Source organism: Buteo buteo, chromosome 11, assembly GCF_964188355.1.
Source record: "Buteo buteo chromosome 11, bButBut1.hap1.1, whole genome shotgun sequence".
In the NCBI taxonomy this organism is placed as follows: Eukaryota; Metazoa; Chordata; class Aves; order Accipitriformes; family Accipitridae; genus Buteo; species Buteo buteo.
This window is the reverse complement of record NC_134181.1, coordinates 29724163-29844573: the sequence shown is the minus strand read 5'-3', so window position 1 is coordinate 29844573 and position 120411 is coordinate 29724163. Positions and strand designations below refer to the sequence as shown.

At 47.9% G+C, this 120411-nt stretch overlaps 3 protein-coding genes across 6 annotated transcripts; 2 read left to right on the top strand and 1 right to left on the bottom strand.

The window, feature by feature from the left end:
• Positions 1–10033: 10033 nt before the first annotated feature.
• Positions 10034–13362, bottom strand: RPL6 (ribosomal protein L6). The gene is made up of 6 exons (XM_075041206.1): positions 13065–13362; positions 12876–12974; positions 12249–12392; positions 11335–11383; positions 10732–10916; positions 10034–10229 (listed from the first exon to the last, which is right to left on the bottom strand). Exons 1-6 carry the CDS (start codon positions 13329–13331, stop codon positions 10077–10079), a joined length of 897 nt encoding a protein of 298 aa, XP_074897307.1. The 5' UTR covers positions 13332–13362; the 3' UTR covers positions 10034–10076.
• Positions 13363–14061: 699 nt separating this feature from the next.
• PTPN11 (protein tyrosine phosphatase non-receptor type 11) lies at positions 14062–45958 on the top strand. Of its 4 annotated transcripts, none has more exons than XM_075041204.1 (16): positions 14062–14327; positions 19504–19626; positions 20802–20996; positions 22146–22338; positions 23575–23691; positions 24215–24328; positions 29357–29453; positions 30065–30144; positions 30267–30425; positions 34294–34425; positions 35325–35479; positions 36156–36223; positions 36897–37048; positions 40765–40877; positions 41106–41207; positions 42279–45958. In XM_075041204.1, exons 3-15 carry the CDS (start codon positions 20908–20910, stop codon positions 41173–41175), a joined length of 1539 nt encoding a protein of 512 aa, XP_074897305.1. In that variant the 5' UTR covers positions 14062–14327; positions 19504–19626; positions 20802–20907; the 3' UTR covers positions 41176–41207; positions 42279–45958. The 4 variants fall into 4 exon arrangements, with proteins under 4 accessions (XP_074897305.1, XP_074897302.1, XP_074897303.1 ...); XM_075041201.1 differs by lacking the exon at positions 14062–14327 and adding an exon at positions 14574–14768; XM_075041202.1 differs by lacking the exon at positions 14062–14327 and adding an exon at positions 18927–19056.
• A 26850-nt stretch (positions 45959–72808) lies between these two features.
• Positions 72809–116484, top strand: RPH3A (rabphilin 3A). The gene is made up of 21 exons (XM_075039604.1): positions 72809–72883; positions 89978–90223; positions 90763–90777; positions 91589–91732; positions 99825–99954; positions 100249–100335; positions 100843–101008; positions 101455–101496; positions 103979–104131; positions 105579–105671; positions 105835–105894; positions 105965–106186; positions 107254–107333; positions 107720–107794; positions 108993–109102; positions 109718–109844; positions 110452–110508; positions 110704–110855; positions 112635–112716; positions 113278–113374; positions 114186–116484. Exons 2-21 carry the CDS (start codon positions 90147–90149, stop codon positions 114314–114316), a joined length of 2100 nt encoding a protein of 699 aa, XP_074895705.1. The 5' UTR covers positions 72809–72883; positions 89978–90146; the 3' UTR covers positions 114317–116484.
• The last annotated feature ends 3927 nt before the right edge of the window (positions 116485–120411 follow it).

Here is a 120411-nt window from a genome sequence, read left to right as displayed (position 1 = left end):
AAAGCCTGATGGAAACGTGAAGCATGGGGATAGTAGCTGCAGCTGCACCACAAGGTGGGGAAGCATCATACCTTGTGCTTGCAGGTGCTGAGGCAGGGATGAGCTCCCTGTGGCCAGGCCACAAACACTCTGCTTCAGCATTTTTCTGCTAGAGTAATAATCAGCCTACCCCAGCCTGACTTCAAACAATTCCAATTCAGGAGCTACTCTTCACAAATGAGGATGCTTTTCCTCTGTGACAAAGCAGAACTGATCAAAAATTTGAAATGAATGCATCTTGGCTTTTTCATTTCCTGTTGATAAAAGTCTTGATTTGTTACAGGAAACACTTTAGGAGTAAAATGAATTATAAGATTTCATGGCTTTTTAGAGTACCAGAACATCAAACTATCTAGGAAAACTTATAAGTATTAGGCTAGTTTAATTTCATTCGCATATCTCAGTCCAAATCCATCATATGGTAAGGTTAAGAATATTTTTACATTGAGAGTTTAAAATACATATAATAAATACAATAAAATGAAATGTATGAATAGGTAAGGGGGTGGAAAGCAGGGATTACTATGACTGGCAAGAATTTGTCTATATTACTTATTTTTTCTTATGATCTATAGTTCTGTAGCAGCTGTAAGCTTCATTCAAAAACAAAATCTTGCTGTGATGTTTTACAGACACAGAACAGAACTGCTTAAAAGCTAAACAGGAAGCACCACTTGGAGAGCTGCATTTGGAATTGATCACCGCATTTCAAGAAGCTCATGGATGGGCTGGGGAAAGTCCTGATGAGAGCAATCAGACATCTTGAAAATACTGCTTATGAGGGTAGTTTGAAAGGATTTGATATGTTCAGTCTTGAGAAGAGAAGGCAGAGAGGAGACATGGTAACAAATGTGTGAAAGGCTGAAGCACAAAGTAAGCTGCTGTTGACAGGACAAAAAGCCATGGGCTTAAACTGCAACTGGGGAGATACAGGGCAGACATTAGGAAACATTTCCCATTGGTATGGCGTGTTCAGCAGGAGACTGGATTGCCTTCTGAAGTTGTGGAATCTCTGTTAATGGAGGGCTTCAGCAATGCAATAGGCAAGTATCTGTTGGGCCTGACTGGGACTTAGCTGATCTCATGGTGCAGGATTAGGTGGTTTTCATAGTCCATTTGATATTTTCTATATTCTGTTGAAAGCACTTTCCATACCCATGGCAGGGAGAAAGCAGAAAGACCTGTAGGAAGGAAAAAGATTTAAAAAAAAGGCAGTTTTGGGAATGTCATGTAATAGTTTGTCCACAGGGAGAAGTAGTGATGGAGGGAATGATGGAGGAATTACTCAAAGATGGCAAGAAGCAGAATTTTGCCAGCTTGCTTCCATCAGCCATATTTTGTAGGTGTCATCCAGAATGAAAGGCCTGAGGCAGCTGTTTACTACAAAAGGCTAGAGCTGGGTCTTTGTATAAGTTTTAGAAAAAGGTAAGCCAATCCTGACAAAAAACCCTATTCGGTCGCCCATGCCGAGTTAGCATATTATTGAGAATAAAACCCACAACTCATTACATGTTATTCACCCAAAATGACTTGCCTTTCATAAGCACTTCTCTAAGTAAGAATAAGTTGCGAGGGTCTTATAAAAGAGATAACAGTGACTATTGAAACACCTATCTGACTCCCTGAAACAACAGGACACCTAAGAAAAGAGTCAAAGCAGGATTTTAAATGAGAATTTTAAAGGAGGTGGCTTTTGAACTTTTATTATCTTTGCCTTTTACTTGAAATTCACAAATCAGTTCCAAGATCCTGTGAAGCCTTAATTAGCAGGCTTTCACAGGCATTGCAGCACTAACTACCCTTTTTCCTAAGAAGAGGAAGCCAGGTCAGTAAATCCCTGGCCTGAGAAAATGCTATAGTCTGTACTGATTTTCTCTTCAATGGTGACAGGCATTCAAAACAAACTTAAAACTGAAAGCCACTAATTGAGAACTGAAACCATGCAGCACAAATTGGAATGCCTTTTCCTCTGGGGAGAACAATTTTGCTCTCTGTGTGGTGTTGTTTTGCAGCTATAAGTGCCCACATCTTCAAAGGTGCTCTTCCCATAGTGCCTTCCTCCCCTTCCCTTCTTTATTGAAGCATTTCTCCTGTTCTTTCTAGTATCTCTTTCCTCTAATTTCCAGCCAATAATCTACTTTTAAAGGAAGAGTGAGAACTATTATACAATAAAGTCACACTGGGTGAGCAACTTGATGGGATATAAATATGAGCGACAAACAGAAGAGGATATAGATGTCTACTGTGGTTTTGTTAGTTAAGAGATGTTGCTGTTTTCTGTGAGAGGTGCAATCTTCCTATGCTCAATATGACTCACCTGTTTTTCCCTCTGTTCCTTGCAGCCAGATAGCATAAACCAGTAAAGGCCAAATAATTAATCATTCCACAGATTTGTGATGGACTGACCCCCAGATGAAACCAGGATGGTTGAAAATCTTTTCATGCTGCTACAGGTAAGGCAGTTTCTTCATTTGTAATATTGTAGAGTTGAGTTCATGAATGCTGCAGTGGAATGTCAAGTGCTAATAAAGTCCTGGTCTTGACAGGTAAAAGTCAGTCTTTTCTGGAATTGCTTTATAAACCCTTGACTTTATGCTAAACAACACAGCAGTGTTTCTTTAAAAAGAACATCACCACAAGCAGCCTACAGATAAACCATGAAGAACAGTTAATTGCCCTTCAACTAAAATAACTCCATCAGCAACCAATCAACAGAAGAACTGAAAGCAGTGCCATCTTCAGTCATCCAAAGCCAACCGACTGTTTGGAGGACTACACCAGCATCACCACCTTCATTAGATTATTGGTTCACAACTAGACAGCATCAGCCCAGCCTTTCACAGGCAATAGTGACCATATTACGTGTATTGTGCTCATTCCTCCATTCTTCCAGATTGTTGTCATATGATTGTTGATTGTGCATGACAAACACATTAAAAAACCATTTCTTAGGCTTGATTATCCAGTCTAACCAGGCTTGGTGCAGTGGCCAGTTGAATGACATGAAAAGTTGCAGCTCAGGTGACAGGATGGGAAGAATGACAGAAATTCTAATGAGTAACCTTATAAATCTGCAGGAGACAGCTGCACTGACTGTCTCACGCTGGGACACCCTTCTCAGGTACTTATGAAATCAGCTGTTATTTAAAGTAAGCCCAAGCCACATAATTTGTGATGTTATTTGTATTATTTTCATTTTTTTGATCCAAGCTATCAGCCAGTTTGCAGATTAATGGGTTGCCTCTGTTAGAAGACAGTTACACGATGATGCTAGACATTGCCTTGATGAAGTCCTGTTTATTCACAAAGCATGACAAAGTCTTCTTTCCTAGAGTGTTGGATTCAGTAAACCACAGATTTTTGTGCAGTGCTTTGACCAAAGCCAGAATTTTGAAAAAAAAAAAAAGCGCACTCAGTTTTCTCTTGTATCAGCAGTCTCAAAATGCATTTTCCTTTTTCTCCCTCTGTGTCCCTAGTATGCGCATGTGGGTTTTTTTTCTCTCACACAAACACAAAGCTTCAGATTTCAAATGCCCTTTTTGCACTTTCTCTGTCAGTCCAGAGGGAAGCCATGTGGATAATGTGCAATGTACAGAAGCTTTGCCATGTGCCTGTCATTTGAGTAATAGTTGCTGTTGTTTCAGTTCTCTAATGCTAGAGGGGCATTTGTTTACTTTTGTGCTTGTTTTAAGGAACAGTTATAGTTACCTACCAATTTCTATGAAATTCCATGAAATAGATCTTCATTTCAGCTTAGCAGGACATTCACATCAGTAATGTGAATACTGATTTTACCTAAACATCTCCAGTGAAACATTTTGAGGGTGCATCATTCTTTTCAGGGCCTTCATGTTTCCTTGTTCTGAAAAATTATCTTTTTGCCTTGTTTATCAAGGACACAAGCTTGCTGCCTAGGTCTGTTTTGGTACATTTTATCTCTGTATTTTATTTCCTCATGTGAAAATGTGCATTTTGAATCATAGGATACCATGTATAGCACATGGTGATATCTGAAAGCCTTAATTTTAAAAACAATTACATCCTAAGTGCATCTGTCAAGCGAGTGGAAAACCTCTAGATCAAGTAGGACTGACAAAATAGATGAAGATGTAATTGCTTCTGGTTTAGTCTCCTATTTTCTTCATGAGGATTAAAGCCTTTCCTAGCACTACTTGGTGTGGTTCTCTGCATCCCACTGGCTTGCTCCAATGGACTGAATAAATCGTTTTACCTTTGTATACAGTTTCTTGGTGTTATAATGACAGGTTTTACCTCTGCTGGGTGTCATGAGGCCAATGTGCTCAGTGTATGTAAAGTATGAGAAGCTGTTTATTATGATCATTAAAAAAATTCTGCAGGCAAAGTGCTAGGAACTGCTAATTGGGCAAAATGCAGAAACACGTAACGTCACCAGAGACTAAAGCTTTTAGCTGTACTGTCCTGTACAAATATGATGGACTAAGTTCTGCAAAAACTGAATTACAACTGATAAATAGGAATATGAAAACATGTATTCCTCATGCCACCTGTGCCAGTCTTCAACACCACACAATGTTCTTGTTTTTTAGTATTAAATGTCGATACGATCTCAGTAGGGGAATATTAGAATAATGGATCAGGTTCCCTCCTCAGTGTCATCCAAGCATAGACTTTTTATTCCTTTATGTACTTAGAGCACTGTCATAAATTGTACATCTGCAGAAGTTTAAAACACTTCTTGAGACCCAATATGAGAAAGTATTACTGCTATTCTGCAGGTATGTGAACACTGACCTCACTGAAATTAAGTTACTTGCTCAGGATCACACAAAAAATCAATAGAGCTGAGAAAAAAAATCGGATTTCTTTAATGTCAAGTAATATTTTGACTACCATGCTTCCTCTCTCCTTATTATTACTACTAATAAGTATTTATGTCTGGTATAGTGTGAAGCACGGTTAGGTCATAGAAGTTGCTGGCTGTGTGTACAATCTCTCACATAAAGTCATTTCCACTGAGAAAGATAAACATTGAAATAAAGGGGAAAAAAACAGGATAAAATGGGCCAAAAAAGGCAGTCAGCTGACAAAAATGTTTTATGACTTTTCATCTGTGAGAAGGTCAAAACTGGTCCGATCTAAAACCCAACCAATCCAACAACAAACAAACTATGAAAAAGCAACTAAACAAGCAAGACATTTCATGGTTGCTTATTGGCAAGCATATTAAATTCCATGTATAACCATCACAGACCAATCCTCTTGCATGACTCAGTGCAAGATTTGACTACAGCCAGTGGGACTGGCTTGCTTTGTTCAATTAGTGGCTTCCTGAACAATGAGGAAGAAAAAATAGCGAGAACTATTATGAATAAGATCCTTATTAAAATATGGATTTAATTGCTTTAATTGCTTAAACAATGAATTGTCAAGTGCTTAGTGCAGACTGTAATGCAGGAGAACTGGAGAAATCAAATTAACAGGTAAATAGTTCCCCTTTTCCTGTATCCTCACATTCCCACACAAGTCACTAGAACTTCAGATGCTGTCTCCAAACCAGAATAGGAGCAGGAGCTCTTAATCCTATACCCATTAGGACAATAATGACAGAAGAAAGTGTAGTGGAGTTTACACGACTCTTCTGTGTAGTTCTAGATCTCTCAGACTAAGCTGCCTATGTGTCCATCTTGTGACAGAGCTGATAAAATCGTAGGAGCCACTGATATTTGTAGACTGGCATGCTTCTTAATCCCCTAAACAGCACAGGAAAATGGTGTGATCTCTTATCCTAATGGAACTTTAAGAGACCTCAGTAACACAGCCTCCACAGTGAACCAGGGACAGGGCAGAACTCTGCTGTCCAGTTTCAAACTGGTAATTGCTCGCCTGGAGTTTTAAGCACTGGTTAGAGAACTGTAAAAAACAGGTTTGATCTTAAAAACCAGTTGTTTTTCATAAAGAGAGACCAGGAAGCCCTCGTCACTGAAAGACAAGAAACAAAATCTACTGCAAGAAGAATATACAGAGAATCTGGAACAAATTCTATTAGTAAAATCCATTTGGATGGGGTTTCTAATGATTGAATCATTTAAAATGAAATGGGAATCAGCATTTGGACAAGAGTGGAAAAAGTTATCTAGCATTTGCTAGAGGCAGGCTGCCTAGGCCAGCTCTTCTCTATGAATGGTTTCTCAGCTGATCTTGCCTGCATTTTCTGTCAGGCTAAAGCAGAGCTTCTTCCCAGTGGCGAAGACAAAGAAACTGTCCCCAAATTCTATTCATTTTTTATTGAGCTTGTGGGGAGATCCAGAATGACTTTTTGCAGAAGTGGGGCTGGGTATACCAGTGGCAACAGTTCTGTGAACTACAAGGAGAGGAAGGGCAGGGATCAGGTGGAAATATGCTGGTGGAAAAAGGCTCAGCTGTCCCTGCATGACAAGGCACATCCTATAGGTATTCTATAGCATAGGTGAACTGAGCAGCTGATCACCGGACCTCTGGGCATTTGGGATATTTTCCTCAACACCTGGCCAAAATGGTATGTGTGGTAGTCCTGTAAAAGCACTTTCACATTCCGGCCATAGCATCTTGCTCTTAATTAAAGTTAAAACCAAGTATGTTGCACCTGAAATGCCAAAGGTAACATTCTCCACAAACCTAGCACTGGAAAATACTTTGTCTTGCAAATAAGCCTCAGTTTCTCTTAAGGCTCTGAGTCTCAGAAGCAAAGATAGTGTCTGCCTCCCTGACACTGCCTGCCAACACAGCAGCTGGGACATAGCCTCTCTGGGCTGGACTGAATCCACCAGGTCATTTCAGAGGCAGCTAATAGGTAAAAATAGGTGCCTGTAGATGATAAGGCGTTGCATCTTACTACCAATTCCCTGAGAAAGCCAACATCCCTCTATCTTTCCTCTCAAAAGGATGCTTTATTATAATTACACATCACTTTATTAGGCAGCTGAAGCAAAGAGCATATTTGATGCTAATGAAGTGCTGCTGTGGTTGAGTCTGTCACTATTTTTGGACCTGCACATCTCCAGCACTTTTGATTGGGTGACTGGGGCTTTGGATGTCTCTAGCTTCTTCTGTGGGGGATGCTCAGTGAAAAGCAATGACTCAGCTAGCCAGGACTGCAGAACTGTTTACATGCTCAGAATGAGAAAAGCTGCAGGACAGCGAGAACACACACAAAAGCTCTTTATGTGGTGGAAGTATTTTTCAGGTAGCGGTCAGTATTATCTAGATTGAAAAATCCTTCTGAATATTCACTTTGTTTCTGTGTTGGTCATCTGCACAGTCCTTGTTTTTCCTCATTTCCATCCCCCACCCCAGAGCATTTCAGAAAAAGCCAGGTTTCACAGAACTCAAGGAAAATATTTCAAAGGTTAAGAGAGACAAATCACAGCTGTCCACCGGCTGCCTCTCCCTATGAAAGACAAGGGTTTTGCCGTCTCCATTTTCTGCAGCAAAGCCTGAGGAGCTGCTCACCACTGTGAAGGCATCATTTGCTGTTAAAATTTTACTTAACAGCTAGCGCCCCCAGAAGCAGGCCTGCTCCCACGCCCCTTTGTGCCGAGACCAACATTCATCTGGTCCCACAGTGACTCAGTTCAGGGATCTAAACCAGCATGAAAATATTCATTCCTCCCTCTCTCTCCCCACCTTGCAGGGCTGCGTTATTGGTCACCACCTAGTCAGACAAGTGACAGGACTGGGGTGAGGGAGGCAACGGCAGCACCTGAGACCATTTCTCCATACCAGGACCTATGAAGACAACTGAACTGTATTACCAAATCACCTCCTGACAGCATACTGGGAGACAAAAGCCTCCCCATTCAGTAAACAAGGTTAATGGTTCCATGTATCATTTCAGGTCTTCTGATATACAAATGAGCAACACGTCAGAGTAATCAATAATTGTAGAAAATACCATTGTATCTAAAGGCCTAGTTATTCCAAGACTAGGCCATAGGGCTATTTTGTAACTACAACTTCCCCATTCCCAGAGGGAAAGGGAATGACTGAAGCACTACTACCTCTTAAGTGTTCTCTCAGACCACAACCGTGTGACAGAATCTCAGCTTGCAGACTTTGCGATACCACATGTTGCTATGAGCTATATTGATCAAGAGGTCTACTTGCTCTTTTTGGACTTTTCCCATTTAAATGTTCCCACATATAATTTTTCCTTTAAGTGAGCTTTCTAAGCATACTGGGTTAAGGTCTTTTTGGTAGTATCAGTAAACTTATCTTAGTACTAGCAGTGAGATGCATGCAACACATTTGTATCTTTTTAGAGCTGATTTATGTAAACAGGCCAGTCCCATCACTGCAGTAAAATCTCACATCAACTTCAGAAACCTGACTATACCCATTAACCACCAAACCACATACAATAGAAGACGTAACTCATCACTGATGTAGTTCCAATAACACTGAAACATAAAGAACATCTTCCTGGAGCAACATGAGACACGCACCCCACCAGGAGTTCTGCATTTGGATGAAGCTTGTTCACTGGCTCCCTCTGCTGAACGACACTAATAATTAACATGTTAATTATCAAGAGGAAGATGGTGGAAGAGTAATGAGTGCTATATACTTCCATCCTTTAACACCAGCCAGCATCAGTTATAAAGATGACCATAGTCCCTTCGTGTGCGAATCCACCGAGCCAGGTATTCTGAGTTTTTTTCATAGGCTCTGGAGCATTTGAAGCCCAATTCCTCCTTCCCCATGAACGTGACATGTTGCAGGCTTCTGCCTCAGCAAGGGTTGCTTTATTCCCTTTTCTATCCCCTTTTCCTGAAGCTTGTATGAATTTGATGAAATCTCTACTCCCTGTCAAGTTTGACCCCATTGGCTACTTTCAGCTAAGAATTAATAGGAAGACAGATGGTGCTGTTATATAAGCCTCATTTCCTGCCCAAGTCTGGCCAAGAAAGAGCTCAAATGTGCCAGATTTGTTAATATGTACATCCTCAGTTTTTTTAAGAGCAGAGCTATTACTACCCAAGCATCCTCTTCCAGATATCTGGTAACTGACCTCAACAGATAAAGAAACCAGACAGGACTAACTTTCTCAACTCACTTTCTGCTAGTTTTTGAGATAAGAAAAATTGTTGAGCCTCTGGAAGCCTCCCAGGATAGAAAAATACTTGCCTTTCACAGAAACAGCTTCTGCTTTAACTCATTTGTAAGCCTACAGAATTAAGAATCATGCTTTTGCTTTTCGATCTAAGCAAGTATTCTTCCTGACTAAAAGCATTACATCCCACATGGATAAACAAGGAACAGGAAAAAAATATAGCATTTCGGAAGGGACATATATTCCAAATTTTGTTATAGTTCCAGGGATGATTAAGTTACCCTGCAAAACTCTGGAGTATTCCAGTGTTTCCACTTCAAAATGCAAGACATAGCTCCTGAAATGCTTCTAAAAAGTTGCTATATTTGCTGAGGTTTATGTGGTGATTGAGGGATCAAAGCTGTTCAGAAAAACCATCTCAACAAAGCTGTACACAAGCTTTAAAATGCTAATGAGTTATGTAGCAGTGGTTTGTTGCTAGGACCTGGCTCTTCACAAAAGATACCTTAAGCACTGCTTTCAGCACAGTAAGGGTGCAGAGAAATATGTCAGCACAGACATTGGGCTGGATTTTATTCTGCAGCATGTCCTGATCGGTAGTCAATCCAGTATTTATATCCACTATTCCCAAAAGACAACCTGTTTTTTTGTTTGGTGTCCCCACCCCCCCCAACTCATTCATAGTTAAGAAAGCTGAATTCCTGTTTATACTAGTTAAAAAAACCCAATAACCACAAACCTGAAACAAACCAATCAAAACCCCTACACCCCAAACCTTATACACTCAAAATTCTAGTCATCTACGTACATATAGCCCCTCAGAATTCCACGCCACAAGCAGTTTTCCTATTAGTCAAATAACACTCATTGCAAGATTTGTGCAACACGTGCCACTATGGATTGCAATGAAGACACCAGAAATCCTTGCTTTTTTCCCTTCGGATTTAATATGGTGCTTTCAGAACAGTTAGAACACCAATTTGTGAGGATAGACCCCATTTGAGAGACAGAATGTAGAACGCAGGTACCCACGGAGCTGAGGCACCTTCTTGATTCGTGCAAGGATCTGTGAATCCACTGCCTTCTGGTCTGACTTGCGTTGCTCTGTTATCTCATATTTCTAGAAAGTACAAAGAATAATGTTAAAATCCCGCAGACTGACTTCAGACTCTTCTGTGGAGATGAGAAAATTCAGGGCAAACCCTGAGTTCTGGCATTTTCAAGAAATCTTTTCTCCATTTGTTCTAAATATGGGAAGGGTGGTAGGAGACCGGAGGTGGCAGAGAGAACTGAAGCCACTGTTTGGCTTATGTTGCAGGTTATCAGAGCCAGCAGCACGCTGTTTGCAGTATGAAAACAGTAAAGGTGTTTCTCAGTCAAAAAAAGACCTTTAACTGGAATAATCATTGCTGCTGTTCTGCTAAGGTAGCAGAAAAGAATCCCCAAATTTAAAAGGGGGTTCTGTCAATGCTGCTGTATTAACTCATTTTAATGGTGTTACCTCACTTTATTGAGGACCACTTAAAATTCAGTTGTCCATTTGTGTCATGGTATTTCCCCCTTTCCAGCCTGGATTTAAGTAACAAGGGCATATAGAAAGAATGAACAATCATGTTCCTTACTTCTTTTTCAGTGTCAAAGATCTCGCCTTCCTGATGCTTGGGCTTACGCAGCCTCTTCTTCTTAAAGTACGCATCAGTGAGATGCTTGGGAATTTTCACTCCAGAGATGTCAACCTTTGTAGATGTAGCAATAACAAATTTCTGATGGGCCCTACGCAGAGGGACACGATTGATAACCAAGGGTCCTAAAGGCAGACACAAGACAGAAGAGAGAACAAGGTTAGCTTTCCTGGCAACAACCACGGCTTTTAAGTGGAATTTTTGTAATGTATGAGATGATGAGTTTCTGCAGAGATGCCTGCAATTAAAATCTGAACAATCAACAAGCCCTTCCCCACAGCCTCTAAAAAGCCAAAAAATGCTTCCTGATCTCTTCCAGGTAGTCAGATATTGAAGCGTAATTATCTCCCCTCCTCCTCCCTGTAAAGTTGCAAAACGTGATTCCACATAGTTACATGAACTCAGGATGCATCAAATCATCTGCATGCAGATCTGTAGCGCTACTGACCCCAGAGACAAACTTGAACTTAAAAACCCCCAAATCCACAACCCTCCCCCAAAACAAACAAAAAATATCATCACACTTATGTGTAAGTTTTTTACCTGTAACAAGCAAAAGGCCAGTAGCAAGCTGCTTCAAGAAGATGACACGCTGAAAAGAGATGAGATGTGACGTCAGTCCTCAGGTCCCAGCACTCTGAAATACTGCAACCCAATGGAGACCATGCCCACACGCAGCCTGTGTTACTGGTATAAGCATTGACAAAGCATCCGGGCACAGGCGCAACTTGAAGTAACTGCCACACAAGTCAAGCTACCAACAATTCTCAGAGTACAGCTTTACCAGTTACCTCATCTATGACAGATCATGACTCTCCACATGCTTCATCATTCAAGGTTGAGCAGAGCCAATTCGTACGTTTTTTTAAATTTTTGTCTATTTTACAGGACAGTGAGACAGCCATCCTGTCACCCAAATTCTTTGTACAAGTTAAAGGCAGCAACTAGATAAAAAGCAGAAGAGCACCACAACATATCACCTGGTCAGAGCCATCCCCCAGTTGCATTTTATTCTTTGCGGTCAAATTTTCCTTCTCTGAACAGCATTCTTTTAAGTAATGTGACATCAAAGCCAAAGAATTCAATAAAATAAAGGCTGTCAGTTAAGACCTGTTAGTAAACATCATTAAGACGAAGAACACATCTTAATATAACACTTTTCCTTCTGCATTGCAGCAAGACTCCCTTAATTTTGTCTAAGCAACTGGACTAGCCTGTTTTCTTCCAGCTCTATAGAAGAATTAGTTTAAAGACTGTTTCCCCTAAAGGCAGGACGAGAGAAAGCATCTAGACAGAATTCACAGAAAAGCAGATGCGCAGATTTGCATCTTGTGGCTGATCAATGTCCCGTGAAATCAGCTAGTAAATTCAGGATACCTCTGCTCAGTCAAAATGGTTTCAGCACAGAAACGCTGCAAAGCCCTTGTGAGAGTCAAGAGGAAGAAGTTCCCCATTACCTTGCCTCTGTGACGACCGGTCAGAAGGATCAGAACAGTTCCTGGAGTAATAGAGGCCCGCAGCCTCCTCTTGTGCTGGCAAAAAGGCTTTTTGCCATGACTCAAAAGCTTGCGAGGAACATCTTCAGTGGGGTAGTATCTGGGCTAGAAAAAGAGGAGCAAAAATGTTGTACCACACTGTATTCCACAGGACAGAAAGCTTTCACAAACAGTTTAGATTCTTCCTTTTGTAAGAGATACTATTTCCCTAAAGATGAAAATCTTCTGAAAGATTTTTTTTGTGCTGTAACCAGCACTTCAGGAACACACCGAGTATTTTCTGTACCATCATGTAACAGCGAAAGCTGACACCAGCTCTGTATTTCTGCACATGCTTCCAATCCAGCGCAGCAACGCAAATGGCAGAGGAGAACCCACTCTTGCCTACTAATCGTTCTCTAAATTACTGGTATCTCCCCCAAGAACGACAATCACTGGGCCCGTATCTCAAGGAGATAACTGCCAACAGTTCCACGAAGCATGGCACAGGCTGAGGCTGCTATGTTGCGCCAGCCAAGAGGCACATCATCTGGTCAAAAGTTACACATAACGGCCTTGAACTGTGAGTGTCCCAGTTCTTTTTCTTACCATTTTGCGGATTTTAACCACACGGCTGCCTCCATTCTTGTCTCCACCCACTGGCTTGGTAATGGTTGCACGTGGCTTTTCTTTCTTTTTCTTTTCTATCTATAGGCAAAGAAAAGGGGGAACATGACATTTCAAACTCAAGTCACCATGAAAAGCATGATTATTTGAACGCAGCAGTTGTGGTCCTACCTTTGTTTCTGGAGCAGTGTACTTGCGCTTGTACAGTGCTTTTCTAGCATACATGGCTGACCGGGAATATCTCCCGATACCCCGGGCCAGGACAGGGTTACGGCTGGCATGATGCTTCTTAATCTTCTTTTTCTTCTCACCTACTTCCTTCTGGCTTGCCTTCTGCTCAGCTGGCTTCTTCTCAGCCGTCTTTTTCTTGCCTGGCTTTTTCTCACCAGCTGCCTTCTCGCCTGGCTTTTTCTCACTGGCCGCCTTCTCGCCCGCCATCTGTGGCTCCAAATAAAAAAGAAACAATGACTTATTACAGGGTGTGCAGAGGAGCGTCTAAGTTGCAGAAACAAAATAAAACAACCAGAACTTGATCCTTTACGCCATCCTAACAGTTGTCAGCCACCTCTTACAGACTCTGCAGTCAAAAGCCGTTCTGTTTGCTGCACCCCCATCACTTACGCAAAACGCTTCTCCACACTAGTTCCAACAGCTCCAAGTCCACCGAACACATCCAAGCCCTCCTCACTAGGAAGCCCAAGAAAACGCAAACACCCGCCGAGGCCGGGGTCGCCCCTCTGTCCCCATGGGTGGTCACAGCCCCTCCCTGCTCAGGACTCACCCCCCGGCTCCGCTGGAGCTGCCGGGCCCCGCCACACCGCGGGGCCACACCGGCCTTCCCCGGGCTACCGCTACCTCCAGCTCCGGCCCCAGCCGAGTCCGCCTCCCGGGGAGGCTCCGGCCCGGCCGGTCACGGCCCAGCCCGGCCTCCCCAAGCCGCCGCGGCCTGGCCTCTCCGGAGACGGCTACATCTCCCGCTCCACCCCCATATTGGCCCCCGGGCCTCATCGCCGTCTCCCCGAGGGCGCCGGGCCAGGCCCGTGAGCCCAGCGCAGCCACCCGAGGGCAGATGGTGGCGGATAACGCCTGCCCGGTCCCAGCCCTGCCCGCCGCGGCACCGCCATTCTTACCTTCCGGGGAGGGAAAGGGACCTACATCCGGGTACAAGTCGCCTAAAGAGAGGGCGGCGTCTGACGTCACCGCGCCGCCCGCGGAGCACGCTGGGACTTGTAGTCCGGGCGAGTCCGGCGCGGCCTGGGGCAGTCCCGGGTCACCCCGCGAGGGCGGACGGCGGGAAGGCAGACCGGACACCCGCATCGCGGCTCTGAGGGGGGCTGTGTCGTGACTAGCGACTCCGGGAGCGGGGCTCGTGCTCCTGCCGCTGCCTGACTCTCCCTCCTTCCCTCCCTCCCTCCAGCTCGGGGCACGGCCGAGGTAAGACTCCGCGCCGACCCGCCCGGCCCGGCCCGGCTCGGCTCGGCTTGGCTTCGCGGGACGAGGCTCCGCTACTCCCGTGGCGGGTTCCACCGGGGCCCGCTCCCGGGGAGGCGGGGGGCCTGCGGCTCCCGCCCCGCCGTCGTGCCCGCCCTGACAGACCGCCGCCCCCGCCGGCCGCCCGCGCGCTCCCTTCGGAGGCGGGGGCGGGGCGGCGTCGCAGGCTGATGACGCGCAGGACGGGTGACGCAGGGCGGGCCGCGCCGCGCTCCGTGCGCCTCTGGGCCCTGAGGCGGCCGTTGTTCACGTTCCCTTTAGGGCGCCCGTAGGCCGCGGCCCGCGCCGGGGGGGGCCCCCCCTCATGTGAGAGGCGGCCGTCGAGGGGGGCGGCCGGGCGCACCGCGACCCGCCAGTGCCACGGGAGAAAATGACATCGCGGAGGTGAGGCGGGAGCGAGCGGCGCCGAGCCCGGTGGGGGAGGAGGGGGGGACGGACGGACGGATGGGCGGGCGGGCAGGGGGTCGCCCGCTCCCGCGGCCCTCAGCGCCCGCTCCTGGGGGGTCGCTGGGCCGGGCTTCCTCCCCGCGGCCGTCCTGGCCGGGCAGGGCCTCCCGCGCCCCGTGGCTGCGGCGCAGGGGCAGCCCACGCCCGCCCCCCCTCCCCGCCGCCTGCAGCCGCGTCCCGGCCCCTCTCCCCGCCCGTTCCCGGGGCGGGATGTCCCCCTTCCCGCCGTCGTGGGCTGCGGCCGCCGCCTCGGCTCGAGTCGGGGCCTGGCTCGCTCTGCTCCCCGCGCCTCGCCTCCCTTTCCGTGGAGAGCGGACCCTCACCCAGCCGGCCGCGGCATGGCGGGGGGAAGCTCTCCCCGGCGTGGCTGGGGGGGCTCGGTGCGGCTCCGGGGCCGGCTGGCCTCGGGGTCCGTCGACCGCCGTGCAGAGGCCAGACCTGCCACAGTTGGCTTCGGGGGGCGTGGGGGTGGGTTTCGTCGGGTCTCCGCGCAGACTGCTTCTGCGTTTGAACCCGAGCCGAGAGACGAATTTTATTTGTGTGGCAACCCACTCAGTCCAGTATCTAAGGCCTGGGAGGGTCGTGTTGCTCTCAGTAGTCCAGCACTAGTGATGACGTTACTGAAACTAAAACGTGAGCCGGCTTTAAAACGAGTGTTAGTAAGCTGACCTGCTCTGGGCTCTTGGTTTATTAGCAGCATTTGGTCTAGTTTCAAAATCTTGTGGTGTTGCAAAATCAGGATGATAAACAGTTGAGTCTGTTTCTTTGTTGTAGCTTCTCACTGTCCTTACCGTATTTTGATGTTTGTCGAGTGTTAGCAGTCCTTTTTGGGCTGTGAGGTTAAGGTAAATGTTAGACTTGAGAGGAATTACTGTCATAAAAAGGAAAAAGTTGTTTATATTCTTACTTGATATACCTATTCTGAAATTTGATATATCTCTAAGTAATATCTATTAAAGTATAACTTCTTCAACATTGGATTGTCCTCTTTCTTGTTCTGCTTAAGATGGTTGAAGCCAGATTGGTTGGTTTTCAGTCCTGACCATTTATAGTTGAATTTGTATTTGGGGTCTTCTGAAGTGTGTGGAGGGTCTCTAGATCTCACACATCAGAACAAGTATACAAGCTACCTTTTCGAAACACTTGCGAACTTCCTCATTGTCAGGAGTAATCCTCTTATTCTGCTCAGAACTTTAAATTGTAACTTGTGAGGGAGACTGAAAAAAAGATGAGAAATATAAACCGATGAGCCTATAGATAGGAGTAATTAAACTACCAGTCACCGCCTCCCTGAACACTATGGTGTGACAGCTGAGACTCAGAACTGATTTAATCTCTCCTGCTCTTGAAAAGGTGATTAGAAAAGCCCAATCACAGCATGGAACAATGTATTGATTTTTTATTTTCTCTCTTCAGTTTGGTAAGAGAGAAATATGCTGGCAATGTATGACTTACAAAACGCTGATCCTGCTGATCTTTTCTGGACTGTGTTAACATAAGAAAAAAAAAGAGAGAGAATTGCAGCAAGGCTGTATTTCCTACCATGTATTATTTTTCATCAAAAGGTTTCTTGCTTAGCTGATATACCCTTAGTTTTGTAAACAAGACCCTAGCTATTTCAGTGGTTACTTTTCTGCTGACATTTTCATCTTGCTGTAAACTAATAAGGGCCTTGGAGTGGTATGCTGCTGAACCCCCCCAAATCAGAATTGCTTTATGGAGTATTCCATGCATAGTGAAGACAGCTAGGTTAATTAGAGTGTGGGTTTACGTGTGTGTGTGTGTGTGTCTGTTACTTTCTTGATTGTATTTATTGGCTGTGATGTCCTTTGCTTGGGATAGCCTCTGCACCTGCTCATAATAGAGGTTGAAGAAGGAAAGTAGAAAAAAATTCTAAAATGCATTCCATCCCTATAAAAGGAAGTGTAAGAGAAAGTCCTCTGTAGGGGTTATGTTACTGGTATCTGTGTCTGCAGTCCCCTCTGCTCTCTCCTCCAGTTTTGGAAGGGATGTAGCCACCAAGGTTCAAAAGCACACATGTGATGGCAGTACTTCAAATGAAGCGATCTTGATCACCGGTCCGGAACCATTTAACAGAGATCACGAACACCCCCATTTTTCTATTTGGGGTGGCTGACAAATGTATCTTCCTACACAAAGCCAAAAATACAAAGATGAGAGAGCAGGAGTACAAGTTGCCGTTAGAATAAAAGTTACATAAAGTGCAATAAACTCCATTGGCCTCCCAGATGTAGCTTTTCTTTTGCTACACTTACTTGCTTTTTACCATCTCCAGTAGGAGTGTATATGTGGGGGTGGGATTTTTGTTTTTAAACAATCTATCATCTTTTTAACATTCCCTTTAAGCGCAAGTTATTTGTAGTCCCTTCTGTTCATTAAATTATTATTTTTTCTGTAATTTTACATCTTTTTAACAACTTGTGTATAGTAACTTCCAGATGCATTAGGGTTTAGGGTAAGATACAGAAGATATTCTATTAATTCAAGTTTATGGAATGTCAGCATATGATAAATCTGTAGGGCTGATTCCAATAATTTCTCCTTTGTATGTTTATATGTTTTTGGATATAAACTCAAAAACTTGCAACTCTTGAATCCTGTGCGTGTTTAAAAAGCTTATAAACTGTTCAAAATGTTGCTGTGCTTTTTTTTTTTTTGTTTGCTTTTTGTTTTCTCCTAGTGGAAGTAAAATTTTGGGGGTGGAAGTGTGGTAAATAGACTATCGGCTTCTGCAGACCAACCTGTCATATTCTGAAATATATTATTTAATGCTCAGTTTGTCGTAGGTACCAATGCTTGTGCAGTTTCTTTTGTGAGACTGCATCAAAACAGAACTTTTCTTGACCTTTGAGTAGACATTAGATAAATGTAGCATTATTAATTAATTCATTCCCTTTTGCTGTAATAACTTGGAAGTATTTTTTAGTATTTTTTTTCATGACCCATGCTGCATAGGTTTGATTTTTATTTTTTTTCTTCTTGTTCTTCAGTACAAGGTATTGTAGTATTCACTAGATTTTCTTGGTGCAAGTAGAATATCCTTACCTAGGAAAAAAGCAAGGTTAACAAGAAGAATCATTTACTTCTGAAATGGAATTGGTACATAAGTAATCCTAATTCCCATTTGAGTGACTTGCTAGAGGTTTGGGTATTCTAGGATCTCTAAAACTCTCCAGAATGTTTCCCTGAGAATCTGTTTCTGAAGAGAATAGGCTGGATAAGGCCTTGGTAGGAATATTGTCAGCTTTTCAGTACAGAAGGAATTTCTGAAACAATTGAAGTAATAACCCTAAATTTAGACATGCACTTGCATATTTTGCTGTTCTAGCAATTTAGCATGAAATGTTAACTGTATCAGGAGTGATCAGAAATGCTACTTAATTTTTTTTTTAGATATAGCACTCTTATATCTGTAATGATATTGGTTGCAGAGTCTTTTGCCTTAATGTTTTACTTTACTTGGGAGAAACTAAGGACCTTGTCTACAAAGAGGAGTAGCCTGTGTTCTTTCTGCAGGTATGGATGTGCATATTCACTTGTGCCCTGCATAGTGTCTGATTTATGGCAACTCTGAAAAACAAAGGCGATCTTTTAATTGCCAAATACAAGTCTGACAAAGCCACTGAAACAGTTCTTACTTTCTGTGTTCACATCTCTGTCCCTGGGCTGTGTGGTGGTTTGTTGTTTCGTTTGTTTGTTTTTTTTTTTTTTTTTTTTAAGTGTGTCTTCTAAAATTGTGCCTCATTAAAAACTCCTTTCATCCAGAGCACACAGATGTAGTCTAGCACTGCAAGAATGCAGTAAAAATCCTCAATTATAGATAAGAGAAAATGCAGATGTGTTAACTGAATGGCTAAGAATAAGTCTCTCAAAAGTTAATGCCATAGGTGGGGACACTGAGCTTCTTGGATATAGACCATATACAGCTCTCCTTTGGCAGGGCACTATATTAGTCATTCAGAAAGCTGTTTGTGGGTGGTGAACATCAATATGAGATTCCTCGGTGTTTGTATTTAAGTGGGATATATTCGGACCAGAGAAATTGCCATGATAGTTAGAGCATTGCTCTTGTGCCTGGCAGTGGTCAGCACCACATTCTTTTGAGGAAGGTGGAAGACGACTGGGCAACTGAATAGGTTGTCCACAAGTGAAGTTCCTTCCTGACCCTGTCGGCTGGCGGTCAGCCTGTGCCCTAAAGCATGAGGTTTTGTTAAATTTTTAAGCTTTAAAATGTTGTCAAGTGTCACTTGGATGTTTTGTTTTATTTTTAAGTACTTTTCCTGATTGTGTTTCAGTTTCTTTATCTCCTGTCTTCCAGGATTAAGGAAAATGCATGACTCGTGGTCTCTGTTTATATCGTATGCTTTTCTTTGATATCGTTTTAGTCTGAGCAGTCTGAATATGTATAGAAACACCCCTTTCACTTAGAAAGCATCTCTTGCCAATATGTAAAATTGCAATGTAATATGAAATGGACAATTTATACTTTGTGCTAAGATATAGATTCTTATTTATGTAGGAACAAAATCGAATACTTCCTGGTTTTGAAGCTGTTGAATTTTTCTGTTTAGTCTTGTTGTGTAAATTAACTCTGAAGACTAGAAGATCTTCTATTTATTTATTAACACTCTTTATTTTTAACTTCTTATAGATGGTTTCATCCAAATATTACTGGGGTGGAGGCAGAAAACCTACTGTTAACAAGAGGAGTGGATGGCAGTTTTTTGGCACGGCCTAGCAAAAGTAACCCAGGAGATTTTACGCTCTCTGTTAGGTAAGTTTAAATGTTTCTTTGTCTTTCTCCCCAGATTGTTAAGGGTCTTCATTTGATGCTGTTCTATGGGGAAAGAGTTGTAAATGAACTACTTGTAAGAGATGCAAGAATGCATTAATCACTTTTTAGTCTGTTGTTCACTTTTTTCCTCTTTTTTTTTTTTTTTTCCCCCTCCCATTTTCTGTGCAGAGGTTCTCAAATACATTTACCAAGCTTGAGGCAACTGTAGGTTGGAAGGTGGTGAATTCTGATTCTGCAGAAAGACAGAAAAATTTAAGGGGAGGCAGAAGTAGCTTCATAATAGCATTACTTTTAGCCCTTTAAAAATCAATTTGATAACCATCTGAAAGCAGCAGAGATGATATGAATTACTGATCAAGCACGTGCAAGGAAATGCTATCCAGACTCTCTTTTTACAGGAAAAGTCAGCAAGTTTTTAAGGGCAACTGTGGTGCTATTTCAGCTTCCAAAACAGGCCTTTTGTAACACTTGTCCCCTGGCACTGTGTGTGTAAGTGGTAGGGATGGGGAAAGGATGGCAAGAGGAAGTAGATAAAGGAAAAGGGAAAAGTGGGGTTGGTGATAAGAATAATGCAGCTTGGATACCTTTGAGATAATGGGCCTTGCTGAACAGAAGGGAGGTCTTTCAGAGAGCTGTTCTTCATTAATACTGGAGACTGTGGGAGCAAATGACTTACATCAGGCAAAGGCAACTGTTTACTGAAGGACAAATTTTAGCAGTTAGTGTGAAATTCTAGGGAAAGGAGCAAACAAGCTCTGATGGGTGTCTTGAGAATGCTGTATTCTTCTCACCTCTCCACGCATTCTGCTTGTGTGTGCAATTCTTGGGGGTCTGAGGGATTTCTGTTGGGGATCGTGAGGCTGCAGAGCTTATGGTGGCTTCGAGGATCCCTTTGTTATGGAATTAAGGGTTTTTTTCTCCTGTTCTTCCTGACTGTTGGACAGCCACTTCCCCTTCTTGCAAGCCACTGAAATGTGGCTGAAGCACACTTCAGAGGTGCGCTAGCTTAGCTATTCTGCAATATTTCAGTTGGAAAGTGATGCAAATGTAAGTATGGATTTCTCTAACTAAGACAACAGAACACTAAATATAAAAATGATTGATTGGAAATCAGCTGACTTGTGTGGGTTTTTTTCCCTTGTTTCAAATATTAGACGAACTGGAGCTGTCACCCACATCAAGATCCAGAACACAGGAGACTACTATGACCTCTATGGAGGAGAGAAGTTTGCTACATTGGCTGAGTTAGTCCAGTATTATATGGAACATCATGGACAGCTCAAGGAAAAGAATGGAGATGTTATAGAGTTGAAATATCCACTGAACTGTGCTGATCCTACATCTGAAAGGTCAGAGAAATGGTGATGAAAACCTCAGTGTCCATGCACTTCTTAATAAATGCACGTGTTTATAGTCAGCTTCCATTTGATGAAAGGGTGGCCACTGTCTTGTACTAAAAGTGGTCCCACTGATTTCAGTGAGGTTACTTGCAAAGTAGGCTAATAAACATGACTAAACATAAAGCAGTCTAAGCCTCAGAACCTATTTTCTTCAGCATTCTTCCTGGTGTGATACAATACTAAAAAAGAGGGCGTAGTTCCCTTTATTTTTACTGTTGCATTATGGAAGTTCTCCCAAAGTTTCCTGAAGCTGTTATTACTGCAAGGAATTCCCAGGTATATTTCTGGGCATAACTTCGTAAAATTTTTCCAGTAGTGGGCATAAGCGTAAGAAAGTGAATGACATGCAAATCCTCAAATTGATCAAACGCATGTGTTGAGGAGCGTAGCTAATAAGGAGAATCTGAGACTTGAGACTTGATGTATACTGAGGAAGTATGCGTATGTCAGAGATAAACCTCTGTGGCCAGTAGATGCCAGTTTATTCCTAGAAGTGAAAAAACAAGGAAAAATATTGAAACAAGTTCTCTCAGTCCTCAGAATGGCTTGTATTTAACAGTAGTGGGGAGGATTATTGCCTTTTTGGCTATGTTTCTTGAGGAAATGAGGTTGATGTGATTATCCTGTCCAGTTCCTAATGTGGTGGGAGGGCAAGGTCTCAAAGATGCTAAGTTCCCACAGGTTTATCAGGAAAGTGCATCCTCACACTGCAACATTTTCCTCAGTCAAGGCATTTATTCTTCTTTTATTTCCTTTGTAAGCTCATGTTTACTGGACACCTGGGAATCCATTTGGATTGTTGTAAAGGATTCAAATCAAAGCTTCATTTGAAGCTTGCATGAAATGAAAATTTCAGTGCTTATGGAAGTGCTGGCTTTGAAGTGTTTCTGTAATCACTTGTGTGTATGTATGTGTACACTTCCAAGGCTTATTTTGTTTTTTATTTTTATAAACTGTGAGGCTTTCTGTAGACCTGGACACTGTTGTTCAGTGTATAATTTAGTATAAGCGTTTTATTATAAATATTTAGAACAAGCAGATTCAGCCACAGCTGGCATGACAAGTAGGGTACCTGTCTATATCTTACTTTATTTAAAGGTGGTTTCATGGGCATCTCTCCGGAAGAGAAGCTGAAAAACTGTTAACAGAAAAAGGAAAACATGGAAGCTTTCTTGTGCGTGAGAGTCAAAGCCACCCTGGGGACTTTGTTCTTTCTGTCCGGACAGGAGATGATAAAGGAGAGAGTAACGATGGGAAATCTAAAGTGACACATGTCATGATTCACTGCCAGGTATGATGAAGCATGAACTTCTTTAACAGCACTACTTCCATGGACAGTGGGTTTATTCTAACAGGAGGGCCATCTTGCACTGCACTACAGAGATCTGAATACATTTCCCCTTTCCCTATGGTACTGTATGTACTATATATCCTCTGTTTGATCAAATTGACTAATTTGATAGCATCAAAATTCTATTAGGGTTTTATTTTTTTTGACTGCTTGCCTGACTGAATCATGTCATACTATACTATGCTGTCAAGTACCTTCTAATAGATTTGCTTTTGATTGCATCAGAAGTCTGTCTCAAATCCTCTACTGATGGAGCCTTTCATGCTCATGAATCTTCTTAAGCAAGTTGCAGTCTCCTGGATGAATTATATAAAAATATGAGTAATTGGACAAATAGAGATCTATCAGAATATATCTGTTTCTCTGTCAGTTTATAAAGTTGCACCTGAGAGATGATGAACATTCTGTGAAAATTTTGAGTACTGAATCCAAGGAAAGCTTTTAAATCTAAAGCTTGAATTTAATGTAGTGTAGTTCTTCACTGAAGTATTATTCACTGGTAGTCTTTTGATATTTTCATATATCAAAAATATATATAAAATCACAGATTTTGTCATTATCTTTTTCTTCTGTTATCGTAAAAGACAGTGCAACAACTTAATTGTTTAAAAACAACTAAAATGCAATAACAGAAATAGTTTGGAGGTAGAAATGGCCTACCAAGACTGTAAAAGCTGAACTACCAATTTATTTTTTTTTCTTCAAGAAAGCCTCTTTGATTTACAGTTAACTACTATTAGCATTTATGACATTGAGGAAATTAACTCAGCACTGCTTCCTTAAAATAGGGATAGTGCCAGTCAATACCAGCCTTTCAGGACCCAATGATACTCTTTCAGGAATGTGAATTGATTTTCAAAGCTATCTCCTGGATTCTAATCATGTAGCTCAGGTAGCCTGCTTGAGCTGACTGAACCTCAGTTCAGAAGGAGTCAGCTCTCCTGAAAAGGCAGATAAAATGATTTTCAGTTAGATGACAAAAAGGATAATGTCCTCCACAGTGTGTGTGTTTCTTTTTATTAAGGTTCTACCATACCTTAGCAGAAGGATTTTTACTAGATTCTTCTATATATGGTTTTAAAGAGAATTTCTCATATGTTGCATAGCCTAAAGATGATGTAAGTGTAGCATCATTGTATGAAGTGAGTTTATTTTGATGAGCATCTGTCTTTCAAGGATCTAAAATATGATGTTGGTGGAGGGGAGAAATTTGACTCTCTGACAGATCTAGTGGAACATTACAAGAAGAACCCTATGGTAGAAACTTTGGGCACAGTATTGCAACTCAAGCAGGTGAGTGAATGGAGAAGACACCACTAAGCTTTGTTAACTTCAGCATATATTGTTGAAGTGCAGGCTTTTCCGTGTGTTCTGAGACATAATTTTTTTTTTCTTTTCTAATGCAAAAATGAAGAATTAAACTTCATGAAACTGGATGATGAAGTCAGTAATTTAAATGGGAACAATTTTTTTATATGCCTGTGAAGGATAGACTCTTGTGTCTCTGATGCATGCAGAACTTCTCTTGGTTTCATCGTGGTCCATAGGGACTGCAGGACTAGTCCAGAAATGAGACAACTTAATGTATTGAAGAACAACTGTGAGACCTTACCTAAAAGCAGTTGTTCCCTGCCCCCTTCCTCTCTACCCTCACTGCCCTTCATAGTATGAATTGTAAAGTTTTGAAGTCCAAATAGATGCCTGGATCCCAGAATTGACAGTATAAAATATACTTAGTGTGGGTGATTTGTGTTTTAACTGTCTTCTCACAGTTGTCATTTGTTATACCTTTGTTTAACATCTGTGTCTTTCTTAGCCTCTGAATACTACCCGTATTAATGCTGCAGAGATTGAAAGCAGAGTGCGAGAGCTAAGCAAGCTAGCAGAGACTACAGATAAAGTCAAGCAGGGCTTCTGGGAAGAATTTGAGGTACTTCATTACATTCCAAGTGTTATGGTATTAAATCTCTACACTACTAAAAAGTTAGGTTTGTTACTCCCTTCCTGACGTTTTCTCATCTCCCCTTCCGTCGCTTCAGATCCCTGTTCTTGCTCCCATCTCCTGTGTCAGGTACAGCATGTGTTAAAATTTCACGAGTTCCACTCTTGTGTCTGCTAGTAAAATGATTGAAATATTTGTCTTTTTTCCTGATTCTGAGACCTAATTATGTTCTTCAATGCTATTTATTCAGTACCTAGCACAATCCCTCCTGAACATCCTCCCCATCATGAGGGAGCCTTATGTACAACTGTATCTGGCCCACCAGGACAATTAATTGTTTTCATTCCTGTGTTCCTTTTCTTCATGTGGACAAGAAGAGGTCTGAAGACTGGATTAATGTTTCTGGAGGCAAAGGACTAATTCCTAGCCTACATTACTCTTGGTGACTGAAGGAAACTTCAGTGTGCTTTCTCAGTCTATATATGCTCTTGCCCTTGAGTTCGTGGCTTTTTGATAGCCATTTTTTGGGGATCTTAAAACTATTGTGAAGTGGTAGTGGTAGCAAGCTATGAGATGAAGCAGCACTGATTGTATGTATTCCTTGGACTCCTGGAGATTTATTTTTGTTATATTTGGGTATTTCATTTCTGCTTGTGGCCAAAATTCCATATCCCTCCCAGAAAGTAGCATTGCCTTTCCTTCTGTCTTATCCGTGCTCCTCTTGTGTGTGTAACATAGCTGCGCTGGCCCAGCTGTCCCCTTCTTTGAAGTGCTGATGATTTCAGGGAGCTCCTTATGTTTGAAAGAAGATACAGCTGAAACTGTTAATTTCTCAAGTAGAGCAAATTGTGAGTGTTAACTAACACATTCCAAACTACTTGAGCCTAGCCTGGGTCTTAACCCTTGTCTGACAACTGGAGTCACTTAACAGCTGCATGCACATGATGGTCATAGCCAAAAGCATAGAAGTGTCTTAAATATAATGGACTGGTTTATAACACACACACACAAGAAAACCACAGTGGAGTCTGGAACTTCACCAGCAGATGGCAACAGGAAACTGCGAAGTCCTGATGTTTGACAGAGAGGCTGGTTTTGGCTTTGTAATGCTATTTTGAGAAACTTCTTGGATAGTGACAGATTTGCAAAGCAACCATTCTTGAAGAAACTCTTTTTTGATCAGACATATTCATTAGCTGAATGTAGTCTGCTGTGACACTGTTGTCAGGAGGAGAAAAATAAATCCATGAAAAGCAAAAGACTCTCACCAAAGAGGTAATGCATTTCACTACGAATGTGGATGGAATATAAGAAGGTGAGGTCATGGCAGTGGGGTAATCATAAAATGAGGATTAAGCTTTCTCCTCTCTCTTCCCCTGTGCCCGGTGTGGTGGTGGTGGGGAGGGGCAGTCCTTGACCCAGGACTGCTGAATGGTCAGAATCCTACCTGGAGGGGAAAGCAAGCCAGCAGAGGCTACTCTGGCTGTTGCTGAGGACTTGGGACTGTTTTACCCTAACAGTAGAGTGGTGGATCCCCTGGGGAGCAGTTCTTATCTATTGCTTGTGAACCTCGCCTGGAGGTAAAATGGCCTCAACCTTTGAATTGCTTCTCCTGCAGAGTTCAACACAGGAACTTTGATATGGGGCCTGAAGGGTAAAGAAGATTAGCCACACCTGCTCTAATGGCTAAAATTTGCATATGAGAATTAACTGCTTTTTCTAAAGACTGATTAGTGGTGTGCTTTATCATATCATGATACAGTCATGTAGATTGTGCCTGTGATCACTGTGTGGTTTAGCCTGAACATATATTTGCAAGTTAACCAAGGCTGTCTGTTGGCTTTTCTGGAGACTCTAGGCATACCTTATTCTTATTCAGAGGGCATAAAAAGGAAAAAGTGTGCCCTGTTGGCTTGCCCTTCTTGTAACTGGTGCCTTCTTGTAATACTAGAAGACATGTGAATTAAAGTTTTGTTTTGTTTTGTTTTCTTGAGGGAAGCATTCTTGTGCAATGCATTTAGGAATGGATTGTTGGTTTGTCAAAACATGACTGGACTATTACTTGATGCTTATGACTTCTTTTTTGACCTCTGGTCTTTGTTGAATAAATTAGTCTTATAATGGATTTATCAGTTGGTCCTTAGAAGCAAATTGTTTTCTTGTCTTGTGACTTTCCTGAGGAAAAGTATTTGCTAGCAAGCTAGAAGTCTTACAGAAAAAGTAAATGTAAGAAATGACACATTCCACTTTCCCCTTCACTGCTGTTAGTGAGGTCAGCACAAAACCTTACTTTTTTCCCCACTGTGTTTTTAGGAATGAAGCAATCTCATAGCAGTTTTAGTGTCATGCTTTTTCATTCACCTCAGGTAAGCTATAGCTGTCAACCTTGGTGGCAGGAGGCAGGGGGGCAAACTCCAGGTTGTCCAAGGCTCTCTGCCTGAGCTGTTTATGATTTAGCAGTCCAGATGGTAGTTATAAATTACTTGCCTTCAGGCATATTTAAGAATGTACCTCTTGTCCTGTGAACCACTAGACAGAAATGTTGACAGTCCTTGTAATGTTTTTGCTTCTGAAAAATGGCTGTTTGAGAGCTTAATGCTTGGATGTTGTAGTGACATTGAGGACTATGTTTCAGATTTATTGTTGCATTGTGTACATCTCTTAATGGGCTTGTTAGAAGTCACTGGTGCTCATGGATCTCTCCTCAGGGATGCTCAAAGCAATAATAATTAACTGTGTGGAGTGAAGATGTTCTTGAAGCTCTGGTTTCCACACCTGCTAGCAAAGTTTAGCCTTTGCTTCTTTTGCTTGGCATTTCACTTGGCTGAGACTCAAAAGTGTTAATAGTATGTAAAGGTGCTCTGTGGTAATGGCACTTTAAAGACTCACAGTATGGCAAGAGGTGAGCTTACTGCAAAGTGCTGTTTCACCCATTGCTAGCAGTAGCAAGTAATGCTTCATGGGGATATGTTTTCTGTCTTTGCTTCATGAGCATGAAACCTCACAGTTCTCATGTATTACTTTTGTTCTTTGGTTTCCCTGTCTTTAGGATGAGCCTAATTGTCCAAGGTCACTAAGTGAGGCCGTAACAATAAGAGAGACTGAAATAGAAGTGAGCCAATGTGCCTGACATGCCCAAGCTTTAAAGTAAAAGCAATCTCTGCAAGAGCATTAAGGGTGGTAATAACAAGGGGAGCAGCTTCCAAAGCCTGAGTCTTCCTTTTAGTCAGGCCAGTACTGCTTTGGGGATTAAAACTTGGAACAAAGACATCAAGATTGTGGTCCCTCCAGCTTCATTGCAAGTAGGGAGACTTGCTGCTAAGCAGCATGGCTGTGAAGTATGGAATTGCTGTTGTCCCTGTTATATTAACTGTGAACCAGGTACTGAGAAATGAGCTCCTTGCCAACAGGAGAAATCACCATGCAGATTTATTGTTTCTACACTAGGATGATTTATGGATAACTCTGTAGTTACCTAATACCCCCCTTCCTCCACCAACAGGATAATATGAGAAAGTCTGTGCAAAATTTTTTACTGGTTTAGTGAAATGGCCTTGCGTTGGTAGAAGAGAATCATTGGAGCACTTAAAAAGTGGTACATGGCTGTGGTGTTGGGATGTACATTGGCATTGTACTTGTCTCATCCATACTTTTGGAAATACTGTAGCATTCATAGAATGGTAGAATGGTTTGGGTTGGAAGGGACCTTAAAGATCATCTAGTTCCAACACCCCTTGCATGGGCAGGGACACCTTCCACTAGACTAGGTTGCTCAAAGCCCAGTCCAGCCTGGCCTTGAACACTTCCAGGGATGGGGCATCCATAACTTCTCTGGTCAACCTGTTCCAGTGCCTCACCACCCTCATAGTGAAGAACTTCTTCCTTACAGCTAATCTAAATCTACCCTCTTTCAGTTTAAAGCCATTATCCCTTGTCCTATCAGTACATGCCCTTGTAAAAAGTCCCTCTCTGGCTTTCTCGTAGGCCCCCTGTAGGTACTGGGACTTCCATGTACCAACTTCCCCTGTGGACTTTGTTTTGGGGGAGTAGACAAGAATATCTACCTAATATTCTGCTTCTGACTGCTGAAGGACTTTTCACTGTGCTTGATACTTAAATACAGCTGCTTGTGTCGATATGCTTTGTTGGGTTTTCTGTATGCTCCTTCCTCCTCTTTGGCTGTCTAGAGTTCATCTGGCTGCAGCTTGCAAGGATCCGCTCTTGTGGCATTGCTGTTGCACAGCCTTTGTATTCTCAGGGACTTGTTTTGGGGGCTTGCTAGCAGTGTTACTACAGACTTGCTGTAGCTGAAGGAGAGGAAGAAGGCTGGTAAGGCCTAGAGGAATCCAGTACAGCTCAGGTACAGAAGCACTGGATCACAAAGTGCCTTACTCCTTTGTAGGCTGGCAATATTTTGAATGCATTAGTTACTAATCTTTATCGGTACTAAATCTAATGCCAGTTCAGTGGACATTTTTTAACTCCTTACATGCCTGATGCAGCAAAAAGAAGTGCAATAGTACTCCTAACTTTTATGCTTGGCGAGAAAGACCTAGTGATAAATATGTTTATTTGGACCTGCTCTGTAGAATGCTGCTTGTGTTGTTTGGTTTATTTAGCATGCCTTTTACAATGGCAAGATTTCCACAGGCAAAATTTTGTTGTGGTCATTTGTAACCAATTACACCTAAAACTTGGGTCTGCTTGGTCAGAACAGTATCATGAGGACTTGCTGGTTATAGTTTGGTTTACAGAAGCTTTGAATTCATAGGTGTTTCTAATTATTAGGTGGAAAACAGCTTGCCTTGTCACTCATGCTCCTGTGTTTCTTACATATCTTGGAAGCAATGCTGTACTAAGTCTGGATGGAGAAATTCAGTACCTCTCTCTCTTTCTCTGACTCTCTGGCATTATAATCAAGTATCATCATTTTTGTGAGAAAGGATTGCTATAATGATGGTGAAACAGTTCATACTGCTTTTATTAAACCCAGTTATTTGTGCTGTTTTTATTTAGACTTTACAGCAGCAAGAATGCAAACTCCTCTATAGCCGTAAAGAAGGTCAGCGTCAAGAAAACAAAAACAAAAATAGATACAAAAACATTTTACCCTGTAAGTATTAATTTCTTTCATTATAGCATAAGCCTGCTACTTTTCTATGGGTTTTTTTAGCTCATAAATACAGGGTTAATTAAGTACCACTGTGCTTTTTCTTCTCTTTAGTGATAATTTCCCCTCTTATGTTGTCAGTATTAGCCCATGCAATTTCCAATTTGTGTTCAAACATTTGCACTTTGTAGATACCAATATTTTGATTCCCAAATGTTTTTATCTTCAGCTTTCATTTAAAAACATCACATCCCTAAACTGTTATTCAGTAAACTGGAATGCTTAAACTTAAGAGGATTAATTGTGGTACAAAAGCGCATGGTGCAAATCCAGCAGCCGTTTGCCTTGACTTAGCGCTTGACTGTCCATGTACTCATGAGTTACTAGGGGTCATGAACACTTACTTTGATCTAGCTTGTTATGAATTGGCCACTTGTTTTAAGAAACAGCAAAAGAGGAAAGGTTGAATATTCTAACTACTAATTTACTGAGTTTGATAACCTAATAGCTTCTGGTAGCAGTAAGAAATGTACCTGTCTGAGGGATATTTAAAAATAGCTGTGTGTTCACAACTGTAGGATGCAAGTGCTTAACATTCATATATATTCTTCCAGTTGATCATACCAGAGTTGTTCTACATGATGGTGATCCAAATGAACCTGTTTCAGACTATATCAATGCTAATATTATTATGGTAAGTATACCCATACCTACAGGAGCCTTGTTGGCACAGCCCATGTCTACTCTTTAAAATACTCACCGAAATCCAAGTTAGTCTTGTAATCATTTGTCACCATTTGTTAATTTTTTCTCTAGCCTGAGTTTGAAACCAAGTGCAACAACTCAAAGCCAAAAAAAAGCTACATCGCTACTCAAGGTTGCCTACAGAATACAGTGAATGATTTTTGGAGGATGGTGTTCCAGGAGAATTCTCGAGTTATTGTTATGACAACAAAAGAAGTTGAAAGAGGAAAGGTAAAAACAGACTCTCAAACTGGCCTTGGGAAAGGTCATGACGTTTGAATGCAAGTAAGGACTAAACTGACTTGGTTATATTGATCTATATGCTGAAATCTGGTGTGCCACCACTGTCTTTGGAGACCGGGAAGGTGCTGAGTGTCCTTTTTTACTGGTGCTGGTGGGAATTGAGGGTATACTCCTATCGTATCATCAGGCCTCCCTTTTTCAAGTGTTGACTGATTGAATTTTAACTACTGAATGTAATTCTATGTATTTTAACATTATTCAGCAAATGAGGCACTGGAATGTGAGATGAAGCCAGACAGGCATTCTGTGTACTTGAAGGGGTAAACTCTCTGTTCCTGTAACAAAAGTATTGCCATTTATTTTAGCTTACCAAGCCTGTATAGACTTTAGTAGAAAAGCAGAATTGTGGGACTTTATTATTATAAGAATGAATGTAGATGATACTGCTTCTTGCCTAAGAACTACAAGATGATGTGAAAGTTGTTGCCCCAGATTCATCTTATTCAAGTCACATTTACTAGGCTACTAGAATGCTATTCTCTCTTCTGACTTTACTTTCTATGCTTGAATTTGATAACATTCTTATTACGTGCTGAGCTAGTGATTACGGCTGAAACTGTACTTCGTTAGGAATCCCCCAGCCAGGTGTGTTTTAGCACTTTAGGAATAAAAGTCAGGTTCTTTACCTTTGACTGCCCTGTTCTGCATGAACACAGCTGCCTGTTCAGCCTTGCTAATCTGCAAACACCTTGTGAACGGCTCTGGCAGTATTTAATGCTCTGAAAGAGGAAATTTTCCTGCAAGGGCATATCCCAAGAACCTCCATTTTACCTTTTAAGTACAGAGATCTTGTCTTACTGTCTTCTGGTGAATCTGAGGCTTTTACTTTGTTTCTGGGTTCTAATGACATATGGCAGGAAAGAATAGGAAATAGTTGAATACTGATATTCTGGCAACGGTCACATACCGCTTCCTGTGTATAGTGTAGCTCTATCTTTGTAATGTGTTGCTTCTGTTCAATTTCGTGTGCGCGCTCTCTCTTGTTTGTCTGCTTTTTCCACATACCATTGTCCACTTTTTCAATAATCCAATGATCTGTTTCTGAATGGAGAACTGTTATCTTGTTAGATGAGCGTCACTTTTGAAAAAAATTGAATTGAAAGTATAGCTAGTGTTTTTCTATGGATGGCTGATAATTGCAGGGGTTCCTTACCAGTGCCACAAAAAAAGAGGCTTTGTGTATATGTACTGAAGACAAATAGCAGTAGATTTTATGGGCTTCCCTTACTAATCTAGGTATCAAAGCTGCCATTGGTGATGTTTGTAGAAACCATTAGACTCTGTCTTGCAGATTGTTTTAGGCTTTGTAAGTTCTGCCCATCCGTTAGCCTTATAAAGGGGCATGATTTGTGTTTTCTTCCTGAGAATGCACTGAGGGAGCATGATTTGTGTTTTCTTCCTGAGAATGCACTGAGGGAGGGAGAAGCTACCCCTTTCCAGTGACCTTCCTCTTAGGTCATTTTCTTGGAAGACGACAAATAAATTATGGGGTTGTTTTGGAAGAGTTGACTTGAATTTTTTTTTTTTTTTTTGTAACCTACTGAATGGCCTGTGCTCCTCTGCAATTCTTCCATGATTCTTTCCAAATTTTGCTAAGCCTGTTTTCTGTGCTCTAGCTGTATAAAACATTTTAATGTCTGATTACTTAATCACTGCTGCATGCATTGATTTTTTTTTTCTTTATTCTTTTTTTTTTTCCTTGATGCCTATTTCACTTATTCAAGAATTGCAAATAAAAGTCCTGATATAAAATAAAAGTTTTTTTATTATCCTGGTTGCAGCTGGGATAGAGTTAATTGTCTTCCTAGTAGCTGGTACAGTGCTATGTTTTGAGTTCAGTATGTGAAGAATGTTGATAACACACTGATGTTTTCAGTTGTTGCTCAGTAGTGTTTAGACTAAAGTCAAGGATTTTTCAGCTTCTCAAGCCCAGCCAGTGAGAAAGCTGGAGGGGCACAAGAAGTTGGCACAGGACAGAGCCTGGGCAGCTGACCCAAAGTGGCCAACAGGGTATTCCATACCATGGGATGTCACATCTAGTATAGGAACTGAGGGGAGTGGGGGCAGGGGGATTGCTGCTGGGGGACTAACTGGGCATTGATTGATGGGTGGTGAGCAATTGCACTGCGCATCATTTGTACATTCCAATCCTTTTATCATTACTGTTGTCATTTTATTAGTGTTATCATTAATAGTTTCTTCTTTTCTGTTCTATTAAACTGTTCTTATCTCAACCCACGAGTTTTACTTCTCTTCCCAATTTTCTCCCCCATCCCACTGGCTGGGGGTGGGGGGAGTGAGTGAGCGGCTGCATGGTGCTTAGTTGCTGGCTGGGGTTAAACCACAGCATATATCTCAGGCCAAGATGCTTTCAGATCTGCAGAAAGGAGAGAAACCTCTGCATCAGAGATGACTTCAAGAGCACATTGCCTAAGGAAGTGAGGAACTATGAAACGTGTCAGATCTGCATAGAGTTCTGAATATGCTTTAGAATGCACTGTAGAAGCAGCAAATACTTGTAAATTAAAATAGTGGTGTTTTGGAGGCAGTCCATCGAGCCAATAACACATGCATCCCCTCTATCAGACTAAAGCTTATTTTAACATTGCATGTTACTCTTCAGACTTGCTATACCAACTGCTCTTGTGTTCAGAGTTCTGTATTGAAACTGCAAGTTATTTTGGCATAGGCTAGGATCAACATCTTTTCTTCAGCTTGTACTCTTTTGGAGATGGCAGGGAAAGAAGGGCAAAAGTAACAAAAAAGCATCTCGTTGCCCAAGTAGGCTGGAAAGCATGTGTTCGATGATCTCTTACTGTATCTTGTGTTGGCAGAAGGAACTTTCTTGTTGCCATTTTTTCTCATAAATATGCAGTAGTAACTGCAAATAGGAAATATTTCTCTGTAGTACTTGGTGTTTGGTCTGCATTTGCTATTTGCTGGAAGCTGCATCTATATACCCACGTAATTTCTCATTTGATACTGTGTGGACTTGTATTGCATTCACAGGCTAACAGGAGTTGCTCTTTCCTGAACTGTCACAGGAAGCAAATCAAAGTAGTAATAGGTGAATCCGTTCTTCAGTGGATGGAATATATCCCTGGCCAAAGATAATCTTGAGAGAGAAGTAGCATGCCAAAAGCTCTACATTTCGGAAGCTACCGACACACGAGGCTTCAGTCCCCTGCCACAGGAAACAATTCTTTGTTGCTTTGGTGATTGAATTAGAGAGCTATGTTAGCCCTTTCTGCTCTAAGTCATGAAAACGCAAGCATCCAAGTTTAATTTCTGCAAAAAACAGCTTATACCTCTGACTTGTATTTATTTTGCAGCCTGTTGGGTTTTGATTGTAGAATACCCTGTAAGGCTGCAGCATTCTACTGGAAATTCTCAGTATTTTGAAACCTTTAGTTGGGTGGACATACAAGTAACAGTATTTTAATCTCTGGGTTTTGAAACTATTGAGGCAAAGCAGATACTAAGATGATCATGAAAGCTGCTGAAGGGAGACATTGCCTGTACCTGTTTGTCTGAAATCATCCGGTGTTTGTTATGGGGAAGCGAAACTTCCCCCTAAAATGTTCTTTACCTTGGTAGCTAGCTGTCCAGTTGACGCTAATAATTGTCCCCTATGTATTCAGAAATGAAAGCTTCAGAAATGTGTTTGGTAACCAGTTTATGAACCAGCCTTTCTTCAGTTTATGAACCAGTGTTTCTTCTTACTAATTACTCCTTTTTTGTTGTTGTTTTGGGTTTTTTTTGTTTGTTTGTTTGTTTGTTTTTTTAAATCTTGCAGAGTAAGTGTGTCAAGTACTGGCCTGATGAATATTCCCTAAAGGAGTATGGTGTTATGCGTGTTAGGAATGTCAAGGAGAGTGCAGCACACGATTACACTCTAAGAGAACTTAAGCTTTCTAAAGTTGGGCAAGTAAGTATGTTAGTAACTCTGTCCTTTTAATTTGGGTTGCACATCACACAAAAAAGTTTGCAGAAATAGACTGTTTCTTTGGAATCAATAAAAGCGCTAAGAGATTAATAAATCGAGACCTGTCTCTTTCTTTGAAGCTCCAGGTTTAGTTCTATACATCTTTCTCTTTGTCCTTGGGATAACTGAAGATTCTTACACCTAAGCAATTTTTGGCAGAAGATGCGCAGCTGCAAAGCTTTGGGGAAATCTGGAAAGAGAGATGGCGCTTTTAAGTAATCACACTTGGATCTAGCTAGGCATTTGCTCTCTTTCATGGAGATGGTTGCACTAGAAGGAAACAGTTGTGTATGGGTCCAGTACGTAGACAGAACACTTAAGGGAAGGAATACAAAAGATGAGGAAGGAGACAGTTAACTAGTGTGGAAGTAGCACTTCCTTGTTAAGGAACAAGTTGGATCAGGATGCAAAATGAATTGTGTAAGAAGAAAATAAGCAGGATGTGTCACATTGGTATGTCCGTGAGATGGAGCTGAGTGGGAATAAGCGCATAAGGTAAGTGCCACTAGGTATGAATGATGAGTATGACAGGCGAAGGTCCCTCGCTGTTGGTCACCCTCAGACAGAACTTTGCCGTGGCTTCTAAAAGCGAGGATGGAAATGTTGTTGGAAACAACTGCATGAGAAAGAGGGAGCTGAGGAAGCAGATGGTGTGATTGACTTGTCAGGCCAGGAAGAACTCTGGCCAGTTCCCTCCTTTAAGAGAGTTGTGGTGCTGTGGATACTGAGCAGCAGGTTGGATATGCCACCTTCTGATCTGACTCAACTTTGCCACATAAATGCTTTTAGCTGGATTTTGATCTGAAGGATTTTGTTTTCACGTGTTGGCATCTTCCTTCCAGGGGAACACAGAGAGAACAGTCTGGCAATATCACTTCAGAACTTGGCCTGATCATGGAGTCCCAAGTGACCCTGGTGGTGTACTAGACTTTCTAGAGGAGGTGCACCATAAGCAGGAGAGCATTTCTGATGCGGGACCAGTTGTGGTCCACTGCAGGTATGGTGATACGCTATGCCTCTCCTGCTATGCCTTTGGAGTTCTGTTGGATGTTTGATACTTTTTTTTTTTTTTTTTTTTTTGGTGGTGGGAGATGAAAACTTTAAAAGAAGACAGATTTCCCTGAGAGCTACTCATACTTTGATCTGTCAAGGTGTTTGTGCTTTCTGTTTTGCAAAATGATATATTCTAGATAGGTGTCAAATGGTTAGCTTTGAAGCAGGCTGTCTTTCAGAGTGTACATGTCTGTATGAATAAGAATTTCTGATGTACAAGAAGGTGGTACCAGTTTTGGCTAGATACATTTCAGGTGCAGGATGATGGAAATTCTAGTATCCCATCCCACCTCCTGTGAGTGCTCTCTCCTCAGTCTTGGTTTATAAATGAGATACTACTTATAAGGCAAGGAAATGTTAGATCTGAGCTTGTAGTTTTTTTCTGATTCAAGGACGTTAATAAATGCTGAGGCACAAAAGTGCTGTTTTGACTTCTGTCTCTTCCATGCTAAGTTGATTAGGTGTCTAGTTATTTTTGACTTTTTGGTTTGGTTTGACTCTGGCTATAGTTTGGAAGTCTAATGTGTCTTAATGTTAGACTCTTACTTGGACTGGTGTTTTGGTGTCGGTTCAGAAAGAGTGAAACAACTAACTTTTTTTCTCCCCTTCTCTTTTTACAGTGCTGGGATTGGGCGAACAGGAACTTTCATTGTGATTGATATTCTTATTGACATAATCAGAGAAAAAGGTAGGTTCCCGTCTCACTTTTAGTTTCCTGTGGGACATTGACAGCTACATCACACTAAAACAACAGGAGTGTTGATAGAATAGAGGATTCTAGTGATGCTACAAACTAGGCATGTGTGTTTGGCATAGAAGAGACTTGCTCATTCCTCTTGATTTAGCTGGAATTCAAAGTGCTGAAGCCCTGCTCCAGTTCAGCATAATGAAAACTTTCAGCTGAGGATTAGTCAGGAGTCTGATTATGTTTTTCTTATTATTATTTGTATTATTTATTTTTCTGTTTTTCTTTTAAAATCATTCATGAGTGTGTGGTGGTCAGTATACTCAGGCATGCTGAATTTGAGCAACTTGTTTTTTGAGAATGGTGTTGTATCTATGTATAAACTGCTGTAAACAGTAACTTGGCATGTATGTTGAGCTAGGTTGCATTTAAAGTTGTCTCGGACCAGCGTGAAGTGATGCAGTTTTGTCCCTCAGGACCGCTTTCCATGTTATGTTACAGTTCTACAGATCTGTATATTAGAAGTCAAGGGCAAATGCTCTGTGTTAAATGTTAGCAATCTTGCTTATTGCAAGATCATTCAACTACACTGTGTTCTGCTGGAAGATGAGACCCGTCTCTCCTCCAAAGATAAAGTTTGTTTTACTGTTCTTAACATTATGATGATTCTTCCTAGGTGTGGACTGTGATATTGATGTTCCAAAGACCATTCAGATGGTGAGGTCACAACGGTCAGGAATGGTTCAGACAGAAGCACAGTACAGATTTATTTACATGGCAGTACAGCACTACATTGAAACGCTACAGCGCAGAATTGAAGAGGAGCAGGTATATTTGTCCTAAGTATAAAATGTTACATAGGAACGTGTTATCATTTGAGCAGGGAGCAGAGTTGCCGCCTGTGACTTTCGGAGGCATGACTGCTGGCTGTATAACCAATGCATTGTGAAAAGCCTGGGACAGTAACCTGTTAACCCTGTTCAGAGAAATTAGCCTATGTTTCAGTTTGTTATGCTTAAGAATTACTTAAAGTATTAGGTGGAATTAGAAAATTGTAAAATAAAACCAGTGTGTTTGGCCACTGACAGAGAAAGAAAATCAGCAATATGAGAGGCTTCTCCATATGACTGCAACTGGTGCTGGTTTACCTTCCATGAAAATGCTTGCATGTAGGGGATCCTGTCCTCCCAGTCCCCCAGTCCCTGCACCCCAGATCTCAAATTCTCTTAATATTATCTAGTTTTCTGTGCAAGAAGAATAAGAGGTAAGGCTGTTAATTAATACAGAACCTTGTGTTCTGTTGAGTTTTAAAGAGATTTCAAACCTGTTAACTGTATTTCTAAAGTATGATAATCAAATTCAAATGCTAGTCACTCTAATACTGATTTTGGAGTCTTAAAGTTTATTAGTAAGAGGTAAGTATATTGGACTGAAAGATGAAAGAATGAGTGTGGTGATCTTGCAGTACAGTGTCCAACAAAAAGCAGTTAGAGGAGTGATTTGGTGTAGTAAGATGAGAAAAGGTTTGGAATATGTGGTGACAACCACAAGACCTTCACCTCACTCTTCCTGTTTAAGTACTTCATTGCATTCAAACTCTACAGTCTTATACAGAAGTTACCTCATTTTGTAATAAAGAACTGACAATCTACACACTGTTGCTTTCATTCTCTGCCCTAACCTTTGGTCATCTGGGATTTTTATCTTTTTGTTTCAGAATTTCAATATATTTCCTTCTGCAGCTGGTTTGCTGCTGAGAAGGAGATACACCCACACAACTGATCAGGCAGATGTGGGGAGCGGCAGGGTTAGCGCAGTGCCAGGTGTAAGATGTAATCCCTGTTTAGAGATGGAGTGTGCCAGCTTGGGCTTGGCACTCTTGTGTGGCTTCTGGCTGCTTTGGAGTGTGGCAGAGCTTATTTTATATTTGCCTACATGATGTAGATGCACCGTTCAGCAGAGAGGATAGAGACTTTATTCCTCTCCCCAGGACAGCTGTTGTGTGATCTGATGGTGATTAGACACAAAGTGAAGAACAAGAAATCCCGCAGGTGTACTTTTTTCCCTGGCTTTGTTGTCTCACTTCGCCTTAGAGCTGCTTCATATCTCGAATGTGTGTGCAATTATACAAGCCTTGTATCCTCAGCTTTTTGAATATGGTCTCTTTCTGCTGCTGCCATTTACAAAGTAGATCTGTAACTCTCTCTTGATCGTTTTGATGGGTTTTGAATAGTATTTTGATATTGAGTGGAGCAGTGTATTTCTCCTATAGTGATGAGGCTCAGTTAGTTGTGCCTCATCCTCTATTCCATTACTAGCTCAGAAGGCACAGGTATAAAAGTTTAAGAAACTGGAAATAGAACATTGCTTTACTTCAGGAGGTCTTGACCTGTAACTAAGGCTAGTGGCAGCTATAGGAATAAAACTATATAGAACTTGTCAGACAAAAGCAAAGCTTTGTGGTGACTATAGGAACTAATGTCCTGAAAAAAACATGGTGAATTGGGAATGCTCCAAAGCATGTTTTGATAGAGCAGAAGAAAAAAAGGCTAAGTAGTAGAATACTATGCAGAATGCTTGAATATCACCCCAGTAAGATAGTTTGGGAATGAAATGCTGTGTTTTGAGAAACTTTAACTTCTGGAACCTTCTTTTCTATGCTTGCTTTAATTACAGTTGCAAACAGTGAAAGCTGGAAAAAAACCTGGTGAAGTCAAATAGGGCACCTTTATAGGAAACAATATGAGGTTGTGCTCCCTGTCTGCTTTTCAATCTGCATGAACCCAAGCCAGCTCCGATAAGAAATTAGGTAGTCACACTAGCTAACCTGTTGTCGTGCAGGACTTAAAACCAGCTGGACTGAAGAAGTGGATATGTGAATAGCTGCATCCATTCACATAGATAAGCCTGCTTTTTGTTTGTATTCAGGAAGAAATTGCCCTGCTCTGCTAGCATTCCCTTTTGCATTGCAATGCTGAGAGCCTCAAGATTTCATAGAGTTAGGTGTTGTGTTAAATGTTGCCTCTCTTCTTACAAGTGTAAAACAAAAGCAAAGTGAATTTGGGTGTTTGTTTTGTTGTTTTTTTTTGTTTTTGTTTTTTTCCCCTGTGGAAATGTGTATGTTCTCCTACATCTAGGAAACAAGTCATTCTTACCACATTTCTATTATTCTGAATTAGAAAGGATAATTACAGTGAATTAAGCGGAAGGAAGAGAAGCCAGATATTTACTTTTTATTGGCTTGTTTTATCTGTTTGTCAGCTTAAGTAATAGAACTGACTGATTCTTTTTAAATTGCTTTTACTGCACAGTACATCTGTAACATGAACTGCCATTCATCGTGCAGTTGGGGGCAGTGGGAGGGTGGAAATCAAGCCCTGGATTTTGGGCTTCAGAATATTATTGGCAGGTGAGGGGTTTGTAGCCATAACACTAGAATGCAGCAGAGTTTGAACTTTTGCGTTGTGTTTAAATCTTATTTTTTAGCATTAACCTTCCAGGTAATTGATCTGGACTGGTAGTCTATTTAAAAGTGATTTGTCAGGAGTAAGTAGGAGGCTGAGAGGGGAGAAGTTCAGTAAAATAACACAACAAGTTGAGCAAGAAGGCCATCTTGGAAAAACTTCAACCTATATTGCTATACAGAGTGTTCTTAATGGAAACTCAGCAGCCAGAACTCCCCAGAAGCTCTGACAACCTCTGTTGTGAGATTGATTCAGGTCAGTTATTTAGTACTTGTTCAAGCATTTAAAAAAAAAAAAAAAAACAAACAAAAAACCAAAACAAAAACAAAGAACACAAAAAAACAAACGGCAACACAAAACCAACAACAAACACCCCCACACCCCCCCAATCCAGTACCCTGTAAAACTTTAAAGTGAGTCTTTAATTTCTGTGTAGTTTTCGATGTATGCATGTGTTGTGAATGTTTGCCTTGAAAGGAAGAAAGCCATATCCCCTTACTTTTCCTAGTGTAGCTTTGCTTGCTGGAGCCTTCAGTATCTTTAGATGAATGCCAGCACAATTGGCTGCAGCTTGTAACATATGCTGCAGAATACAAATAACAGCTTGGGTTCTTTTTATATCAAACCTAATGGGCTAAGATGTTATTTTATTAGAGATCTTGCAAACAACATTGTTACTCATTTGGCCACATCTCCAAGCTGGAAATAAGGTCAGTGGGAAGCCCACTGGCTGATACTGTCTATTAAAGAATGAAGTGTGGTTTCTTCTGCCAAGTAAGATGAAGATTGCGTATGAATGCTGGTTCATGAGGTTGGAGTATTCTGCTGGAGATGGTGGTGGAGAGAGGAGTATTGAAAAGTGAGCCTTTTCAGGTCTTGTAACCAATGGCTAAAGCCAGCCTTTAGGTCTTATCCATGTTGTGTGTGTTATCTACAGAACTGAGCTTTCTTCTCTTTGTAGACACACCTTTCTTCTAAAAACAGACATGGTTAGTTACACATGTAATTTCTGCACTACTTCAATGACTGTTTTCTATTAGTAATCAAAAACCTGGCTTTTTGTTGTGTTTTGCTTCACAGAAGAGTAAGAGAAAAGGTCACGAATACACAAACATTAAATATTCTTTATCGGACCAGACAAGTGGGGATCAGAGCCCTCTTCCACCCTGTACCCCAACCCCAACATGTCCAGAGTAAGTTTGCTTCTATTGTTAAGGTGTAAGTTTTCTGAACTGTACTGACTAATTTTCAGGGACCTCGAATGAGAATGAGGTACCACAGAATCTGCCCTAGACTGTTGCCCTGTGCTTTGCTCTTAAAATAAATTGAGCAAAATAAATTGTCTCTGAATTGCATTGCATGTACAAATATGTTTTTCTCCAACTAGATGCTTTGGACTGTAAATACTTGTTTCATTTCAGAATGAGAGAAGATAGTGCTAGAGTATATGAAAATGTGGGGCTGATGCAACAGCAGAAAAGTTTCAGATGAGAAGATGTACAGAGACTTCCACGCAGAGGCAGGTGTGTATGTTCAGGAGCAAGTGTGTGTATCCAACCTGGAGTTGTGGTGTTTGAAGAAAATGTACACAAAACCAAACTATGAGAAGAACTATAGGAAGGACTTTGTAATGCCCAAAATGCGTGTAATCTATCCACCTTAGGATGTTTAAATTCCAGAAGCTAATTTTGATTGAATTGCATGTATGTCTACCCTTTCAAAACAATGTGGAATATTAGCTTGGTAGTTAGGGCTCTGTTCTCGTGTCCTGACTCACCAGTGACCTAAGCTGGAAGTCTTTTATTATTCAGGAGACTGAAATTCTGCATACTAGCAAAAGATGAGTAGCAATTACAGCCTGAACTTTCCACGTCTTTTAAAAGTGATCTTTGCTCCTGGTTGATGATAAGGCTTTCTGTGCATCTAAAGAGATTCAAAGAACACTTAATCTCATACTCAGCCTCATAAAAGGTGTGATGAGCAAAGCTACCGCTGTGCCTGCGTGGTGTGAGCAGTTCATGTAGTATTGTTGTCTTACTAGTATAAATTAAATCCTTGCTTTTGCTGGGAGAGAAATCTGTAGTTTCTCTTTGTTATATTTTAAATACCTGTTATAATTTTGTTCTCGCAGTCAGGCAACTGAATATATATATATAGGTTATTAGCTGATAAGTTTATCTGATACTTCAGTTAATGGGCTGTGAATACAGCAAAGGAATACCTTTGAATTTAATGTGTCTTTAGTCATTAACTTCTTTTGGATTCTAATTTAAAGCCTTTTGTCATCTTTCCCCCTGTGTTTTTAAAGACCTCAGAAATCCTCTTTTCCCTTTCCGTTTGGTAACTGTAAGTTTGTGTCATCCATTTAGTCTAGGGACCTTTCCAAGTTTATACACAATCTCATCTTCTACTGCCAAAGTACCATGCTTTATAAGTTTATAAACCAAAGTTTATAAGTAAGGTTTGAGACTTTTGGTTGAGTTTAAGGCTTTCTTGAATCAAAACTGAGCACTTCTGTATAATGTCAGAGTAAGAAATAACTGCTTTTTTTTTTCCTAAATAACTTTTTATTTTCTTCTTCCTTCCTTTCCCAGAACTGAATATGGATTTTAAGAAGGTCAGGAAAGAGATGGAAGAAGCTTCACATGAATGGTGAACCCTGAGGGCTTGGTACCTTTTTATTTACGGTTTTAATCCTTCAACAGTAGGCAAAACTTAAGACCATCTAAAGATTGTTTATATCTCTTCTCTCCAATACCTGATTTACAATTGCTCATTTTCCAAATAAAAGGAAATCCTTTCTACAGTGTAGACAACTACTTTGTAGAGTCAGTTTTGAATCTCGCAAACTGTTGGACTGTCATCCATTTGTTTTTAAAATAGTATTTTTGTTTCACAGTATGCCTATTAGTTGGGGTTTTTTCCTTATTTGAGCAGTTGTGGGATTTTGGCGGGGTGGGGGGCGGGGGGTGGTGGGAGAGCAATGATGTGGATAAATCCATTACACTAATGTAAAATACTGATGGGAACAATACTTGATTGTTTGAAAACAGTGATCACCAGCATGAATAGAATCAGCTACATGATAAAATTAGTCCTGATACATTTCAAACTCAGACTGAGTTTCATAGGGGTGAGCAGTTATTGATATGAAGGTGCTTTTTGTGATAACTGATGGCTTTGATTACGACTTAGCTGAGTGGCTGGATAGGCTATTTTTGAGTGATTATGCAAGGTAGCCTTTACTTCAGACAAGATTTCTTTTACATGATCTCTACCCAAAATAGAAATTTACTGTATCTCTCATAGGCACAGTGGCCTAGCTGTTTGTGAGGACACTGCCTAGCTGTTTGTGAGGACACTTGTCTGTGTTAATTTGTCTGTGTTTGTCTATTAAGCAAGAGATTGAACTTGTAGAGTTAAGGTATTTTAAAAAGTTGCGTGATGACACCTTGACAGCATATTAAAAGCAGTGAAACAAGTAACCCACTGTGCAGGCTGTTACCTTAGTATAAGGTAACCCTCTTCCCCTTCTGTTGGAGAGGTGGAAGCTGTTGAGCCTTCTCATTTTTTAGTAAGGCCTTATGCTAGTGTAAGTAGCTAAATTAAAGTTGTATGGGGAAAGCAGTGCATGGAAGCTAGCTATCCACTAAAATTGCCTTAGTTGAAAAAGGGCGGCATGGGCAGCAAGGCCAGCAGGCTTGTTCTGGTTCGTTTCATCAGGCAGGAGTTTATTACCATTCTACCTGAAGTGCCTTTCAGAGCTGCATTGAATTTGCTGTCCCTATTTGATTAAAAAAATTACATCCACCTGAAACCACTTCTGATTGTTGTGAATGAGACAAAGTCCTCTTCTAGAGACTCTAGAACGAAGAACTGCTGTTAAGCTGCCAGTTAATTGGGTTTCTTCACTTTGTTTGCTCTGTCCAATTATCTGGACCAGATGCTCCCCTTGAAGCTGTTAGCAGCTGCTTGTGTGCATTAATGGCAGAATCGGTCCCTAGGAGTGGGTACCGGTGGTGTCTTAGCAATGTCTTTCCCTGTGTTTCTGGGGAAGTTCTGTGACTTAAGTGGTGTTAAGGAATCATTGCCATTTTCATACAGCAGGTGCAGATGGTGAACGCTGCATTACATTGCTGTATGCAAGGGTGCAGGGCCAATGGAATTGTGTTATTGGCCTTACTAGTGAAATTATGCTAAAGCCTGGAATGTAATTAATGCAGCTTTGTGAAAGGTTAAGTGGGAGATTACATTACCTTTTCCTGAGAGTGCTTTGCAAAATCAAATATTTGAACACTTTGTACTGAATGAAGGTGCTTCTTTAATGTTAAGCAGACTTTTGTTACTTTGACTATTGTCCTTTTTGTCTTTTGAGGCTTTGGGTTTTTTTGGGAACTCCTGTCACCAGCATACCATAATACATGTTTTAATGTCATAGCCTTACACTCTAGTCATAAATACTTGTGCCCTTTCTAGACCTAAAATTTCTAGTCATGATGAGAGAGAAATCTATTTGTTTGGTAGCAAGATACCTATTCTGCATCGCCTGCTTCCTCTCCTGTCCCTATTTACAGCTTCATCCTGCTGAACAGGGATCAGTTATAAGTGTTGGTATTTGTATAGAGCAATTGATGGCAATTAAATATTTGTCTAAAACTTTGTGCAAGGTTAGACAAATTCTACACTTCATATGTTATAGCAAGGTGGAATACGTGTTCAGGTTTGGAGCTATTCTGCACCAAACTGAAAAGTCAGGGGAAAAGTCAAGAGAAATGAGAGAAGGATCCTGAAGGAATCTGAACTCTGTTATGAACTCAGTTAATGTGATGTGTCTTAAAAGATTGACCTGTATAAGCAGCAATCAGTTACGTGGCCAACATGAAGTTGCCTCTTACAACCTCATTTTAGCTGTTTAGAACATGCCGCTGTGGGATTTTTTTTTTTTCCCCCCCTTGGAAACAGGGAATTCTTACTGCAGAATGTGTATTAATCCTGGGGAGCATATGGTGGTGGAATGTCAATGAGGGGGGAACAGTATCTGAAAGATTGTGAATAAATACTCCTCTCTTAACAGAAGTGCTAGGCCCTGCTGAATACCAAAGGCGAGACCTTGCAAAATAAAATCTGTCTGCCTTTCATGCACCGGCAAGAGAGGGATGATTCTTAAAGCATTTTTAAAATTATTTTAAACAATGGCTGGGGTTTATGACAGATGAAGCAAGAAGGAGAAATGTCCTTTGGTTCAGGGGAGATAAGTGAATGTGGGTTTCATGTATTTCTAGTGAGTTTTTAGAGAATAAATTTAAAGCATTGGTTTACAAGCTTTTGCTGTATCAATGGAATGGAAAAGGGATGTAGTTCTGAAGTGTTCTGTTGTAGAAGACTTTATACCACAAGGGAAACTTTAACCCAACTCCTAAGGCACAATAATTTATGCCAGCATGAATTTGCTGCAGACTTCATTTACTGAATGTTTTATAGCATACACTTTAATTTCAGCTAACTGTTGTTAGGACTGATTGGTTCTATTAATCCTGACCAAACTTTACTTTTTCCTCTTAAGGTATGTGTTTGAAACATGATTAACTAGGATACGGCTAACGAAATTATAAAACCTGTTTCCTTTTTTTGTTGTAGGGATGAGAAAAATCACAGCTGGTACTAGGATGTGTTGTCAGATTTTGATTTTCTACCCATAACTTCATTATTTCAAATTAATTTTTAATTTCTCCCTTTTAAATAGTGAAACGTAATTAATAATTTCAAGCCTGTTTATTTATGACATTATTGTGATTTTTTTTTTTTATTACAGTACTAAAGACTAATGAAAAAGGATCCTCTTATTAGGTGGAGTAGACCTTGCATTTATTTTTTTCCTGCAATGTATGAAGTATTGTACCAGAGTATTAAATGAAATGTAATATTTTATTGAAAAATTTCTATCCTTTAAAAGGAATACATTTAGGATGTCATCAATTTGATGTGAATCATGTAAATGTTGATAATGCGCTGTTTATTATACATCTAGTGTTTCAAAAGACTCACTTATTGCCTTTTGCCCACATACATTCTGTAGACCATTTACAATTGTCAAAATGTGACATTAAAAGAATAGTTCATGTATAGAAATATTGGTGGTTGTCCATTGTTTTCTGTGCTGGTATTTATGGCTCTTAGTTCAGCTGCTCTGCTAGCTGCATTGTGATTTTTATTGCTGCAAAGCTATATTATCGGAAATAAAAGCATATCTGTAAACCTCAGAACTTCAAAAAAAGGGAAAAAAAAGAAATTAAAAAAAAAAGAAATAAAAATAATTTTCTTAAGATGGTTTGTCAGTTACTCTGTTTTCCAGCTTGCAGTCAGAAAAGATGGTGTTGTATGGGCACTAATCTTCAAGTCTAGTTCATAGTGTTTCTGAATTGTACTGCTGAGCCCCCTGCGGGATGAGATGCTGTTGAAGAGAGCAGCTGTCCTTCCTGAGAGCCAGTGGAGCAAAACTCTTAAGTATGATGTATACGAGCTTTTATCTTTGCATTCCAACCATCTGCTGCCAGCTGGCTGCCCTGTGGGAGGTTCTCCGTGCTGTCCAGGTACTGCCTCTCCAGTTAGCCCTCCATGGCTTTTGTCCTGGGAGTCTTGCCCTTGCGCTCCTGCAATGGTCAGGTGTCCCTGCTGCCTCCTGCTTTCCCTTTCCTGTTCTACCTCCAGATAATTGACCTTCATCACTTTTTTTCCTGAATTTTGGACATGGTATGGAACATGCTCAAACTTGGGATGGAGTGGGGATTGGCCTGCATCTTTCTGCTATTAGTGTATTATCAATCAGTTTTAACTAGGGGAAAGGAAGAACAATCCTGTTCTTTCTCTGTCCACATCACGCTCAGCTGCAACCAGTTCTTCTGGGGTGAGAGAGAAAGAAGCTGTTGCTCTCGCTCCTGCTCCTTCTTCCTTCCAGATCTTTCATCTCTTGCACCATTTGTCTTTGGAGCTGTGCTGTTTCCTGAGATCCTTTTATGCCAGCACCATGCAGTGACTCAAAAGAGGGACTGGTGTTTTGAAAAGGAGCTGTATTGTACCCCAGGCTCCTTTCTGCCAGCTGCTGCTACCATACTTCAAAAGCTGTCACAATTTCTGACTCTCTGTAGCACTTGGAGCTAGACACTTCCAAAAACGTATGTCCTACCTGTTCTCTAGGCAGGAGCAGAAGAGCGTACATGTGCCCCTAAGTATTGCATATCAGTCTAATTGTAGGTCCACTAATACTGCTTTTTCTTTCTTAAAGCTGTTGGGAGTGTTCCATTAGGCATGTCATTGCTGTTATTGATTCCCAGGAACTAGGCAGCCTTAGTGTCTTCACTAACATATGAAGGGTTTTTAATTCAAGGAAAGGTTCTGCTAAGCATTATGTCTCCCCTTGATCCTGGTTTTGGGGCTGAGTGGTAAAAACGCAACTGAGCCATCCTGCAGGTTTTTAGGAAATAAATGCTGTATGTTGTAACACAGATGACATGAGCAGTGCTGGTTGCACACAGAGCAAATATCAGCTGAATTTGTAGTAAACCAAACTTAATCTCAAGGCGATGGCAAAGCATAGAGATAATCTACTGAAATGCCGGGAAGGAGGCAAAGCCCTGTGGTTGAGGCCTCTGCAGATTCACGTACAAGCCGAATTCAAATGAGGACAGAGGCTATGTAGAGCAGCTTGGTTTTAAGGTGATTATCCTGCAGAGTAAGATTTTGTTGTTGTTGTTGTTTATGAACGTGTCTAGCAGTTTGCATCCATCTCTGTGTATAGCAATGGTTTTATAAGCTGTTTCAGGGTTGGGGAGGGAGGGGGACCAGTCCAATCTGAGAACTTTGACAAAGATTGAAAGCGGTAGGGATGTGGGGACACTTACAGCACCTCCTGCTTTCTCCCAGGCTGCTGTGTTGTGTTTTTGCTTGCCCTGTGTAGGTAAGTATGAATAGAATTTACTCTCGCAACACTCTCAGTGTTTATACAAACCTAGATGATCGGATATTACTCAAGGACAAGTTTGTTATCTCCATAAAACCTTGAAACTTTGGCTGACTTTTCTTTAGTACAAACTCCAGTGCAGTTAGTGTTTAGGTTAGGTGAATTCTGAAACATGCCTCCTGTTACACAGCAAGATGTATACATTGTACTGCTCTTCTGATCCTGTAACGAGAAGAGCTGAATGGGTCAGGTAAAATGAAGGTGTCCTTCAATCAACCTATTTGCTGTTTCCAAAGAAAACATTTTTCCAGCGCGTCTCTCTTGGCAGAGCTGGTGCAAACCATTTTCAGGGTAGCAGTTCTTGTTTCATGTTCCTGTGTATTACACCTGGTTGTGTTTTTTAAGACTTCACATGCTAGTCCCATTGCTTGGGATCACCTTTGAGCCCGTTGCATGGCACTTGTGCTTCGAGTCTCTGAAGTCTTCCTTTGCCTTGAGCTGGAGCCTGAGGCTCAAATGTGTATCTATTTTCTTCCCTTTTTTCTTTTGTAATAGTTGGGAAAGATACCTTCAAAGGCTTCTTAATGTGCTGATTGCTTCCCATTTCCCCCATGGAGTAAGACTCAGCATAACAATTCATAGATCAAAACGTTTGATTTGAAAAAAAACCCAGCTCTCCCAACAAATGCCTCCAGGTATTGGAGGGGCTGCTGCGTTTTTAGTGTGCATCATCTTGACGACTCACTTTTTTCTTGACTACATGCATGTTTGCTCCTAACGGAGGACAGATCTTTGGATTCTTATGCTGGTGCTTTTCTCAGTTTCCTTATTTGTGTCATTGGATGTGAAACAGGAGGGGGAGGAACTCCCTAGTCTCTCTTGTGCTGGAAATCAGGCTGGAAGATGCTGTGATTCCTTCTAGTCTTTTTATTTAATAGTCCTATGCCTGAGCTTAGTTTATGGTTGTTTTTTCTGGCCGCAATCTTTAATTTTATAGATCCGTGAAAGTTCCTTGTATATTTACAACTATGAATGATAGCTAAAGGGATATAAAGTGCTGTGTAAGAAACAGGAGAGAGAAATAATATGTAAGTGGAGGCTTTTTCAAACTGCTTGATCTCATTTTATTTTGTGCACTTAAGGTTTAGTATTTGTAGAGCTGTTGAGTGTCCTCTCAAAGGAAGGGAATGGCTTTGTCCTTCCTGGTGCCTGGGCTGCGGGTATGGAGAGCAGGTCGAAGGCTGGCTAGTCAAGATGGATTACACTCACTATTTCAGATAAGTCTGACCTCAGGTCCTGCCTGACAGCAGCAATCCTGGCTTGGTCTGTACCTATTTGGCCACCCTGGCCTTCCTGGGGGAATCAGTGTCTCCTTGGGAGGCTGTGCTTTGGATACAGACCTGCACATGGGCACGTCCTCCTGCTGCTTTCCCGATGCTTCTGGCATGCTTTGACAGCAGCTGATCGTACTTGTAGCACTGTCCTAATTTAGCATAGCAGAAAGCTGCTTTAATTGGGATATTCTTTGTGTAGGCTTTTGTGCAAACAGCAAACCTCCCCGGCAGTTCTCAGCTGCACAAGCTCTGTGCTTTGCAAATCTTTCCCCCAACAGTGTCGAGATCCGAGTTTTGATGTTCACCTGTCTCCACTGCGGCAGTCGGTGCGTTGTGTCCGTGTGCGATCTGCTCCCCTTCCTTCAGTCTCCTGGAGTCCTCTTGTTAATCACAGATGTTTGCAGTGACTTGCATTATTGTAATGAACGGCCTTTGTCAATTCACATTCCTCATGGTTCACGAGCTCCGGGAAATGCAGTACTTCCAGAGCATCTATTCTGGATTGCTCTAGGTGTCCTGCACTAACCTCTGTGTAGACTTCACACTTTCTGTGATTCAGCGACTGCTGTTGTCCCCTAATAAAGAGATTTGACTAAATACTGTATGAAATTTGAAATCAATCTCTAAGGGTTCTCCCACAAGGATCTGTCTGAAAGTTAACCTTTTGATTCATAGCAGCTCATAATTGTACAAATCATCAGTGGCTACACTGAATTTCTATTAGCTTTGGTCCATTTCCCAGGCCTAGATCTGCATAGTAATATCAGCGTCTGGACAATCTGCTCCTAAAATTCAGTTGAATCAATCAAAAGGCTTTGAACGGTGACTTCCATTGCAGAGATGCATTTCTGCATAATGTGGAAAAGCAGTAGACTCTCTTACTCAAATTGCTCTTCCCAGGCACAGGTCACTGGCTGGACTCAGTCTAGATCATGATGCTTTTATCAGAGGCACGAGAAAAATAGGAAGCTGTTCTCCCCAAAATTCGGTGCCTGCCATTGATGAAAACCAAAAGATGGAACCAGCATGTTGCTGTCACCCTGCAGAACAAGTAAGTGTGTCCTCAGGGTGGTTAGCTGTGGCAGGCTATACCTCCATCCTTCCTAAAGGAATGGTTGGGGTCCTGTTCCCCATAGCTATGTCTTGCCCCTTCGAGCATGAAGCTCTTTAGGATGAATTACACGGTCTTAATGGTAACGTAGCCTGGGAAATGAAATTGGGGATGGAGCCCTTGTCTTGCCCACGACCTGGACTTGCATCACTTTTGCTGTCCTTCCTCCCGGTCAGCATCACTGTCCCTGAAGCTGTAGGACAGGAGAGTCACAGGAGGACTGATGTTGGGAGGGATCTCCCTTCCAGGGGCTTGGAGCCTTTTTTTTCCCCTCTGTTTCATTAAGGGTGTAGGAAGAAGGGCTGTGGTGGTGGTGGGATTCCTTCCGCAAGGCTTGTTCTCCTTTCTTCTGTTCTCCTTTCTTCGGCCAGTCGCTGAGCGTTTCTGACACGCAGCATGCTCGGCATTCTGGCACGGCATCAGGAACACAGGGGAGAGGCTTTGTTCCAGTCTCTGCTGCAAACGGGCTGATTGCTGGTGCGTAAGAGCCCTGAGGCTCTTGCATGTGAGTGCTTGTAGCTCAACTGCAGGAGTGTCTTTGTGCTCAACACGTTCGGCTCCTGTGTGCTTTCGGGCAATGGGTTGAGTTAAAACAATTCACCGGCAGGCTCTGGCTCTGCTGAGTTTGACCCTCAGAGATGCAGGGAAATAATAGACTGTGCTGACTTGTCAGGTATATTGTGAAAATAAACACCACGGAGATCTTGGGCCTCGCGAATATTACCCTGGTGGGTAGCATAAGTACCTAGCGTGAGACATTTATGTATGGTTCACCTGGCTGGATTGTCGACTCCGCTCCCCTGGAAGCCCCTTCACTGGAGCGAGGAGGTAATTTCGTACTCTGGTGCTACCAGACCCAGCAAGGGGTTGCTGCAAGCCCCGAGCATCGCCCGCCAGCTTTCCAGGAGGCTGCGAGCAGCGTTTGCTACAGCATCCTTGTGCCACCGCAGCAGCATGGTTACCCCGTTCCCTTTGCATCACAAAGTCTCGCTCTTACAAGCTCTCGTTTTAATTATTTGCGTGTTAAACGTGCAAAAAAAAAAAAAAAAAATTGAGTGCGTTTGTGTTTTCCATTACTGAGCCTCACTGACCCTGCCTGCCTTCCCTTTTGCTGGAGGGTGTGTTTTGCTCGTGTCGTCCTCAGTGTTTAGCAGTGATGTGCAGGCACAAAACGTGCCCCATGTGCCATCGGACTGGGGCTAATACGTGCTGTAGCTGTTTTATCTCTATTAATAGTTATTTCCTCACGGAGGATTTTTATGCTTCCGTGCACTTAGGGAAGGTTGCTTTCAAATTCTCTTCCTATCACTCACGATAAATGGTGTGTCAGTTCCAGGATAAATAGGCAGGATGGGAAAGGTGTTGCCATAGTAACAGAGGGATTTCAGTGATTGGTATCCATGGCAATTGTTGATAATTCTGAGAGATTTTAAAAATGCTTTATTTAAAACATAATGAGTGCGCTGCCGCCTACGGTGCCGGCGTGGTGGGGAGCGAGCGCGTGTGTGTACGCACACGTGCATGCAGAGGCACACGCGCTTTCGGGAGGAAGCTTACCCATGCATAAGAAAGGAGGGGAAGTTTATTTTAAGGCCATTCGGATGCTGTGTCATGTGGCAGAGGGACAGCATCAACAGCCCTATTCAACAACCCCTGCCTGCGCAGGGTCCTCGGGGGCTCCTTTGCTGCCTGGCCAGGCTGCAGCCGGGGGATGCTGGGGCTCCTGCGCGGTGGCTGTGGGTGACCCTCGAGGCCAGCCGGCCTTTGGGACGGGGGGGATGCGTGTTTGGGAGGAGGGCGCGGAGGATAACCAGGTCTATCTCGCTAGGGTCGTGATGATGGGAGCACTTCTGGAGGTCTGTAGATGGCCAAAAGGCTCGGGGTATGGTGGTAAAACCTACTGAGAAAACTGGCTTATGCCATGGGGGTGCCTGTCCCTGTGTGGAACGGGGCTTTGAAAGCTCAACTACCTTGCCCCTGTTTTGTCAGAGAGGTGATAACTCTCTTACCTCTCCGTACCTTGCTGCGGTGTCTTTGCTTTTACTTCTCCTAGAGGAACGGTCCGGGTGGAAGTCACCCTGCGAAGCAGGAGGGATGCTCCTGGCCCTGTCAGGCGCAGCAGCGGTGGGAAGGGCACCCTGTGCCATCTGGGCTCCGCTTCTGCTCCAGCGAGCCCCGAGCTGGGAGCAGACAGCGTGGGCTCCCGGGGATGTGGCTTTACCATCCTGCACGGCCTTGGCGAGGGAAGCACAGCCGCGTTTTGGCATGGGCTGGGAACAAACGGGGAAAAAAACCCACCTTTGCTGGAAGCCCTGCGACTGCCTGGGAGCAGCGGGCGAGCTGGGTGGGTGTCCGTGTGTGCAGGCAGCGATGGCCGATGAGCTGGTGGCTTGGTGCTGCCTCCTACAACCCTGTTGTTATCGCAAGCGGAGCAGGAGCAGCTGCTGCCTGCTTCATTAACTGGCCCATCGTGGCAGGGGGCTGGAGCGCTACCACAATAAGCGCCAATTAAACACCTCTCCAAAATGATCCTGGACCAGCCAGGAATTATATTTTGTTAGCAGGCATGGGAAGTGTCAGAAACCTCTTCCTTGGGGACCCGGCTGGTGGTGGCTTGGTTTTTCTTTTGCATCTCCAGGATGCAAATATTTAACCTGCTCACTTGGAAAAGGTCCACGGAAGGCAAACAAGGGCCAGGCGAAGGTCCACCTGGCTCCTTCTGCCAGTGCATCTCCCCCCCCGGCTGGGAAGGGCTCCTGGGTGCAGGCAGAGCCCCGAGCCCCCGTGGCGGTTGCTGGCTCCCAGAGCACACCTCTGGGTTTTTTTTTCAGGGGAGAGAGGGAAGCCTCCACGTTTTGGGAAGAGCAGCTGGTGAGAGTGCCTGAGTCCTAGTGGTTTGGTTTAATATGTGGAATTTGTCTTTCCCCCTCTTGGTCCAAAGACCCTTTTTCTGAGCCAGAAAAATTCTGCTGTTTTTCACCTCAGGCTTTTCCTTCTGTTGGACAGAGGTAGCACTGGGCTGTGGGGCTGGGTGTTTTGTTAATCCGCCTTAGTATATGTAGCGATTGTTCATCCATCTTTGCTGGCAGAGATGTCACTGCCTCCTTCCTTTCTGCGCTTCAGGACATTGAAGTATGAAGTGCTTTGTAGGTCCTACAAAATAACAAGTTCATGTGATTACACTTCGAGCAGTGATCTTGCAAACACTTCTATGCAAGACAAATACTTCCAGTGTGGGAAGCTTTTTCCTTCCTCAGATTTTTCCTTTGCTTTTCAGCGTGGTTGTGCCAGGATTAAAAATTATGCTGACATTTTTGTTGGGTTTTAATGGCTTGACTCCCTTCATGCTGTTTTGCACTGAATACTGTATTTTGTACATCAAACCTTGGTATCTAGAGGGTTTTTTGAGAGCGTCCTGCATTGCAGCCTGACCTGGAGGCTGCGTGGGTTTTATGCTGTGGTCTCAGTGCAGTGGTTTCCTATCAGGCTGACACCTCCTGCCACCACCTGATGAGACACCAGGGGTAGATGTTGGGTATAAACAAAACACATTCAACCTCGATAGACTGTATTAGCGCTGCTTCGCCTGCTGCTGCTTCTGGTCGTAGTGCCTGGCTGATCCCCCACTGCATCACATCAGCTGATGTAATTTTGGGGGGCAGTCACCACCAAGGGCAATGTTTCATACCTGGTTGAGATGTTAAATTACTTCGTATTTGTAATGGAAATGTAACCTCGGTTTTACGTCTCGGTGCCCACAGCAAGTAGCGCCGAAGCATGTCAGCTATTGAAAATGAAAAGATCCGTAGTGTTTTTAGGATGGATGGCTGAGCCCTGCCCATGCTGGTGGGAGAAGGGAGAGATCTCAAGCACCAGAGCAGATGGAGCAAAGGGGAGAGCAAAGCACCCGGAGCTTTTACACAGCAGAGGAGCTTTTTCTTGGGAATAGATCAGCTCTGGCACACACTGAGAGCTGGGGTTTCTTTTTTTTGTCATTTGGGGCTGAAAAATGAAGTGTGTGCTAGTGATCATTACAACGTCCACCGAGTTTGTTAAAGGATCTTTTTATGAGCCGATTTGCACAACTCCCTTTCCAGGCTGCTAGGCATGATAAAATACTGCCGTTCGGCCTGTCACGGGGATAATTGGTTGGCATTATGAATCATAAAAGTATGTTCCCCCCTGGAATTTTATCCTGACATTTGATTTAATTTTTCTTGACATCATATCCATTATATTGCATTGCCTTGCCCTCGATAGCTGAATTTGCATGCTGGGAGTAAGGACCAACAGGTTACTTAAAGAGCAAAGCAGCTGTTAGTGGGAGCGTTTGCTCTGTCCGGAGGAACTTCTTTCTAAATGAGCTAAAACATTATAAAAGTGCCAGTGAGGAAGCAGGATCCTCCCTCCTGCTTAAACTTGCCGGCAGGAGGAGAGGCGGCTCTGCTTTCTGATGGGGACGTGATGGGGCTGTGTCTGAAATGGGCTCGTAGGGTAGGAAGGAAAAGGCACTGGGTTTTTGTTTTACCCAGCCTTACTCAATATTTCTGTGCTTTCAACACTCCTAAAACAAGGAGTTGGGGTAAATTCCACGCTGGCCACCGGAGATGTGGAGTAGATGCGGTGTCCTCCATGCACCGCGCTTTCCCCGGGATCCTCCTGGCATACGGTGACACCCTTGGCATGGTCGTGGTGTGGTCTGCAGCCCACCATAAGTGGGGAGGATCATGCCGGGGGTGAGCCTGGGTACAGGATCAGCTCTTTTCCCAGTTTAAAGCCTGTGGGATTGCAGGTCTGGGGACACGCAGTGATGCCACTGTGAGCGGGTTTGGCTTGCTGGTGGTTTAACGAGCTTTGTGCAAGGCCCTGAGCACCCTGGCGTAGCTTTGAAGGCAGTCACCTCCTCGAGGACCCTCGAGCCCTACAGTCACCCCTGCCACTTCCATTTTGGCACGACTCTAGATGGGGACCGCCCCCCCCCGTAAGCATCCCCAGTTGGGGCTGGGATCTGCCACTCTGGCGGGTCTGCAGGCACCCTCCCTCCCTCCCTCCTGGCACAGCCGCTTCTTGTGCAGACTGGTAATTAGCACAAATGTAGGATCCTATTAATTGCAGCAATTGTGATGTTTAGATTTCTGGGTTAATTGGTAATATCTGGTGTAACATTTTTTCCCTCTGGATATTTTTGATCACAGTAATTAACCTCCCCCGTTCGGAGGAGCAGACATTCATCACTGTGCTCTCCGGCAGCCTGGGTCCTGGTGGGATCCCTCTCCACGGGTGCCGTGGTGGGCTCTGTGCTTCAGGGTAGAGACTCACTGCAATGCGTCCCCTCCACACATTTATCTGACGTATCCTTGGAAAGCTCAGGAAAGCAGAGGCCGTGCTGGCTTGCCTTTAAACCAGCGGCAATAAAGCTGCTGTTAATGATGCGTATTTTTAGGAAGAGGCTGGATCGTTACAGCTGGCTTTGCTTTCTTATTATTTTTGCAGTGACAAATGGGAAACGGAGATGGGACTATGAGTGCCAAACATGGCTGCCTAATCACGGTGCCCTTCCGATTCCCCCCCGCCCCGTCCCCCCATCCCCTCCTGCAGTCCTAATGGTAAACGATGATGAATGTCCTGCTCCAGCTGCAGCTGCTGGGACCAGAGAGTGGGAGGTGGGGGGGAAAAATCAAGTTTGTAAAGGTCAGAGTGGTGTTCCAGCATGGCTTGTTGCCTGCCCTATGGCACTATGATGGGATCTGTAAAAGCAGATTTGCTCTCAGATTTTATGTTTAGTTCAAACTTCTCCCTGCCAGCTGGGGAGCTCTGGATAAGCAGAGCTGTGCTGAGCTGTGTCTCTTGCTCTCCTCCAGCTCACGGTGTGGAGGTGCTGCTGAGAACAGCCTTGAGCTTTACCTATCAGTCATATAGTGAAACGCTTGGCTCTTCTGAAATCCATCTCAAACAGCAGCTTGTAGGCAGTGAGGTGTCAAGTTAGGACTAGCTGGGAGTAGGGCAGGTTCCCCAGTTGTGTTTGTCAAGAGCTCTGTGCTGCTCAAGTGCATCTCTGCAAAGAAGATCATCTGCTCTTGGAAACATCCTGACTCGGATCGGGTTTTACTTTAAGGGAACAGCTCTCCTGGGTGAGGTGCAGGGTATGTACCTGCCCTGAGCAGCCCATCAAGCCAACGCTCCTCCATCACACACATAGTCATTGCCAAGATAACAGCCCTGGAGGGAAGAGCGAGGGTCCTTCTTGCACATAGAGTGGGTCAAACTCATCAGAAACTTGATGGCTTCTGGAGTATTGTCTTTATGAGCTCCTCTGTTGAGAATGGTCTTTATTTAGAAAGATGGAAAGATGCTGTCAGCACCGCGCTGTGGTTGTCGCCTATGGTCACATGTATGTACGGCAGCACATCTGGAGGGCTTTCACAGAGAACCGCTGCTGGCGGCGAGACATCCAAAATATTTGGTGTAATGAATAAATAACTCTCCTTTTTTTTTTTTTTTTTTTTTTTTTTCCCCAGGAATACCTGCTTTCTAGTCCCAGCTCTAGACCTTATCTCTAAACCCCATCCCTCTCTCCCAAGCATGGGGTACATCTCTGAGCAGGGCAGGCTCAGCAGCTGGAGAGCTGACTCTTTGGCCAGCAGGTCTACCCAGGCAATTCTTCTATCCTGCTGATGGGCATTTGGATCCTAATAAATTTTCTCCTGTTGGGCACAACCCGGGAGCTGTAACTACAGCAGAGGGATGGAGAAGCTGGGATGCTGCCCTGCCAGCGTGTGTGGCCCTGTTTGAGCAGGCAGCATGACAGCGGGGGCATTCCTCATGCTTTCAGCTCAAACCTGGATGAAAGGCTGCGATTTTCAAAGGCATTGAATAGAGACTGCTGCAGAATTTCATTGCTCTTGATTTCCAACAGACTGGGGCAACATCCTTTGAAAACCCCAGCTTAACCCAAGACAAACCCCAGCTTGCTTTATTTTTTTAATTGGTGCTTTATCCATTTTCTATTTTAAATTGGAGGAAAAGTGAAAAATCTAAGGAGCAGCTGTGATGGCGTGGGCTGGGCAGGTGGGGAGGGGAGGCCAGCAGCCCACTGACCCAGGCGGCTGGAGGGACGCACACCTTCCCCATAGCATCAGACCGACAGAGACCCTTGAACAGCTGAACGAAGAACAGGTTTAATGGAAATCCACCAAGTAATTTTTCAGAGGATTATCCTTCATAATCACCTTTTAAAATAATTTGGGTGAAAGCAATGCTGCTTTGTGGTTGTTTTAAATTTGGGTGGTTTTTTGGGTTTTGTTTGTTTGTTTGTTTGTTTTTTGTTTTGTTTTTTTTTTACCTTCCCTGCTCTTGGAAAATAACAAAAGGTGCTGATCTTCTCTATGAAGGTGAATCTAATTAATTGCCATCAGCAGGGCCTGGAGAGCTTTTGATGAAAGACGAAACGTGAATACGAGGGACATGGGTTTGATCTGTGGCTGCTGCTGGGTTGTCTTTAGATACTCATCTGGATTTCAAATCAGCTTTATCCTCTGTAGCAGGTTTAGTTTTCCATCATGGCACCGGCCCATCCCTGCATCGTATCTGTGCAGTATGTATGAAAATTGCTCCTTTGCAGAGATTTAGCAGCTCATGAGGAAGAGAAAAGGGAAGACGGCACCATCCTGGCACCCTGCATCCTCGGGTGCCGCTGGTGATGAAATGGGACAATTTCCATGCTCCCATGGGGCTCTCGGGGCCAGGGCTTGTCCGTGAAGAGCCAGAAGGTTTGTACCTCACTGAGCAAGACGCACTTCACCCAGTGATGAAAGCTCTCACCGGTCACAGTTACCCATGAACTCATCTGGTTGGGAAAACAATTGCTCTACGGTCTGCTGCTGCCACGTCAGGTTCCTCCCCTAAAGGAAAGATGAGGACAAAATGCCTTTTTTTTTTCTACCCAGAGAATACTCTCAGCTTGATTTCAGCGGGGATAAGTGGTGATGAAGCAAGTGGAAGTAATTCTCGACTGTCTTAAAGTTATTGACTTTGCAATGATGCTGTGATGATGATTATTTTTTAGTTAGAGATGAGAGAGGTGTGATCTGAGCCGACTGCAGATCCATGCCTTCTAAGGACCTGTTCGCCAGCCTGTCTTTAACCACTTCCATCATTAGGGCTTTACTTGCCTTTTTTTTTTCTTTACAGGAAATCTTCCCCCCACCTTCAACTAAACTAAAATGATGTTTAAAATTTAATTGGCAAATGCCTAGTTAATTGCACAGATTAATACAGCAAGCTGGAGGAGTCTTTATGTATAGAAGACAACTTGGAATAGTTTACATTGAAGGAAACTGTTGGTGTGAGTTTACTGTTCAGGGTCTGTGACAAATCTCCAGGAGGAGAGAAGGGGGTGTGAGAGGTCGCTGGGAAGCACTGGAGGTTTCCAAAAGGGATCGGTGGACAGAGATGTGGCTCATCTGGTCTCTGCCTTGTGTCCCACTGGGTCTAAACCCAGCGGGATAAGGGCTAACGGGAAGGGTGCTCCTGCTTTTGGGAATTGAGACACTCCGCTTCACGGGGTGGTCGGGCACTGGGCGCATCCCATGTGCTGCTGCCTCTCTGTTCCCAAAAGCAGCCTGTTTCTGGCCAGTCCCATGTAGCTTTCTGCTCCAGTGCCACATCCTTTGCTTGGACTTGCCGTATTGCGGCGTTCCGGTCAGCTTCTCCTCAGGAGCATCCCTCCGGTGAAAGCAGAGCACATAAGTGCAGCAGTGAGCTGGGGGCAGAGCTAACAGCATATTCATGGGTCACTGCAGCGAGAGTGCTTGGATGGAGACCCATAATGTGCCTCCTTAAGTGTCCTCCCTCGGGTTTGAGTCATCTCTGGAGGCTTCATCTAACCAGGTTCTTCTCACACCCTCGCTCTGGACCCTCAGTGTCTCTGAGCATCAGACCAGGCACCTGATGTGACACGTGTCCTTCATGTTCCTCTCTCCTGGTTTTGCCTGCAGGAGGAGGAGGGGGAAGCAGGGGAGGACCACTGACAGCTGTAGCCCAGAGATGAACCAGAAGATCATGTCTGAGTATAAAACTCTCCAGGGAGGAGCGATCAGAGTGTTTTTGGGTTTCGTGAGCTGGCTGGCCGTGGCCATAGCAGTTCGGGAGCATGGTGGGGAGGAGGTGTGCTCCTGAGCCATCGGGAGGTACCGGCCTCAGGCTGTCAGTAATAGGCTTGTTGATGTGCAGAGATCAATCCCAGTTGGTGACAGGTCTCTGGGACAGGAATGGGCATCTTGGCAGACCTGTGGAGGGACGATGCGAGAATGGGGGTGCATTGCCATAGGGGTGCTGATGGGTCCCTGCTGCTCCCAGGCCCTTGCACAGCGCAGGGGGCGGCGGACGCTCCAGGGCCTCAAAATCAAAAGTACCAGCTGAGCATTCAGGATTAATTCCTCCTTCTCTCACAACTCCTTCCAGACAAGAACACTGATGAGCCGTGGCACGGCGGCCACCCGCCGTCCTCCTCTCCAAAGAGGTGACATTTGCAGCAGCCGCCTGGCTCAGGCTGTCCTATTATCCCTGCCCAAAGGTAAAGGAGCGCGCGGGCTGGGTACAAAAGGGCTCATCAGCGTCGGGAGGAGTGTTTGCTTCTCTGCCTGTGCCTGCTCAGAGACGTGAAGGTTTTGCAGAGGAGGGGAGGCTGGGGAGGAAGGTGCCTCCGCATGCCCAGAAGCGCAGACCTGCTTTTTTTCTTTTCGCTCCCTGCGATGCTGCTCGCAGGCTTGCAGAGGCAAACGCAGAGCAGGAGCTGGTTGCCCAACTATGCTGGTGCCTTTGGGAGAAAACCTTCTCCCTGGGTGGTATAAAGGCACCAGATTTCAAGCAGATGCTGGGGCTCTGCCGGGTGCTCACCCCTCTGTGCTACACCTGGCTGCTGGCTGGCTGCTTCCTGCAGCTCCCTGCTCCCGTCCTTCCTTCCACCACCCCCAGACGTCCCTGTCACCTTCACCCACCATAAGGCCAGGCAGGACAGTGGCCTTTCTGTCCACCCCCTGCCACCCGGGTCCTCCCGGCAGCCCCTGCACGTGGCTTGTGTGGCTGTTACCCTGGGGCTGATGTGAGATGCCCCTGCATCTCCCTCCCCCAGCTCTGGGGCTCTGGCCGTGCTTTTGTCCCTGTCCTGCTGTTTTTCACCCCAAAGACGTACTCAAGCCAGCCCTACAGCCACCGTTCTCCTCCTCCCCGCTCCGGGGCCGAGGTCAGCAGCTGGAGCTTTTTGTGCATCGGCTGCACTGAGCAGAGCGGTCTCTTCCCCTACCCCCAGCCCCAGTGAAGGTTGTAAAGCGTCAAAGGGACTTTGCAAGGAGATGGGGGTGGCAGCCGGCCAGTACGGTGGCTCTGGGCTTCGGCACGTCCTTCCCTTGGAGATGCCATTGGAGGGGAACGCGTGTGCGTGCAGAAGGCTCCCTGCAGTAATTAGCAAGGACGGAGAGTGACCTAAAGCAGGGTGTCTTTGACGTAGGGTAGCGCGACCGCTTTGGGCTGTGGTGGGTCTGTAGCTTGGGCTGGGACCATGGTCATTGTATCTCCAGGGAGTGGTGTCCCCACGCCTGGAGCCTGGTGGCCCTGGGGAACCTCCACGCACAGGAAGGAGGCTTCCTAACCCCTGTAATTTAGGTAAAAAAAGAAGAGCGAGCTGGCCCCGGTGGGGCTTGGTGAGCTCTGTGCCCTCTCCAGGAGGGGAAACGTGTCGGGACCAAAATGTCTGGAACCAAACCCAGCAACGCCCAGACACAGACAGCACAGCTCTGCCACGTCCTGCCTTGCTCCTGCTGCTGCAGGGTGAGAAATACCCCGTTCCAGTGCAGGGTTTATATGTAACCCGTGTGTTGTGCAACCAGCGTGTGTCAACTACTAAAAAGAACCCCCCAAAAGCCCGGGTCTGTTGATGGCCTCTTGCTTTGCTGCAGTTTAACCTCTGTCTCCCACACTGGGTGGCATCGGCAGTGTCTCTGCCACCCCATGTCTGTGCTGCCCTGCTCAAAGCCTCATGTGCATTTGGCCTTTGGATGAGGTGGGCAGCCCGATTTCCAGCAATTTCCTTTTCTGATTGTCCTAATAAGTGATTTTTTGTTCTTTTCTTTTTTTTTTTTTTTTTTTTTCCTGTTGCAGAGCTTGCTGCTGATTTCCCGGGAGAGGAATAAAAGCTGGAGCACAAATACAGCATGGAAAATAACCGTCAGTGGGCATATTCCTTGCGCTGAGGATGGAGCCCTGTTTGAAGCCACAGCAACATGGTGATGTGTGTGTGTGTGCATCCAGATAGGGTGGGAGGAGAGAGAAACCCCTGTGCTATTTTCACCAGATGTTTGCCTTTCCCCAGCCCTCTGTATTAATGGCTTTTAAGGCCAGAAGGAATCTTTTAGCCTGAGCTTTGGTATTGCCCCAGCTGTACAACTGCTTTCCCAGCATTCATTATTAGCCCTCGTTATTTAGTGACTTGTCAGCTGGCAGAGCATCCCTGTCAGTGGTGATTCTTTCCTTTGCCTGACATTTGGGCAGCTGTGTGTTAACCAGCTGTTTAGAGATTTAACAGGTTGTGGTGTTGATTTTTATATTGTTCCAGCTTCTTCATCAAAATGTCACCTGCAGTTGAATCAAACGCCCTGTTGTGTTGGTAAACTCATTTTGGAATCTCATAAAAAAGCTCAGGTTGGTTTAATGAAATCTGCTTTTCATAAATGTGTGCTGCCTGGCACTAATTAAATTTCACTTCATTAAGTGAGTCCTGTTTGAGATCTTCCTTTTGTTTGCCCGGCTTCAATGTCAGCCCAACGATTTGGAAGATGACATGGATTGTTTTAACATACAAGGAAATAAATAACACGGCTGTGATTTAACGTAGCCTTTTAAAAAGGACTTAAAAACAAAACCCAAAATAAATCTAGAGAGAAGTCCTTGGCCAGCTCTTTAAAACCTCTTTGATTCAATTGCTCCACATCTGGCTGATTTTTAAAAAAGTTTGGCATTAATAATCTCTATTTATTGGTTTATTTTAGTTCGTGTTACAATACAAAATGTCTTGGCATACTATGGCATGAAAACATCATCTCATTCTTCCTCTTCCATATTAAATAAGCTCAGTTTCTCTGCATTATCATCAGCACTTCCACCCCATCTGTTGATTACAGGGCTGACACCCTTGCTTGGATTTCTCCATACCTAACCTGATCGGGCTCAAGGAGGGAGACCATGGATTTCTTCCAAGCGCTGCTTGCTCTCGTTGCTTTTGCTTACTTTCTAATTTAGCTGCTAGCAACTATCTAGTTCTATATATTGTATTTTTAAAAAAAAACTTTTAAAGCTTGATTATGCTTGCCTTCTGAGTGAGGCTTTTATGAATTTCTTTCTCTGCAGCTTTTTAAATAATTAAGTAAACATCCCTAAGCAGTGTCCAGTTCTCTCTTTTTTTCATTAAATTCTTTCTCCTAGCTGACTGGGCCCACCAGCGTCTCCAGCTTTTGTGTTATTAGCCCTTTTAGAGCAGAGAGAGGATGTGTGTGTGTGAGACTTTGCCAGTTCAGACTTTATTGTGCCTGAGTACAACTTGAAAAGCCGATGCACCAACCAGTACCCTTACAGACAGCTGCGGAAAGGCTTCGGGTACCCGTCTGCTGCTTTATTTGCCTTGAGAGAGATGAGAAAGCCGAGCGATCGTTAGCTTAACTTGCTCTTAAAACCTAAAAGATGCCTCTTTGCTGCTCCTTGATTCTCTCTTTGCTTTCCTCAGTTTAAATCTGCTTTTTGGATCTATTTTAGTTTTCGGGGGCTGCCGGGAGCAGCCCTGGGGACTCGTGGTGCTGGACCGAGGGCTGGACCCCGTGGTCCCTTTGGACTTTTCGGAAAGCTGATGGCTGTGCAGATTTTGGGAGGGGGAACAGCACAAGAATCTGACCTCATGTCCAGAGGTTTTGGGGGGGCAGCTGGATCCCCAGGGGGTCAGGCCTGACCCCCCCCTCCCTGTGGGCAGCTTCCAGGGTGCAAGCGTGCAAATGGGTGCGAGCACCCGCGTGTGTGGGCACAGCAGGGGAGCTATTGACAAACACATCCTACAGAATCTGCCTCTGGCAAGAGTTTTTATGCCTTTAGATTATTCTCACGCAGTGCCTTTGGAAAGCCGTTAGTGGATCATTTTATGGGGGGGGGAAAACCCATCTCCTTTGAGAGGACGCGTTACATTTCTTAAACTGCGCCGCGAGAGTTTTAAGTGTGCTTTTAAAGTGATTTGCTCTGAAATATGCACTTGGTTTGTTCCCCTCTTATTTTTCTTTTCTCTTGGGGTGGAAGAAGGAAGAAGAGGAGGAAGAAATGCTTCAGCCTCGTGGGGCGGTTTAGCTGGGAGAAAGGTGCATAGTCCGTGACAGTCCTTCAGGCTTTTAACATCCTTTTAATTTCTTTTTCTGTCCTCCCACCCACCTCTGCTACAACCTTTAAGCCCCCGTTTGATGGCTGTATGGCATGAGATGTGTCCTGGCTCGCTGGGAGGTGAGACTTCTGCTCACTGTGGGCTGGGGACAGGCTGCCGCATTAGTTTGCAAAGCGCCGGTGCCTGACGCCTGTCCCCAAAATAACACCGACACAGCGTGGTGGCGAAGGAGAGCCATCCCCCGTGACGTCCCGTTTGAAGGGAGCCGACTCTATCCGGCATTAATAGTTGAGGAATATTTTTCCTTGTCCTCAGGTTGATGAGGTAATAAATAACTGCATCTGCTGTGTTCAGCTTCTTTACGGGAGCTGCTAGTCACTGAGTACTGGGAGGCAAGGTGGGTGGTAGCATAGGCTAGGAAAAAAGAAAGGGGAAAAAAGAAAAATCAGACAGTGGAAGAACCCAGTTTGCTTTCCCCTCTTGCTTGTTGTCTCATCTTTCTTGATTCTGGAATATTTAGCAGCTTCTGGAATGTGTTTTTGGACTCAGTGGGAATTGGGGAGAAAAAGAGAGGAAAATCCCCAGGATCTCTCCTTCCACCACATGTTTTAACTGGATGATGTGCAGCACCAGTGGGTGCCTATTCTGTATTGATCAGCAAGTCAAGAACCAGCACTTAGCTGATCTCACCACCCATCTGCAATGAATCCTATGGAGAGCAGGACAGGAAGGGTTTTATTGCAACGAGGTACCCAAAAGGATAAATGCTGAAAGCAATAGTGCCAAAAGAAAACAGGGCCACACGCTTTGCTGCACCGGGATTTATTTTTCTCTCTCCCACCTCCGAGCAGGCCCAGCTGGGTGAGGGCATGGGGCAGCCGGTTCCAATCGTGGCATGAGAAGCGTGTCCTTGCTGCCGTGTCCCTCTCCCCATCCCGGCAGTGCAGGACCCGGGGAGCAGCTGGTTGAGCTCAGCTCCGTGCACAGCGGCTTGGCCGGCTGTAGCTGCTGGCTGGGTGATGGGGAAGGTCCATCCCACCCAGCGGAGCAGTCCCTGCTCCGACAGCTTCATCTCAAAGCACAGCCCTGCCCAAGGGATGCTCTAGCAGACAAGTGGCTGCTTGTTCTCTCCATCTCCCTGCTTTTAATCGGGGCAGTGTCCACCCCTGCCAGCCGGGAGCTCTGGCTCTCCCCCTTTGTGGGACACCGGGAAGAAGCGCAGGGGTTTCTTCCAGCTCATGGGGGGATTTCTCCCACCCCAGGTCCACCGTCTGCACTGGCAGGAGAGGAGCACCAGTGGCTGCCAAAGCCACTGGTGGGAGGGATTGCTGCGTCACCCCGTCTTGATTTACTACAGCCCTGTTCCCACTGCACTGAGGAGCAGATGGAGACATTCAGTCCTTCTGATTTTGGGGCTTTGCAGAATTCCACAAACATGCTGCTTTTTTTTTTTTGGGGGGGGGGGGTGTCTTAAATCCTTTTGAGCAGGGAAGATTCAATGAATTTTAAATAAGCTCTTGAAGCTGTGCATTAAAACCTAACGAGCCAGAATATCAATTATGCTGATGTAAATGAGGAGTAGCTCCAGGGAAGTAAGCGGTGGCTTTGGGTTGATGCTGGTGTCGAGAGATCAGGACCTGGCTGAGCAAGGGGGGCAGAATTAAATCTGTTTTCTTCTTCCACCCATCAGGGTCATGGCTGCGCAGAGGCAGCCTGAACAGTTAAACCCTGAAGGTGAAGAGAGTGAGGAGCTGGCCCTTCAGAGGAGACTTTAAAATCTAGGGTAGCTGGAGATGCAGGAGACGTCTCGTCTCCTGGTCTGGGGAAGACAAGGATATCCCACACCGAGCATTGTCCTGCTCCGGGGCACAGGCAGAGCCATCGTCTGCTCGGACCTTCATTGCTCAGTCTTTGCTGGCACCTTCATGCTCTCTAGCTTGTCTTGCTGCTTCGGCTTTGGACACCTCAGTCTGCGCCAGTCCCTCTAGCTAAGAGGAGTGGATCTGGCTGGTTCTCCGTCCTGCAGGCTAATGCACCAAAATCCTGATCTTTCCTGCAAAGTCCCCGTCTCCTCTGGCTCATCCCCATCAACTCTGATTAGAAAAAAGGAGCCACCAATTTTCCTTGCAAGAATCCTGCCTCTTGCCAACTCGATGGGGATTATTGATGTTATATTTGTCCTGGCCATTTAGGAATTGAAGAGCATTTAGCCCTTCTAAATTTCATCTTTACTATTTGCATTTGAGCTCGATTTTCTCTCTATTAAGTTTAATAGTGCTTGCTGTTTTCTTTCATGTAGCAATTAAACCCCCTAAATGCAAATGTAAGTGCAGTTTGGCCAAAAGCTACATCCAGCACCGTTGACTCCAGCGTTTGCAGGCTCTGCCCCAGGCACTGTAGCAGACCTCAGTTTTGGGGGTTACTAGTCACCGCTTTAATGAATTTTTGACAGTTCTTGAAAGGAAACCTCCTTCTTTTATAAGCCAGCTTTGATAGTGCAGAACTAAATCACTGGAAGAGATTGCATCTGGGTGGCTGATGAGTTTGTGTTTAACCTCTTGGCCTGGCTCAGCCAGCAGCAGGGAGGGCTGGGCTCTCCCAGCCTCGGTGCTGGGTCCAGTGGCAGCCCAGGGCTGCTGAACATCATGGGATGGTGCCAAGATCATCCCTGGTTCAGCTGTGCTTCTCGGTCCTCCTTCAGTGCTGGATCCCTCTTAGGGAACGGGAGTCATCACCTGGACATGAAGCCAATGCAAACTCCCTGTGGCCAGGGGAAGGAGTCACATCTCCAAAACCATCTTTGCTTTTTGCTGGTTTTATTTACGGTGCAGAGCATCTTTGTCATGAGAAGAGCCTTCGGGAACAGCTCTGGCACTTCACAGCAGCACCCACCCCAGGTGTCATCATGCTTTTGGCTTTCTGTGAGCATCCTTCAGAGCTGTCCTCTGGGGAGATGTCCTGGCACGGTCCTGCCACCCTCTCCAGGGGACTCCCAGGGATGGGGACCGCATGTATGAACACCTTAAAGCCTTTCTCCTCAGGATCTTGCTGCACCCTGGCTGGCTGTGGAGTCTGCTGTGACATGGGCTGCATCTCACCCTGTCCGTGGTGACATTTCTCCAAAAATCTGAATGCTGCAAGGAAGCCACCAAGACGCGTGGTGCGCATCCTACAGACCACTGTGGGAATGAGCAGAGAGATCAAATTCCACAGAGAAAGCCTGGAAGGAGGGGAGAAGATCTAAATAACTGGCATTAATCCCGAGGCTGACACATGACGTGCATCCGTGTTATAGAGGAACACACTGTATGCAGGGAGGAGATGGGAGCTTTTATCTTCTCCGTGTAAACCTTCTTCCTTTGCTTTCAAAGCATGCAAGAATTTTCCCTGGGTCCCCAATTTGGCGAGCACAGGGCTGGGTTTTGACTTCACAATGAGACTCTGAGGAGCCCAGAAAATCCTCTTTTTTAGTTGAAATCACTGCTTATTGGCATTAGGTGGATGGTAACTTTGCATCACCATTGTCTGCTCCTCGGCACGTGGGTTTGGAATGCTCTTGGGGAAGGATGGCCAAAATTTTTTGGCGATGAACTGGGCTCCAGGAAGAGAGCTGGGTCGTGGTGGTGATGAAAAGCATTGCTAGGAGTCCCCAGGATGCTGCTGGGACAGTGGGATGTGGGGTGAGCTAGAACTGCTTGCCGCAGCCTTGCTGGGTGCAAACAGTCTCCAGCTCCAGCTTCGCTCCTGCAAGCCAAACCGAGCAGGGATTAGCTGATACCTGACAACGGACAAAGCGTGTCCATCTGGGATTCACTGTGGTCTGGCAGGGCTGGGGTTGGTTAATTAAACCATCAGTGTCTGCAGCGCTGGTGTGGCATCTCTACAGGAATGGCCCCGGGATGCTTAACCCTCCTGAGGTCAGCCCCAGGCATCTGCTGAGCATCTTTCCTGAGCCTGCTTTCCCCAAAAACGCAGGCTCACGTGACAGCACTGCTGCCTTGTCCCCATCCTCCAGCACGACATGAACTGTTGAGCCACTTGATGAAGCATTAAAGGTTTCAAAGGTAATTAAGTTCTTACAAGTTGATGTGCTTAAACAGCCAGGCAGAGGAAAAAACACGTCTGCCGGAGAGCTGTTGAAGCAGGTGCTCAGCCTTTATTAGACATCAAAGAATCTACTCAGGACCCCACAGAAATGGCCTGTGGCAGGGGGGAGAGTCTGCAGTGCCATGTGGTCTCTGGGGGAACCCCAAGATTAGGAGACCTGGGGGGTCCTGACCCACAGGGAAGTGCTCCTGGACCTGTCGCATGGGGTCTGCACAGGGCAAACCCAGCTGGGAGGGGGAAAGAAAAGCAAAGCGTGTATTTAATCTATTTTGGGAGAAACTGAAGCCGACTGATGCTGTAAGGAGGGATGAATCAAGGCAGGAGAAGTGGGATGTGGGCGGGAGAGGGCTGGTGCGCATCTTGGGTGTTATAGAATTGCCATTTCCAAAACATCCCAAACTTTTGTATTCATTAATTTAGTGGCCGATGCTGCAGCAGATAAATCCAGGGCAGGTTTGTAAATGCTGCATTGCTGGCAGCCAAAACACAAATACAACCTGAACGGCTGCCAAACAGTAAAAAGCAGGGAAAAAAAGCTCTGTGTCAGGATTTACAGCCCTAGAAAAGAAAAGGCTACAGCAGCCTGCTCGGGTGGGCTGGGAAGGGGCTGGCCCAGCCCCAGACTTCCCTCCCTGGGGGCAGATATTGGGAGGACAGAAAGAAAAGCCATTTTCAGGCTATCCACAGCACTGCGGGGGGTCCTGGAAAGGGATTTGGGTGTTTCTCAGGGCTCTACGATGCTGTAGGCTGAGAGAAAGCCACATTTCAGCAAGTGGATGGGTGCAAAAATGTGTAAAAAATCTGTTTTTGGTTGCAGGTTTGGTGAGTCCTGTCCTGGCCGGAGCATCGCTGCCACTCGCCCGGCCGTGGGCATCCCGTTCAGCCATCGCCGCCGCTTCTGCCCAACTTGAAACACACTCAGAGCCCAATTTTTCTTGCAGTCAGGGCTGGTTGTGCTGCTCATCGCTCGAGGTGCCTGGCATGTCCTATGATAGGACTTTGGTTTTCAGCTGCTTGTCGCTTTTTTGCCAAAAATATCGAGGCTGAAATTGTAGAGTTCTTTCCAAGAATAAAGGGAAAGAGGAAGGCGAGCTCTTGCTTTGCAGGTCATTGCAAGCAGGCAGCAAGTCATCATCACCAGCCTCTGCCTTTCGTTCCCCTTCTGCAGAAATGGGAAAACGGCTTTGTGTTTAATTAATGCCGCCTATAGCAAAATAACACTGCTTGTCTGTGCCAACCTCCCTGCTCGCAGCTGTGTTGACACAGAAACATGGTATTGCTGCTGCAGTGGTTCTTTGCCCACAGTCATGCACTATTTCCTTTTTCCTTCCCTTTTTTTCCTTCCCTTTTTCCTTCCCTTTTTTCCTTCCCTTTCCCCCCTCTTTTTTCCTTCCTTTTTCTTTCCATTTTTTCCTTCCATTTTTTCCTTCCATTTTTTCCTTCCATTTTTTCCTTCCATTTTTTCCTTCCATTTTTTCCTTCCTTTTCCCTTCCTTTTTCCATCTTTCTTTTCTTCTTTTTTCCTTTTTTCCCCTTCTTTTTTTCCTTTTTTCTTTCCTTCCATTTTTTCCTAGCAGGTAGGTTTTACATTCCTTGAGCGGCTGCTGCCTGTTTGGAGCAGGGATCTACCTGGTGCCTCCCATCCATCTCCAACAGCTCAGATGACCCCATGAGTATCTCATGCCTGAGTCAACATCCAAGGATGGGCTGGGGAGGACCTTTCCCCAGCCAGCAGCAGGACAGAATTTCTCCACCTGCCCCATGGGGAAAGCTCCCCTGGCATATTTCATACTGGGCTCCAGAAGTCAGAGAAACCGAAGGACATGAAGAAATTCAGAAAAAAGCAGAGGACCATGCAGGACCTGGTTGACTTCCAGTCCTGGGCATGTGTCGTCTTCTGCCAGCTTGGATTCGTGCCTTGACCTGTTGGGATGGATAAGGAGGTGTTTTGTCCCACGGCGCAAGACTCAACGCTGGCCGGTTGGTGTTCTGTGTGTCTAATTTATTTCACTGCAAAGGCACATAATGATGCAGATAAAAGTTATTGATCTGGCGGCGCTGGCAGCGGCCGCTGAGCGCAGCCGTGCCACTCAGTCCTGCCTGTCCCCGGTGCCACCCCAGGGTGCTGGGACACGGTGATAGGAAGTGGCACAGGGTGCTGGGGCCCCGCTGAGCCCGCAGGAGAGGACAAGGAAAAGCCATGCTGCCAAAGCAAAGGTTGAATTCATCAAGACACCCAGATCTGATCCTCTGAACTGCAAATCATGGTCAGGTTTTGCATGGAAATTCAGGTGAGGTTTTGCAAGTACGTTTGCGGGTGCAGTCCCATGGACTCAGGCTGCAGTGGGGGGTGTCCGGGGGCATAAGCTCATCCTGGGTTATTTTAAGGTCTATTTTCCTGCTCTCTTAAAAGGAGGCAGCTCTGGGACAGGCTGGTTCTGTTCATGTGTGGTCTCTGCCCAAGGGATGCTGGCTGGAGCTGTGAGCCCGGCGGCACTGTGGCACGTGCCACGGTGATGCGGTTACGGTCACCGTTCCTACCCTCACTTGGACCTCGGGGGCAGCCAGGCACGGGCGCAGGACCTGGCACCGGGGATGCTTTTGCCAAAGCTCTGAGGCTCTGGGGAATGTGTGTGTCCCCAACTGGGTCACCTCCCGCCCACGGCCAGGGATATGCTGGAGGCAGAGCAGGACGTGGCGAGAGATTTAGGCCACTCATCAGGATGCACCGTCCACCGTGTGTCGAAGCTGTGGCTGAGCTGTCCCTGAGATGTCATTGGGACACCAGGGCTGCGGCACGGCCACCGATTTACCACTTTTGGCTGAAAACAGATTAAGGAGGATACGTAACTCCCTTTGCTTCCTAAGCGGGGAAGAGGCCGCCCAGCTCTTGCTCCGGTGATTGCAGGCAAGAGGTGGCCGCATCCAGCCATAACCAGGAATCCCGCTCTTCCTTCTGCAAATGCTTTCAGACCGGCTGCGGGGACAAGCAGAGAGGAGGGGGCTGCAGGGCAGCAGGACGTGGCCAGCAGTGGCTGTGCAGACCACAGTCATGTGGACGAGGAGCTCAGGAAATAATTAATAGCAGAGTCCGTTCCATGGATGCAGGTGTGTCTGAGCAGTCTTGGAAATCAGGTCACTTTAATCTGTTCCTGAAAGAAAAAATAGATTTAACAAATGTTTCTGAGATTAGTAGCTGTGAGGGCACTCGGAGCAGTCAGAGGCAGCTCCCGGCTGGCACCCAAGGGAGCTGAAGCTGCAGATGTAGACAGGCCGTATTTCGGGTGGGCTTTGCAGGAGAATGGGACAAATGACAGAGCATGTTGCAATATGCACATTTGCCTCTGTTAATTTAGTGAGGGGCTGGTCCTGACTGTCACTTCTCCAGTGGCGGTGTGGGGAGTTACCTCAGAAGACCCTCCTGGCCCTGGCGATGCTTCTGGGGGTAGTCTGGGCATGGGGACTGGGGCCAGCCAGCCCCACAGCTGCGTCCAGCTCCCCTGCCCCAGTTCCTGAGCTCTCGGCAGTGCTGGCATTCCTGACCAGTGGAGATGCCTTCTCCATCCTGCTCCGTGCAAGCCTGGATGGTATCTTGCTGTGCTCAAGGCTGACTTTCTGTAAGGAGAAAATAATCAGGATGGAGGTAGTTTTTCTTGCAATAAGCCCAATCCATGCCATCCTTTCACTGGTGCCAACCTTTTGTGTGTCGGCACCGAGGTTCTCGCTGGAAGTACTGCATGCTAAACCCCAGGCAGCTGCTCCTCACAGCTGAATTTCTTCCTTCCTGCCCTATCTCCCACTTCTCATGCAGGGATGCAGAGATGGGTCAGCTTCTTACCTGGAAGCACTGACTCATGAATGTCCACTGACGTCCGTGGATGTGCGGAGATTTATAGCCGCAGGGCTCTGGGCTGTCATTCCTAATCCGTCAGCCAGCGCGGTGCTGGCGCTAACAGGGTGCGTCCTCCCAGCTCCAGGGACCTTGTGCTGCCTCTGGCCAAATCTCCGTGGCTGGGTGTGGGCTGTAGCTATTGCCAAGTCACTTGCTCTTCTTTAGTTATCTCTTGGTCCAAATAGAATGTATTTATTTTATCTTAAAATTTCCCAATGCAATAGTTTGAGGGGAGCACCCGTCTCTGACTTTGGCTGCGTCTGCTGAAGAAAGTTCGAATACACCCAAACACCCAGATCTGATCCTCTGGGAAAGAACTGCAAATTGTGGTCAGGTTTTGCATGGAAATTCAGGTCAGGCTTTGCAGGTGCATTTGTGGGCCCATTGGAGCGTAGGGTGGAAAGGTGCTGCCCGTGACCCTGAGGCCAATGGCCAGCCCAGCACCAGTGGCATCATACTGGAGCATCCTTTGGGGACTGGGATCGAATGAGATATGTCAAACCAAGCACTGAGCTCAAGCTGTCTGCGTCCTGCCTTAACCCTTTTGCCTGCAATCGTCTCCACTGCTGGAGAGCCAGGAAAATCTGCGTTTGCAGCATTATAGCAGGAGCAGCCACTCGGTTGAGGAGATGCTGCCCAGAGTCAGGGCAAAGCCTGGAAATCCCCACATGGGAGGTGGTTCTCGGGCAGCAATGCAAAAATTAATCACTTGCTGTTATGTCCAGGAGCGATGTTGACCGTGTGTGTCTGTCCATCAGGCGAACGCCCAGCAATACATTTTATGATGTGGCTTCTATGCTGCGCACCTTTCTTGGGTCACAAGTCCAGTCACAGCATTTTATCTTCAGCAGGAAACCTCAGAGCTATAGATCTCCACTAACTGACTGCAATTTGCCCAGCGATGGGTAACTTGTATTTATTGGTCTGATCTGGGTGACTTTCTCTGACCTTCTGCACGTTTCTCCTGGAAGAAGAATCGTACAAGTACCCTCCTGTGAGGATGCTCAGGTTGGACCTGTTTTTTTTCACTAGGGGCCTCTTTATCCAGGTTAACGGAATTGAGCATGAATACACGTTAACTACTAAGGAGCGTTTCTCAGCCTGCTGTTTTCTCCAAGTGTTTGTGTATTCAAGAATATCAAAGCACGCAGAGGCTGTTTTTCCTTTAAGCAGCAGCAATGAGACTCCACAGCACTAAAGATCAAAGCACCTAGCTCTGGCATATCTCAAAAACTCTCCTCTCCCTTCCATGCAGATGAGATGCAGGTGTTGGCGAGAATATTCAAGCAACGATATTCCAGGTTTAACCCTTCCCAGGTGCTGGGAGATTTGCAGAGGCTCCAGCTTGCTCCGAGGCTGGCTGCGAGGAGCTGCTTGTCCTCGCTGGGTGAGTGGAGCATCTCAGCAGGCTGCTCTTAGCACGGTTTGCTGTCTGGCTTGTGCATGGGATGAGGGATATCTCCTGGGTTTCTTCCCCAAGCAAGGCATGCTGGTAGCAAGGGCAGCTGTAAATACACCATCCGCATGTCCTGGGAGTTCTAACCAGCCAGTTTTCAGCTCTGGAGTTAAAGCCGTAAGCTACCGGCCAAGAAACCTTTCCATTTGCAGCCTCATCTCCCAGTCGCGTGAGAAACTCAGCTGCTGCTGCTTTAATTTTTCAAAGCAAATCGTTACCCTCAAGGCAGTGGCCTGAGCAGCAATCGATATCCTGCAGGTTTTGCTGGGAAATAAAACAAGCTGGAAATCAGCCCTTTGTATAAGACGGTTGCTGGTGGCTTTGGGCTGAGTGTGGCCCGTGGGCGTGAGGGGATGCTGAGCTGGTGCTCCCCGGGGACCCAAATCGCAGCCCCTGCACCCTCCGCCTCCCCTGGGGCTGCCTGTCAGGGCTGGGATTTGCCCCTGGGATCGGCCCCAGCAAATCATTCCATGCAGGGAAGACTCAACAGCCAAATCCCTTTGCAGCGGTGTCTCGCTCACACTGTCATTTGGGTAGGACTTGACGACAGTATTGATTTCTAAGCTTGTTAAACAAGCTGCATGTGCTGGAAAAAGTCCCCTCTTGCTCAGTCCCCACGTGAGTATAATGTGTGCTGATTTAACCTCTTGATCACCATATGAAGAATAGAGATTTTGGGGCGATCAGACTCGTCAAGACTTTTGCTGTGGATTCATGTGGAAAAGGGAGCATGTATGGCACGGAGACGGGTCCCCACAAAAACCTGCTGTCCTACAGCCCTGCACAGCCACGTCCCCAGTGCCAGCGCTGGGAAGGGACCTCAGCCCCCGGACACAGCGGGTCCGGTGGGGCAGGGGCTGATGCTCAGTCCTGGAGCATTACAGGAATGTCTCCCTGAGGCTCCTTGTGGGTTTTAAATATTATTGGTTTCCTTTCTTATAAGAGGGAACCTTCTGCCTGGGTTGACTTCTTGAATCAAGGGGCAGAGCAGCATACCCAGGGTGCATGAAAAGGATCCCACTAAAAATCAGAGAAAGGAGAAATAATAACAAATGAACGCAAAAGGGTAAGACCCATCGTGCCCTGCCAGGGAGTCCTTGGACAGGATAATGACCAGTGTTCATGGTCACTGCTCCTTGAAAAGACTAAGAAATTATTCTGTCGCTCTGGCTCACGGGCATCCATGGTGTCTCCGGTGTCTCAGTGAGAAGTGCCGTGGTGACCGAGCGCTGCCATCCCTGCCACCTGAGCAGCCTTTCTACTTCCATCCTGCGGGTCTGTGTGCGATTCCTGGGCTGGGGAGGGATGGGGGAGCCGCCAGCTGAAATCTGCCTGCGTGTTTTGGCAGAATGGGAAGATATTCTGGGAGTCGGGTTGGGGAGCGAGCAGACACCTGCGTGCTGCTGCTTGCTGCTGGGCTGGGCTTTTCTCTCCCGGTGTAAAATTTCCATTTGGAAGCTGCTGGAGAGTGAGATAAGAGCGGGGTGATGCTTCTCTGCTTCAAAGCGGAGCAGCCCACCTCTCTACGGGAGAGTGTTTCCAGGTTTCTGTGCCTGGCTGGGAATGTGGCCGCCTGCCTGGATGTCGCTATTCGCTGTGAGTTAATGATTGCAGATTGAACAAAAATCGCTGCTGGAGGCTGCACCTCCCAGGCTGAGCTGGGGTTTGGTGTCCGTTATCTCTTTGTATAAAATCTGGTGCGGGGCCGTTATCCTCGGTCACCAGCTGGAGGTAAGACCCAGTGCCGCTGAGCTGGGCCAGGCACCGGGTCCCTGTTGGTCCCTGTTCAGGCTTCCCGACCCATGCACGGGCACATCTTGCTGCACCCACCCCAAATGCCCTTGGAGTTGCTTATTTTGGGGGTGCAGCATTGCCTCCCCCAGCCTGCCCCGTGCATTGCTGCGGGTGCCCGAAGGAGCGAGTACGGGGCACGCACAGACCCCCGGGTTTGCAGCCACCCTCTCGCACCTCTTCCCCTTCGGCTGGCGGCTGCGACAGCCCAGGCATCTCAGCCTACGGCCGTGGGAAATGGGAAGTGGAGAGACTCTATTTTAATACGCCGCTGTGGGTTGGTGACCTAGAAAAGCAGCTCGGAGAGCAAGAGTGTGAAGTCCAACCTCCCCCGCTGCAAGCGTGGCTGCTGTGCCGCTGAGCACAGGGTGACCTATATAAAGCGATGGAAAAGGTGTCGGGGGGTACTTGTCCCCCAGCCCCGGGGCTGCAGCTCGGGACCCTTCTGTGGGCACCCCGAGCACCATTGCCCTGGGCTTCAGAGGGGATGAGAGATGGATAAATGAATAAAACCCCTAGTTTGGCAAGGATGCGGCATAGCCAGGCATGCAGGGATGCAGCAGGTGGGATGCAGGCAGGTCCCTCCGACTGCCGTGGGATGGAGTGGGTCCGTCCCAGCGCTGGAGGGTGTTATCAGCAGTGACAACTGTTGTTATCGAATATATATTGGCAGTGGTGTAGTACAGCTGAAGCTCCGCGTTCATGGTTGGAAGGGGAGATAAAGCTCCTTCCTGCCCTCTTTTTAATGTGCCCTATTGGAAATAATTTAAATAATTTAAAGCTTACAGGCACATGCTCTTTGCAGTCTCTAAAATGAAATGAAGCCCAGTCATTTTCAGTCCAAACCAGTAAGTTTCTGAAACGCTGTATTCAGCTGAGTGGAAGACATGCCAATTAATTAAATCAGTAAATAAGTTACACTAATCCCATTAACAAAAGAGGAGCTGGAGATTAAATCTTTTATGGCACTTACTGAAAAATTCATGCAGGCAGTCTTTTAGGAAATATATTCTTTCCCTCACCTCTCCAAGGATAATAGTGCAGTTATATAGGACAGAATGTTATCAGAAATGAAAAATGAATGTAAAACTAGCACATATCATATTAAAAGAGTGTAATGAGCTGCCTACAAGATTGAGCTAGGCCTGCTGAGCTTGGGGCTGTGCATCGCTGCTGGGACCATGGGCTGAGCCCCCAGGCTGGGCTGTGGGTCTGTGTCCTGCCCGTGCCACCGCGGGGGCTGCAGGAAGGGGAGATGAGGGTGCTGGCAAGGGATTTGGGGTCTCTGTGGGTTTCCTTGGGACTTGGTGGTTCCGGGGTGAGGTGGTAAGTGGGCTGGGGAGGGGGATTTTTCTCCTGGGGTTGCCAGCACGTGGGATAGGTGGGCTGCTAAAGTCCCCTCGCTGCAGACGCTTTCCTGTGTCCCCGGTAGGGATGGGGCCGGTGAGGGCTGACATGCTGTGGAGATGCGCAGGGGATGGTAAAGGGCATGCCAGCATCCGCACAAGGTGCTTTTCCTCCTCTGTTTCTCCAGCCACTGCTTCTGCAGAAGATGAGAATCCCTTGTTACCAGTTCTCAGTGCAGCTGGGTGTCCCTGTGACACCCTGGCATCCAAATCAAGTGGCAAGGGGGAAAACTTGCTTTCCTTTCCCTTTTAATTTTTATTTTTTATTTATTTTTATTATGGCACTTTAATCAAGGGGAAGAGCATCCCCAGGGGCTTGGCAGACCCAAAAGCTCTGCTTTCTCAGGCTGCCCCAGACCAGCTTTTGGGAGCCCTAAAACACATCCTCTCCTCCCCAGCAGAGACTTGGTGGGAGCATGACCCATGGAGGTGTCATCACTGTGGCACAATGATCCCCTCGTGAGGGATTTGGTGCTCCTGGAGCTGCCTGAAGGTTTTATAACGTTGTCACGATGTGTTGATGGTGTTAGGGGTGGCGATGCCCTTCCCTGGGTCTGCGGCATGTGGCTGTAACAACCATCACATGTCTGCATGGAAAGCTGCTGAGAACCGGGATGGACCCATGGCTGCATGGGGAGAGGGGCTTGGCTGTGGCACACACTGTTCTTTGAAAGCTGAGCCTGCACCTCCCGGATGCCTTGACCTGCTGTTATGGTTGTTTTTTGTGTTTATGTATTTAGCGTAAACATCCCACCCAGTGCTGAGTTTAATGAGAAGAGAAGCTGCCCCACGCTTTGTTTGGTGGGATTTTATCTCCTCTGGCTTGTGCCTTGCTCGTTATTTTCTGAGCCAGCAGGAGCTTGGGCTGGGGGGGGACAAGGTGTTAATTAAATAGTGTGGATCCGGCTGCATACTGTGGAGGTCCCGAGGGAGAATCTGATGGCTGGTTTTCTCCTGCTCTGGCCTAAGTCTTGGCTTGGCATTTTGTCCTCTTGAAAAAGTAGGTGCAAACTCTCTGGTCTGCAAAGTGCTGGGCACAACTGCCCCGGTTTTGCTGCCAGGGTCTGTCCTGCTGCTCAGAGAGCTCGAGCTGGTGCCCATCACCCCCTTCTCCATCCTCCTCTCCCTCTTTTCTCCTCCACCTCTTTCTCCAAAACATAATTTACCAGTGAGGAGCTGCGCCGGGCAGCTGGTTGTGGATTTCAGGTGTCGGGCAGTGGGTCCTTTCCCATCTCTCTTGCATGTCAAATAATGAAGTCAGCACTAAAGCACTTGGGTTGAGTGCAGCGGAGAGCACGTGCTAAGGTGGTTGGCGGTGAGTTACGATGCAGCCGGCACGTGTTTCTTGCTGTCATGTCCCAGGGAGCTCCTGGGGGCATCCTTTGGGATCTGCGGCCAGGCAGGCTTGCGGGGGGAGTAGTTCAGCTTTTAGTGATTTACAGAAGCGAAAAATGCTCTCTTGGGCACCCGAGCTGCCATCAATCATTTTAATTTAACTCATGCAACCGTGCTTGGAGCTGTGGCTGTGAGGGGAGGGCTTGACGTGCTCCTGGTTTATTTTTCCTGGTATTAGAGTCAGCAACAGCAGCTGTTACTCAGCCCTGAGCTTTCGTGTGCTTGAGCTCTGAGAGTTTATAGATTTCCACTGGAATGCTTTTAATCCCAATTAAAAACATTGAAGAAAAATTGTTTTATAAAGCTCATATTCCTTTTTCCATGGTACTGCCCAACTCTGCAGATACCAGAGGGATAACCCCAGTGCTGGCTCATCGCTGCCTATCTTCTGTCCAGCACTTCAATTAGGTGCAACTAATTGGGCTATAAAACAAGGGGAGAGGTTTCCTCCCAGAGCATCCGAGCAGTGGTGCAAGGGTGGCAACAGCTGAGTCAGCAGTATGGCACGTGCAGTGCTTTTGATGCTTTAATTTGCCTGTGTGGCGTGTTTTCAGTGCACTGCCATCAGGCTGTGCTTGTGTGGCCACGCTGCCCTGGGGGAAAGCGATCCGTCCCCAGCTCCATCCCTGGCTCCATCCCTGGCACCGGCTGCAGCCAAGGACAGGAGACAGCTGAGGTGAAGCCTCTCCACCACCTCCAGGTCTGGTTCTGGTGCTGATTTGACGCCTGGAGCTGTCTGTAGCCATGAACTTGGTTTTATTCCTCAATTATTCCCATTGAAATCAGTGGGGTTGCCGATGGTAATAAACCCAAGACTGTAGGTAGTGCAGGATGGAGGCTCGCTCGATGCAGCGGTGCCCTGGATGCATCCAGCCTGAGCTTCTCTGACCTTGAGCAGGGAAATGCTGCGCTGCCCTAACAACCTCTGGGATTTTTGCCTCTGCACTTGAACTTGAGCGTGTGGGCAGGAGCCGCTGGTGCACGGTGCTGTGGCCGAGCACTGCGGCCAGGCTCCATCCGAGCCTCTGGGCAGGATGGCTCTGGGATTGAACCGAGCATTTTGCTGCGTGCTGAGTTGGATCACAAGGGGAAATGTAACAAATCCTTGAGAATTAGAGGGCTGGCAAATGTAAAAATAAACCTGAGAGGAAATAAATAAATAAAACTCCTGTGCTTTGATCTGCTGCAGATGTCAGACTGCCAAAATGTATTTATAATTCAACAAAAATCAAACTGCCTCTTTTATTTTAGAAGATGGGGTAAAAAAGGGGAGTGAGTGCCAGGTATTCAGAACAGAGAATTGCAGGTATTGCTTTTTTCCTTTCTGGAAAGCAAGTTTTAGATCTGATTTTCAAATTTCTGCACATGCTGCTTCTTTTTGTGAATCTCCAAGGAAGGTGTCAAGACATATCAGCTTGAAAGTACTGTGCTCATCTCTCCAACTACTTTGCATAAGTGAGGCATTCTTTCACTAAATAAAAATATATAGTTGAGCCTGGAAGAGAAGAAGATGTCCATCAAGCATCTAGATGAATGTCAATCAACATTCAACCTTGAGTGGTGGAATACTTACCTTGCTGAAGGCAGGAACACACTCCATCCTTCAAGGATTTCTGTCTCTTCAGGGATTTCTTTTTAAATCAGAAAAAAAGAGTAGGATTTTCATGAAAGACTTACTTGCAACTGGTTAAAAATCTTTTATATAAAGAAATCCAGCTACAGGAATGAGAAACTTTCCTTCCCCCCTGACTCGGGCATCACATCCTTGGCTATGGCTGAGTGTTGCTCAAAGCCTGTTGGTCTCCTCCTGCTCGCAGAGGCAGCCCAGAGCCATGTCTTGCCCCCTGGGCTTCATCTCGCAGCATCCTTTTTTCAAACTTTTTAATTAACTTTCTCTCCTTGGCCGCTCCTGCCAAGGTGTCAGGCCAGCTCTGATTTCCGTCCCTTCCATCCACCTCACTTCACCTGGTGAGAGATGATGCAGGAGCAACCGGTAGGAGAACTTCTGGAAAGTCACGAAAGCCCGAGGGTGCTGTGGTTTCCCACTGGAATATCGAGAGTGGGTAAAACGGGGCTGCTGGACCTGAGGAACTTGGCATGAAAGCACGTTGGTGAGCTGGGCTCCATCCCAGCCTGGCTCTAGCTCGCTCCCGGCTGTGAGCCGAGTACCCCACCCTCCACACAGTCCCTGCCGCAGGGGAAGGGAGGTCGGAGATGTCCGGCCAGGCGGTGGGTTCAGGCTCCTGCCCCTTTCAGTTTATGAAGCCATGGGTTCCTCAGCTCAAGAACGGGGTTCCCCCTGTGCTCTAAATCACCTGCTTTCCCAATTCCCTGCAGTAACTGTCCCTGAGAGACCTGTGCTGAGCTGTGCTAAAGTCACCGTAGAGTTTGGCCGGAGGCAGCATGTTCCCCGCTTGTGCACGGGCCTCAGGTTGGTCTTGAGGCTTAATCTGGGCAAGAGCTAGCAGGCTGTGGGAACCCCTGTGCTGCTGAAACCCGGGTGCAGGGCGCTGAAACCCCAGCGATGGGGAGCCCGGATGGGCAGGCAGCTCCCACAGCTTTTGCCTGATGCTGCAGGCGCTGCGTGGGGGAAGCGCCTGCCCCACTTTGGCCCCCCAAGCCGAAGGTGGGGAGATACTGGTGCAGGCACCTGGGGGGGGGGGGGGGGCTGCGGGCAGGGCTGGGGGAGATGTCCAAAGCCCGGTATCACCCGGGTGATGTGTGTGTGTGTACAAAAACCTCCTGTGTCCCCCAGGGCTGGGATGGGAGAGGGTTTGGGGAGGAGGAAGCATGGGAGAGGGGAAGGGATGGGACAGGGGAGAGGATGGGCAGAGAGGGAGCGCCGCCGCCTCTAACCGCCCCCCTCCCCGAAGCTCGCTGCGGGAGCCTGGGGGGGACCCTCCCCGCTTTGCAAAGGGGCTGCGCCCCGGGGCGGGGGCGGCTCCCCGGGGCGGGCAAGGGAGCGGGGCCGGTCCCGGCCGTGTCCCCTCCCCGCGCCGCCCCCGCACCGCTCCGCAGTGCTGCCGGCGGAGCCGCGCTGCGCCGAGCCCAGCCCAGTCCAGCCCAGCCTAGTCCGGGGGGAGAGGCCGGCGGTGCCGCGGCCCCCGGCCCGGCGGGACCCCGGCCCAGGTAAGGGGGGGGGTGTCGGGGTCTCCCACGGGGCCGGAGCCGGGCGTGGGAGCGGGGAGAGAGGCAGCCGGGGGGTGGGGGGTGGTGGTGGGGGTGTCTCGTCGCTCGTCTCCCCCGGGCTGGAGCCCCGGGGTGGGCAGGGGGGGAGCGGGGGCTGCGCTGGGGGTCCCCGCTCCGGGTGGGCAAGGGTCGGGGCGGAGATCCGGGGATGCTCGGCTCAGCCAAAGGTAATTCCCCTGCTCGCCTTCCTGCGGGGAGAAGCCGGCCGGGGAAAGTTGCAGCGTCCCGGAGCTGTGCGGGTGGTGGGTGACCTCCCCACGGCCGCGTGTCCCGTGGGAAGCCGGTGGCAGTGGCCGGAGTTGGCACCCGGCTCGGGTGTGGAGCTGGCATCGCCCCATCGGCGCGTTGTGGTGGGTGGAAGGTTGCGCTGGTCGTTGCTTTTGGACTTTGCCGTGTACGGGCAACTTCGGAGCGTGTTGGGCATTTGGGGGGGGGGGTTTAAACCCCTGAAATTGGCTCTTGACCCTTTTCCCAGAGTGTGAACAGGGGGAGCTGCGATAGCAGCGGGAGCTGAGCCCCTTCCCTGGGCATCTGGCAGCGGCGGGATGCAGAGACCGTCCTGGCCCCGGAGCGGAGAGCGTGCTGTGAGGGGGCTTTGGGTTTTCTGCTCCCTGTTAGGGCTCTGAAAGGGCATCGCTGCCCAGCTCGGGGGCTTGAGCAGGTGCCTCCTCCGCTCCTTTCCCAGGACAGGCTAAAGTGTTGCAAATGGCATTTAAAGCTATTCAGAGTCATAGCCTGAAACCTCCTGGAAGCAAAACCAACCACCTCGGAAAATAGGCTGAGGCTGCTAATGCTGCTGTTCCCAGGGACATTGTTTCAGAGAGGGGACCTGACACCTTGCTGGTGTCTTTCTATTAATTCTGATTTTGGGTATAAACTGGAGCAGCAATTCGTCTTTGAGTGATTAACACTTCATCTCGCTGCTAAAAAGGTTTAAGCAAGGCGGCTGCCCTGAACGTGGCTCTGCTTTGGGCTCAGTCCATGCTACACGGCTCCTGGGATCTAAAAAGTGTGTGTGGATCAGCCTGATACTTCCCCCTTCTCAGGAGGCTGCAATAAAAAAAAGATAATACAGGGCTTCAAAACGTGGACAGTTGGCTCCAGGGATGCAAAGATGATAACAGTTGAACCATTTGCTTTGATTACTGGTATCAAAAGCCCAGGCTGCAGCTTAGCCTGAAAATAAATATTGTTAATGTTGTGATACTGGGCTTTATTTGATGATGCATCATTCGTGTGGTAGGGATTTAGTGAGCTGCTCGCTTTTGCTGTAGGGGCTGACTCAGGAGATCTGCATTCAAGCCTTCCGTGGGGATCAGCCTGGGGTCCGTGGAGCCGTGGGTCTGAGCCCTGCATGCTGAACTGGGGATTGCCCTAGAATCCTGTGGACACTTTGCTGGGCATCCCCCTGGAGAGTTGCGTTGGGTGGGCGATGCTCGACCGCAAGAGCCCTGCAGCCGAGCGGGCGCCAGCCGCCTCTGGCAGAGCTGTGCTGTATCCAGGCGATGCGGTGGGAGCCGTTTGCCATCACCTGCGTGCATGGTTTGCAGGATGGGCTTCTAGTGAAGCCCCCCCTGCATCAGACCCACCAACCCTGTTAGGAGCAACCCACCTGGGTGCAAATACCATCCCCTGCTTGGCCCTGGCTGCAGCCTGCTGATCTGCTTTCTCCTCCTTCATGGTCTTGCTTTTGCACTGCCCTGACTCCCAAGGAGAGCCGAAAAGCATGCTGAATGTAGAAAAAGCACATTTTTTTGCGTGTGGAGCACTCCTTGCAGTGAGAGTGAAACCCGGGAGCACATTGGGGGATTCTGTTGTGTCTCTGTGGCCGCGTGGGTACGTGTGTGCTGGTGTTAAATGCTCCCTGGTATTGGAAAGGGCAAGGGGAGGAAAACTGCTGAGGAAGGGTGAGGGGACTTGCAGCTCCGGAGTCTCTCTTTGTGCTTAAGTTTTGAGGGGCTTTCTCTGGAATTTGAAAACGAGATGGCCCTCTTTATCTGCCACAGGTCTTGGGGGCTGTGCTGGCAGTGGTGACCCCTCTGCCTGCTTGCCAGTGCTCTGGTGGCCCTGGCCCCATGCCCTCCTCCTGCCCGCAGACAGGTGACCATGTCACTGCAGTCATTGCCAATTAGTGATAATAGGTAATGAATCACTCCAGGTGGTCCCAGGTGAGCACTCAAGGTCTGGGTAGGGTGGAAGGCTCTGCTCCCCAAGGCAGTAGCCGCAAGGCCAGCCTGATTAATTCCCCCATCCTCATTAAGCTGGAGACTGGGGAGTGGCTGAGGGTAATGACTGTGATGGTTTATAACATTCATGTGCTGGAAGATGCCCTGGCTCTGTCCCTGTCCGTACCTGCACAGGTCTGAGCAGCATCGCTCTCCTCTGGCCCCGGGAGGTGGGTATGGGCTCTCCTGTTTGGGTCTGATGTGTTGGTGATGGGGGGGCAGGTCCAGCAGCATGAAACCAGATGCTTAATGTGGGGGTGTGGGGAGAGAAAGGAGCTGCATATGGTGACTGGGGAAGGTGGGAGCCCAGCATCTCCCAGGGTGGTGCAGATGCCGAGCTGGGCGGCTGCGTGCTCCTCTCTGCTGGTGGCTGGGTTCCCCGTGGCTCTCAGGCTGCGGTGCCAGGGGGACCCCCTCTGCACAGACCTGTTGTGGGGTGCCTGGCTCCGTGTGGCTCCTCTGCCCCAGCTGGTCTGTGGCTGGGTATCCCTGCAATTCAGGGATTTGCAGCCCTGAGCTTCCTTCACCCAGGGTCGTGGTCTGGGGATGGGGTGTGTGTCACCTCCGGCTATCGCTCCCGCGGCACAGCGCGACACCGTGGTCCTTGACCACCACTGGCACATCTTGTGGGGGCTGTCACTGCCTTTGGGAAACCAACCCCGGGCAGTGAGCAGGACCTGCACCTCTGAGCATGCTTTCCATTGCCGGGCTGGCAGCTACTTCCCAGCCTTTTCACATTGCTAAACTTCCTTCAGCTGCTGCTGCTCTTGTTTCAAGGGGGTCCCTGCGCTGGCAGCCCCCATGAGGCTGGTTCATCCTGGCAGCTCTGGCCATGTGCCCCATCCTTGGCAGTGCCCGAATCGAGGGTGGCGTGCCGGATCGGTGTGCCAGAGCGGTGCAGCGATCTGTTGCTAAGCAGCCTTTGGAGCAGCTCTGCCGTGGCAAGAGGAGTGATGGCAATGCCGCCGCTGCATTTAATAGCACTGGGTAGGTTTGGGGTGTGCTTGGGCATCGCCTGGCTGGAGACCCCCAGCTCCAGCAGCCATGGGTAAGTCGTATAAACCCAGAAGTGATTTTTCTTTTTTCCACCATTGTCTTTCTGGCAATTAATCAATGGGAGTAAATCCTCGTGACAGCATCATAACAGTGTTTGGTTTGTGAAGGAGCTGCTGGAGGAAATGTCAAGGTGCTGCTTAAATAAAATTGACTGTGCACTGCTGCTCAGCTGCCTTGGGATGGATCTTTGTCTGGAGGATGACAATGAGCTGGGAATTAAGGGGGAGGGGAAAAAAGGCATCTCTTGACACCTTATGTGAATTTAAAGAGAGCAGAGGCATTGGCCAAACCAAAGGCACTGGCATTCGGGAGGTCTGCTGGCCCTCTTGCTCTGGGCTGGGCTGCAGTGGGCTCCTGCGTGCCGCATGGGTGAATGCCCCATGCCGTCTAGCAGCGTGCCAGGTCGTGGCAGTCCCGTCCCGGTGTGCCATGGGGCTGGGGCTGGGTGGATGGGTGCTGCGGGCAGGTCCCTGCTGGGTGGGCTCATAGGGGCAGCCATGGGATCGGGGCACCAGAGGATAGCCAGGACTTTCATTGCATTTCTTGTATACCTCTGATCTGTGGATCACTGTCACCCATGGACTGCAGCAATGACCATCGGTTACCTGCAGGGCCACATTTAGCCTTAATTAATCAACTAGTGCCAAGCTGTCCTGGGATGTTGCGGGGCCTCGCTTCCCTGTAAGGGTCTGGCGTGGGGCCGAAGGATGCAATGACCCTGGGTTTAGGACTCACTGGTTCTGGGTCTTTCCCGAAAGCTGAATTTCCAGGACTCCTGGCCCTCGCTTTGCTTCAGCGTGGGTCAGAGGGCTCTGCACCCCAGGGTCTGATCCCATCTCACACCGGAGCAGCGTTGCCAGGGGGTTGGGTTGTGGGGGTCCCCATGGGAGCACGGGCAGCTCGTGCTGCTGCGGCTATGGGTCGCTCGGTGCTTTGCCTGGAGTCACAGGCTGACTGTCCTGCTGTCCTGTGCCCCAGTGCCAGACCTGTCCAGGTGTCCGTGGGCAGCTCCAGGCCAAGCAGCTTCAGTTTGCCACTTACACGTGTTTCTGCCAGCTGAGATCTGCCTCTTCTTTCTTTTTTTTAAAGGAAGGTCTCAAACATAGGCTGTTTCCTGAAGCGCCATCCATAAAGCAGCTTGCTCAATTTTGCCTGAACTTTCTAAACCGATTTGTATCCGAGATGAGACAAAGCGTGGATGCTGGCTGCCCGGGGATGATGGGATTCGAGGGAGTTTCAGTCTGTGGGACCCTATGGGGCTGGGCTGCGCTCCTGCCCCTCCATCTGGTCTGCTGATTATTTTGCAGCATTGCACAGCTGGTTCAGCAGCTGTTTTGGGGCTATTTACACCTTTTTTCCCCCCTCTGCAGTTAAATCCAGTAGTACCAAATCCTGCCTGACCCTGGGAGGGTAGCGAGCACACCGCTGTCTACTCGGGCAGCTCTCTGTGGCCCCTATAGCTGTGCACATATGCCATAGGGGATGCCGTGGGGTGTGCATGGCTCCTGCATTGGGCAAACTCTTTTTCCTGGGAAAGGAAGAGCCCAGGTGCTGCGAGATGCTCAGGGCACAGCCAGATTCAGGGTGCACAGTGTCTGTACCAGGTCTCCGGTTGGGATCTGGGATCCCCTGTGGTTTGCACAGCTCTTCTGGGTGCCAGCCACCAGCCCCCGTACTGGGGCATGGAGAAGGGCAGGATCTGGCCCTGATGGACTTGTAGGATGGCAGCAAACATCACTGCTAACTGGGAGAGAGCTCCAGCTAAAAACAGTGTTTGGGGACACATGTGCGAGCTGAGCAGTGGGGAGGCACGATTCAGGTCCTGGCTGCATCCCGGCTTCGGCATTTTCTCTTCTGACCGCTCGGCTTGGGGGGTTCCCAGTGGGTCCTTGTCACCCGAAAATACTCACCCCTTCTACCTGGGCATGGGGCTGGGGAGCCCCATCAGGCAATCGCATGTCATACCCTATTTTTCCCTCCCAATGCCCAGCTCCACCATCTAGCTGGGGAGCATAAATCAGCTCCCGTGCCCGGGCTCGCCTCAGAGCTGGCGTGAAAACCCTGTCAGCCTGACGGAGGATGGTGTTTGGATCCGTCTGAGTTCAAAACCTCCTGTTTGGTGATGACATGCAGAAATAATCTCTCACTTGGCATCCGGGCAGCAGTTTGGGTTATTTGTTTGGGGTCTGGCTGCTGGCGGTGAATAACAAGCCGCTGCCGATGCTCTGTCTGCAAGTGTGTTTCACCGAGTGAATGGACCGGCTCTAAAACCTGCCCTTTCAAACCAGATTAATCGCATTAGGCTTTGTCAATGCAAAAATTACCTCATCATTGGCACTGGCAGGTGGTGTAGAGCAGCAGACTTATTCAATATTTAAGAAAGCTGCATTGCAGAGCTGAGAAGGCTGGAGAAATAGGTTGCCTGTGTCAGTGTCTTTGCTGGTGGAGATGATCGCTGCAGGCACTGCCAAGTGTGAAATGTTGAGCTCACTGTAAAAACCTGATTATTGCACTGGGAGTCTTTAAAATACCGAATTTTCTGTTTTCTACCCCAGTACGTTATTTCCAGATGGCTAAACCAGTGTGTTCGGGCAGCCCTGTAATGGTCTCTCTTTGCAGATGCCCAGTTGGTGGTGGCAGTGTGGGTACCTCCGCTGGCTTCGGGTCCTGCCCAGGGCACCAGCAGCCCTGTGTCCCTCCTGGTGCCCATGGAGGACCCATGGGGCTCCTGCTGCCTTTCCCTGCCTGCCCAGGGCTGCTGGAGGGTGAGGGGGACCTGCCAGTTGCTGACACTGCATCTGCTGGATTTTGGGTGCTGGCGGTGGGCCCGTGAACGGGCACCTCTTGGCTCAGAGTGACCGGCGTCTGCGCATGGGATGACAGTGCCGGCGGCTTGAGGAGAGGCAGAGTGATTCACGGAAGGCGTTCAATCCCTTTTTATTGAGGCATGATCAAATTCATGGGCTCCATCATACAGAAGTAATGGAGCGGCGTGATTAGAGTCATGTGGCTCTTCCTTAAGGCCAGAAATTAAGACCTCGCTTCTATTCCTGGCTCTGCCTAGGACGTGCCACGTTTGTGCCGGCGGGCGCTGCCGCCTTGCTCCTCCCGACCTCTGCCTGCAGTCGGGGAATCTCGAGCAGCTGGCGCCACGCGGGGACGAGGGGGCTCCTCACATCCCCCTTGATGGCAGACCTGGGGGGAGCAGGTCCCAGGACCCTTTGGGGACAGCCAAACCCTGGAAGGTCTTGGCATCATCCTAGGATGGGATATTTCCATTTCATTAACTGAACGCTGCTGCATCCTATTGATCGTGACTTGGATTGCCACATCCTTTTGTTTGTGAGCAAGGGTTTGGTGGGGGGAAAAAGCCACCGTAAGCTGTTATTTTGTTCTTTACTGCGCACTAAAAATGCAGAACCAAGCGTTAGGACAAGCAAGAGTAGTTGCTGGAAGTAATGCAAAGTAGATCTTCAAAATCTATTATTTATAGGCAGAGGGAAAGGCTTGTGTATTCCTCCAGGAGCCGTCCCCTGGCTCTTCTCCATCCTCAACAAAGCGAAACACCCGTGGCCTCTCTATTATTAGCAGAAAGTTCTAGTTGGGGGAAGGAGTTCTCCCTCCCTGCCAACTGAAGTGCTGGTTCTTGCTCTACCCTCTTTGCTAGGAAAAAACAGGGATTTTCCCCTATTCTTTGCGGGGCCGGGGCGGCCGCTCCTGCTCTGTGTGACCTTGGGCAAATCCCTTACCCACCCACCTCTCCCCCAAAATGGGTGCCAGCAGCATGGTGCTGTCCTTCCTCCTGTGGCACCCCATTAAATCTGTGTCCAGCCCTGCGAGAACCCCCACCCTGCTCCCGGCTGTGGCGGGACCCTACATCCCTGGCAGGAGTTTGCTGCTGCAGTGCAGATTGTGGAGCTGGCAGTGGGGACTTAAATGAACAATTTGCTTATTTAACTGACCTTGTCAATCAGAGCCTTCTGGTTTGGCACAGGAATGGTCGCTGTGTGAAACCAGTGGAGCACTAATTACCCCATGTGCTTAATTTCTTTTTTTTTTTTTTTTTTTAATGTTTGTGTGTATTTTTGGAAGTTATCAGTGAAGCAAAGGTGAGCCTCAAATCTCTGCTGACTCTTCAGGGAGTGAGGGAGAAATGCCTGTAATATTGCAGAGCAGAAAGTGGAGGATAGGAATTATATTTGTCCCCCTTTCTGGGAAAGTTGCACATTTTTTCATGGCTCAGAGTTTGTGATTTTTAGTAGGGCAGTTTTGCAAGCTCCTGTTTTCCATCTTCTCCTTGGGGCAACCTCCCCAGTGCCTCTGTCGGAGTTTGGCCGAGAGCTGGAGTTGCTTTGTGCCCTGCAAAAGTGCATTTGCTGGGTTTGGGCTGAGCTCTGGTCCTGCTGGGGCCCCCTGGCAGCTCTGGGATGCTGGCTTCCGTGCTGGGACCCTGCGGGATGTGGGCGGTGTAGCTGTCCCTTCCAGCTAGGGAGGAATCTGGGACAGTATCTTCCCAGGGCAGCAGGTTTGGGAGGATGAACAGTCCACGGGCTGGGAGTAGTCTCATTGCCCGTGGGCCGGGCTCTGCAGAGGGGTTTGTGGTTTTGTGGGGTTTTTTTTTGGTTTGGGTTTTTTTTTTTTTTTTTTTGTTCTGCTGCAGACAGGCAATTTGAAGCAAATTCAAATGCAGGTGCTGCGAGCAATGCAGGTGGGAGGCTGCTGCCGTGGGGGGATCCCAGTGGGTACCCCATGCCAGCTCTGCTTCCAGAGAGGAGATGGGCAGGCGAGAAAAACCTGCGGATAGGAAATAGTTGAGCTAACAAAAACTTTCCCCATTGGCAGGGGGTCCTAACGAAGCGGGGATTTGTATCCTCCTCGGTGCCTTGTGCTCTCATTAGCGCTGCAGCAAAGCCAAGCCCTTCGTGGATGGATTGCCTTCTCTTTTATTTCCACCTTAGTGACTATAAAGGGAGGCTCAACCTGAGTTTTTCCCTTTGCAAGTGATATCTTGTGGGCGATGCCATCCACAGACCCGTGAGCTGCACCCTTTGCTCTTGGGGGCCAAGAGTGGTCCAGGTGTGGCAGTGGCTCCCAGTGTAATCATAGCATCCCCCAGCATCCCGCAGGCTGGGCAGGGGGATGGATCCTGCCCTGCCCTTGGCTGGGGGACGCTGCTCTGCCTGCGGTGTTCATCCTGGGTAAAAGCACTGTTTTTCCCCCAGAAGAAACAATGGGATGGATGGGTCTGTCCCTGTGCCGTGGATGATGCAGGTTGGCGTCAGCTTGGGCTTTGCCATCCGGTCCCCATCTCCACGCAGTGAGTAGGGGCAGTGGGTGGAGGGGTAAAACACCCCCAGAAAATGGCAATAAACTAGAACTCAGGCTCTGAATTTTACATCGAATTATTTTTTGATAAAAGCTGTCAGTTTTGCTGAAAGGAGAAAGGTTTGAAGAGGTCCCTTTCATGATGAATCTTTTGGAGATGAGTAGACAGAATATTGTGTTCAGGTCCTGCTGCCACATCCTCCTTCAGTGCCTCTCCCGGTTTCATTTGGCAAAAACTTTAGTAAATAAAAATGCAAAAGGAGGAGTTTTGTCCGGGGGAATGTGGTTCGGGGGAGGACAGCGAGACATGCTGGGCATTGGGGAGAAAATTTCCTAGTTTGTAGATTTTTCTCTGAAACGGAAAGATCCTCTTCCCTCCCAGCTCTGAAGCCTCATAATTAATGTGAGGTCGGGTATCTCATTAATTACATCCGTGCCGAGCGTGGCTGCATTGCCCTCCTGGGAGGGTGGTGGTTATAGGCTCCTGCGTCTCGTGCATGATATCGAGGCAGTGACTGAAGTGACATTCCTGTTCCTCTCCCTGCTCTCACTCTTCTTAAAGCCAAAAATAAAGCCCTGCCTGGCATGATTTTGTGGGTTTTCATTTTTTGGTGGTTTCCCCCCCCCCCCCCCCCCAGCCCGGCTGAAAGCACCAGGTTACCTTTGTTGACATCGCTGCTACCTGAGAGCACGGGCAGACGAGCAAAGTGATTGACTTCCCCGGCGTGCCGCGTCGGCGCTCATCGGCGGAGCACTGGTGTGCCCAAACTCGTTCCGCTTGTCCTCACGTCCTCTCGGCAGCCAGCAATGACTGACGCGGTGGTGGGAGGCAGCTCTGACCGGTGGATGTACCCCGGCGACAGGACCATGTCTCTCCGGGCCAGGTAAGAGAAGGGGTCTGGGGTCCCTGGGGGGTGGGAGGTGATGCGGGTGCAGACGCCCCAGTTCTTTCTCTGGGGGACGTTGGGAATTGGGTTTGCGCCGGTTGGCTGGGAACGTTTTGCCACGTTGCCTCCTAAACCCCCTGAGAAATGTGGTGGGGACAGACCCATGGGTGTGCACTCACCCCGGTGCCCATGAGGAGCCCCGTCCGTCTGTCCTGACGCCCTCCAATGCTACTGCTGTGTAGGGTGATGCTGCATCCCACCGCGTGGCAGATCTCCATCCCAGCCGGATGGTTGGTGGCAGCACCCATGGATGGGTGCTGGTTTTGGGTGCCCGGACGATGTAGTGGCTGGGCAAAGCTTGTGTTCAGAGCTGCTCCGCATTGCTTTGGAGGAGCAGTGGGGGTCCGTGAAGAGGGACATGCTGTCAGGGACCGTCACCCCCAAGGCAGGGAGAGCGCTGGCTGTGCCCGGGCTGAGCTGTCTTCATCCCTTCTCTCACCTAATCCTTGTTCCCTCTCTTTCTCTGTCCCTCCTAGCAGCGAGAAGGAGCAGTAAGTATCTCACTTGCTTTTTTTGGCCTATTGCTCTTTACCTGCTACTCTGATGGTCTTCAGAGAACAGGAAAAACCTTGGTCTGGATGCAAGAAAAAAAGCAAATAGTTTTGGGAAGCACTGCAGAGGGTTTTAATTAATTTAAGGTTTAAGACTGTGTGGGTCTGCTCAGCCCAGGGGAAAAAGACCCAAGATGAGCAGGAAGATGAGGGGAGGAGGGACATTTGCCTTTTGCATCCTTCATTAGTGTTACCCCTCTGCCGCCTGCTAATTTGCAAGGCTGAGTGGCAGACGTTACTGTGTCACCAGGTTAGAGCTGCCTGATGCCCAGGCTATGCTTGCTGTGCGAAAGGATCTTTGGAAATGAAGTTAGGAGAGGAGAAACTCCCGTATTTGATAAAATGTACCCAAAAAAACACCCACTCCTGCAGCCATCACACCGGTACCACAGCTTGCTGGCAAACCCGGTGTTACACGGCAGAGAGCAGGGTGCAAAATTAACTGTGTCAGTTGATGCTTAACGTGGAAATAATATTTTTGTAAAGGAAATCAGTTTTCTCCCTATGAAACAAGTGTTTCCTTATGACCCCCCCCAAATGGAAATAAGACCTTCTACCTGGAGGGTGGGGGCTGTTTGCAGGCTTCCTGCTAGAAGAGATCTTGGAGGATGGGGAGGTATCGTACTCCTCCTTCCTGTGCTTGGGAATTGGTGCCTGGCTGTCGCCTCCACACACGTGTGGTTGCACGCACGCGTGTGCATGCACATGCATGATCTGTGGACGAAGCCCTGGCCCGCCCCTCTCCCCACAGGCTCCCCGCCGGCTGGGCAGCACGGGGCGGCCAGCCCGACCGGCAGCGCAAGAGCGAGGAGCTGACGGACGAGGAGAAGGAGATCATCAACCGAGTCATCGCCCGGGCCGAGAAGATGGAGGAGATGGAGCAGGAGCGCATCGGGTAAGGCGGTGGTGGCGGCGGCACGGGCACCACCGGGACGGGAGGGACCCCGAGCCTTGCCAGTGCCCGTGGTGGGAAAGCGCTCGCTTGGCTGCTTTCCTGGCCAGCAGCTACTGCACTGCAGTGTTTCTCCTGAAAGGGAGCCTGCGGGGGATCTTTTTGAGCTGGCGTTGGTCCTTGGCCAGGAGGAACCTGTAAGCAGGGGAGGGAGCTGCTCGGTGTGCTGTTGTCGCTCAGCGTGCTGCTGTGTTCCGGACCAAGAATTTATAGTCTCATCAATTTTATTTTATTTCTTTTTTTTCCATCCAGAAGGGATTATTAATAACATCTCATTTTGGGGGAGTGAAGCTGCTGCTGCTTGCCCAGTCCTGAGCACCCGTGAGCGTGTGCAAAGCCACGGCTCACCAAAAGGTGTTTTGTCTTGTTTCGGGAACACGGATGGATCCGTCATCCTGTCCAGCTGCGTGTCCCGGCGGTTAATCCCTCCTGCTACCCAGAAATGAGATGTCTGTGAAGCTGAATAGGTCTGAGTGATGCCCAGCCATGGGGCTGGCCATGTGTTGGGACCAGCTCCTTGGGGGAGCTGGTGCTGCCCTGACTGAATCTGTGGTGGGGTCCCCACAATCACTGGTGGGTGCTGGGAGCATCCCTGGTGCCAATGCGACCGGTGTGGAGCAGAGGGCCAGAAGTGCCTGTGTTGGCTTTTACTGCATCTCTACCCTGCCTGGGCAAAGGTGCCAGGCGAAATAATTCTTATAATTAGGTATCGACTTGCTCGCCTGAGGATGGTTTTCTGGAGGGGATCTCCAAAATCCCGTTTGTCAGGCATCATGCCTTTTTTCATTACAGAGGAGCATTTTATTCTTGCTGAGCTTAAGCATCGACTGTCCTTTTTTTTTTTTTTTTTTTTTTTTTTCTTTCCCTTGCAGGGAACTTGCTCAGGCCCAGGCAGGAACTGTGCTCTCCGCTGCCTCGGAGAGTGTCAAAGCCCCACTCGTAGCTCGGGGACAGCTTTGCTCAGCAAACAGGCGCAGGGCTCTGCGGGGCAGCTGCTTGGTGAAATGCGGAGAGGACCTGTCTGTGCCCGCAGAGCCTCGTGCTGCAACCGGAGCTTTAATCCATCACCCCAGCTGCTTAATAATGCTTAAATATTGAGTGTGCATTTGCGATGCAGTCATGGGAGCTCCAGCTGCAGCACGCAGCCTTCCTCGGTGGCTGCAGCCTGTGGCCTCCAAAGTGGTGGATTTATTTACTTGTTTTTAGAAATACTTTGTTAGGAGCGGGTCTGTGAACAGTTTAGGCAGGTATTGCCTCTCCCTGGTTGGCATTGCCTGGCGTTACAATGTGCAACACTCTCTCTGCTTTCTGGCAGAAACCAGGTGAAAGTAGCTATGAATGGTGGGGGATTCATCCCCCAAAATTGCTTGCAAACAGCATTTCCCCAGCTTTGCCCATTTGCAGCCCAGTAAGAATTACCCCCAAACATGATGCTCTTTGGTTTATGCTCAAATCAACTTTAGCAGTGGGGTAGGTGGTCTTTTGGGTTGTGGGTGTTTTTTTGTTGTTTTTTTTTTTTTTTTTTTTTTTTAATCGTGCATTCCTGCAGCTGTTTGCAACCCTGCAGAAACTCTCCCTTTTACCTTTGTTAGTTGAGCCAGAGGAGGTTTTCTCATCCTCATTCATGAAAAAGCCGGGTGGAGGACTTTGTGCCGTACTCGGAGTAGAGCAGGAGAAGGCTGGCGGATGTGCAGTCACAGCTGATTTGCCTCCTGCGTGTAGGCGTAGCAGGAGCCTTGCCAGCTCCTTTGTGTTTGTTGGCTTGCACAACAAGAGCTGTAGGATGTGCAGCTACAGAAATATGGGACAGTGTCTATATCAGTCTCGTACACAATCACCCGTTCAGGAGCTGCTCGGACGTTATCCAGAATAGCTCCTTATATTACAAAATAATCCGGGTTTGCCAGGCTGGCCTCTGGCAGGGATGCAGCGGTTGTGACTGTGTCCCTCGGTCAGACAAGCTGCTCTAGGGAGATGCCCCTGGAAAGCCTGATTTTCTGTGGTTTTCTGGGATTTTCTATTCCTGGAAGGGGCAAAAAAAAGGAAGATCCATTAGAAACCTGGCTTTGGTTAAATAAGGAGTAGCTTACATGAATGAATGTGCCTTCCAAAGGGGAAACATGTAGTAAATACTTGGAGCTGTCTTCATGAGCAGATGTGTTTGAGGGTGTGTGTTTGAACTTTATATATAATACCTGAGCAATCATGACATCTACGGCTGGGTGCTGGCTGCAAATGAACATCCTTGTGCCTTGAAGTCCCTCCTGATTTAGTGCCATCCATCTCCTGCTCTCTTGCATCCCCTCTCCTGTATCTGCCAACCCATGAGCACCTTACCTTGGCCAGCCAGGGCAGGGTGGGAACAAATCGATGCTGCTTGTTGAGAAGATGTTTGTGGAATTGGACTTCATGTCAAACCCAGCTCAAATTAATCTAGTGAAAGAGTATTTTTAGCACCGGGGGTGGATGGAGGCCCACAAGATATGTGATCTGGATGCTGATGAGGATTGTAGGACAGGGACACTTTGGTGTGTGGCTTTTTTTGGCTGGGTCATTGTCTCATAGCACAGAGAAGGACAATAGGAGCTGAAATCATCTCAAACAGCGATACAGTGAGAGCGCGTCAAGCGTGAATTGATGAAGGACTTTACAGCTGCCTGGGGATTAGGATAATCCTTTGGGCCAGTTTAGGGGCACAGGGGCTGAAAGCCAGCGGGGCAGAGGGATCAGAGGGCAAAGTGGACCTGTGGCAGGGACAGATCTGTTCTCATCCCTTCTCCCTCCCTGCTTGGACTGGGCTCATGCTTGGGGGGTCCCTGCAGTGGCTCTGTGCCGCAGCGATGGTGGTGGTGATGCTCCAGCTGCAGTCCATGAGGAGCCTGTTCCTCCTAGCTGATGTGGGAGCACCTGCAGGCACTAATTGGCTCTGTTATGCACCTATAATTGGGTGCCATCAATAACCCACCGAGTCTGCTCTGCTGCTTAATGAGGTCCATCATGCTCTCAGCATCAAAGAAAATATCTTAAACTGTACAAAGTTAGAAACTGCTGTTTCTGGAGAGCACCTCATGGCATGGAGCCAGTTCTCCCAGGGGTGATGTGACACATTGCTCCTGGATCTGGCCGTGCCCCTGCCTGGGAGCAGCTATTCCCTTCCCTCTAAAAGTGCGATGGTTTGACTCTCTCGCTGTGGGTCACAGCCTCTCACCTTCTCTCTGAGAGGACCAGCTATCAAGCAGAATTGCATTTTAATTTGGCTGCTTATTGCTGGGATAACACATGCATAACGCTGGAGCAGATGGCTGAAGTCACAGGGGATTAAGTCATTAACCACGGTGGCCAGCAGCAGAGATGCTCTCTGAGGACCACAGTCTCATATTTTCTTCCTCGTGTTCAGACATCACAAAAATAAAAACAGGGGCCAGGAAGGGCAGGGTAGTTGCTGGAGGCACACGGAAATGTCTCCTGAGATGCCAGCTTCTAGAAGAGATGAGGTTAATTTGTGGCCAGAAGACAGCTCACATGGTTCTTGAATTTTTGTTTGGGTTATTTCTGAGACTGGGATGAGCCTGCAAAATAACAACCCTTCTGTAACACATCACAGCAGGCAGCAAGCACCTGGAGTGATGCACTAGCATGAAATGGGACCCTCTGAAATGCAGGAGTTCCCCTGGCCTCCTTGGGCATCTTCCCTCCATAGTGAGGGCACTCAGCACAGGATGAGCTTTGAAAGTTGACCTGTAAAAGCTCAAATGATGATTTACCTTTAGTTACCTGTGCGCTTGTAAGGCAAGAAAATTGCTTCTAATTTTTTATCCTGATTTTAATTATGTTTTCTTTAATTTGTAGCTTGACTTCTTTTCTTGTCTCTCTTATACCATTAAAATTAGCCTTAATTTAATATTCAACCCTTTAAGGCACATGATTTCCCCACGGAGGAAAGTCAGTGCTTAATTCTGGAGGCACTTTGTGACCTCCTTTGTGTTTTACTTGAATTTCTTTTTGCCACGTAAGTGGTGACTAAGTCCGGCCCTGCACGGGGCTGGGGAGCACCCAGCTCGTGGTGCCCTGGATCAGGTCCTTCCTCGCAGGTCCAGTCCTTCTCCCACCCCCATGCAGCAATTTGTTGTCTGCTGCATTAAGTGTCCTCCCTGACATGATTTAAAACCCATTAGACACGTCTTCAGCCATTCATTTCTGCAGAGTGGCAATGAATATTTAAACGCAACAAACTCTTGCGTGCCTGCCCCGCTGTTAAGCCTTGTTTCCCAAGATCATCAGCACTTAATGCCAGAGACTCTCTGTCCCTCTCTGGATCGCTTTGGTCCTAGCGCAAGAGATGAAACCCGCAGTGCTACGGCATTTTATCCTATCTAGGATTCAGCCTAGCCTGAGATGGTCCCTCAGCCCAGTGAGCAGCCTTTGCTGCATCCCTGTGGGACCCTCCATCCGCTGAAAACGGTGGGAGACGTTTGAAGGTCTTGCTGAGAATGCAAACCCTTCACCTGCCTGCGCCGGGGCTCCGGGGTCTCTCCTGGGCAGGGGAGGTCTCCCACCAGCCCTTGCTGCCCTGGACCTGCTCACCCTTCTCTTCCAAACCGGATTTATGGGGCCAGGCGACTATTTTATTATCAGGGGACTGTTCTATTGCTGTTGTCATCTCAGGTGCATGTTAAGCATTTCAGATATAGCGTATTGCCCGGTTCTTATATCTTGCTCCCATCAGTGACTAATACGTATTTCTTTAGCAGATGACGGATGCTCTTCCTCTCTGCAGGGCTGTCTCCCGGTGAGGTGAGGCTCCTGGGTGCCGGCCTTAGCCAGCTCCCCCATTTTAACAATTTGAAGCATATTTTCTGCTCTTTGAAGTTAGTCTTACGGAGGCCAGAGGGATGGGCACTTTGAAGTGCATATAATGGTAAGGAAGATGTTGCTGTAGTCCTAGAGACATGCAAGGGAAAGTGATGAACTGGATGGCTGTTTTACGTGCAATAAAAATGAGAAACAAATGATATCTAGGGGAGAGGGAGAGAAAAGCTTTTGGGAGGGCAGAAAGCTTGTTCCTAGCTGCTGCCGGGGCAAGAGCAGAGCATCCCTCCAGTTATCAGTGGGAGAACAGCACGTGCATGGGGCTCTGGCATGCGTGTAGGGTGGTGCTGGATAGAGTAGAAGAGAAACCTGGGCTTTTTCTTCCCAGTTATCACCTTAACCAGGAGCTTCCCTGGTCTCGGTGCAATACCCCCTTTCCCAGGTCCTGCCCTCTTTCTGCCAGGTTCATGCTAGGACTTAAAATTTAAATTTTTATACAGTCCTCTTATGGCCATGTTTGAACTGGGGGAAAAAAAGCCTAATTTCTCTGGCTTGAATGGATGTTTTAATTAGGCAAATGTGCTTCATTTGAAAGCAGTGCCACAGGTGTGTGTACTGGCTGCTGAAGCTCTTCCACTGGTTAAAAAAACCCCAGCATCTTAAAGAGCTGCTTCTGGTAAATGAGAGACTGGGAAAGATTTTACAGCTAAATAATGAATCTCTTGAAATGCAAAGGCTTGCTTTTTTTTTTCTTCTTTTTTTTCTTTGATTGTGCCATTTGTTCTAGTTTCTATAATAAGTTTGTTTGGGCTTGCAGATTTCCAACTGGAAGCTGCTTCTCTTGGAGCAGAGCTCCTGCAGCACAGCGGGGGGAGTGGTGTGGGGGGGTGGAATTGCAGAAGATACGGGGCTTGTACATGTGATTTGCTGCTAGGAAGAGAAAGGTTTTGCCCCAGAAATGTTTCCCCTGCCGAGGTGGGAGCAATGTGCTGTGACAGAAGCTGGATGTTGTCAGTTATTTGCTTTTTGGGGGCTCTTCATGGGGACCCTGTGTTACATGGGGTGGGTTGTGGGCTGGGAACAACTGTGGTGTGATTCATTTCATTTAAATGTTTGGGGAACAGCCAGTTTCTAGGTTTTAATTAGAAATACTGCTCGTCGCTGGCCGGGTGTTTATGGGATGATGTAGCTCTCTTGAAATCACTGGGACCTCCGTGTTAGCAGCAGGGTGTATCAGCCGTGGAGCTTGGGAGGGCCCCAAGGGCGGATGGTGGCTCTAGGAGCTGACTTGTTCTGGAGGAAGAAATCACCTACGGATCATCTGCAAAGCAGATGCTGAAGGACAGGGATAGAGAGCTGCATCTCTTGGGAAGAATGCCGGAGCAGGGAGTTAGGCTAGCAGATAGCTTTCACGTTAAGAGCAAAGTGGAAAGGCATTAAAGCACCTCGCTGCGGTCTGAGGATGTTATTTTTTTAACAAAAGGATGAGAAGCAGAATTGCTCTATTTAGAGAGCCTGCGGTCACGTCGCTGCCGAAACTTGAGGCGATGAAGACTGAAGGAACTTGCAAGCTTGCCCATCTGCTGTCTGGTGACACCGTAACTCTGAAAATAGTGATTTCTCCTGACTGCTGGCTCCGTCTGGCTCCACTGGCTGCCCAGACGAGCTTTCCTGTCTCCTCGCTGGGAGTGGGCTGCAGGTTCATTAATAACTGTCAGGAGGCACCTCCACATCAGCAGCCCTGAGCGCGCTCGAGTCCAGGGAGATCAGCCCCTGTGTGGGGAGGAGTGGGAAATTCTCCAGCGGGTTTTAGCATAGCCGATGTCTTCCATCTAAAGGAGATGTCGTAATAACCTGGCTTTGGTCGGATAATGTGCGCTGAGTCACAGAGCCGCGTCCCTGCTTTGGGCTTGACTCAGTGGCTGATGCTTCAAGATGCTCCCGTTGACTGCAGCGAGATTCCAGCGGGGCATTTTATGAACTGTAATAGGTTGAGTGTTCCATGATGCTTTATTTTTTCCCTTCTTGCTGCTATTCCTTTATCAAGCACCCATGTACAATAATGCTATTCCTTTTCTATGTGCAGTCCACGGGATGCTGGCTGTCCTGCGAGCAGCTGGAGACCAACCCCAGGAGCACCCGATGTAAAGGGGAGCTCATATATTGTTTATGAGCCATTCAGAGGTGTTGGCAGCCGAGCTGCCATAAATCTGAAGCTGTCATCAGACATGTGGGAAAATGTCTTTTAAACGTTGGGTGTTTTACACGGCATGCCGTGTTAGTGGCTTTGTCAGATTTGGGTCAGGCTGCCATGGGAGAGGATGGCAGCCCTGCAGGCAAGGGGGCCTGCTGCTTTCTCCGGTGGGTTTGGGTCTCCTCCTCCCATTCTTCATTCCTTCTCCTTCCTTGTTGAATGGCGTAAATAATGCATCCTTTTTCCCTTCTAGTGCTATTTTTAGGGCCAGGATTCTGGGTTAACTGAGCGTACAACTCGCCGCCAGCTCTTGGGTACTCGGCAGGCAGCTCATTCCTGCTCCTGCGTTGCAAACTGCTTTTGCCAGTGCTGGTTTGGGTTTTTTTTTTTGTTTTTTTTTTGTTTTTTTTTTTTTTCAGAAGTTGCTTAACTGGGTTTTTTTTACCTTTGCAGTAAACAGATGTGTTTTTATAGCCTGTTCTCCAGTGGGCTTTTTACATTTTACTCAAAGGGCTAAGAATTTCCATAAAGTAAATCACACGCAATTTTTTCCTTAGAAAATGAGAAAGCTAATTCATTCATTCAGTCCTCCTGCCTGAGCCCTTCCAAGATCTCCTCTCGCAGCTCTTCTGTGGGTAGTCACTGGGACTGGGTGGAGAGGTTTCCATTTGGGGGAAGAAGCTGCTTCACTGATGCCAAACCGCTTTGTGCAAAGGTGCTGATTTGGATGGATTTTATGCACATGTGTGTATGTGGGAGCTGGGGCCGGTATCTGCTTTCTGGCAGCGTCAATGGAAGTTAATAGTAGTGCAATATAAAGCTGTAGGGGAATATAATACTCCGACATGTCCCCTGGGGTGTGTCTCTTCCCCCGGTTGCATTCCTGTAGCTGGAAGAGGAGAGGCTCTGCTGGAACCAGCACCAGGAAAAGGAGCAGCTGGACCAAAGGCAGCAGCCGCCCCTTGGGAGCGGGACTCCCGCATCCCGGCCGCGTGGTGCCTTTCCCGACAGTCCCTGTCCCCTTTCTGCCAGGCGACTCATGACCCGGCTGGAGGACATGCGCCGGAGCGTGCTGGGGGACGGGGTGAACCGCTGCATCCTCTGTGGGGAGCAGCTGGGGCCGCGGGGATCCGCCTGCGTTGTCTGCGAGGACTGCAAGAAGGTGAGGCATCTCCCTGCACCCGGCTGCAGCCCCCCAGAACCCACCACCCTCCCCCAGTGCAAAAATGGGCCCCTCGGTCTTTCAGTGCATGTTTCGATTGCCCAGCACCTCTCCGCACGTGGCACAAGGGGACATCCCCGGGGGTTTCTGCAATCACTGGTGTTCGGGCTGGGAGAGCTTTCGTTTAACCATCTCTCGTAAACCTCACACTCCCGAGGGGCGGTGCTGGTGCGGTGGGACCTTTGGGTGGCTGCGGCGTCCCCGCTGCCACCCGGTGCTTTGCTTTCTCTGCAGAACGTCTGCACCAAGTGCGGGGTGGAGACCACCAACAGCCGGCCCCATGCCATCTGGCTCTGCAAGATCTGCAGTGAGCAGCGGGAGGTGAGCGTGGCAGCCCGGGTGCTTCCCCTGCTCCGGGTGTTTTCACCAGAGTGGGGACATGGTCTCTGCCCTTGGTTTCATCCTGTGCTCTGTTCCCACCCCAAACCTCTGAGACGGCACCAGCTCCAGACTGGGGGATGCTCCCAGGGACCTTCAGTCTGTCCCCCAGCACCACTAAACCTTGCCAAGCTACTTGAGTCTGGTTCTTATAGGATGATCTTGTTTTCTATATAAAATGCCATTTTTTTTTTTTTCTTGAAAACAAAGTCTTGGGGCTGAAGAGGCTATTGTGGCCAGAGATCGGCTCCCTGCCACCTACAGTGTGCAAAAGCTGAAGACTTAATTAGCAGGAGGGGATGCGGGATCGCTGCAGGGTACTGGGGTGCACGTCCTCGGTGTTGCCTGCTGGAGGCAAGACCCTGGTGATGCAGGGGGTTGAAGACTGCCAGGTCCGCACCCAGTATCCCCCTGAGACGTGGGTGCCACCTCGCTGCCTGCACCCCCCAGGTGTGGAAGCGCTCCGGTGCCTGGTTCTTCAAGGGTTTGCCCAAGCAAGTGCTGCCCCAGCCGATGCCCGTCAGCAAGAACAAGGGACCCCAAGCCCCGAGTGAGCCCAGCCCGTTGGAGACACCCACCCAGGACCCAAAACTCCTCTCTCGTGCACCCACCCGAGGTAGGTGACAGCGGGTGCTGACTCCTTCCCTCAGTGCCAGGGGCAGGGGTCCTGCCAGCAAGGTGTTGGGTGTCCTCCCCATCGTTTGCAAGGGTGAGCCCTAGCAAAAAGCATCCAGAGCAGTTGCGTAGCTGCTGCCTGTTTTCAAAAGGGTGCAGAAATTGCCCTGCTGCCCTCCCTGCCTGCTGAGGCTTTCTCCGGGCTGTCCAAGTTGGGATGGCTGGTCTGCAGGGACATCCTCAAGCCAAGCAGCCCTCGGTGGGGATCTGGGGTACCCGGCTGGGGGTTTGGGCATCACCTGGGTATGAATATGGCAATGCAGAAGCCTAGAAAAAATAAGAATAAAAGAGGAAAAGTGGGAAAGAGCGGCAGAACATCCCGGGTTGGTGTTGGCGGGGTGGGCAGGCTGCAGCTTCACCGCTTCTTGCTCTGTTTGTGCTCTCAAGGCCAGGCAGACGCCAGGCCCCCGGCCGAGCAGGACTCCGATGGTAAGCACCGGCGTTTGCACCCTCCCCTGTGCCGTGCCGCCTGTGCTGAGCCCCCTCTTTCCCTCCCTCCTTGCCCTGTGGTGTTTTCCCGCAGGGTTTCCCGTGGGAGGCTGCAGCGGCAGCAGCAGGACCTCTCCTTGCTGCTGCCACCCACCGCACAGGGACTGAGTTATTCTGGGGCTTTCCCCACCTACTGCACACGCCTGGGCTGAAACACTGCATCTGAAAGCGCTGAGCAGAATTGCCTCTGTAGGTGTCGTTTCCTGCTGCTGATTGGCAGGTGTTTTTCTGGTTATTTAATGACAGTCCTTAGAAAACCTCCTGTGGAAACTTTAGGAGGCTTGTGGGGGGCTTGTGCATGTCTGCGAGGGATGGAGCAGCCGAGCTGCTCTGCTCTGGCCACACCAGGTTTCCTCCACCGAAGCTCTTGGAGCTGGTGCCTTGCGCTCAGCCTTGTTCTGTGCATGGGTATCCAAGCAAGGTGAGGATGCAGCCGTCTTTTTCTTATGGTTATACCTTGCTCCCTCCAGCACTCGCAGCCCCCCAAGGCTCTGCCTGCATCATTGTGTTTAATAGCGATGCCGGCTGAGGGGGTTGCGTTAAGCGGCCGCAATCAGTGCCTCCTGCTTGCAGGCATGAAGCCATGTTCCTCACCAGGGCTCACCAATTTCTAACCTCATATGTGCCCTGTGCTGCTGTGGACCCGCATCCCCCAGATGCTGCTGCTGGCACTGGCAGGAGCTGGGGTCAGGGGTCCTGCTGCTCCCTGGCTGGCCATGCTGCTGGGAGACAATTTTGAATAATAGCCCCCCATTTTCAGAGTTTGGCATCGGAGTGCCGAGGCGATGAGATTACCTGACCCTTCCTCCAGCGCTGGCTGCTCCTGGATGGGTGATGATTAGGCTGGAAACAGCCCCGTGGCTGCACACCCTCCTCTTCCTCTCCCCTTCCTCAGCTGTGTGGAGGAGGCAGCGGGGGGGGCTGAGGACACAACCCCCCACTGGAGTGGTCCCCTCCATCCCACCCTTCCTTTAGCCCACGGTCTGTTTTGGCAGCCATAACCCAGCTGGCAGATGGCCTTCGATGTGCAGGAGGTTTTAACGGCCGGTTCCCGGGGCCGCGTTGCATTTCCCAGTTGTGGCTGTCTGCGGCTTCGCTCCGTTGTTGGGTGGGCTGCGGGCAGGCAGCATCTCGGTGGGCAGGGTGGGTGGCACAGCCGTGTGCCGAGACGTGCTCCCTCCACCCTGCAGCATCACTTGCAATGGGGACGTGTCCTGCGTGTCTGGGTGGTGGTCTCGGGGCGAGCTCCAGGTAGGGGGTACCAATGGAGGGGTACCCGGGCTCAGCCGCAGCCCACACTATCCCTCCCAGTACCGGCGGGAGGCTCCAGCTGAGCCTTGGCAAGGCTGTGCCCAGCCTGGTTGTGCCGAGTGATGATCTTCATCTTCCCACGCAGCAGCAGTTGGGGAAACCACTTAATTAAGGCTATTTAATTGCGATGGTAACTAGTGCCGTTAAGCTTCCCGGCCCAACAACAGGCTGCTTTTATTAAGCCGCTGGCTCGCCTGCTAGTCGGGGAGGGTTTGTCAGGCTCTGTAGCTCCCTCCTGATGATCAGCATGCTCATGACATGCCCATGATTTTCCTAAAGCTCCCTGGGAAAATTATTTATTGCATTGCTATTTCTGCACCGTGGGGCTCCTGGTTGTGGATGCTCATTTCCCCTCCTCCGTCCTCTTCAGCATCACGGCAGTTTTACCCCCCCCCCCCCCCCCCTCCTGCAATCTGTTGCGTTTTGCTTTCTCCTTGTGCCTGGCGACCCTGACAGCCCAGCCAAGGATAAACATCCCATTTATGTCACAGCAAAGATTTATACCTGGCATCTGCAGCACAAGCCAGGTGAGCACCGAGAACTTTTCCATCACATTCGTGGGTTGCAATTTATCACCACAAAGAGGTCTCGGCACCCTGGCACGTGCGGCTGGGATTTATCCGCTGGGACAGCTGCTACTGGGTGAATGGAAGAGAGAGGCAAACGCAGCTGTCACCTTTGTCTTGCTAATAAATGGAAGATGATCAGCAAAAAGAAAATATGATCCCCCTGTCCTGGGGACCGTGGACCTGTAACGCCATTAGGGGTTTGATGGGTGCTGAGGACCAGCTGATGGATGCCTCTGGTCTTGTTTTCCCATGGGGCTCTCGTCCCGTGGTGTCCCCATGGTTTGCCGCGTCCTTTGGGCTTTCCCAACCACTGTGTGCCAGTTTGATGGTGCAGAGCCCTCCTGCCACCCCGCAGGTTCCGGATGGCTGGCAGTCCCCAGTGCTCTGGGGGTGATGCTGCAGCGACCATACCCATCCTCCTCCTCCTCCCGCTTGTGCCCAGGCTGGGCATCACCCAAGCGGCTCCTCTCAGGGCTGGCTTTGGGGATGGACGGGTGGTCGGGGCGCGAGTCTCACTGCTGCCTTCATCCCTCTCCCCGCAGGCAGCGATGCGACGGCGGCTGCCCGGGGGAACTACGTGGCGCCCGGCCGCAAGCCAGCCGAGGGCAGGCTGGGCCCGGGTGGCAGTGAGTACGCCGGCGGGGACGCCGACAGCCGCGACCACGCTGCTGAGAGTGGAGTCAGCAGGAGCCCTGGTGAGACCTGCGCTTCCACGTGCTCGTGCACGCTTCTGCGTGCATGGAAGGAGAGGGTTGAGGGGCACAAAGCTGGCAGCCGTACGAGGGTTATCTCTGCTTGGCGTGCAGTGCTAAATGATGCTGAGGGATTTCATGCTGCAGAGCATCGGTGCCTGCTTCCCGTGCCGCTCGTCTGCTGTTTTATACTGCTTTGTGGGGTTTGCTGATAGGGAGGTCCAGGGTGTTAGTGGGATCCCGGGGAGGCGTGGAGGGGGATCCCTGTCCCTTCCCTTGCATGCAGGGAGGAGAGGCAGGATCCTGCTGTGCTTTTCCCTGCAAAGGGGCATCTTGTGGCCCATGGAAGGATGTGAATTTGAAAAGCCCCATGCATGATGCAAGAGCTGTAAGTGAAGAAAGGAGTGGGCTTGGTGCTTACCAGGCTAATTTTAAGCAGAGATGCAATCCAGCTGAGTTGGCACCCTAAACAGAAGCATTTTTCATGCTGCTATGTCCCCTGCCCCCTGCCAGTGCCAGGGCAGGCACATGCCCCGTAAGGTGCTGCTGAAAGGAGCAGGCATGGGCCAGCCCTGCCTGTGGGAGCCTGTGTTTCGCTGGCAGGGGATATCGTTTCTTGTTTCACGAAAATCTGATGTGCTCCAAGCTATTGTAAATGGCCGTGATACAATCGGGTGGCTGACAGTGTTCGGTGGGGCCTGGATATATTCCCTAGGTGACTCCAGAAGGGGAAAGGTACTTGCAGACACCACTTTTCATCTAGGAGCTGAGCTTGCGAATTTAACTGGTGAAGCTAAAAATGGCTGGAAAATGTCCAAGTCCTTTGTAATTCCTTGGGAAAGAAAGGAATATTTAATGGCAGGATAGTCGGCTAGTAACTAGAGAGAGGGCTGCCTGTGCTTCTGCTGTAGGGAGCCAGTGTTTTAATTCATTTTTGGGTGGATAACCCTTGTGAGGGTGTACCCGTGCCCCATCACTGCCTCTGGATGTGCGTGCACCCCGGGGGGGATGCTGTGCGGTGGTGGTCCTTGGGCGTTGCTGCCAGTCGGGCATGTAGGGGGATGGGGCCGTGATGGGCATCGCAGCGATCCTCATGCGTTTGTTCACCTTCCAGCTCAGACCAGTGCCTGGCTGCAACCACATCCATCCTCCTTGTTCCACCTTTCCTGCATGTCCCTCTTCTGCAGATGGATCGGTACAGCACGGGGTCCCCACTAGTGAAGTGCTCCCTGCTCCAGCCCAGGCTGCTCCTGCTCCCCACAGCACTGGCCCCAAAATTGTGTGGGGCTGAGCCGTTATCCCACCACCTCCATCCATCGGCCAAACCTCTCTCTTCTCTACTGACTCTGGCTGCCCTTCCCTGGCCAATTCCAGCTGTAACCCCCCCTGCAACACAGGCAAAGCCCCTGGGGCCTGAAACGCCGTTGTTGATCCTCCCCTCTCCTTGCAGGCGTGAAGCGGACCAACTCCCTGCAAGCCCCACGGCCACCCCCGCCAGCCGCTGCTGGCCCCACTCCTGCTCCTGGTCCAGCAGCACCCCCAGGTAGGATGTGATGGGGATGCAGCCAGGATGCTCGGTCCCTGGGGGGAGTCGCCCAATGCCCTGCCATGGGGTGGACCCCCCTCCTTGGGCCAGCGCTGGGGTGGGAGAGGGATGGAGAGCATCACCCAGGTGAACGCCCCAGTAACGGTGCATCTGTCCCCAGCGCCGCCAGCAGCGGGAAGACCGGGTCCCGGGGCGGCTGGCCGGTTCCTGGAGAGACAAGGTAAAATTCGGCTGCCTGAGAGGGACTGGGGGGCAGAGCATGCCAGGGGATAACAGGGTCCCTCCCGCAGAGAGCCCACCACTGGGACCCCCGGAGCCAGCCCGTGCTGCCACCAGGGAGGAGCGAGGAGGGGGCTACACCGTGCCCCCCGCCAGAGAGGAGAGGCCAGCCCGTCAGCCCCCCACCTTCCCACAGCCCCCTGCCGTCCCCCTGGTGCCTGCTGCACCGCTGCGGCAGCCGCCCCAGGAGGAGGAGGAGGAGGATGCCAACAGCTACGACTCTGATGAAGGCAGTACGTACGCGGGGTGCCCGGCCAGAGGGGAGGGAGCGGTTTCTTTGGGAAACCTGGGATTTTGAGGAGGTGGTTGCTGTAGGACTGGGACTCGCACTGTAAGGTCATTGGCCTCTGGCAGGGAGAATCTTCAGGGAATGCTGCTTCCCCATGGGGCTCCGAGTTGGAGCAGGGTCTCACAGGCTGTCCCTGCTTGGTTAGTTCAGCACACCTTGTGGGATCTTCAGTTGGTTTTGCACCAAATTACTTGAGCCCTGATGAGTGCTGGTTTAGGCTCTGTGCTCACATGACCTTCCCATTTCCAAACTTGATCCCTGAAGGCAGCTGCCTCTTTCCATCAGAGCATCCTTTGCTGTGAGAAATGCCACTGGACCTGTCTGTGGGAAAGGCTTGGTGGCTTCAGTTCCTTTATGCCATGAGATCTCGGTGTTCAGTCATTTGCTCCCCTAAAAGAGGATTTGCTGCATGAGGGTGAGCGTTTGTGGCAGGGCAGTGCTTTGCCTGTCCAGCCTGTCCCCCCCAGGATGGGAAGAGCTGCTCTGGATATCTATGCTGGGATAGGAGCAGATGGACCCAGCTGAGGTTCTGTGCTAACCCTTCCTCCCTGTGATCTTCTCCCAGTGAGCATGTGAAGATGAGCATGAGCTGGTTTCCAACAAGTCAAAACAGGGGCCAAACGCCGAACCCCAAGCCTTAGGAGGACATGCTGGCCACCCGAGCTGAAACACCTTCTCAGGATGGTCCTGGGGTGGCATTGTCCTGAGAAGGGTTTGTAGGGTTACACTGTCCTTTGCTTAGTGAGTATTAAAGATGGCTCAAAAGCTTCGAACTGCCTTCCCTGGGCAGTTCCAGCTTTGTAAAGCTTTGATTACCAGAGCTCGTGAATCTGGCTGGATTTGTGTGTGGCAGTTTGGCTGATGCCAGCGGAGTCTCACATGCATTAATTGGCTTTTACATTTGAGCCGCAAACCTTTCTAATTATTACTAATCAGGGCTGATTAAACACAGTTATTGGCTGGGGTTTTAATGAGGTCCTGTTTCCAACTCCTCCTCTCTCTCGCTGTCAGCTACGCTGGGAGCGCTGGAGTTCAGCCTGCTCTACGACCAGGAGAACAGCTCCCTGCACTGCACCCTCATCAAGGCCAAAGTAAGTGGTCCCCTTCTTTCACCAATTTAAGTCTGTCTGGCTCCCAGCTCCCCCAGTGTGATGGGATGGAAGCAGCGTGGCTGCTGGCTGGGTCTGTTTCCCTGGGAGAGCCAGCCCAGCCCTGCTGGCACCACTGCTCCTGGCTGGGAAGGAGAGGTCTGTAGGGCTTTTCCTTGGATGGATCCAAGATGTCTGTGGGGCTTTTCCTTGAGTGGGTCTAATTTTCAGCACATCGTGGCACCCACACCTGCTCGGGGCAGAGAATGAGGCTCTTGGCTTGCTGAACACATTTTCTCTGTACTGAGTTACTAGATGGGTAGTTTTTTCTCTTCTCTGGCTGTGCTTAAGGAGGATTCATGCACCATGTTTTCTTTATTATCTTTTAGGGTTTAAAACCAATGGACTCAAACGGCCTGGCAGATCCCTATGTCAAACTGCACCTCTTGCCTGGAGCCAGCAAGGTGAGGCTTTGCCTGGTTTGGGTGTGGTTTTGGGCTGGAGATGGAGCAGAGGTTTCTCAAAGCCCCCTGAAGTCCCTTCCTCGCGTCAGACATCCTCCCCTTGATTTCTCCGCACAGTTGCTCACTGCTGTTATTTTACCCCAGAGCTATCTCTGAAAAGTGATGATGCTTGCAGATGCTCTCCCATACCCAAGGAACAGCTCATCCTGTAGACAGGGTTCTTCTTAGGGATGGAGGGGAGCTCCAGAGGAGGTGACACTGTTAATGCATCGCAAAACATCTGACACAAAATCTAATTATTACCTGAGTTTGAACAATCCATTTGCTTTGAAGCTGCAGCATGTTCTCGTTAGAGCTGTGAAGAAATAACCATTGAGTAAACTCTGACTCCCTCCCACCAAAGAGAGCCCTGGAAATCTCATTCCCTAGCCCAGCTAAGCTGATCTTGGTGGGGAAACTTTTGAGGAAGGGATGACTACCGCTGACCCAGTGCCCAAGGGGTGCTGGAGCCTTGCTTGAGGGCTGCAAAGCTTTTTCCTGCAGCTGAATTTTGCTCAGAGAAGCTACGTGTAAAACAAGGGGGAAAAACTGATAATAAAACCATTGGATTGATATTTACAGGTTACTTTATGTGCGGGGACTTTCTGGTCTTGTGCAGAGTAAATCAAGTTGTCATGATTGGGAATCGCTTTGATTTCTATTGCTCTCTTGTTTGCTGATCTTTCTTTTAATATTTTTTTTATTTTGCATGTCTGTTTGTGAAAGACCCATGAACAAGTGACAGGGCTCCTTGTTTCCCAAGCTGTCATCTCCTTTAGACCACAAGAGCCATTACCCAAGACCCACACAGACTGCCCTGCGCAACTTTTTCTTGTACAAGGGTCCTTGAGGGAGTAGACCCCAGACAATGAAAAAACCTGGGCAGTGAATGCTGCCCTGGCCACTGCAGGCAACTGGGTCCCTGGTGCTGGCATAAAGGTCCACCTTGTAAGATTGGTGATGCTCACCTGGAGTTGATGGCTCACCAGTGCGACAGCCTCAGCAGGCAGCGATGACATCCTGCAGAGCCCGGTCAAACCACCTCTTGTGAGCCAGAGGCGATGGAGCATCTAATTTACACTCCTCTGCCAGGAGCCGAAATTTAGGTGGGGAGGAGTTCAGGGGTGTCATTATGCCGTGTTTTGTTTTGATGCTGTAGTCAAATAAGCTGAGGACGAAGACGCTGCGCAACACCCGTAACCCTGTGTGGAATGAGACCCTGGTGTACCACGGCATCACAGATGAGGACATGCAAAGGAAAACCCTCAGGCAAGCAGAGGAGCTGGGGTATCCTGGGGTGTGGTGGGATGGGGACTGTGGGTCTCCTTGCATGGAGCATCGCAAGCCAGCCTTCCTCAGGAGGGCACTGGCAGCAAAGTGCAGGTGTTGATAGAGCACCTGGAAATCCAGAGGTTTTGGTCAAAATCAACATGGTTCACGTGAACATGCTGATTTTGATGGTCCTTTTTTAAAAGAGAAAGAAAGACATTTTGACCCTGTCATTTAATATTAAATTATTGGCATTACTATAATTCTTATCAGCATAGAGATTGCTATATTGCATATCTGTGCGTGATTTGACAGTGTCCCAGCAAAATATTCAGATGTCTCTAAAAATTTTTGGCATTTCCTTCCTACAGGAAATTTCCACCTTTTGATTTCTTGCCCCATCGCAGAGCACATATTAAAAATGTTGATTTTTCTAGCAGAGCAGAAGTTTGGTTTTCTGACTGCTTTTGGTCAGAGGAGAGCCAGATGGCTGGAGGCTTTGGTGGTGCTTTGCTTTGTCCACCCTCGAGCAGTGCCCTTGCAGGAGTGGTTTTGTGCTCCAGAGTCAGTTTCTTCTCCAGCCTGGTTGATGTTCACCGTTCCTGTTCCCTTCAGGATCTCTGTGTGTGATGAAGACAAATTTGGCCACAATGAGTTTATTGGAGAAACTAGAGTTTCCTTGAAAAAACTCAAAGCCAATCAGAAAAAGAACTTCAACATCTGCTTGGAGAGAGTAATACCAGTGAGTTTCTAGGAAATGTCTTTCTGCTACCGTTAATGTTGAGGTTGCTAATAAATGGCATTTGAGGGAGTTAGTGGTGAGCTTGGAGCTGGAACCAGCCAAGAGCTGTAGGTGCCTGACTTCACTGGCATCTTTAGGAGTTGGATTCCCACCCACGTCTGGGCTGATGTGACACGTCAAAGCCAGGAGATAAGAGCATGGTGGGAATCCAGGGGAAGTGACTCCAGGGACCTCTCCAGTGGCCGCAGATCTGCTGGCGTTGCCAGCCTATGCTGTTGATGTCACTGTGGAGGAGAGGGCAGGTTGCTTTGTCCCTGAGCTCTGCTACCCAGAGCTGTGTCTGCTGAGGTGGAATTTGATGGAGTAGGTCATAGAATCATTTAGGTTGGAAAAGACCTTTAAGATCATCGAGTCCAACCATTAACTTAACACTGCCAAGTCTACCACTAAACCATGTCCCTAAGATGCATGTACCTGAGCTCTCTTCCACTTCTGAGGCCAGCAAAAGGCCTGGGCTGGGCTTCTGGGGGTGTCTTTGCTGTAGGATGGTGCCTCTCCCAGCTGCGGTCCCTCATGGCAGTCTCTCTTTTTCCCTTCCCCATCCAAGATGAAGCGTGCTGGAACAACTGGCTCATCCCGTGGGATGGCACTGTATGAAGAGGAGGTAAGAGTCCTTGGAGGACAACATGCTCTGTGCATGTTTCACCCATTGTCTTTCATGTACGGGCCCCTCTTTTCCAATCCCCCCCCCCCAGGGATACAAGTTTCCCTTGTGTCCATCTTGTCTCATCTGCTCTGCAGTTGACCGGCTTCCTCGCTCAGCCCCTGTGTCCCCATCTCTGGTCTCTTCCTTTTGCAGGTAGATCGTGGCGGGGATGTGGAGGAGCGTGGGAAGATCCTCGTCTCCCTTATGTACAGCACCCAGCAGGGCGGCCTGATTGTCGGCATCGTACGCTGCGTGCATTTAGCAGCCATGGACGCCAACGGATACTCAGACCCTTTTGTTAAACTGTAAGTGGGAGCTGGGGCTGGTGTAGTGCCGTAACACATGGTCATGGAGTGACCCGCTGTCCTTGGGCAATAGCTGATGGGCTGAGAGCTCCTTCCAAAACCACTGGAGAGAGGAAAGTGTTTCCCAAGCACTTTGAGACCTCATGCAGGAGTAAGCTGCCCACCAGCAATGCCTGTGGAAGGTGGTAATGCCCCCGCCGTGGCTGAAGCTAGGTGAGACTGACCCAGCCTTTAGATCCATCCACTCCCTGTAGGTTCCCAAACTCACAGACCCAACAGCCACCTCATAGCTGCAAAGCTGGAGGACAAGAGATCCTTCTCCCCAGCTCTGACCCACCAGGCCTGCAGGGCATGGGTGGCTTGACTTCCCTCTGTGCACGATGGGAAGCACGTGCCCCACTTGCTGCCCCATAAGCCCACATGCTCGTTGTAGCCGGGAGTCCAGGGATTGCCCTGCCATGGCTGTCTCTCTCCTGTGCCATGTCTCCGCTGCAAACAAATCGGATTAATTAATACGGACAGTGGCGTTTGCTGCAGTTCATGCTGGCGATGCCTTGCTGTGACACGGAGCAGGTCTCCTTGAGCAGCAGTGCACCCATCGGCGCTCTCAGCTGCGGAGGCAGGTGATGGAGGGGCAGTGCTTGTCGAGTGGCTCCTGTGAACATGGGGGAATAATATAATTTTAACTCAAACCTCATAAACTGCAACACAGAGAGGACCCTGCAGTCATTCCTGCCTGTGGTTTTCATTGCTGTTTTCTCTTTGCCTTCAGAAAAAACCTCTGTTCTCCCTAAAACTCATTCAATAACTCTTGTGTTGAACATTTTGCACATCTTTTTGTAGCTGAGTTGAACTGAGTAGTTTTCCTTCTTAGCCTGACTCTTGGTTTTTTATATTTTCCATTCCCATAAACAGAAGATGGTACTTTTCTATTTCTAAATCAACTTCCAACACAGGTCTAATTAACGCCAACTCTACAATTTAATTCTGGGTCTGCAGCCAGGCTGCAAAGCCCGAGCCCTACTTTTCCTCCGCGTTCTCTAGGTGAACCTACCTTGGCTGAGTATACCAGCCTGCGTGGTATTAAACACTAACGGGCTATTTTTAGCCTTTTTTTTCCTTTTTTTTTCTCTTTTTTTTTTTTCCCATATTTCTTCCCACCTCTGTATGTCTTCACACTTCTCCAGTGGTCAGGCTCGGTGACTGGCCATGCGATTACCCTTGTCTGCTGGTGACCAACCCGGCTGCTCATTTTCCATGTTCCCTGACTGTTTCAGCAACTCCCCCATTGGCCTCAGCAGGTTCCTCCCCAGTGAAATGCAGAGTTCATCCACTTTTGCTCCATAAAACACCTACAACCATTTCTTTTAGCATGGCTTGGAGGAAAAAAAGACTTGGGACCAATGTGTGGTTCGGAAGGACATCAAGAGTGTGTGTGCAGGCTCACTGCTTTCTAGTGTCTGAATGTTACCCAGCTGCTCTGGGCAAGAGATGCTCCCCCAGAAAGGTTTCTGCTGAGCTCTGTGCAAAGCAGGTCTTTATGGTTTCCCGTGTCCCATCTGGCAATCCGGGGGGGTGGGGTGGGGAGAGTAATTGTGATTTTACTCATCTTACATTTATTTTAGAATATTTTAGAAGGTGGGAAGGGAGACCTATTTCTTTGCCTTAAATAAATATCTTCAGCTGCTTTTTTTTCTAGCCCCAAACCTCACTTTTTTTAGCTTATGAGCTCACACTGTTCTTGCACTTGAGTTTTGAACTGTTTTCTGTTGCCCCCAGTTGGCTGAAACCTGACATGGGAAAAAAGGCCAAGCACAAAACACAGATTAAGAAGAAGACATTGAATCCTGAGTTTAATGAGGTAAGGACAGATGTGATTTTTTTATATTATTAAATCAACTTAGCTAATTACTATGTTGTGCAGAGGAAGTAGAAGACAAGCTCACCGAGGTTTGGTTCCTCGCCTGGGCTCCTTTCCCCATTCTGCACCCGGGAGTATTTTAGGAAGGACTTTGCCACTGGAGATCTCACCGGTTCAGTGCTGGGCAGCACCGGTACGCTGACACCTCCCTGCTGCCAGCACTGCCGATTCTGTGTCACCCTGGCTGGGGGTGTGGGTGGGACAAGCATCCCTGGGGGTCCTGTGGCTGGTGCTGCTTTGATGGGACACCTGCAAAGTGCTCACTTCGATACGTGGGGTGAGCTCAGCTTCTGGGTTTGTGGGGCATGTTGTGATCCTGGGAGGAGAGATGCCACAGGGAAGGAACATTTGCTCTTCATTAGTGTATTCTAAATACTCTCTCGCTGGATTTTGAATTCAGGCTGTACAGAGAGATCACTTGCAGTTCCTTAACTGCAGTTTTCTGGGTGTGTTTTCCTGGGATGCTTGGGGTGACGTGGCTGTTCTCCTTCCCTTCTGCAGGAGTTCTTCTATGATATAAAACACAGCGATCTGGCCAAGAAGTCACTGGACATTTCTGTCTGGGATTACGACATTGGAAAATCAAATGATTACATTGGTGAGCTGCAAGTCTCTGTGCTCTGGGGTGCGGTTTTGAAGCCTGATATGCTGCTCGCTGTACAGGAGGGATGCATAGGTCATCTGAGAGCTGAGCTTTGAGGTGGGACCATGCAGGTTGGTTGGGTGCTTGTATCAGGCCATCAGATACAACACATAGGATCATAGGATCATTTAGGTTGGAAAAGACCTTCAAGATCATAAAGTCCAACCATCATCCATGCCCACTAAACCATGTTCTGGAGTGCCTTGTCTACGTGCTTTTTGAATATCTCCAGGGATGGTGACTCCACCGCTTCCCTGGGCAGCCTATTCCAATGTCTGACAACTCTCTCAGTAACGAAATTTTTCCTAATATCCAACCTAAATCTCCCTTGCTGCAACTTGAGGCCATTTCCTCTTGTCCTATCACCAGCCACCTGACAGAAGAGACCAGCACCCACCTCACTACAACCCCCTTTCAGGTAGTTGTAGAGAGTGATAAGGTCTCCCCTCAGCCTCCTTTTCTCCAGACTAAACAGTCCCAGTTCCCTCAGCCGCTCCTCATAAGACTTGTGCTGCAGGCCCCTCACCAACTTGGTGCCCTTCTCTGGACATGTTCCAACACCTCAATGTCCACTGTACTGCCCCATCTCCAGCATCCCCTGGGGTCTTTTGCGCAGGCAGAGCATCTTTAGTTGTTTCCATGAGATTTGAAATCCAGAAGGTGGAAAGAAATGCTGCAAACATGGGCTCTGTCCCCATGGAAGTGATTTACTGGAACATCAGCATCATCTCTGAATATGATGTCTCTTCTCCTTCCTTTCTTCCAGGAGGCTGTCAGCTCGGCATTACTGCTAAGGGGGAGCGCTTGAAACACTGGTATGAGTGTTTGAAGAACAAGGACAAGAAGATTGAACGCTGGCACACCCTCCAAAATGAAAATCACGTTGCCAGTGATTAAAGGGAGCCGCTGCCCAAACCTCCCCAAACGGCCCATCCTCTGCCAAGCCCCCTGTAGATCTCTGATGTCCGTCTTCCAGCACAGTCATGCCTTGCTACACGCCTCTGGTCCCAGGGCAACAACACTCTTCTGCCTCCTCCAAGCATCCTCTGTGCCCTGTCCTCACTTCCACCTGAAAACTAACCCAGATCTTTTATATTCACTCCTTTTTTTTTTTCTTTTTTTTTTTTTGGGGGGGGGGGGTGCGGGGTGTGTCGTTGAGGTATCCTGGTGTGTAATTTTGTCAAGCAATAGTTACCCTCTGACTGTTCCTCTTTCTCACTAGTCTCACGCACGCCGTGATTGCGTTCCTGTTGTGTGTGTGTGATGCTCTGTGTTCCTCCAACCTCCGCTCGTGTGCCTCGTCCCATCGCCACCAGCTCGTGGCTCCTTTGTCTCTCGGTGGGATGTGTGGCCACCAGGCCGGCCGTGGTCTCCTCCGGTGTGGTGCGGGGGGCTGAGTGCTGGTGTCGGAGCATCGGCCTGTTCTGCTTGTGTGATATCGATACCTCAGTTGCAATAATGAAAAAGCTGTTTGGCTTTGGTGTGGGTCGTAACTGTAGCCTGGTATTTGTGTTGTGATTAGGCTAAAGCCTGTGTCACTGATGTAATCCTGCGAGTCCTGCTTGAGCTTTAGTTCTGATTTGGTACACTTGAGTAATATTGTGGTACATCCTTTGCTGAGAAGATCCACCAGTAAAACAGTAACAATAACCAGAAATAAGGAGCCACTCTGTGCTCGCAGGGAAACAGAGATTTGGGTTGGTTTGTGTTTTGTTTCCAGCCTCCATGTGCGGTTCCTTTTACCTGAGGAACTCGTGTGCTCTGTTGCTGTAGGAGCACACCCGTGTTTCAAGCTTGTGACTACCTCCTCTTCCCATCCTACCTGTGTAGTAGTGACTAGCTGAACCCCAAGGGCAGTCCCTGGGCCTTCCTCAGACTATCCTTTCTGTTGCCAACTGTTTGCCGTGCCACATGCAGGAGGGAAGCCGAGGGAGAAGATACTTCCCACCAACTAGCTGATGTGTGCAAGGATTATTGCTTTAAAATACCACAAATACTGAGATTAGCTGGAACAGTTAGAGGTCTTCCAAACTTTGGGTTTGGTAGCTTTTTTGGTGTTTTTTTTTTTTTTTTGGTTTGGTTTTGGGTTTTTTGGTTTTGGTTTTTTTTGTTGGTTTTGGTTTGGTTTTTTTTTTTTAGGAATCTGCACAAGAACCACTGTTTTCAACCTGAGCTTTAATGATTGTCTGGAGGTGTTTGATTTGTCCTCAATAGCAGGAGAGTCAAGACACTCTCAGACTGATGCTGATCGGGTTTGGTACCATTTTCTGTCTCTGGACAACCTCAAGCATAGCAATGTTGATAGCAGCACACTAAGCACTACTGGAATATACTATCAGTCAGCTACACACTGCGCATGTTGTATGAAACCTGAATCCCAGCCCCTTCGGTTCACGCTGTCGTCCCATGACTTCCCTTGCAACCCACTGCCGTAGTCTGCTGGCGTGCTGTCTTGTGGCGTGTTCTCAATTCAGCTGTACTGCAGAGCTGTTTCTTTTGAATTGGATGAGTTATTTTCCTGTTCTTGATTATTTATTTATTTATTCATTTCCCCAACCTTCCCCCAGCAGAATTTGCTCTGAGTGCTGACTTGCAACGAGCATCTCTGCAGGGCTGTGACTTCTGCAGCTGGTGGGGGCTGCGTGCTGAGCGATGCCAACATCGCTGCGTGATGCTAACCTCTCTGCATGCCGAGCGATGCTGCTGGTGTGGAGCAGACCTTCCCCAGCTCAGGGCTTGCATGTTGAAAGAGGTCTGCTTCCCCCCCCCACCAGCCCTGACTGGGTGCTGCCAGCTCCTTGTAGCCAGTTCTCCACCAGGAGACACCCTTGGACCACAGATGGGAAAAGCAAACCTAAACCAGCGTGGGCATCCTCTGTGCCGTTCAGCCAGAGCTGGGGTAGGTCTTCCATCACCCCAGCCTCTGTCCAGTGGCATGGCCACTGAGATGGGAGCTGCTCGGGGCATGATGCGCAGAAGAGTGCAATGGGAGAGGGCACTCTGAAAATGGCTTTCGTCTCCCTTCCGTGAAGTTCTTGACTCTGCACCAGTAAGTGCAACGTCCTGGAGGCCCTGAGCCACGCTGCCCTCAGTGCAGGCTGTACAGAAGACCTAGACTGAAGCGACCTGGTTCTTTTGGATTGTTTCCCTCTGTGTCCCATGCTGCCCTGTGCAACCGTGACTGAAAACTTGCTGCTCTGGGCAGAGGTGGTTCGGCTCTAGGATGCTGCCGTCATCCCTTCCGGAGCGATGGACCTGCCCAAAACCTTTGCACGGCCCTTGCCTATACCTCTGAGAGCAGTAGATGGGCACAGTGTACTTCTGAGCTGTGCTGGGGAAATATGTGTCTGGGTATGAAATTATGTTTAAGAGAAAAAAAAAAAAAAATCTGAGCAATTCCTTAATTTTTTCCAGACCTGTAGCAGTCCAGCCTCCTTTGTGTGTGCAGAACAATTAAATTACAGTTGCCTTTACTCATGTCCTCTATTGACATTCTCTGCTCAGCCTGCTTTCCCTTCAGACAAATGATACTCAAATAATCTCTTTGCACCCATAAAAATAAAGTGCAACTTGCCAATCTCCCTTTTGCTATTGTGCAAACCACAGTCCTGTCTCTGTTTGCCACCCTCTTCTCAGTTTTTCTGATGGTAATTTCTGCCCTGAATGACTTCTTTTTGTTGTAAATAAAGCATGCACATATGGATTGGGAATGGTGGAAAAAAAAAAAAAAAGCCTCTTCTACTGCTGTTTGCATTCAAACTTGCATGCAGTGATTTTACAGCAAAATATCAGTTTACAACTATTAAGAGAAAAAGAAAATGTTACACAGGAACTAGAAATACTCCAGTCTTCCGCTGCATGCAGCACAACATCCTCTCTTGATGTGGTATCTAATAAAGTGAGACTATTGGAAAAGAAAAAAAACCAACAAAACAAAACATGATGTTTTTTGGCTTCTTTCATTCCCTGTGGGAATATGAACCCTGGTGTGGGCAGTTGTCCTGGTTGTGGGAATTTGCGGTGGCTTGGGGGTGCTGGAAGATTATGCTGGGTGCAAGGTATTGAGGAATTTGGGATGGTAGCCTGCAGCCCCTTCCCTGTTGGGAGAGGTCCCAGCTCTGCAGAGCTCGGCTTGGCTCTTGTGCACCTCTGGGGGTAATGGGGATGACATGAGTATTGGGGAACAGTCTGGGTTAAAATCCTTCATGCACAGGCAAGACATCCATGGGGTTCCCCTCACTTCATGCCTTGCCGAGTGCAAACACAACGGGCGCACGCCGCTGGGGAAGACTGTAGCATGTGCAGAGGTGGTTGCTGCTTTGCTCTGGTGCTGTGTATCCCCTTGAAAAGCAAACCCAGCCTGTGAGAAATGACCCTCCTGGTGCCCTTCTTCATGCCCCAGCCCTTTTCCCCAGGTTGGGGGAGAAGGAGCCGTTCCCCTGTGTAGCTGCAGCTCCTGTTGCACTGCTGCGGGAAAACACCCCCTCCAGCTGCTGCATCACCCAAGCCAAATTATTCTCCCTTTTTTTTTTTTTTTTTTCCAATTTTGGCATTTTTAGGCCCCATTTCCAGCATATCATCAAGTGCAGGCCCCAGGGAAGGACATGCCGGGATGGGGGGAGCCCCTGGGATGGCAGCGGGTGGTGGGTCTGTGGGAGCCGTGGCCCAGCCCTGGGCGGGGGGACACGGGTTGTGGGGTGGCCTCGCCTCTCCGGGGCCACCCCCCACCTCGTGTACCCAGAAAGGGTCCGTGGGGACGGAGCTGAGCCGTGGAGCCGGTCCAGCGCCGATGCCCAGAGACAGCAGCAGATGTCAGTGATGCTCCAGGTATGGCACGGGAAGGACGGGCAGGAGGTGCCGGAAGGCTGCCCGCCAGCAGGCCTGGTGTCCCCCCAGCACCCTCCGTCCTGGGGGTGGGATCCCCTCAGTATCACCCATCCTGGGGGTGGGATCCCCTCAGTGTCACCCATCTTGGTGGTGGGATCCCCTCAGTGTCACCCATCCTGGGGGTGGGATCCCCTCAGTATCACCCATCCTGGGGGTGGGATCCCCTCAGTGTCACCCATCTTGGTGGTGGGATCCCCTCAGTATCACCCATCCTGGGGGTGGGACACCTCACCACTTCAGCAGCACCCATTGTGGTGGCGGCCCCCCCAAAATGCAGTTTTCGTGCAAGCTGTTGCTGAGCCTGGAGAGATGACGGCCTTGGGGGGGGTGTGTGTGGAGCTGCCCCATCCCCATGGCTGCTCCCACACACCACAGGTTTAACCCATGGTTTCCCTCAGGCCAGGCCAGTGGCAGTTCTTCAAGAGAGGGCAGTTAAAGCCTCCTGAGGTGTCTCCGCTGATGAGATGCCATCACAGTACCTTGCAGTTGGCTTGGGAATAATTGCCCAGGAGACGCCAGGGACTACCTTCCCCAGAACCACTCACTGGCGGTCAGCTGGACTCATCTTGGAGCAAAAAGGTCAAAATGGCAAGTTAGATACCACTTTGTTGTCATCAGGGAGTTTGTGTAAGAGCCAGCAGCAATGACTGGTATTGAAAATCTCCAAGATATTTAAAATTGTCATGTAGTGCTGCCTGTATGTACTGCTCTTAATGAGGACCCTGAGCTGTCCCACCAGTCAGGAGAAGACTTTATGTTCTCACGCACGGTGGCAGGAAAACAAACAGAGGTTAAACATACACAGCAGTGACAACTCTCTGAGGTGATCTCCTCTTTGGAGGCAAACTCCAAGGAAAAAGGGAAAAATCAGGCTCACTCCTGGTGAGCTGCAGGATGCGTTGGCTCCAGAGGACAAGGAGAGGGATGGCTTGTGAGGACAATGAGCACGAAGAAGCTCTTTGATCATGTCATGCTGGATGCCAAGATGTTTGAGCAGAGAAAATGGGTCATTTTCCAGAAAGGGTGGAGCTATATACATGCTTGCTCCCAGTGGTAGTATTTTAGGTGGGGTGAGTGGAAGAAAGAGCAACCCACCATCCCCGTAATTACCAGGTGTGCTGAGAACAGCGGGGCAAATTGCAGCCCCCTTTTTCTGCTGCTAAAGCTTGTTCTCTTCCAAACCTTTCATGGCAGGAAATAGTTAGGTCTTTGTCCTCTGAAAAAATAGTTCCCAGAGACGTCTAGCAGCCTTAAAATTGAGCTTTAACTTCCTTTTATTAGTGTTTTTCAGCATGAGAGCGTCCCACTGATTTTTCCTCTCTGCTGCTGCCCGGTGTTGGTGTGGCAAGTGGGCAGCAGAGGCCCAGCCAAGAGGTCCCAACAGATTGGCCACCCAGCTCCAGCCAAGCACCAGAGTGAGCATACTCGAGGCCCCCTGTGATTAAGATGAAGTCTTGATTAATTGCAGGCGAGGCAGCGCCAGCTGTGGTTGGCTGTGAAGTCCTGAATGGAAAGTGCTTCAAAAGAGAGAAAGAGGCATTTTGAGCGAACCCATGCGGATAAGAGAGGGTCCTTTGTTCCCCTGATTGATATTTCTGCTCCTATTTTCTTCTCAGTCTTTCTGAAAAGGAAGGCCTTGGATTGCAAATTGCGCTTGATCAGGACCATTATTTGCATGTTCTGCTTTTGTAGGTAGCTTTACAGTTTTAATTACATCTCAGAACATCTGAATCGTTCTGCTGTTCCAACCAGTTTCCTCCCGTGCTAATTAGATTTAGACCTTCCAACCAGTTTCCTCCCGTGCTAATTACATTTAGACCTTCGGTGCAATCAATAGATTCTTATCTCAGTACTGACCAAGCCAGTCATGACCAGTAATTTACAGCTCTAGTTGTTCTGAAATCAATACAGATTTGGTCTTCATTGAGAGGGCTGTAAAACATGGGTGACATCAGGCACCCATTGACATGGAAGCAGGTCCCTTGCTGGTCTTGGAGAGTGGCCAGTACAATCAGAGAGGAAAAGCTACGGGACCAGTGAGTGGAGCAGACCTCTCCCACTGAATGAGCACCGGGCTGAAGATGTTGATGAAGAGTTGGGCTCTT

Coding starts and splice junctions, on each gene's coding strand:
- RPL6 (XM_075041206.1), bottom strand. CDS start 13,331: ATGGCGGGCGAGAAGGCGGCCAGTGAGAAAAAGCCAGGCGAGAAGGCA. Junction 12,975..13,064: donor ACACTGCTCCAGAAACAAAG/GTAGGACCACAA, acceptor CTTTGCCTATAG/ATAGAAAAGAAAAAGAAAGA. Junction 10,917..11,334: donor TGGCCTTTTGCTTGTTACAG/GTAAAAAACTTA, acceptor GTCTGCCTTTAG/GACCCTTGGTTATCAATCGT.
- PTPN11 (XM_075041201.1), top strand. Junction 20,997..22,145: donor GCTGATCCTACATCTGAAAG/GTCAGAGAAATG, acceptor CTTTATTTAAAG/GTGGTTTCATGGGCATCTCT. Junction 35,480..36,155: donor CCAGTTGTGGTCCACTGCAG/GTATGGTGATAC, acceptor CTCTTTTTACAG/TGCTGGGATTGGGCGAACAG.
- RPH3A (XM_075039604.1), top strand. CDS start 90,147: ATGACTGACGCGGTGGTGGGAGGCAGCTCTGACCGGTGGATGTACCCC. Junction 101,009..101,454: donor CTCTCGTGCACCCACCCGAG/GTAGGTGACAGC, acceptor TGTGCTCTCAAG/GCCAGGCAGACGCCAGGCCC. Junction 110,856..112,634: donor TCAGACCCTTTTGTTAAACT/GTAAGTGGGAGC, acceptor TGTTGCCCCCAG/TTGGCTGAAACCTGACATGG.